General features: G+C 42.0%; 3 protein-coding genes and 3 non-coding genes across 11 annotated transcripts; 4 read left to right on the top strand and 2 right to left on the bottom strand.

Annotated features, from left to right (window-relative positions):
- Positions 1 to 66,923: 66,923 nt before the first annotated feature.
- LOC119737912 lies at positions 66,924 to 75,322 on the top strand. 3 transcript variants are annotated; one of them, XM_038212576.1, is made up of 4 exons: positions 66,924 to 67,057; positions 71,630 to 71,714; positions 72,488 to 72,601; positions 73,330 to 75,322. In XM_038212576.1, the coding sequence occupies exon 4, from the start codon at positions 73,628 to 73,630 to the stop codon at positions 74,663 to 74,665; it is 1,038 nt and encodes a 345-aa protein (XP_038068504.1). In that variant the 5' UTR covers positions 66,924 to 67,057; positions 71,630 to 71,714; positions 72,488 to 72,601; positions 73,330 to 73,627; the 3' UTR covers positions 74,666 to 75,322. The 3 variants fall into 3 exon arrangements, with proteins under 3 accessions (XP_038068504.1, XP_038068513.1, XP_038068495.1); XM_038212585.1 differs by having other exon boundaries at positions 71,610 to 71,714; positions 72,491 to 72,601; XM_038212567.1 differs by having other exon boundaries at positions 71,610 to 71,714.
- Positions 75,323 to 80,862: 5,540 nt separating this feature from the next.
- LOC119737905 (sugar transporter SWEET1-like) lies at positions 80,863 to 88,773 on the bottom strand. Its single transcript, XM_038212554.1, has 6 exons — positions 88,593 to 88,773; positions 86,841 to 86,918; positions 85,214 to 85,337; positions 84,149 to 84,310; positions 82,538 to 82,657; positions 80,863 to 81,569 (listed from the first exon to the last, which is right to left on the bottom strand). The coding sequence occupies exons 1-6, from the start codon at positions 88,658 to 88,660 to the stop codon at positions 81,480 to 81,482; spliced, it is 642 nt and encodes a 213-aa protein (XP_038068482.1). The 5' UTR covers positions 88,661 to 88,773; the 3' UTR covers positions 80,863 to 81,479.
- Positions 88,774 to 89,481: 708 nt separating this feature from the next.
- On the bottom strand, positions 89,482 to 89,554 carry Trnav-cac. Its single transcript has one exon. It is a non-coding gene; the product is annotated as a tRNA-Val (tRNA).
- A 108-nt stretch (positions 89,555 to 89,662) lies between these two features.
- On the top strand, positions 89,663 to 138,883 carry LOC119737879 (chromodomain-helicase-DNA-binding protein 1-like). Of its 4 annotated transcripts, XM_038212519.1 has the most exons (39): positions 89,663 to 89,727; positions 90,006 to 90,122; positions 90,462 to 90,748; positions 91,911 to 92,286; positions 93,262 to 93,342; positions 94,056 to 94,141; positions 94,610 to 94,779; positions 95,136 to 95,268; positions 96,105 to 96,235; positions 97,080 to 97,305; positions 98,486 to 98,586; positions 100,072 to 100,247; positions 102,086 to 102,210; positions 104,091 to 104,307; positions 105,156 to 105,248; positions 107,034 to 107,224; positions 107,614 to 107,802; positions 108,937 to 109,090; positions 110,606 to 110,764; positions 112,104 to 112,175; positions 113,091 to 113,240; positions 114,064 to 114,212; positions 114,628 to 114,724; positions 114,882 to 114,974; positions 115,690 to 115,869; positions 118,461 to 118,651; positions 119,186 to 119,227; positions 120,255 to 120,397; positions 121,314 to 121,440; positions 122,544 to 122,694; positions 124,303 to 124,416; positions 125,203 to 125,511; positions 125,821 to 125,952; positions 127,012 to 127,190; positions 129,587 to 129,689; positions 131,963 to 132,156; positions 132,681 to 132,800; positions 137,283 to 137,387; positions 138,068 to 138,883. In XM_038212519.1, exons 2-39 carry the CDS (start codon positions 90,114 to 90,116, stop codon positions 138,387 to 138,389), a joined length of 5,877 nt encoding a protein of 1,958 aa, XP_038068447.1. In that variant the 5' UTR covers positions 89,663 to 89,727; positions 90,006 to 90,113; the 3' UTR covers positions 138,390 to 138,883. The 4 variants fall into 4 exon arrangements, with proteins under 4 accessions (XP_038068447.1, XP_038068473.1, XP_038068465.1 ...); XM_038212545.1 differs by having other exon boundaries at positions 89,669 to 90,122; positions 90,663 to 90,748; XM_038212529.1 differs by lacking the exon at positions 90,006 to 90,122 and having other exon boundaries at positions 89,670 to 89,727.
- Positions 108,794 to 108,866, top strand: Trnat-ggu. Its single transcript has one exon. It is a non-coding gene; the product is annotated as a tRNA-Thr (tRNA).
- Positions 111,612 to 111,684, top strand: Trnaa-agc. The gene has a single exon. It is a non-coding gene; the product is annotated as a tRNA-Ala (tRNA).
- Positions 138,884 to 144,179: the final 5,296 nt, after the last annotated feature.

The following is a 144,179-nucleotide window of genomic DNA, read 5'->3' as shown; positions in this document are numbered from 1 at the left end:
TGTCACTTGGTGGTCGGTCGGTCGGCCGGTTGGTCTGTCTGTCTGTCCCTGAAAAATTGACCAACATTACGGTGTTCCATAATATGTGCCATCGGCGTCAAATTTTTAGGTGTCGCATTTTTCAGCTCTGGCAGGGATCATTTTGATCGATTTCATGCAAGACTTAATACAAGACTTCTTGCAACACGACCAGAGCTTATTGTGCACTCGCACTTGTTTAGTTTAGTTGCAATCTAACATTGTTAGATAAACGTGCGACTAGTCGAAATAAACTCTCTGTACTTTCACTCTTAGAGGGCGTTACACATGTATAATCGGACCGGATGATCATGCACGCAGTTTCGCTGTTTCACAGTTTCGCGTTTCATTTCGCTTGTTCACAGTGCTCCATTTCGGTTTCATCATTTTCGGTTTCATCAAGTTACTTTTAAGCGATCATAGTGGTATTTCGCTAAATATATGGACTGTTTTCAGTTGTGCGGTTGGTACAGATTTTAAAGATTTTCTTGACACAATCGGTTGACAAAAAGATGGTGGATGATGCTATTAGCCAAACCGGTGCCCTGATTTTGTCATTAAGATTTGTTCAAAAAAAATTCTTTGTTTGTAGTTTACTTCGTTTGATTTTATAAAGTAAATCCTTCCAAAAATAAATATTTCTCGTGCTTGAGTCAGGTCAGGGCCATCCGTTGGTGAACGCATTCTACGCAATACAAATATTTGATCCAAATCCCAAAGATCTTTGACTCTGTTTTACTTGTGAAATTCAGCTATGCCTCCCTCTCCAGCCCTCAAGACCTGCGAGCGGATTTTCTATGACTCATTTTCGTTGGTATTATTTTCATCCAGCAATCTGCTCGAGTGTTGAGGAATCCTTTCGTGGTAGAATTCGAGAACATTACTTCAAGCTTATTGTCTGTTATTTGACTTTTACGTCACTCATTATGGAGCCCCCAAATTTTCCAAATTTTTGCCAGCTGAAAGTTAGGTTTTATTTGGAGATTCTCTCAGCACACTGAAAGTGGATGGAACAATATATAACAATTCAAATTTCATACTAAAAAGTGTAAAACGTTTACGAAACCAGATCTCCAATTTTCTCCAAGCAAAAACTGTTTTGTTACTTTAGCCAACAGTTCTAATGATGCGGTTTTTTTTTAATTGAAGCTCCTCCGTTTGGTTTAAGCATTTTTGTGAGCAAAACAGGTCCCTTTAGCTTCTGTCATCCTGAGCACGGCAGTGGTTAATTTTTTCCCCGTTTACTTTCCAAAATCGATTTCATAGTTCTGTTCAAAATCGTTCCACTGGCACAGGAGGCTAATTCTGTTGCATAGTTCAGCCATTATGCGTCCGATACGTTAATTGGCGAGTTATCTTGTCTAATAAAAAGTCCAGTATATTTTTTCCCAAAAGAAAATTTGACTTATCCGTTTGTCAACTTTTGGATCACTACCAAATATCCATAGGCCTATAAGAGATATTTTGATTTCTGGAAAACGTGAAGCCCATACTTTTAGTAGTGAAGTTTTCCAATTTATTTGGCCACTCTTGGGGCACCGAAAGAGTCAAAAGGTAACAACCAAATTTCTGCTTGCACAATATCACGATATTTGAAAACGGGTTGCGCAAAATTGAATGACCCACGCTTTGTTCCGTCACTGTGCAGTTTGCGCTTTCTCGTCGTGTAATCTTTAAATTTGCAAGTTTTCAAACTGCATCATTTTTCATAAATCGTTTTCAATGTTTGGACGATTAACAGTCTTTGGTAGCAGACGAAGTTTCAAAATGTAGCTAACAAAATTTCCCAAAGATCATAAACGACGTCATCATAAGACAATCAGATTCAAAGTCACCCCTCCAATGAAACAAAAACAAAAAACAAAAAAAAATAAGGTTTACAAATAGCAGCTTTTGAGACGAAAAAAAAAGTTTTGTTTTTGTTAAATTAAACTTGCGGATTCAAAATTGGTTGTTAGCAAAAGTTGACAATATTGATGGAGGATTGGGAGAGCAACTACTTACAAATTTCTCAAGCATGTCTTTTTGTGATCACCTCCTTTACTTCGAAATAAAAAAAAAAAAAAAAATCAATTAATTCAACAATTAAAGGTATACATGGACGTTGCTCATGCATGAATCACGTCAGGGCCGTTGTTTATCGCAAAACAGTGACTATAGTCAAACAATAATAGAGGATTAGAGTCCCATTTCTCCCAACAGAAAATCTTACATGCAATGCAGGTGTTATGCCTCCCCACCGGCTCCCAAGTTATCCCTGAGTGATTTTAATAACACTTTTAATCATTTTCGTTGATATAATTATTTTTTAGCAAGCAATCTGCTCTAGTGTTGAGGATTCCTTTCGTGACAGAATTCAAGAAGCTACATCATGGTGAGTGTTTGTTAATAAACATTTTCTGCAAGGAATGTTACCCCACGAGACACCAATCTAGACAACATTTTTGTGAATGAAGCATCGCGTATATAACGACGCAATTTTCTCTATAAAACCCGTTCATTCAAGCGGTTTTGTAACTTTACTCAATTACATTTAATTGTAGCAATGCGATTTTTAGCTATAGCAATATAAAAACTGACGTCAATTGGCATCACGTATGTTTATGCCCCGCGGGGCATTCGCTCGTACCCCCCGCCCAGCAAACAGGACGCTGGGATAGTCTGATGAATTCACGCTCTGATTGGTTGGACTTTGCGTGACCAGTGACCTGCGCGTCAACAAGGTCATGACTCTGCCAGGTTTGAAAAGGCCGTTAAGACTGATTCATTTCTCTTTTATTCCAGTTTAGAGATGTTTTTTCTCGTTGAAAAGCGTAATAATGTAGGAAATTCTGTAAAACTTATCTGTGTTGTAAATTTGTAATTCCCGTCACTTGCTCAGCCTCCGTTTCGAATCACGAACGGTCGGATTGCATCATGTGACGCTCAAAATGTGGTCCGCAATGAAACAGAAATCACATCCGGTATATGGAATGTGCGCATTTTTATGGGAAGTTTTCGGATAGTATTTGCGCACATTGTCTAACTGCGGTCTTGATTAGCTGCATCCAGATGGCTTATACATAGGTCATAGGCCACTTCCTTCACAAGATTCTCTGAAGCTCATCATCTGTTTGCAGGACGGGGGATACGAGCGAACGCGGGGCATAGCGAAACAGTCGTTACGGCGCCCTCATTTGTCAAGAATAATGCGAACCGAAGGCGGATTCGTTTACATGCATTTAAAAAAAATGATAACAGAAGATGAATGTGGATTAAACAAGTGTCAAAGAAATATTAAGAGAATTGAGGAATCGCCCTGCCATTGACGTATTATAGAACCCTGCATGCCTGACACGTTGGCCATTAAAAAAAAACCAGTTAAACAGAACATTGTAACCCTGTCAGGACCAGGGGCACAATGTTACCCCCTCCTACCCCCACCCCCTAAACCCCAGACCCCGCTATGAAACGTTTTATAATAGTTCCGGAATGCTGTATTCGCAACCAATAATAAATAATCGTATTTTGTTATTACGAAATTGAAATATCCATCTTTGCTGGAGTCAAAACCAACTTCTTTGCTTGAACCTTTCAAAAATCCACTTTAGATGCAAATTCGTGGTCTCGTGACCAACTACAATGCATGCTGGGAATCCAATATGGCCGACATTCGCGCAATACGCCGCTTTGTGATGTCAACTTTTTTTGTACAATTTATTTGTTTTTGGGATACTTTTGTGACAGTCCCTGCCAACCGAAAATGCAAAGCATTTTGTTAAATCGTCACCGTTTTCACGAAGAGGCGAATTTAGTATTTCACTGTCTGAACAAACATTCGAGATAATCCCATTTAAATTTGGTCTTTTTTTCATTTGAAAATTTGAAACTAAAAGATGCATAAAATATGCAAGATTTAGGTTTCAGAGGAAAGAAGAGCTTCTAGTCTTCATAAATGTAGCAAACTTTAAGAAAAATAGGTGATTAGTCTTGCAGAATTAATCAATTAAGAGAAGTGGCTGTTCGTGAAAACGAAAAAAAAAGACCAATTAGCAAATTCGCCCCTTCGTGAAAACGCTTAATTAACTACGTGCAGATTTCGCCCTTCTGCGGTCTGAGTCAGTGCATTTTTTGTACAGTACGCGCAGATTCTGCCCCACTGCGCATCCGCCTTGAAATTCGCCCTTTCGTGAAAACGTTTTATTGCACGCACATGGAATTCGCCCCTTCATGATATACGCACCATTGTGTTAAGCCCGGTTCATACTTCATGCGAAAGCGAAAGCGAACGCAAATCTGTGACGTCATGGCAAGTATTCGCGCTGCGAATTCGCAAAAGTTGAACACATTTCAACTCGGGCGAATTTCGCAGCGAATGTTTCATGACGTCAAATTCGCTTCGCATTTGCATTTGCATGAAATATGAACCGGGCTTTACAATGTATTTATTTATTGAAAATTTATTAATACCATAGAGTGCAGAAATTGCCCCTTCGTGAAAACGCAAAACGGCACTTTTGGGCAAATTCGCCCATTCGTTAATTAGGTTAATTAAGATTTTAATTGTTTTTTTTGTTTTGAAAGTATAGCCTCACCACGTTGTAGATATTGATATATTTATTCATTTTCACCAAAAAAAACCCACCAAATTTCGGAAAAAGGGATGATTTTCATGAAATTCGCCCCTTCGTGAAAACGGTGACGGAATTACCGGTGCTTTACTGGTGCCACATTTGGGAGGAAATCACAACAAAATGATCATTTTACAGGGCCCTCTAGTGTTCACTGAAGTGGATAAAAGTTATTTTGTTGATTATTGGCAACACGTCATCCTTTCCAAATTTTAGGAAAATGGCTATCGCATATTAATGAGGAACACCTTGTGACGCCCGGTTCCGAGAAGACTCAAACTACCCTGGTCCTTATTTCCGGCCGATTTCGCCAAAGTGATGTTTAAATTATTTTCCTGCGTTCAAATACTATCATGATCATATTGGGGGAAATTGTTTTAGTAAAGTGCGGATTCGGAATTAAGAATCCACACTTCGAACATGTCGGAAAATTGTTTTCCACAATGAGCATTAATAGGGCCGTCTGCATGAAAACTTTTCTTTCGAAAATTACCAATGCATCTTCACTGTCAGATTCTCCGCCGTCACTGCAAAAACTACTTTGAGCCAGAAAGAAATCGTCGTATGATGAACTATCCATGTTGACGGAAGTAGCCTACACCAAAATGATGGTTGTACGGGTGTGGCGATACACATGCTAAACACGCCAAAATGCTTGATTACGTATAAGAGCCTCGAAAAAATCCCGTGTAATTTACCCTTAGGACCAGAAAAAAAATGTCTCCGGTTTCTGGTATGGAGCTTGCCCAAAAAGTGGTGCGGCGACGCGGCTTTTTTTTATTTTTTACCTGTTATTTTTTGCTTCAAATGTCGGCTGATGACTGCAAATGGTGCCTGACTAAACTTTGTGCAAAACTATGGGATTCCAGAGAGGCCACGTAAAGCTTATTCTCGATCATAACTCCATCTAAAAACACGTTAAAATTGTGCAGCAGCAGGATTCCAGTCCAACAAGTGAGTTTGGCGGTTTTGAGACATCATCTTTTATTGAAAAAAAAACCCTGTTTTTATTTTGCCGACGCGCATGGCTATGGCGACGCGCGCGCATACCAGAAACCGGAGACTTTTTTTGTTTGGCCTTATGGCCACAACTCGACACGATCTGCACTCAATGGACTGTTAATGACGATACTTGGCAATGGTTTAACCCTAAAAGGGCCGAGGCGGAATCCGCCCCCCCCCCCTTTCAACTTTTTCCGCGATAGCCTTAAAAAAAAAAATTTGCGACCCGAGCTGTTCTAACTCTTTAGCCTCGAGCCTTGCTCATCTTTTGATACCAAAAACATAAACATCGGACCACGGGTTGCCGCGTAGCGAGAACTTTTCCGTGTATTCTCCCCTTATACGTCGTGTACACAGAGCACAATTACCATTCGTACATATGAATAAATAATTAGCCATAATTCCGAAACCCTTTGACCTATAGTCATGAAATTCTTGGGTATGTTTATGATGAGGTGCTCTATGCATGTACCGAGTTACAAAGGTTTTCGTCACTCCATGGCCGAGATCTTAGGGGGGAGCGGAATCCCCCCCCCCCGGCTGAGAGATGGCCAAAATGACCTTGCCTGATTCGTCGCAAAAGAAACACTAAAGCTAAATCCCGATACACTTTTACCTTCATTTTCGTCTAGAGGCAATGAATTATATTAATGAGAAGCTGTTCAAATTTGTCAGTTATAAAATGTTGTAATGATTATGAAACGCTCATGCATTTTATTTTTAGAAGACGGAAACATTTTAATACAACTGACCCTTTTCTGTTGTTCTCCCCGTTTCTCCGAATTTCTGTTTTCCTCCTGTTCTCCGATATTTACCTCCAATATTTCTCCCTAAAAATGTGTTTTAGTGTTTCATTGTATCTTCTTTACAGATGAACATCTGTATGGCAACTTTTCTTTCAATCGCCCTCCTTCTGGGTAACTCTGTCAAGCTACGAGCTTCCGTTACTGGGCCGGTTCGCTCGGACGGTGATGGTCCTTCACCTGATGAGGCGTGTCCAATGTGCTCCCAGGTACCGGCCGGAATACCTGGAATTCCAGGTCTGCCTGGCTATCCAGGGTGCAAGGGCAATGTAGGTCAAAAAGGTGAGATTGGAACGATTGGCCCAAAGGGCGAGATTGGATCGATTGGACCAATGGGTGATCAGGGACCAGTTGGGAGCCCTGGGCCTAAAGGGGACGATGCCATAGGCCTGCCAGGCGTGATAGGTCCAATAGGTATGACTGGTGTCAAAGGTCAAAAGGGTGAGCCAGGGGAGACACTAGACGACTCCAACCAGCGGGTAGCATTCACCGTGGTGAGGACGAGCCTCTCGGATGCCTCTACGAGTCACGACACCCGTTTGCCCTTCCAGGAGACCGAGACGCTTCTGCCGGGTACCAGCTTCGATCTCGAGACCGGCACGTTCACGTGTGGTGTGCCGGGCACCTACGTGTTCATGTTTTCTGTGCGCAAATTTTTTTCCAGCAACAGAATGGACGTTTTTCTCCGGAAGAACGGCGTCGTGATTGTCTCTGGCTATGGAAATGATTCAAGTCACACTGAGCAGGTGTCTGGGAGCGCGGTGGTGGTTCTGCAGCGTGGAGATACGATGTATCTCACGATGTACGGTAGGGCGTATAGTAATATCAATCAGTACACCTCATTCAGTGGCTTCCTCCTTTACCCCGAATAAACAAAACAAATGCAACACATAAAGATACACGAGCATCGAGTTGCTAATTTTTTTAATCGCTTTCCATTTTTGCCGAAACAGTAACCAATGAATAAAAACAAATAATGTTCAAATGACAATGTCACAAAATATTATTATTAATGTTTTTGCATTGCGCATGCGCCGATCTGTATACTACAATGGATTTGCCATTTCTCTTTTTTTACTTTTTGCAAAACAAAAAATGTTGCTTATGTACAAGTATTGGGATATAGTGAAAAGTATGCGTTAAGTTTTTTGACGATTTTTTTTTACCCATTGTAGTCCTATCGAGAATTTTTTTGATGGAATATTTTGTTCAAAGCAAGCTGGGTCATCATTTTTTTAGAAACAAAAGGTTTGCAATAAAGTAGTGCCATCATGTATCCAGAAATGTTAACAACTAAAAAAAGAATGTATTTATGGTGTTATCTCGACCAACCTGGATTTTTAAGGCCATGTTTCTGACCGCCATTTTTTTGTATTGCCACATTTGGTCAACATATAAATAACGTGGTTTTTTTTCCGAAAACAAATGCAACTTATTTGTAGTATTGGGTATTTAAAACAGATTAATTTAACACAATAACTGTATCCTAAAGCAAACAAAGTATAAACGACATACAGACAAACAAACAAAATATTTTGCTACCTACCTGGATAATTTTAGGGCGTTTACTGTAACATGTTATTTTCTTCACCTTATGTTCCCTGTATGCCCAGCACAGATAATGTCAATTAAATCAATCCCATGTATGTATCAATTTTTATTTCATGTCACGAAAAAAGTCTCGAGTGATTGAATCTGATTTTCTTATAGACTTTAAGCTTGGCATTTGGATTAACATTTTTTTGAAACATTCTAATGCTATTCACAGCAATTAGAATACACTGGTTTTTATTAAATGATTGCATTATTTTAAACGTTATAATATGTGAGAAATATGTAAAAGTAACAATTGACTTGCTAGGAAAACAGTATGAATAAATCCTCATTCTGAGGATTACCAAAAGCACCACAATTGTTGATAAATACTCTCTGTTTTTCGCTTGGCTTCGTTATGAAAAACAACATGATTTTAATTACTTTCAGTTAAAACAGAAACGTGCCTACAGTAATGAAAAATGTGGAGTTGGCTGTTGTTTTTAAAGCCCGTAAAAGTGCAACAATTGTTTCTAGATTAAAAGACTCAAAATTATTTGAAGACTTTTATTGTTCTTAATCAGTATTACTTGATTGCATAAAAAAAACTCACTTTGAAAACATCAGTGAAAGTGTGAGCCCGTTAGATGGTAAAGAAACAATCTTAACGAAATCAATCGAAACAAAGTACAAATTGCATTCAAGTGAGGAGGGTCTTTCAACTGGTTAGAATTGTCCTTTGTCACTTTTTCATTTCAAGTGAATGTCTTTGTATTGACTTTTATTTGGATGCCATATTTGGTCAGGTGATGCAATTAAGTCCCCTGCTGACAGCATATCCTTTGATAATGTCTCCAGCCAGCACATGTACATGAAAGCTGAACAAGTACGCTTCCTGGGAATAGGTAGACTCCTGCAAGAAATCAAAGAAAAGGTTATAATGGACCCTTCCTGCATGTCAATCAAACAGTGCTCATTGGCCAATCAGATCACCAATTTTGATCAGGTGACCACAGTAGCTCAGTCAGACTGGGTCACAAGCACTGTTAGATTTATTGCTCACCCCGCCCCCATTTTTTGCATCAGCGGTTAACAACCCCCCCCCCCCCCCGAGTATTCTGTAAAGAGTGCCCTTTTTACACAAGTAACTTTTAGTTTTTACACAAGTGTCCTTAGTTTTCTTTAAAAAGTTTCTTGTTTCGCCAGCGGCTTTTAAAGAATTTTTGGTATTTCGTGTAAACGTCAGCAATTGTGCCGCCATGAAAAGCGCCACCCATTGACCTACCGCCGTTTGCGAGTTAACCACGCACCTTAGACAACTCTATAAGCCTTTTTCTCTGATACCACCATCTTATTTGAATTATTGTTTTCGGGGTGGAGGCATTACAGTGAAAATACGTCTCATCATGCAACTGTACCTGAGAATGATGGGATGTCTTAAAATCGTGCAATCTCTATAGACATTAGAAGTAATTTTCACAGCTCTCAAATAGCGAGCGTGTGGTTTTACAGTGGTGGATCTCCAGGAGGTCACCCCCCCCCCCCTCCGTGCAAATAATCTAAACATTTTCCAGATCACCCCCAACTTGACATCGCACCCCCGCCCCCAGCCAAAGCTAGATCCACCCCTGTTTAGGATTTCACGCTAGTTTCTGCTATATAGTGAGTAGGTTTGCGTAATTGTGAAGTAATTGCCCTTAGATTAGCCACTCACTATTTACATGGGAATTGCCAACACTACAACAGACATTTTTGCATGACACTTAAAAAAATTACGGCTTTTGCAAAAAAGTGTAAAGAATCAGTTACAGAGGATTACTTCTGTGCTTACAGGGATAGCGCAGGATTTCTGTGCTAGCGTGCTGTAAGCACAGAATGAGGATCATCAGCACAGAATTGTGTGCTTAAACCATGAAATTGAGTCTATTGAGTTAGAAGTGGCTTTGTGTACTTACATGACAATGAGCTGAACAATTCACGGATCCGTATCTGCAGTCTGAAAGAAAAAATAAGATTGCAGTGATTTATTGATGTTTAATAAAGTCGAGTTCCATGCACTTGGCAAATCAAATGAACTGAGAGTTGTACGGAAAAATGGATTGAAAGTGATCAATCTCATTATTGAAAATCACCCACCAGAATGTCAAAGGTTGGACACAATTAACAGATGTTGCACGACTGGACTTAAAATCACAAAAACCAGGGACTCAGCGTAAAGTGGATACTGGGAAAGCTTTAAGTGTATTGTCTCCATGCATGGACAAAGAGCTAGGGCGCTTTATAGCCGTACGAGCAGAAGCCGAAATGAAGGACAGTACACTGGTTCACTCATGCTGACTACCGTGTGTATAATGTATGGGTACCAGCATTTACAAGCCACAATGGCGCCTAAATGGCCCTCGTTTATAGTTTCCACTGTATGGGGGGTGCTTGAGCGCAAAAAGGAGATTCTACCTTCTCTTTGAGAGTAGTGACTCCTCCTTGCTGATCTTCCAAGAAAACTTGTCAGTGGTCTCCCCTGCTTCCTCATCCAGCATCCAGGGTTTGTTCAGCTCCTTAAATTGTCTCACCCCCGGGCGAGGGGGGGGGTTAAGGTGCCCCCTCTCTGGACACAATGCTGCATGGTGCAGTACATGTATTGTGTTTCATGTTTTTTACGTTGAGACAAACAATACAAAATGTGTCGCTGAAATTTGGAACAGCATTGAAACGCTAATATGGCCTGATATGTGTCGAGGTGTCCCAAGGCGACCATGCAGCTTTCTAATGTAAGGGGCAACACCGCACGGGCCACAAAATCCCCCGAAACCGCGTTCGCTGAGGGCCTGATGTAGCGGTACTCGTGTAGCCGTCGACAGTCCAATTTCAACGGGACACACACACTGAAAACACAGCGCGGTGCACGGGTGCTCACACGATCAATGGACCGCTGAAATATTGAATCTTTCTGGAAGTCAAATTCTGCATAATGACTGCAGCGTGAATCATGCACAAAAATGTCCATTTACAAGGTTCACGCCGTGTACGCTTCGTGTATCCTTTGTGTACGCATCAAAGACAGCTAAATTTGTTCTGGTTCGCTGTTTCTACCATGTCAATATTTGTTGCATGTCTTATGCATTTTAACAAATGATTGAATTTACGATTTTCCGAATGTCTCAGCGATTCCGTTTTGATGCTGGCCCAACGTCGGCGCAGCATTACAGAAACACCGATATGGCCTGAAATGTGGTGAGTTCAATGCTGTATTCTAATGTGAGGGATATAGCACCGCACGGGCCACAAAATCCCCTCAAACCGCGTTCACTGAGGGGTTGATGCGGTGCGATGTGTGGACCGCTCACCGTGCGTTATTCAATGGAAACGTGAAAACGGCGTGGTTGGCAGTAAGCGGGTGAAACGGCTACAATGCCGATGTTTCTGGACGGCCAATTTATTCAAAGCAATGCAGCGTGAACCATGCACGAAAAACTTCACTTGCAGGGTTCACGCTCTGTGTGTTTTGTATGCGTAGGATCAGCTAACAATTTGTTCCAATTCCCTGTTTCTATAATGGCATATATGTCTATTTGTGCAGCAAGATTTCACAGAAACTTCCATTTTACAAGTTACCGATTTTGTCAGTGAATCGGTTTTATTGCTGGGTCCAATGCGTGGGCCCGATGTCGGCGCAGCGGTTTAGAAACACTGATATGAACTGATATTTGGTGCAGTTTACAGTTTTCTAATGTAAGGGGATGCAACCACTCAGGCCACAAAATCACCTGAAACCGCGTTCGCTGAGGGTTATTGCGGATGACGGTTGATTTGTATTGAATTGAATGAGAAATCGCTGCGGTTACACAGGCGATCGTGAACCGCCAGAATGCTGATTTTTCTGCGTTGTGGGGCCTGGATCTTCCTTGCAAAGGACCCGTACAAAGTCGCTGATAAAGCACCAAAACGGAGGCACATGTACGTACCCCTTACTCTCAGTGTAAAAAACCTTTCCACATTTAGAAGGCCACGATTGATTATACACGGGCCGTATATGATGCGTTAAGTTCATGGAAGTTTATTTAACTGTATTTTATTTCCTCAAAGTCCCTATCAAGGAGCAAAGCCTACCTCAGGGGCATAACTACGGGGACACGGGGCATATACCCCAACCCCTGTGGAAGCCGGCCCCAGCCCTCCCCGCCCCATTTTGAAAACCTGAATTAAAACAATAACTGTTGTAATAGTACGTTAATGTTGCATTTAGTCCAGCCTTTGAAAAAAATAACGCACCCCAGGTGCCCTACCCTAAGTAAAACCCAAGTTTCTCCGCTGGCTTGAGTACGATTTAATTCCTCATATAATCCCGAATATATCCACACATTTTAATAGACTGAAGCGCCAACTATACATTGAATGAATCACGGCCAGTGTATACATCACTTGTCTATCCACCAATCACAGTTTGTCGGTGACAAGTCGGTGACCACAAGTCGGTGACCACAAGTGAGTGGTCTGTGACTGACAGGTTGTGCGTGTCAATCATAAATTCCATGTTTGGATGTGTCACCGACATCCATACAATATCCACCAATAAGAAGCGGCCATTTCAATCTCGGTGACTACTTTTTATTGTGACTTTATAGCATCAACGACATTAACATTGCTTTCGTATCATTAATATGAGCGGGTCGGTGATGTGTGACTGACAGCGCACCGGAGCCATGCAATCACAAACCAGGGTCCGAGTTTTTGGTCACTGCTCAGGAAATCGATGGCACTATTTAAGACATGTGGGGCCGCGCACCCTTCACATCAACCACAGGTCATCAACACCTTCAGACGACAACCAGAGAGAGAGAACTGACTACAAGAACAAGATTTTGCTCTGTGAGTGTTTGAAACAATCAATTTTCTTCTGAAGAAATTTGTTGTCTTTTGCACAATGTGTTTGAATCATTTTGAATCATCTGAAAATTCAGATTTTGTTGATTGTTGCTGATTCAATGATTTTTCAAACAACGAGCTCGGTAGTAGGCTTGATATTTCCCCGTCTTTGTGTGTTTGTGAAATGTGATAGTTTGAGGACTGAAAAAAAAATGTATGAACAAATGTTCAATTTCTTTTTACAATGACTCTCATACACGTTTGCTAGCAGCAAAGCCAGCGTGCTAATTCCGATCCAGAAGTTGTGCCTTTTCCCAACGACCACTTTGGTGTTGATAAAGTATCGCGATAATTTACAAATGTGTTTGAAATTAACTTGTTCAGACGGGCTTTGTTTGTGCATAACATGCACTAATCAAAGCCCATCTGAAAGAGTTAATTTCAAATACTTTTGTAAATTATCGAGCTATATTATTTCAGCTCTTAATGTAAACAGTTGGTGCGGATGCAGACCACGGTTTTGCGAGTTCAAATTTCTAGGCAATATAAATGAGGAATTCCTGTCTGGCAATATTGCCGCTACTACTTCCATTGTGCACTCTCAAAAATAAATTGTCCAAATACTGACTGGTTTCTTTACTCTTTGAAAACAAAATCATTTGGATCCTCGTCGATATGGATAATACACTGTAAAGTCACATGGACTTTTTTATTTAGGTTCGACTGTTAGGTTTGACTGTTTTCTGACCGCAGTTTTTCGCAAGTTCCCTGTTGTGATTCAGAACAGTAAAGATTTATTATTATACCTGCTTATTGAAAATAATATTTCAGAGGAACTACAAAATCGGTGTTTCACATTTCGGCTTCAAAAAAAAAAGACTCGCAAAACCTGGACTCTTTATAACCTGCATGGCCAAATTTGTTTGCATGATCAAGCACACTCTTATTTTTTGCCTCCTTAATATCCTCCTTCCCATGACATGAAATCCTAGTGCAATGTACTCACATTATATCCGGATATCACTCAAACTCAATCAGAATGAAAAGTTATGCGGAAGTTGGTCACGGAAGAACGTATACAGGTATCCGGACATCTCAAAATGCCGGTCTTATTTGTCTTATTATATGTGGATATTTTCAGTGCCTTTGAACTTTGTTGTTTAACTGGCATTTCGCTATAGTTCACAGTGCGCCATTCCGGTTTCATCAAGTTACTTTTAAGCATTGCAGGATAAAAGTGTCACTGGTCAGAATAGACTGAGGGCGCAAATACAAACGCACTGGATCATGATGATGCACACAGTTTTATACAAGTTCAATAGCTGGATGCATTTTGTAGAATTCATGGATAGATTTGATTTTTTGGAGAACGCATTTGAGATAAATAGTCAACCCAAATAACATTTTCACTGTACAGACATTTTTTGGCCGTATTGTACTTGTGGAATTCAGCCATGCCTCCCCACCAGACTCCAAGTTATCTTCAAGAGGATTTTTAATAACTCATATTTTTGTTGGTATTGTTTTCAGCCAGCAATCCGCTCAAGTGTTGAGGAGTGCTTCCGCGAGAGAATTCAAGAACTGTGCTTAGGTGAGTGTCTGTTATTTGACATTTTTTTCATTCGAGCATCAGAATTGAGCAGCAATTTGTGAGGATATTTTTTTTTCTGTGCATTTAATCTTTTTGGTCAAATTTAAAAACAAGAAAACGTCATTCGACATTGTATTGCCAAACGTCCCTCAACGTAGCTTTTCGATCGTTCCCTTTTTGTCCATAGTGTTTGAATCAACATGTGGTTTAATTCTGAAGTTTATTGCTAAAAAAAATGTCAAACAACGTGAGCGGTAGAAGCTGGATATTTCTCCGCTGTTTCTGAGTTTCTGTGTTAATCGCGTCAACGCAGCTAGTGAAATATTTTTCAGTAAGATTAGTCTCCTAACTTATCCCTTCTCAAAATATCCTCGTGGCCATGATGTGAGTCTCCTCAATCATCCCTTCGTAACAAAAATCCTCCGAGCCATGTTGGTTAGTCTCCTCAATTATCCCCTCTAAAAATATCCTCCTAGCCATGATTGTTAGTCTCCTCAATTGTCCCTTCTTAGCAAAAATCATCTTAGCCATCTTGTTTAGTCTCCTCAATTATCCCCTCTAAAAATATCCTCCTTCCCATGACGGTTATTCTCCTAAATAATCCCTTCTGAAAAATATCTTTCTGGTCATGATGGTTAGTCTCCTCAAATATCACTTCTGAAAAACATTCTCTTAGCCATGATTGTTAGTCTCCTAAATTATTCCCTCTAAAAATATTTCGTCCTTGCCATGATGGTCAGTCTCCTCAATTAGCACATCTAAAAAAATTTCCATGATGGCTTGTCTCTTCAATAATTCCTTCTGTAAAAATAACCTTCAAGCCATGATGGTTAGTCTACTCAATTATCTCTTTATAAAAAAATATCTTCCTTGTCATAATGGTTAAAGTCTCATCGATTATCACATCTAAAGGTATCCTCCTTGCCATGATGGTTAGTCTCCTCAATTATCACATCTAAAAAATATGCTCCAAGCCATGATGGTTTCTCTCTTCAATAATCACTCCTTAAAGAATATCCTCCTAGCCATGATGGTTAGTCCCCTTTTAACCCTTCTAAAAATATCCTCCTAGCCATGATTGTTAGTCCCATTTTAACCCTTCTAAAAATATCCTCCTTGCCATAATTATCCCTACTTAAAAATTACCCTCCTAGCCATGATTGTTAGTCTCCTCAATTATCTCCGCTAAAAACTCCTCCTTGCCATGGTGGTTTGTCTCTTCAATTATCATCTCTAAAAAAATCCTATTAGCAATGATGAGTCTTCTCAATTATCCCTTCTGAAAAACATCCTTCTTGCCATGATGGTTAGTCTCCTCAATCATCACATCTAAATAATAGCCATGATGGTTTGTCTCTTCCATAATTCCTTCTTCAAAAAATAATATCCAAGCCATAATGGTTAGTCTACTCAATTATCTCTTCTAAAAAAATATCGTCCTTGTCATGATGATTAGTCTCATCAATTATCCCTTCTGAAAAATATTCTTCTTGCCAAGATGGTTAGTCTCCTCAATCAGCACATCTAAATAATAGCCATGATGGTCTGTCTCTTCAATAATTCCTTCTTCAAAAATAACATCCAAGCCATGATGGTTAGTTTACTCAATTATCCTTCTGAAATATATCGTCCTTGCCATGATGGTAAGTCTCCTTTTAACTCTTCTCAAACTATCCTCCTTGCCATAATTATCCCTTCTTAAAAATATCCTCCTAGCCATGATGGTTAGTCTTCTCAATTATCCCTCTAAAAATAATATCCTCCTTCGCATGATGGTTTGTCTCTTCAAATTGCCCTTCTTAAAATATCCTCCTACCCATGATGGTTTGTCTCTTCAAATTGCCTCTTCTTAAAAACAAAATCATCTGAGTCATGATGGTAAGTCTCCTCAATTATCCCTTCTTAAAAATTTATTCGCTTAGCCAAGATGGTTAGTCTCCTCCCATCTAAAAAAATATCCTCCTTGCCATGATGGTTAGTCTCCTCAATTATCCCATCTAAAAATATCCTCTTTGCCATGATGGTTTAACTCTTCAAATTGCCCTTCTTAAAATATCCTCCTACCCATGATGGTTAGTCTCAATTGCCTCGTCTTAAAAACAATATCCTCCTTGCCATGTTGGTTAGTCTCCTGAATTAGCACATCTAAAAAATAGCCATGATGGTTTGTCTCTTCAATAATTCCTTCTTCAAAAATAACGTCCAAGCCATGGTGGTTATTTTACTCAATATTACCCTTCTAAAAAATATTGTCTTTGCCATAATGATAAGTCTCATCAATTATTACATCGAAATAAATATCCTCCTTGCCATGATGGTTAGTCTTCTCAATTATAACATCTAAAAAATATCCTCCAAGCCATGATGGATTGTCTCTTCAATAATAACTTCTTAAAAATATCCTCAAAGCCATGATGGTTGGTCCCCTTTTAACCCTTCTAAAAATATCCTCCTTGCCATGATTATCCCTTCTTAAAAATATCCTGCTAACCATGATTGTTAGTCTCCTCAATTATCCTTTTAAAAAAAATTCTCTTAGCCATGATGGCAAGCCTCCTCAATTATCCCTTCTGAAAAATATTCTCCTTGCCATGATGGTTAGTCTCCTCAATTATCCCTTGTTGAAAAAAATATCCTCTTAGCCATGATGGTTAGTCTCCTCAGTTATCATATCTAAAAAAATATTCTCCTTGCCGTGATGGTTTGTCTCCTCAAATTGCCCATCTTAAAATATCCTCCTACCCATGATGGTGAGTTTCCTCAATTATCCCTTCTTAAAAAAATATTCTCCTTTATAGCCATGACTGTTAGTCTCCTTAATTATCCCTTCTGAAAAAATATCCTCTTAGCCATGATGGTTAGTCTCCTCAGTTATCATATCTAAAAAATATTCTCCTTGCAATGATGGTTTGTCTCCTCAAATTGCCCATCTTAAAATATCCTTCAAATATCCTTCAAGCCCTCAATCCCTCATTTATCCATTCTTAAAATACCCTCCTATCCTTGCTGGTTATGCTCCTCAATTATTTCTCTTCAAAAAATATCCTCCTAGCCATGATGGTTAGTCTCCTTAATTATCCCTTCTGAAAAAAATCCTCTTAGCCATGATGGTTAGTCTCCTCAGTTATCATATCTAAAAAATATTCTCCTTGCCATGATGGTTTGTCTCCTCAAATTGCCCATCTTAAAATATCCTTCAAATACCCATGATGGTGAGTTTCCTCAATTATCCCTTCTAAAAAAAAATATTCTCCTTTATAGCCATGACTGTTAGTCTCCTTAATTATCCCTTCGTCGTCATCCCGTGAACCGTTTAATATTTTTTTTTCAACTTTGCATTAACCTTTAATTTAATCGGTAGTCCCGGAAGAAAAGGTCAGACGACTTTGTTTTCGAAAATCAGAAATGTTTATCAAGGTATCATCTATCAGATTACAAAGTATGGACATGGTTGTTCTTTTTGTCCATGAGTTTTCGCATTGAAATCGTTTGTAGCTTGATGCCTGATGATGACGTCATCATGACGTCAGATACTCACTTCGGAATCAGGGTTAGTGTTTGTTCAAGGATTCCAGTTTATACCATGTACCGTTGGGAGAAAAGTCGCGGGAAATTATTGCCTGGAAAAAAGCCAGGAAGGAAGAAAAAAGGAAAGAAAGGGATACAATCATTCTTGCCAGTTCAGAACCGTGATCGCGTCGTACACGATCACACAAATACATATCGGGGTTTTGTTGTTGGGAATAAAGAATTTCTGTCTGACAATATTTCCGCTACTACTTCCTTTGTGCACTCTCAAAACTTAGTTCAGGTTCGACTGGTAGTCTTGTAACCAATTTTTGGCTGCATTTTCTCTTTTTAAGAATTCATTACATCAAGTTGTCTGTTGTGATTCAGAATAGTTGAAATGTATCGTGTAATTGATTCGTACTAATTCAAAAAAAGTCACTCACTTTAATTATAATTTTTCAGATGAACTACAAATGGGTGTTTTAACATTTTAATTCAAAGAAAAACAATATTGCCAGAGTTCGTTTCTTTATAAGCTTGCCAATAATATATGTACAATAAACCAGCTTCTTATTGTCTGCCGCCTCGTTTTTAACTGTTTACTTTATCATTTAAATTTTCAAACATGAAATCCTGGTGCGATGTACTCACATTATTTCCTGCAGTGAGATTCTCTTGGACATTGTTTTGACACGATATTGATATATTAAAGCAAAACATGTATGCTCGTTGTGACTCCTGCAACTTCAAATTCGATCAATGTTGAACAATTAAGAGGAAAAAGTATGATATGTTGCCTTTGGTCTATTATTTCCGTTAAAAGCAACAAAATTGATCAAAATCTTAAGTAGGGTGTATATTATCTAATCTGTCGAAATTTCAGCGCATTCCATACTTTTGAGAAAAGAGCCTCAAAACGTAGTTTCGAAGGTTTGCGGTAACACCATGTGAATAATATCTCTTTTGAGTTGTGTGGTTCTGAGAAGAACCAGTTGTTTGAACTCGACGTGTCGACAGTGTGCTTTGTTCGTCATCAGGAGACTTTTATGTGACGTGTTCATTTATGTGATATGGCCCATGATGGGACTATGAGAAGTCATCCATTGTCGAATATTCCCACAGCGAAGACCAAACCATCAACTGGCAACAAGCACAGCTCATCACCAGCAACCAACAGTGGCACCCTAGGCGAGTCCCGGAGGCCATGGACATCTACAAACACAACACAGATCCACAAGACTTACGGTATATGATGGCGACCACTCCTTCATCGTAGGTCCAATGGGTCTTCTATACCCACGGGCGTAACCAATCCCCATAGTTCGATCCCCCGCATTAGTTCTGCCTATGGGTCCCCAAAACCCTTGGCACTCGTTCTGCACCCCTTGATGTTCATTCTAGCTGTACCGCCATCATTCTGACATGCTTCAGTGAGTAAACACAGTCCATTTAGCATCCTACCTGGCAAATTTTAGGATCCTCTTCCAGAATCTCCCGCCTTAATGGTCCACTGAACTACCCCCCCCCCCCCCACTCGGTGCTACTTAAACAACTACACCGCATGAGCCCAGTGCTCTTAACCCTATACCTAGCTAAAGCCCTGGACCCCGTAAAGTGAAATATTCCGTATTTTTTGCCGTAATTTTACGGACTTTTCGTATATGCAAATATTAATTAGCTGTTTCGGTTACAACCGAAACAGCTCTTGTTTTCGTTAAAGTTTTTTTTTTCTTTTTTTCTTTTTTTTAGCTGTTTCGGTAACACACCGAAACAGCTCTTGTTTTCGTTAAGATTGTTTTAGCTGTTTCGGCAACAGCCGAAACAGCTATTGTTTTCGTTAAAGTTTTTTTTTAGCTGTTTCGGTGACACACCGAAACAGCTCTTGTTTTCGTTAAGATTTTTTTTTTTCTTTTTTTTTCTTCTCCTTTTTCAGACTTTTTCTCCATAGGTTTAACACACGTTTCTTCCACCAGTCCACTTTGCCACTTTTTCAAATCCGATTGATTTCAGACCTGATACATACTTAGACCACCCCCCACAGATGGTCCAAGAAGAAATTCGTGACCGTGACGTCATCAGGTGTCGGGTTACGTAACATTAAAGATGCATTTTTCCCATATGTTTTGTACACGTTTTAAAACACTCCACTTTGGCCTCTTCGTAAATCCGATCGACCTCAGACTTGATACATACTTAGACCACCACCCACAGATGGTCCTAGAAGAAATTTGTGATCGTGACGTCATCAGGTGTTGGGTTACGTCACATTAAAGATGCATTTTTCCCTATAGGGTTTGTACACGTTATAAAACACTCCACTTTGGCACTTTTGTAAATCCGATCGACCTCAGACTTGATACATACTTAGACCACCACCCACAGATGGTCCTAGAAGAAATTTGTCATCGTGACGTCATCAGGTGTTGGGTTACGTCACATTAAAGATGCATTTTCCCCATAGGGTTTGTACACGTTTTAAAACATTCTACTTTGGCACTTTTGTAAATCCGATCAACGTTAGACTTCGTACACACTAAGACTACCACCCACAGATGGTCCTAGAAGAAATTCGTGATCGTGACATCATCAGGTGTAAGGTTACTTCACATTAAAGATGCATTTTTCCCCATAGGTTTTGTACACGTTTTTCTTCAAATCATACTTTGGCACTATATGTCTGATTGACTTTTCACTTGGCAGATGACATTCGAAGTGACTTCATCAAGTGTTCATCATGTGCACAGAGTATTTTAAATATCCGAAACAGCTTGTGTTTGTCCACAAACACATTTCTAGTTTTTTTTGTTTTTTTTTCTTGGTATTCAGTATGTTCCATAGAGTTTGTGCACGTTTTTCTTCCACCAGTCGACTTTGGCACTTTTGTAAATCTCATCGACTTCAGACTTGGCACACACTTAGACCACAACCCACAGATGGTCCTAGATGAAATTCGTCATTGTGACGTCATCAGGTGTCAAGTTACGTAACATTAAAGGTGCATATTTTCTCCATAGGGTTTGTATACATCGTACACGGAAACGCATAAATGGCATGATTTATGAGCCGCTTGATTGAATAAAGGTTTGAATAAACTAATGTTGAGCGGGAGACTCATAAATGATATGTTGTGTTAGCTCCTTGATCAGTGTACATCAATGCGGTAGAGGGACACATGGAATTCACTGTTTTCTTAGTGCAGGCGGGAAACGATACCTTAGTGTTATGGGCGGAAACACGGATTTGATTAATTTTGTGGACGTCGACGACGACAATATCCCTATACACTAATTGCATACAGGGATACTCAGAAACGATGCTTTTTGTAAGTTGGCAAGTACGTACAAACTAAAGCGTTTTAGGGAAACACAGATTCAATATGTTGTGTTAGCTGGTTGGTTCACATACAACACTGCTTAAGTCAGAAACACGGATTTGATTGTTTTTGTGGACGACGACGATATGTGTACCCATATTGCATACAGGGATACTCAGAATTGATGTATTTTGTAAGATGGTAAGTACGTGCAAACTAAAGCGTTTGAGGGAAACAGAGATTTGATATGTTTTGTTAGCTGCTTGGTTCACATACAACGCCGGTTAAGACAGAAACATGGATTTGATTGTTTTAGTGGACGACGATATCCCTATACACGAATTGCATACAGGGATACTCAGAAACGATGCTTTTTGTAAGTTGGCAAGTACGTATAAACTAAAGCGTTTTAGGGAAACACAGATTCGATATGTTGTGTTAGCTGGTTGGTTCACATACAACACTGCTTAAGACAGAAACACGGATTTGATTGTTTTTGTCGACGACGACAACGATCCATAGGGTTTGTACACGTTCTTTTCTCCATGGAGTTTGTACACGTTCTTTTCTCCATAGGGTTTGTACACGTTCTTTTCTCCATAGGGTTTGTACACGTTCTTTTCTCCATAGGGTTTGTACACGTTCTTTTCTCCATAGGGTTTGTACACGTTCTTTTCTCCTTAGGGTTTGTACACGTTCTTTTCTCCATAGGGTTTGTACACGTTCTTTTCTCCATAGGGTTTGTACACGTTCTTTTCTCCATAGGGTTTGTACACGTTCTTTTCTCCATAGGGTTTGTACACGTTCTTTTCTCCATAGGGTTTGTACACGTTCTTTTCTCCATAGGCATTGTGCACGTTGTTTTCTCCATAGGCTTTGTACCCATGGGGTCGGACAACTCGACCGTTATCCAACTTGACATTTTGACAGCGTGCGCTTGCATGCCTTGCCGCCCTACAGCTGGCCAGGTCCCCGCGCACTCTACGCGGTACAGTCATGATGCCACAGATTTATGCGGCTTACGTAAATGTGACAAACTTGTAGTTGGGTATGTGAGTTGGGATAATCATGATTTATCAGAAGTTAACAACTTTAAAGAATTTCTTAAATGTTAATGTTGGATTTTTTGGGATTTGTTCAAGTGCGCCACGTTAGGAACACTGGAAAGAATTCCATATAAGCCTCCACCTCTATGGGCCATGACAGGAAAAGTATTTTTAAAGAAAATCTTGATTTTTTTCCCCTCCTAAATTTCCGTTTCTTCGTCAGATTTACAACTGTTGGTACTTTTCAAGTCATATCTAGGAAAATAACTGGAGTCCGTATATGGAATTCTTTCCAAGACGTGATTAAATTTAATTCCCTTCTCGTCTGCTCAGTACTATTGGTATTTTCACTCCCAACATAGTTGAACACATTTCGTTTTTCCTACTTCAAATATAGACACCAGAAATAAGTTACTAAATACAGGTACACTTTGACACTTTCCTAAATCTATCCTCGACCCGCTATCATCATCTGCGCACCTGGGTATGTCCATAAATAAGGGGTCCAAAAAAGTGACATTTTTGGTGTCCCTGTTACACCGGACCTGTTAATTTGCCATTCAAGTGTCAATTAAAATGACTTCACACTATTGTAGCGTAGAACACTTCTGGGGTTCCTCACACGCACTCCAAGAAAGGACTCCCAACACAGGTTTACTCGTTTCTGCTGCTTCAGGCTGTTTATTTCCACAAAAACGTACACCGCAAACACTTCAGCAACGAGGCCACAACAATACTACTGCGCGTGCGCCGCCCGGAAGAACGGGCCTCCCCGGCCGGCCACCAGGGGCTCCACTGCGCGGCTCCACCGTGGAACCGCGCTGGTGCCCTCTGGCGGCCGACCGGCACGGACGCCACACCGCCCCCTTCGAGGACCTTGTTTGTCCCCAAACAGGGCGCCGGCATCCGCAACCGGACAACCAGGAAGACCCGGCCCGGAGGCGCATGACACAACAAAAATACTACAGCATTCAAAACAACAACAACAAAAGAAAATGCAAGGAAAGAACAAGAAATCAAAGAACAAGTCTAAGGTTTAGTTGGTGGGTGGCGGCCGGCGCTGGAACTCCGTTTGCCGGAACAGCTGCTCCCAGAACTCTCGGGGGACACCATCGGGGTAGCGCGGGGGCGGAGGCGCTCCAGGGGGCAGCATTCCTCCCAGTGAAGGTTGAGCGGACACGGAGGGATCTACGAAGTGCTGGCCGTACTGCTGTCCCTGGTACGTCTGCAGGAGACGCCCAGGCACTTCATAGGTGTGGACCACCCGTGTCCGCATCAGCCGGTGGCCGGCCTCGTCCGCTCCATGGAATGTCCTTTCGAGCCGCCATTCGTCCCGCGCATGCTCGCACAGGGGTTCCAGCATGTGCGTGGCGGCCTCCCTGGTGGTGTTGTCCGGGTGGAGGGCGTCGGCCGTCTCCAGTCGCAGCGAGGTCCCGTCCGGAAGGCTCACCCGAGACCCGGCCGGCAGAACCCTCCGCTGGCCATTCCACGGTTGAACCGGAACCTCAGGGGACATCGGGGGTTCCGTCTGTGTTCCGCCCTCCGCCCGTGTCGGCTGGGGGCGACCAGGGCTTGCTTCCGCTGCCCTGCTGAAGCGAGGACGCCTGCCCTGGGCACGGCTCCAGGGGAACCGCCGGTCGGGACTCCGCCGGGGTGGTGGCTGGCAGGGTCGCTCGGCCCGGTCCAGGCTCCGCCGACCAGGCGACCTGTCCTGTTCAGGGCGGGAAGGCCGGGAGGACCGCTCCGGGTGGTCGCGGCCCCCCCGGCCCCCCTGACGACACTGGACTTACCCGTCTTCTTAGTGGCGGCGGCGACGGGGACCGTCCTGCCGGACCACACCGTCCGAATGGAGGTGGGTCTGGGGTCCCCTGCAGGGAGAGATGAGGCGGGGACGGGGCCTGTCCCATGTCGTCGTCACTGGCGTGCACCTCCAGTGTATCGGCCTCCGCCATCACCACGGCCACGCTGTCCCCTTGGCAGAACCGGTGATGTCTGGTGCGGACATCGGCCCTAAAAAAACGGACTCCGCACCCTCTCTGGCAGGGGTATGGGCGCTCCGGGTGGAGCGCCACACACGCGGTGTTGAGGTGCCTCTTTAAGTTCCTCCTCCTCCCGAACGTCTGGTCACAGTGCGGGCAATGAATCGGGGCCGGGTCCATCCTGCAGGGGGAAGAAAAAGAAGAGCATTTGGTTATTTGTTGGCAATAACGGCTTGGTCGGATTATCTTCCGGCCACCCCGGGTGACTCTCCCAGGAGCCAGCGCCGCTGGTGGTGAAGAGGGCTGTCCCCCTTCGGGCTCGGCCAATTCCGCATCGGATCCGTCATCCTCGCTGCCCGGTCCTCCTGGGGCGGCAGTCGCCGTCGCCTCCGGCAGTGTCCCCTTCCCCGTCTTAACTGGTAGTGGTCCCTCCTTGGCTAACTGACCACCCACCCCAGCCGGCGGATCCTCCTGGGTAGTGTCAGTCGACGGACTCGGTGGTAGCGTCACCTCCTGGTCTTGGGTTGGTGGCGGTCCCCCTTTTGGCAGGTTCTGCGCTACGCACCTCCACCAGTCCACTTCGGCGTCGCCCAGATACGGCTTAAGCCGATTGGAATGAACCACCTTGGCTTTTGCTCGAGGGGATTTTTGCACGCGGAACGTGACATCATCGATCTTCTGTGTCACCACGAAGGGCCCGTCCCACCAGCACTGCAACTTGGGCGTGCGACCCACTTTCTTGAAGGGGGTATACAACCACACAGGTTGGCCAGGCTTATAGCTGGCACTTTCTGCTCGACGATCGTAATGTCGCTTTTGATATGTCTGGCTCTTCCGCAGATGATGACGGGCAAACTCGTGGGCGCACTCTATCTTTGTCCTCAACCCCTCCACATATTCGTGCTCTGCTGCGCCTGCCTTTGGTTTCTCCGGCTGGCCCACCACCAGGTCCAACGGAAGTCGCACTTCTCGGCCGAACATCAGCATGTTGGGCGTGAATTTTGTGCTGTCGTGCTGGGAGGATCGGTACGCCATCATCACGTACGGTAGGTGTTCGTCCCAATCGTCCTGGTTCTCATGAACAAACAGGCTCAGCATCGTCTTGACTGTGCGGTTGAACCGCTCCACCATCCCGTCAGACTGGGGGTGGAACGGCGTGGTACGGGTCTTTTGGACGCCGAGCAGCTTACAGGTGCCCTGGAAGAGCTCGGCTTCGAACTCCCTCCCTTGATCCGTGTGGATCTCGAGGGGAGCTCCAAACCGGGTGATGACTTGTTCGACGAGGACTCTGGCGACAGTCTGAGCAGTCTGGTCCGGGATCGGAAACGCCTCCACCCACTTCGTAAAGTAGTCGGCCACCACCATGATGCTAGAATTCCCTGTCCTCGTCCTTGGAAATCGACCTGTGAGGTCGATCGCGAGGCGCTCCATCGGAGCCCCTACCAGGTACTGTTGAAGTGGGGCCTTGAGGGGTCGAGGAGGTGACTTCTTTGACCCGCACTTGTGGCACTTTTGACACCACTCTTCTGCCTGGCGTCGCATCTCCCTCCAGAACACCGGAGCCTGTCTCAGCCGCGCGACGGTCCGGGTAATCCCCAAATGTCCTGAAGTTCTATTGTCATGCGCCAGTCGCAAAACGTCGTCGACTCTCCCCGTGGTACCACAACCTTCCATACCGGCGGTTCGCCATTGGGCTGCTCCCACTTCACCTGCAATACGCCCTGGGACAGCCGCAGCGTCTCCCACTTAGCCCACCAGTACTTTGGGCCTTCACCCAGCGCCGAGACGTCCCGCCAGCTGGGTTTGGGGACCCCGTCTTCCAGCCACCGCACGATCTTGTCCAGCTCTGGGTCACTACGTTGTTCCTGTCTGAGTTCTTCCTGGTCCCAGGCTTCCAGGAGCCCTTCCGTGGTGGTGGCTTCTTCCTGCCCAGCCCCCGTAATGGCTCCCACCTGCACCTCCCCTGGTTGCGTCTTCCCAGCATCGCGCGACTGGCTCAGCTGCAAGTCAGCGTCCCGCTGAGCAAGGGGGCTTTCTTTAGTAAAGCATTCTTGACTTGCTTCTTTTGATCGCCCACACTGGCCACACGGGATTCTAGAGACGGCGTCGGCGTTTGTGTGCTTCCTACCCGCCCGATGTTCCACATCGAACTCGTAGCACCCCAGCCTCTGAATCCACCTGGCCGTCTGCCCCTCGGGTTCGCGGAAGTTGAACAGCCATCGCAGCGATCCGTGATCCGTTCGAAGCAGGAACCGTTTACCAAGAAGGTAGTGTTTGAAATAGTGAACGAAATGGACCACGGCCAGCAACTCTCTCCGAGTGGTACAGTAGTTGCGTTCGGCCTTAGACAGGGTACGGCTGCCATAGGCGACCACTCGTTCACCATCGTCCCCCTCCTGCGACAGCACTGCTCCGATGGTGCAGTAGCTGGCGTCTGTGTCCAGGACGTAGCGGCGCTCCGTATTCGGGTAGCACAACACGGGTGCGGTGGTCAATGCGTCCTTAAGGTGCTCCAATGCTGACTGGCAAGCACTCGACCAGGAGAACGCCCTTTGGCTCTTGGTGGTAAGGGCATGGAGGGGGCGAGCAATCTCGGCGAAGTTCGCAATGAAGCGCCTGTAGTAGGACGCGAGGCCCAGGAAACTCCGTACTTGAGTCAGGTTTGCTGGTTGCGGCCAGTTCCTGATGGCCGCGACCTTTTCCGGATCCGTCCTTACTGCCTCGGCCGACACGAGGTGACCCAAGAAGGACACCTCTGTCCTGAAGAGATCGCATTTTTTTGGTTTGAGCTTCAGGCCGGTGGCTCGGAATCGCTCCAGGACCGTGGTCAGCCGCTTGTGGTGTTCCTCGAAGTCTGCCCCCCACACGATCACGTCATCCAGGTAGACTACCGCCACCTGCCACTGCAACCCCCTCAACACTTGCTCCATCAGACGCTCAAATGTCGCAGGAGCGTTGCAAAGGCCAAAGGGCATAACGGTGAACTGGTACAGGCCGTTCTGCATCCCAAAAGCCGTCTTCTCCCGGTCACCCTGGTCCATGCCGACTTGCCAGTAGCCACTGGCCAGATCAAGGGTGCTGAACCACTTCGCCCCGCTCAAAGCGTCAAGGTTGTCCTCGATTCTGGGGATGGGGTAGGCGTCCTTCATCGTCACCTCATTGACTTTCCGGTAGTCGACGCAGAACCGGACAGACCCATCCTTCTTCCGGACCAGCACCACCGGGGATGACCAAGGGCTGTGGGAGGGCTCGACCACGCCGTCCTGCAGCATCTGTTTTACCTGCCGGTCGGCTTCTTGCCGTTTATGTATCGGCAATCTCCTCGGCGGTTGACGTATAGGCGTTGCTGTCCCTGTATTTATTGTGTGTCGGGTCAGTTCGGTCTGACCAAGTTTGCCATCCGGACCGGTGAATGCTCCAGTGAATTCCGTCAGCAATTCAGCCAGTTGGGAACGTTCAACACGGTCAAGGTTCGCGGCTCCTCGCTCCAGGAGGTCTTGCAGATGGGGCGGTACCTCTCTCTGGGCATCCGTCCTCTGTCCGGCGTCACCCAAAGGGAGGTGGTTGACGGCAGATCCTTGTTGCCCGTCCTCAAGCTCAATCACATCCAGACCCTCCATCGGTGAGAAGAGAGCCAAGCGGCTGCCTTTATAGACCGTTACAGGGTCGGTCGTCGGGTTAAAAACCCGAACCGGCACGGTTCCATTGTTTGTGTCAACCAGGCCGGTAGCGACGGCGACCCGGCAATTGTCCGTAGCCTCCAAGCTGGGGTAAACCATCCCGACTCCCATCCTTGGTTCAGTCTTTATCTCCCCCGTGAGGATCGCCTCGTGACCAGCTGGGATTATCATGTTCTCCGTCACCTGCACTCTCGCCACCATGGGTTTGTGCGTAACACCTCCCAAGGGGACCGCCTTCCCGTTAATGATGACAGCGTTGTCTCCCCATCGCCATTCGCAGTGATACTTTGACAAGAAATCAATTCCGAGTATCACGTCTGGCTCGATATCGGCCACAGTAAAGGTGTGGTTTGCGCGCAGATCCCCCACTTGTAAATCGAAATTGCCCCCTCCTCTTGTCGGCATGGGGCTGCCGTCCGCCATCCTCAGAGCTGGAGATGACGGAAGGAGGTTCGGTCTTTCGGCACTGGGCCAGGCGTTGTAGATTCGCTCCGAGATCAGACTCACTGTTGCTCCGGTGTCCAGGAGGCACGCACTGGTTTCCCCACGATCCTCCCCGCCACGTAATTTGCCTGAGACGTCCCACCCGAGGCCGGCCTGGCCCGAACAGCCGGCTCCGGAACAGGAAGTTTCGGTATTTCCTCTTTCTGTGGTCGTGGTTGGAAGGAGGCAGACTGCCGTTTCTGATTAGGGCAGTACCGCCTGATGTGTCCAAATTCGTGGCACCCATAGCACTCCACCTGGGCACGCGCACCTGGTGTGTACACGGCCCAGGCAGCCGATTTGGGTTCCTCGGCAGGGGTTGGAGGAGGCTGGGCTACCGACCTCACGTCCCTAGCCATCGGTTTCCCTTTTCTGTTTTGCGCTTGCGACTCGAGAAATGCTTCCATTTCGGTCGCCAGAGTGACTGCTTCGGTCAAAGTCGTTGCTTTCCTGGAGAAGATGTGACGCTGCAGCTGTTCCTCTCGCAGGGCATTGCGGAAAGCCTCGACCGCCAAATCCTCACGGGCCTGTGTGGGCAGCTTCGGGTAGCTCTTCAACACCAACCGTCGGATGGATTGTCCTAGGCTACTGAGTGACTCGTCTCGGCCCCTCGTACGCATAGACAACTGAGCCCGATGTAGTGGAATCTGTGCTGTCACCCCGAACCGCTGCTCGAAGTTTTTCCAAAATGGAGGAATATTCCTTCCGCGATTCCGGTACCATATCCGCCAATGCCTCCTGGGCCGTGCCCTTTAGGTGAGATGCAAGGAACATCGCCTTCTCCGCCTCACCCCACTGATTGACTGCTGCAACGCTCTCGAAATGGATCAAGTAATCCGACTATGACGAGATCCCGTCAAACTTGTTGGGGAGCATCAGTGGTCTCCGACCCCCCGGCCCGAAGTGATCAGGCGTTGTAGTCCCCCGCTTGACTGGCACTTGGGGAGCGCGCCCCCCCCCCCCCGCCTGTTTAGGGGCCGCCCAAACATCGGCAGAAACCGGGTCGGCCCCCCCCTGGGAGCACCGGGTGGTGACGTCCCAGGGGATCTCCCAACTGCAGTGGTGTACGGCCGAGCAGCCGGGTCGGTTCCGCTCCGTTGGCTTGCGTGCGAAACAACCGTGCCGGCTCCATCCCATTGGCTTGTGTGCGGAGCAACTCTGCCCCATTGACTCCTGTGCGGAGCAACCTCGTCGGCTCCGCACCATTGACTGGTGTGCGGAGCAGCTCTGCCCCATTGACTCCCGTGCGGAGCAATCTCGTCGGCTCCGCACCATTGACTTGTGCGCGGAGCAGCTCTGCCCCATTGACTCCCGTGCGGAGCAACCTTGCCGGCTCCGCGCCATAGACGCCCGTGCGGAGCAACCCTGCCGGCTCCGCGCCATAGACTTCCGTGCGGAGCAACTCTGTCGGCACCGCCCCATTGACTCGTGTGCGGAGCAACTCTACGGACTCCCGTCCATTGACTCGTGTGCGGAGCAACTCCACAGGTTCCACTCCATTGACTCGTGTGCGGAGCAACTCTGTCGGGTCCGCCCCATAAACTCCCGTGCGGAGCAACCTCGTCGGCTCCGCACCATTGACTTGTGTGCGGAGCAGCTCTGCCCCATTGACTCCCGTGCGGAGCAACCTTGTCGGCTCCGCGCCATAGATGTCCGTGCGGAGCAACTCTGTCAGCTCCGCCCCATTGACTTGTGTGCGGAGCAACTCTACGGACTCCCGTCCATTGACTCGTGTGCGGAGCAACTCCACGGGTTCCACTCCATTGACTCGTGTGCGGAGCAGCTCTGTCGGCTCCGCCCCATAAACTCCCGTGCGGAGCAACCTCGTCGGCTCCGCACCATTGACTTGCGTGCGGAGCAGCTCTGCCCCATTGACTCCCGTGCGGAGCAACCTTGCCGGCTCTGCGCCATAGACGTCCGTGCGGAGCAACCCTGCCGGCTCCGCACCATAGACGTCCGTGTGGAGCAACTTTGTCGGCTCCGCCCCATTGACTCGTGTGCGGAGCAACTCCACGGGTTCCACTCCATTGACTTGTGTGCGGAGCAACTCTGTCGGCTCCGCCCCATAAACTCCCGTGCGGAGCAACCTCGTCGGCTCCGCACCATTGACTTGTGTGCGGAGCAGCTCTGGCCCATTGACTTGTGTGCGGAGCAACTCTACGGACTCCCGTCCATTGACTCGTGTGCGGAGCAACTCTGTCGGCTCTGCCCCATAGTTTCCCGTGCGGAGCAACCTTGCCGGCTCCGCGCCATAGACGTCCGTGCGGAGCAACCTTGCCGGCTCCGCGCCATAGACGTCCGTGCGGAGCAAGTCCATCGGCTCCGTCCCACAGAGTCGTGCAGTGCGGGCCTGCTCCGAGTGGAGGTCAGGACTCGCCGCACTGCGATAGTGGGGACGAAAGTACTGCTGGGGGAGATCCACGCCCAGTTGTGCCGCCTGATGCGTGCTCGGACGGTTTCCCGCCCCCGCTATATGGGCAAATCCAGCCTGGGGGCGCCCCGAATGGGAGGCCACACCAGTTGTATCCATGTAAGCACCGAGTGGCACTTCAGTACTATTTTCATGAGCGTAGGGATTGCGGGTTGCCCGCTGCATCAACCAGCACAGTTCGGGATCGTTCCGAATGGAACGAAACGTCTGCTGCGCTAGCGTCTACAGCACGGGGCGGCCCCTCGCGGGACCCGGCATATGCGGCTTTATTACCAACAAACTGGGGCATGTCCCGACGAAGCCCCGCCCCCGCTGCATCGGACAGCACAAATCGGGATCGTTCCGAATGGAACGAAACGTCTGTTGCGCCATCGTCTACAGCACGGGGCGGCCCCTCGTGGGACCTGGCATATACTGTGTTGTTACAGAATATCTGGGGTATATCCCGACGAAGCTCCACCCCCGCTGCATCGACCAGCACAACTCGGGATCGTTCCGAATGGAACGAACCGTCTGCTGCGCCGCCGTCTACAGCACGGGGCGGCCCCTCGTGGGACAGGGTACCAGTCATTGATGATTTATGGTAATGTGCACGCCCACCCCCCGCAGGGGTAGACGTACTGCAATGACTTAACCCCCGCCCAAGTCCCGAAATTCCACTTTACCATCCCCCACATCCTCCCTCATGAGAAAATCCGTCCCCAGAAACCCCCTTGTTTCCCCTTTCCTCCCTCCAAAATTCCCCGGACTATCCCGCAAAAAGGATTCCAACTCGTCCACCGTGACGAAGGTACTGCCGGCCGATCCACTAGACGGGCCCCCACTCCGTGAGCCCGCACTCCAGCCTGCCTCCTCGCCGTGTGGCGAGTTAGGTGCCAGACTTCCGTGATCTCCTGAATTCATTGCAGAAAATATCTGAAAAATTCACCTGTTTTTCCGCCTTCTGCGTGCTGCCGCTGCCACCAATGTAGCGTAGAACACTTCTGGGGTTCCTCACACGCACTCCAAGAAAGGACTCCCAACACAGGTTTACTCGTTTCTGCTGCTTCAGGCTGTTTATTTCCACAAAAACGTACACCGCAAACACTTCAGCAACGAGGCCACAACAATACTACTGCGCATGCGCCGCCCGGAAGAACGGGCCTCCCCGGCCGGCCACCAGGGGCTCCACTGCGCGGCTCCACCGTGGAACCGCGCTGGTGCCCTCTGGCGGCCGACCGGCACGGACGCCACACTATTTTTCATTTGTTTACCAGGTAGTTTGCTTTACATAATCACTCTTAGAATCAGAGACATGTGTCCTGAATTACAAAATCTTACACAAGTCAGATGTAACTCGGACACCAAATTTGGAATCTAAATTTATGGAATCACCCACCTACATGTACGCTTTGCACGCGCACCCGTTCCCAAACGCAAAGAAAAGAGGACTGCGCACACATTGAACCACGTGGATTTTGGACGTCTGACATAAATCGACTTCACACACTTGGCACACACGGCAAAACTTGGAATCCCCACACAAAGGTTCTGGGTTCGATAGCCGCTGATGGCCACGTCAATCTTTTTCATTCAAATACAGAAAAAACACCGAAACAGCTCGGTGTTTGTTTACCTACAAACACAACGTCCGTCTAGTTTTTCTTTTTTTTTCTTCTCCTTTTTCAGACTTTTTCTCCATAGGTTTAACACACGTTTCTTCCACCAGTCCACTTTGCCACTTTTTTCAAATCCGATTAATTTTCAGACTTGATACATACTAAGACCACCACCCACAGATGGTCCTAAAAGAAATTCGTGACCGTGACGTCATCAGGTGTCGGGTTACGTCACATTAAAGATGCATTTTTCCCCATTTGTTTTGTACACGTTTTAAAACACTCCACTTTGGCCTCTTCGTAAATCCGATCGACCTCAGACTTGATACATACTTAGACCACCACCCACAGATGGTCCTAGAAGAAATTTGTGATCGTGACGTCATCTGGTGTTGGGTTACGTCACATTAAAGATGCATTTTTCCCCATAGGGTTTGTACACGTTATAAAACACTCCACTTTGGCACTTTTGTAAATCCGATCGACGTCAGACTTGGTACACACTTAGACTACCACCCACAGATGGTCCTAGAAGAATTTTGTGATTGTGACGCCATCAGGTGTTGGGTTACGTCACATTAAAGATGCATTTTTCACCATAGGGTTTGTACACGTTTTAAAACATTCTACTTTGGCACTTTTGTAAATCCGATCGACGTTAGACTTGGTACACACTTAGACTACCACCTACAGATGGTCCTAGAAGAAATTCGTGATCGTGACATCATCAGGTGTAAGGTTACTTCACATTTAATTAGCTGTTTCGGTGACACACCGAAACAGCTCTTGTTTTCGTTAAGATTTTTTTTTTCTTTTTTTTCTTTTTAGCTGTTTCGGTTACAACCGAAACAGCTCTTGTTTTCGATAAAGTTTTTTTTTTCTTTTTTCTTTTTTTTTGGCTTTTCCGCATAGTTGCGGAAAAGCCTTTCTTTTTGTTCTCATTTTTAGCTGTTTCGGTGACACACCGAAACAGCTCTTGTTTTCGTTAAGATTTTTTTTTTCTTTTTTTTTTTCTTTTTTAGCTGTTTCGGTGACACACCGAAACAGCTCTTGTTTTCGTTAAGATTTTGTTTTTTCTTTTTTTTTTTTTTTCTCCTTTTTCAGACTTTTTCTCCATAGGTTTAACACACGTTTCTTCCACCAGTCCACTTTGCCACTTTTTCAAATCCGATTGATTTCAGACTTGATACATACTTAGACCACCACCCACAGATGGTCCTAGAAGAAATTCGTGACCGTGACGTCATCAGGTGTCGGGTTACGTCACATTAAAGATGTATTTTTCCCCATATGTTTTGTACACGTTTTAAAACACTCCACTTTGGCCTCTTCGTAAATCCGATCGACCTCAGACTTGATACATACTTAGACCACCACCCACAGATGGTCCTAGAAGAAATTTGTGATCGTGACGTTATCTGGTGTTGGGTTACGTCACATTAAAGATGCATTTTTCCCCATAGGGTTTGTACACGTTATAAAACACTCCACTTTGGCACTTTTGTGAATCCAATCGACGTAAGACTTGGTACACACTTAGACTACCACCCACAGATAGTCCTAGACGAATTTTGTGATCGTGACGTCATCAGGTGTTGGGTTACGTTACATTAAAGATGCATTTTTCCTCATAGGGTTTGTACACGTTTTAAAACATTCTACTTTGGCACTTTCGTAACTCCGATCGACGTTAGACTTGGTACACACTTAGACTACCACCTACAGATGGTACTAGAAGAAATTCGTGATCGTGACATCATCAGGTGTAAGGTAACTTCACATTAAAGATGTATTTTTCCCCATAGGGTTTGTACACGTTTTTCTTCAAATCATACTTTGGCACTATACCGGTATGTCTGATTGACTTTTCACTTGGCAGATTACATTCGAAGTGACTTCATCAGGTGTTCATCACGTGCACAGAGTATTTCAAATATACGAAACAGCTTGTGTTTGTCCACAAACACATTTCTAGTTTTTTCTTTTTCTCCTTTTTCAGACTTTTTCTCCATAGGTTTAACACACGTTTCTTCCACCAGTCCACTTTGCCACTTTTTCAAATCCGATTGATTTCAGACTTGATACATACTTAGACCACCACCCACAGATGGTCCTAGAAGAAATTCGTGACCGTGACGTCATCAGGTGTCGGGTTACGTCACATTAAAGATGCATTTTCCCCATATGTTTTGTACACGTTTTAAAACACTCCACTTTGGCCTCTTCGTAAATCCGATCGACCTCAGACTTGATACATACTTAGACCACCACCCACAGATGGTCCTAGAAGAAATTTGTGATCGTGACGTCATCAGGTGTTGGGTTACGTCACATTAAAGATGCATTTTTCCCCATAGGGTTTGTACACGTTATAAAACACTCCACTTTGGCACTTTTGTAAATCCGATCGACCTCAGACTTGATACATACTTAAACCACCACCCACAGATGGTCCTAAAAGAAATTTGTGATCGTGACGTCATCAGGTGTTGGGTTACGTCACATTAAAGATTCATTCTCCCCATAGGGTTTGTACACGTTTTAAAACATTCTACTTTGGCACTTTTGTAAATCCGATCCACGTTAGGCTTGGTACACACTTAGACTACCACCCACAGATGGTCCAAGAAGAAATTCGTGATCGTGACATCATCAGGTGTAAGGTTACTTCACATTAAAGATGCATTTTTCCCCGTAGGTTTTGTACACGTTTTTCTTCAAATCATACTTTGGCACTCTATGTCTGATTGACTTTTCACTTGGCAGACGACATTCGAAGTGACTTCATCAAGTGTTCATCACGTGCACAGAGTATTTCAAATATCCGAAACAGCTTGTGTTTGTCCACAAACACAATTCTAGTTTTTCTTGCTTCTTCTTCTTTTTATTCCCCGGCCAACCCCATAGACATTGTACACGTTTCTTCTGCCCCTCACTTTTGCCATTCATCTTTGTCATACATCGTTCAAAGTCAGCATAGGCTTAGTCCTTATAGCATAGATGTGCCCCGAAGAGTGACGTCATGGTGACGTCATCAAGTGATTTATTATGGATTTTTGAATAATTAATTTTTCCCATAGACTTTGTACACAGAAATTAAAAAAAAAATTGTCGCTTTTCAAAGGGCATTTTCGACTCTTTGCCAGTTATTCATTTACACCACTCTTTGTCCAAGCAAAGACCCTAATTCAAACAACATTGTGGAATGATGACGTCATGATGACGTCATCCTGTGTTTATTTATAGGCAATTAAATTGTGACACTTTTAATATTTAAAAATGCATAAGAAATCAACCGTACGCGTCCGCAGCATTCTGTTGCCGGCAAGTGGTAGAGTAAGTTGAGGTCTTCATTTCATTTAGTGTGCGTGCAATCACGTGACCCTTGCTTCCGGTCGAAAAAGGCCCAAACCGGAAGTGGCTTATTATTTAAAAGTGGTAATAGATATGAACTTGCTTTTAACGGTGTTAGTCTCTTGGCTGATAGTATTCTTCAAATCATCTACCGATGACGTCATGCAATCTTCGAGCGCCCTCTAGCGACAGGTTGAAAATTAGCAAAAATATATTTTGAATAGATGTCTGAGGCGAAGTTTGTCGGAATCGCCTAAATATTGGTGTATATAATGACCTTGACCACCTTAAGACGTGTGCGAAGTTTTAGGCGAATGACGTCATCAGACCGGAAGTTATAATGAAAAGACCCTTTTTCCTTAGAAAATTCCTGAAAAATCAACCATGGCAGTTTTTATATTAGTTTTTACTTTAATTGTTGATTGAAGGGTAGGTCTAAAACATTTTAAAGTTTCGAGGCGATAAGCGAACTCGAACATACCCTGCACACGCTTAAAACTTCACGTTGACAATACCTCTGCTTCAAAACATGCACAGGACAGGACGTCCACAATGTACATGTACATGTACATGCACGTACGTTGTACATGTACATAGGCACATACATCGTATGTCAGTCAGCCTGCAGCGCACGTGTTGCTGAGGTCAAATCCTGTCCACAGTGACCGTTTTAGCCGATTTTCGGCTAACTTTGACAGATTTTATGTTCATGCATGCGCATAGACAGTGACGTATTATAGCACTTTTGGCATTAATCTTTGTCAGATATCATTGAAAGTTGGCATAAGCATAGTCCCTATTTCCAAGAGCCGAAGAGTGACGTCATGGTGACGTCATCAAGTGATTTATTATGGATTTATGAATAATTAATTTTTCTCATAAACTTTGTACACAGCTTTCTCCACAAGTCTTTCCCTATACAAAACTGATATATCTTAGGCCAAAATAAAAAAATATTCGGTCTCTGGTCAGACCAAAGTTCCGGAATTGACGCGGCCACGCGGCTTTTTTTTTTTTTTTTTTTTTTTTTTTCCTTCAAGCTTGGATTGTACAGACAAGGTGGGGAACTATTATGCTTTTTGTTGTCCTCATGTACATTGGTGTCCTCCATAATTTGCCTTGGTGCTTTCGATCATTTGCCTTGGTACAATTTCCCATTCCTTGGTGCTCTTTGGTAAACAAAATTGAGGAGGTGCAAACTTGCTACTTGCGCAACTTTGAAATTTGCGCGCGCAAGTTTCAAACTTGCGCAAGTAGCAAGTTTGTGCTCAAAAGTACTAGTAGTAACGATTGCACGAGGAACAGCGTGCGCGCGAAGGTTTATTAGTCAGACCCTATTTATATCTAACAGTACGTCTAGATTCCAGACTAGCTGCTACAACTCCCCAGTTCATTAGGAATTTTACTGAAAGGTATGCGACAAGGTATGCAACAAAATTCACGACATTGCAAACCAATTCGCATACGTGTGCGCACATATTCGCGATAAATTTTGCGACATCGCATACGTGTGCGCACATATTCGCGATAAATTTCTCAACAACGCATACGTGTGCGCACATATTCGCGAATTGTTTCACGACATTGCATACGTCTGCGCACACATTCGCGATAAATTTCGCGACATCGCATACGTATGCGCACACGTTTGCGATATGCGATGTCCCTTCAGGGCCATCATACATACGCACATACATCGTATGTCAGTAAGCCCGCAGGGCACGTGTTACTGAGTTCAAATCCTGACCACAGTGACTGTTTTAGCCGATTTTCGGCTAACTTTGACAGACTTTATGTTCATGCATAGTCAGAGACGTATTATTGATTAAAAAAAATCATAATGCGGAAAAGCCCTATGTTCTGTTGCAAACAGACATAGATCTCTAGTTTCTTTTTCTCCTTTTTCAGACTTTTTCTCCATAGGTTTAACACACGTTTCTTCCACCAGTCCACTTTGCCACTTTTTCAAATCCGATTGATTTCAGACTTGATACATACTTAGACCACCACCCACAGATGGTCCTAGAAGAAATTCGTGACCGTGACGTCATCAGGTGTCGGGTTACGTCACATTAAAGATGCATTTTCCCCATATGTTTTGTACACGTTTTAAAACACTCCACTTTGGCCTCTTCGTAAATCCGATCGACCTCAGACTTGATACATACTTAGACCACCACCCACAGATGGTCCTAGAAGAAATTTGTGATCGTGACGTCATCAGGTGTTGGGTTACGTCACATTAAAGATGCATTTTTCCCCATAGGGTTTGTACACGTTATAAAACACTCCACTTTGGCACTTTTGTAAATCCGATCGACCTCAGACTTGATACATACTTAAACCACCACCCACAGATGGTCCTAAAAGAAATTTGTGATCGTGACGTCATCAGGTGTTGGGTTACGTCACATTAAAGATTCATTCTCCCCATAGGGTTTGTACACGATTTAAAACATTCTACTTTGGCACTTTTGTAAATCCGATCCACGTTAGGCTTGGTACACACTTAGACTACCACCCACAGATGGTCCAAGAAGAAATTCGTGATCGTGACATCATCAGGTGTAAGGTTACTTCACATTAAAGATGCATTTTTCCCCGTAGGTTTTGTACACGTTTTTCTTCAAATCATACTTTGGCACTCTATGTCTGATTGACTTTTCACTTGGCAGACGACATTCGAAGTGACTTCATCAAGTGTTCATCACGTGCACAGAGTATTTCAAATATCCGAAACAGCTTGTGTTTGTCCACAAACACAATTCTAGTTTTTCTTGCTTCTTCTTCTTTTTATTCCCCGGCCAACCCCATAGACATTGTACACGTTTCTTCTGCCCCTCACTTTTGCCATTCATCTTTGTCATACATCGTTCAAAGTCAGCATAGGCTTAGTCCTTATAGCATAGATGTGCCCCGAAGAGTGACGTCATGGTGACGTCATCAAGTGATTTATTATGGATTTTTGAATAATTAATTTTTCCCATAGACTTTGTACACAGAAATTTAAAAAAAATTGGCGCTTTTCAAAGGGCATTTTCGACTCTTTGCCAGTTATTCATTTACACCACTCTTTGTCCAAGCAAAGACCCTAATTCAAACAACATTGTGGAATGATGACGTCATGATGACGTCATCCTGTGTTTATTTATAGGCAATTAAATTGTGACACTTTTAATATTTAAAAATGCATAAGAAATCAACCGTACGCGTCCGCAGCATTCTGTTGACGGCAAGTGGTAGAGTAGGTTGAGGTCTTCATTTCATTTAGTGTGCGTGCAATCACGTGACCCTTGCTTCCGGTCGAAAAAGGCCCAAACCGGAAGTGGCTTATTATTTAAAAGTGGTAATAGATATGAACTTGCTTTTAACGGTGTTAGTCTCTTGGCTGATAGTATTCTTCAAATCATCTACCGATGACGTCATGCAATCTTCGAGCGCCCTCTAGCGACAGGTTGAAAATTAGCAAAAATGTATTTTGAATAGATGTCTGTGGCGAAGTTTGTCGGAATCGCCTAAATATTGGTGTATATAATGACCTTGACCACCTTAAGACGTGTGCGAAGTTTTAGGCGAATGACGTCATCAGACCGGAAGTTATAATGAAAAGACCCTTTTTCCTTAGAAAATTCCTGAAAAATCAACCATGGCAGTTTTTATATTAGTTTTTACTTTAATTGTAGATTTAAGGGTAGGTCTAAAACATTTTAAAGTTTCGAGGCGATAAGCGAACTCGAACATACCCTGCACACGCTTAAAACTTCACGTTGACAATACCTCTGCTTCAAAACATGCACAGGACAGGACGTCCACAATGTACATGTACATGTACATGCACGTACGTTGTACATGTACATAGGCACATACATCGTATGTCAGTCAGCCTGCAGCGCACGTGTTGCTGAGGTCAAATCCTGTCCACAGTGACCGTTTTAGCCGATTTTCGGCTAACTTTGTCAGATTTTATGTTCATGCATGCGCATAGACAGTGACGTATTATAGCACTTTTGGCATTAATCTTTGTCAGATATCATTGAAAGTTGGCATAAGCATAGTCCCTATAGCCAAGATGTGTCCCGAAGAGTGACGTCATGGTGACGTCATCAAGTGATTTATTATGGATTTATGAATTATTAATTTTTCTCATAGACTATGTACACAGCTTTCTCCACAAGTCTTTCCCTATACAAAACTGATATATCTTAGGCCAAAAAAAAAAATATTCGGTCTCTGGTCAGACCAAAGTTCCGGAATTGACGCGGCCACGCGGCCCCTTTTTTTTTTTTTTTTTTTTTTTTTTTTCTTCAAGCTTGGATTGTACAGACAAGGTGGGGAACTATTATGCTTTTTTGGTGTCCTCATGTACATTGGTGTCCTCCATTATTTGCCTTGGTGCTTTCGATCATTTGCCTTGGTACAATTTCCCATTCCTTGGTGCTCTTTGGTAAACAAAATTGAGGAGGTGCAAACTTGCTACTTGCGCAACTTTGAAATTTGCGCGCGCAAGTTTCAAACTTGCGCAAGTAGCAAGTTTGTGCTCGACAGTACTTGTAGTAACGATTGCACGAGGAACAGCGTGCGCGCGTAGGTTTATTAGTCAGACCCTATTTATATCTAACAGTACGTCTAGATTCCAGACTAGCTGCTACAACTCCCCAGTTCATTAGGAATTTTACTGAAAGGTATGCGACAAGGTATGCAACAAAATTCACGACATTGCAAACAAATTCGCATACGTGTGCGCACATATTCGCGAATTGTTTCACGACATCACATACGTGTGCGCACATATTCGCGATAAATTTTGCGACATTGCATACGTGTGAGCACATATTCGCGATAAATTTCTCAACAACGCATACGTGTGCGCATATATTCGCGAATTGTTTCACGACATTGCATACGTGGGCGCACACATTTGCGATAAATTTCCCGACATCGCATACGTATGCGCACACGTTTGCGATATGCGATGTCCCTTCAGGGCCACCATACATACGCACATACATCGTATGTCAGTAAGCCCGCAGGGCACGTGTTACTGAGTTCAAATCCTGACCACAGTGACTGTTTTAGCCGATTTTCGGCTAACTTTGACAGACTTTATGTTCATGCATAGTCAGAGACGTATTATCGATTAAAAAAAATCATAATGCGGAAAAGCCCTATGTTCTGTTGCAAACAGACATAGATCTCTAGTTTCTTTTTCTTTTTTTTCTTTTTCTCTTTCAGACTCTTCTCCATAGGGTTTGTACACGTTTTTTCTTCAGCAAGGGCACTTTGGCACTTTCTTAAATTGCATCAACCTCAGACTTGGCACCCACTTAGACCACCATCCACAGATGGTCCTAGAAGAAATTCGTAATCATGACGTCATCAAGTGTCAAGTTACGTAACATTAAAGGTGCATTTTTTGTCCATAGGGTTTGTACACGTTCTTTTCTCCATAGTGTTTGTACACGTTCTTTTCTCCATAGGTTTTGTACACGTTCTTTTCTCCATAGAGTTTGTACACGTTCTTTTCTCCATAGAGTTTGTACACGTTCTTTTCTCCATAGAGTTTGTACACGTTCTTTTCTCCTTAGGGTTTGTACACGTTCTTTTCTCCATAGGCATTGTGCACGTTGTTTTCTCCATAGGCTTTGTACCCATGGGGTCGGACAACTCGACCGTTATCCAACTTGACATTTTGACAGCGTGCGCGTGCATGCCTAGCCGCCCTACAGCTGGCCAGGTCCCCGCGCACTCTACGCGGTACAGTCATGATGCCACAGATTTATGCGGCTTACGTAAATGTGACAAACTTGTAGTTGGGTATGTGAGTTGGGATAATCATGATTTATCAGAGATTAACAACTTTAAAGAATTTCTTAAATGTTAATGTGGGATTTTTGGGGATTTGTTCAAGTGCGCCACGTTAGGAACACTGGAAAGAATTCCATATAAGCCTCCACCTCTATGGGCCATGACAGGAAAAGTATTTTTAAAGAAAATCTTGATTTTTTCCCCTCCTCAATTTCCGTTTCTTCGTCAGATTTACAACTTTTGGTACTGTTCAAGTCATATCTAGGAAAATAACTGGAGTCCGTATATGGAATTCTTTCCAAGACGTCATTAAATTTAATTCCTTTCTCGTCTGCTCAGTACTATTGGTATGTTCACTCCCAACATGAATCATGTTACTGTTAAAGTTGTTTGCTGCCCTCTAGTGTTTCCTGTGACGAAATGCCCAAAAATGTTCGTGACGTGCAACTGCATTGGTCCGGCACTCATGGCCATAGCCAGGACAATACATGTAAGGCCAAAATCACAGATCGACACAAGCAAAATGACACGCAGGCCAAATTTCATGACAGGCCACTCCGTGTTGGAGGTTAGCCATGGCTTTTAGGGGGCTGGATACAAACAGGATTACATGTTTTCTTCAGCTAATAATTATATTTTGGCAGTTTGCTAAAGCTGATCGCATTAGATTTAACAACACCACACACTGATGGCTCAAAAACAATTTTCGCCACAATGACGTACGTACCATTGTACAGTATCACCTGACGGCTATAGTTCTCAAGATTCTCTATCTCTAGGACGTACCAGTCCGATTGGGTTCAAAGCTGGTACGCAAGTATTCCAGGGTGTGTTATGAGTACAAAACCACATTATACGTCATGATCACACCATGATGATGCCTTCATGACGTCATCGCATACCATGTGACCAAACATTCAAGTTATAGTATTTATTATATTTCACACCATTTTTCTCTGAAAGTGCTAGTTCCATTGGCTTCGAACTTGGATTTGCTTCAAACGTTATCACGTCATGTGCCGTCATTAAAGGAATAATTGTCAGGGCCTATATTGTATGGTATTTGTATAACTAGAGATTCCATTCGCATGTAACTAATGTACGTATCAAATATCTATGAAAGTTGAGGTGATGTCGTCATGTCATCAACACACGTAACAGCCGAAACAGCTTGCGTTTGTCCACAAACGCATACCTCTAGTTTTTTTTTTTTCTCCTTTTTCAGACTTTTTCTCCATAGGTTTAACACACGTTTCTTCCACCAGTCCACTTTGCCACTTTTTCAAATCCGATTGATTTCAGACTTGATACATACTTAGACCACCACCCACAGATGGTCCTAGAAGAAATTCGTGACCGTGACGTCATCAGGTGTCGGGTTACGTAACATTAAAGATGCATTTTTTCCCATATGTTTTGTACACGTTTTAAAACACTCCACTTTGGCCTCTATCGTAAATCCGATCGACCTCAGACTTGATACATACTTACACCACCACCCACAGATGGTCCTAGAAGAAATTTGTGATCGTGACGTCATCAGGTGTTGGGTAACGTCACATTAAAGATGCATTTTTCCCCATAGGGTTTGTACACGTTTTAAAACATTCTACTTTGGCACTTTTGTAAATCCGATCCACGTTAGACTTGGTACACACTTAGACTACCACCCACAGATGGTCCTAGAAGAAATTCGTGATCGTGACATCATCAGGTGTAAGGTTACTTCACATTAAAGATGCATTTTTCCCCGTAGGTTTTGTACACGTTTTTCTTCATATCATACTTTGGCACTATATGTCTGATTGACTTTTCACTTGGCAGATGACATTCGTAGTGACTTCATCAAGTGTTCATCATGTGCACAGAGTATTTTAAATATCCGAAACAGCTTGTGTTTGTCCACAAACACATTTCTAGTTTCTTTCTTTTTTTCTCCTTTTTCAGACTTTTTCGCCATAGGTTTAACACACGTTTCTTCCACCAGTCCACTTTGCCACTTTGTTAAATCCGATTGATGTCAGACTTGGTACATACTTAGACCACCACCCACAGATGGTCCTAGAAGAAATTCGTGACCGTGACGTCATCGGGTGTCGGGTTACGTCACATTAAAGATGTATTTTTCCCCATATGTTGTGTACACGTTTTAAAACACTGCACTTTGGCCTCTTAGTAAATCCGATTGATGTCAGACTTGGTACATACTTAGACCACCACCCACAGATGGTCCTAGAAGAAATTTGTGATCATGAAGTCATCAGGTGTCAGGTTACATCACATTAAAGATGCATTTTTCCCCATATGTGTTGAACACGTTTTAAAACACTCCAGTTTGGCATCTTCGTAAATCCGATCGACTTTAAACTTAATTCATACATAGACTACCACCCACAGATGGTTCTAGACGAAATTCGTGGTCATCGGTCGTCATGTGAGGGCGCCCTAACATAGCATCATTTGCAGCCCTATATCTTTGTAAGCATGGGTCCCATTGCGTTGAAACTTTGAATGCCCTCATATTGGGAAGTGTGAATAATGTGAAAATATCTGTGGCGACAGTATCACTACTGTGTTCGTCATGTGAGGGCGCCCTAACCTTGTATCTTTTAAAGCCCTTTATCTCCGCAACTATTCGTCCGATTCGGTTGAAACTTTGCATGCACTAATATTCGTCATAATCTCATGTCCTTGTCAAATAATGTAACAGTCGAAACAGCTTGTGTTTGTCCACAAACACATTTCTAGTTTTCTTTTTTTTTCTTTTTAGCTGTTTCGGTGACCCACCGAAACAGCTCTTGTTTTCGTTAAGATTTTTTTTTCTCTTTTTTTTTTTTTTTTTTCTCCTTTTTCAGACTTTTTCTCCATAGGTTTAACACACGTTTCTTCCACCAGTCCACTTTGCCACTTTTTCAAATCCGATTGATTTCAGACTTGATACATACTTAGACCACCACCCACAGATGGTCCTAGAAGAAATTCGTGACCGTGACGTCATCAGGTGTCGGGTTACGTCACATTAAAGATGCATTTTTCCCCATATGTTTTGTACACGTTTTAAAACACTCCACTTTGGCCTCTTCGTAAATCCGATCGACCTCAGACTTGATACATACTTAGACCACCACCCACAGATGGTCCTAGAAGAAATGTGTGATCGTGACGTCATCTGGTGTTGGGTTACGTCACATTAAAGATGCATTTTTCCCCATAGGGTTTGTACACGTTATAAAACACTCCACTTTGGCACTTTTGTAAATCCGATCGACGTCAGACTTGGTACACACTTAAACTACCACCCACAGATGGTCCTAGAAGAAATTTGTGATCGTGACGTCATCAGGTGTTGGGTTACGTCACATTAAAGATGCATTTTTCCCCATAGGGTTTGTACACGTTTTAAAACATTCTACTTTGGCACTTTCGTAAATCCGATCGACGTTAGACTTGGTACACACTTAGACTACCACCTACAGATGGTCCTAGAAGAAATTCATGATCGTGACATCATCAGGTGTAAGGTTACTTCACATTAAAGATGCATTTTTCCCCATAGGGTTTGTACACGTTTTTCTTCAAATCATACTTTGGCACTATATGTCTGATTGACTTTTCACTTGGCAGATGACATTCGAAGTGACTTCATCAAGTGTTCATCACGTGCACAGAGTATTTCAAATATCCGAAACAGCTTGTGTTTGTCCACAAACACATTTCTAGTTCTCTTTCAGACTCTTCTCCATAGGGTTTGTACACGTTTTTTCTTCAGCAAGGGCACTTTGGCACTTTCTTAAATTGCATCAACCTCAGACTTGGCACCCACTTAGACCACCATCCACAGATGGTCCTAGAAGAAATTCGTAATCATGACGTCATCAAGTGTCAAGTTACGTAACATTAAAGGTGCATTTTTTGTCCATAGGGTTTGTACACGTTCTTTTCTCCATAGGGTTTGTACACGTTCTTTTCTCCATAGGGTTTGTACACGTTCTTTTCTCCATAGGTTTTGCACACGTTCTTTTCTCCATAGAGTTTGTACACGTTCTTTTCTCCTTAGGGTTTGTACACGTTCTTTTCTCCATAGGCATTGTGCACGTTGTTTTCTCCATAGGCTTTGTACCCATCTGGTCGGACAACTCGACCGTTATCCAACTTGACATTTTGACAGCGTGCGCGTGCATGCCTTGCCGCCCTGGCACACACAATTGTAATGTACTATTGTTTAATTCAATACTTCTTTATGTAACCGTAATAATTTTTTTGGGTACTTTGAAAATGAGGACATTTTCTTCCCCAAGAGGAAAGTAAATGTAAGACCGAAATTTAGACTCTCCCTGAGCACACATACTACCATTCCCACAACAGGTGTTCCACATTACACCCCAAGGTCTTACGTCACTCTTTTCCAAGCAATACACCCACAGCATACCAAGACTGTGATTTAACCCTTGTACAGGGGAAAGTGACCTCATAAGGGTACTCCCCCAGACTGACCATTACGTCAGTCCATGGTCAGTCTACCTTTACTCAGAAATGATGTCATGAAAGTTATGTTCTCTTTATATGACATCATCTCCTATTTTCACTCAAAGTTGCCCCTCAGAAATTGTATAAAAGGTCCACGTTTTCCCACTTCAGTAAACTCTTCAGAACCTCTGTCTTCTGTCTCCAACTTCCGTATTCTAGTACCCAGCCATACCCATAAGCTGATGCAGCCGTATGGTCTAAGGTTATAGTTCTGTACATACACAATACCGGTAGAATATTGAGTTCTTGAAAATAAACCAGTTTTCCATATAGTCGAGCTCATAGTCATTACCAGTGTGTCTTTGTATAGTCTTCGTAGTCATCTGTTCATCCTGATCTTAGCCACAGCTACCCTATCCTAACATATAGTATAGTCCAACAAACCAAAGGCTATAGCCAAATCTATATGTTACACCATTGGTATTTTCACTCCCAACATGAATCATGTTACTGTTAAAGTTGTTTGCTGCCCTCTAGTGTTTCCTGTGACGAAATGCCCAAAAATGTTCGTGACGTGCAACTGCATTGGTCCGGCACTCATGGCCATAGCCGGGACAATACATGTAAGGCCAAAATCACAGATCGACACAAGCAAAATAACACGCAGGCCAAATTTCATGACAGGCCACTCCGTGTTGGAGGTTAGCCATGGCTTTTAGGGGGCTGGATACAAACAGGATTACATGTTTTCTTCAGCTAATAATTATATTTTGGCAGTTTGCTAAAGCTGATCGCATTAGATTTAACAACACCACACACTGATGGCTCAAAAACAATTTTCGCCACAATGACGTACGTACCATTGTACAGTATCACCTGACGGCTATAGTTCTCAAGATTCTCTATCTGTAGGACGTACCAGTCCGATTGGGTTCAAAGCTGGTACGCAAGTATTCCAGAGTGTGTTATGAGTACAAAGCCACATTATACGTCATGATCACACCATGATGACGCCTTCATGACGTCATCGCATACCATGTGACCAAACATTCAAGTTATAGTATTTATTATATTTCACACCATTTTTCTCTGAAAGTGCTAGTTCCATTGGCTTCGAACTTGGATTTGCTTCAAACATTATCATGTGTCGTCATTAAAGGGATAATTGTCAGGGCATATATTGTATGGTATTTGTATAACTAGAGATTCCATTTGTATGTAACTAATGTACGTATCAAATATCTATGAAATTTGAGGTGATGTCGTCATGTCATCAACACACGTCACAGCCGAAACAGCTTGCGTTTGTCCACAAACGCATACCTCTAGTTTTTTTTTTTCTTTTTAGCTGTTTTGGTGACACACCGAAACAGCTCTTGTTTTCGTTAAGATTTTTTTTTTCTTTTTTCTTTTCCCCATATGTTTTGTACACGTTTTAAAACACTCCATTCTGGCCTCTTCATAAATAAGATCGACCTCAGACTTTATACATACTTAGACCACCACCCACAAATGGTCCTAGAAGAAATTCGTGACCGTGACGTTATCAGGTGTCGGGTTACGTCACATTAAAGATGCATTTTTCCCCATATGTTTTGTACACGTTTAAAAACACTCCACTTTGGCCTCTTCGTAAATCCGATCGACCTCCGACTTAATACATACTTAGACCATCACCCACAGATGTTCCTCGAAGAAATTCGTGATCGTGACGTCATTAGGTGTCAGGTTACGTCACATTAAAGATGCATTTCTCCCATAGGGTTTGTGCACGTTTTAAAACGCTCCAGTTTGGCACTTTCGTAAATTCGATGTACTTTAGACTTGTCACACACTTAGACCATCACCCACAGCTGGTCCTAGAAGAAATTTGTGATCAAGACGTCATCAGGTGTTGGGTAACGTCACATTAAAGATGCATTTTTCCTCATAGGGTTTGTACACGTTTTAAAACATTCTACTTTGGCACTTTCGTAAATCCGATCAACGTTAGACTTCGTACACACTTAGACTACCACCCACATATGATCCTAAAAGAAATTCGTGATCGTGACATCGTCAGGTGTAAGATTACTTCACATTAAAGATGCATTTTTCCCCATAGGTTTTGTACACGTTTTTCTTCAATGCATATTTCGGCACTATATGTCTGATTGACTTTTCTCTTGGCAGATGACATTCGAAGTGACTTCATCAAGTGTTCATCACGTGCACAGAGTATTTCAAATATCCGAAACAGCTTGTGTTTGTCCACAAACACATTTCTAGTTTTTTTTTCTCCTTTTTCAGACTTTTTCTCCATAGGTTTAACACACGTTTCTTCCACCAGTCCACTTTGCCACTTTTTCAAATCCGATTGATTTCAGACTTGATACATACTCAGACCACCACCCACAGATGGTCCTAGAAGAAATTCGTGACCGTGACGTCATCAGGTGTCGGGTTACGTCACATTAAAGATGTATTTTTCCCCATATGTTTTGTACACGTTTTAAAACACTCCACTTTGGCCTCTTCGTAAATCCGATCAACCTCAGACTTGATACATACTTAGACCACCACCCACAGATGGTCCTAGAAGAAATTCGTGATCGTGACGTCATCTGGTGTTGGGTTACGTCACATTAAAGACGCATTTTTATCCATAGGGTTTGTTCACGTTATAAAACACTCCACTTTGACACTTCTGTAAATCCGATCGACGTCAGACTTGGTACACACTTAGATTACCGCCCACAGATGGTCCTAGAAGAAATTTGTGATCGTGACATCATCAGGTGTTGGATTACGTCACATTAAAGATGCATTTTTCCCCATAGGGTTTGTACACGTTTTAAAACATTCTACTTTGGCACTTTCGTAAATCTGATCGACGTTAGACTTGGTACACACTTAGACTACCACCTACAGATGGTCTTAGAAGAAATTCGTGATCGTGACATCATCAGGTGTAAGGTTACTTCACATTAAAGATACATTTTTCCCCATAAGGTTTGTACACGTTTTTCTTCAAATCATACTTTGGCACTATATGTCTGATTAACTTTTCACTTGGCAGATGACATTCGAAGTGACTTCATCAAGTGTTCATCACGTGCACAGAGTATTTCAAATATCCGAAGCAGCTTGTGTTTGTCCACAAACACATTTCTAGTTTTTTTTTTTCTCCTTTTTCAGACTTTTTCTCCATAGGTTTAACACACGTTTCTTCCACCAGTCCACTTTGACACTTTTTTAAATCCGATTGATTTCAGACTTGGTACATACTTAGTCCACCACCCACAGATGGTCCTAGAAGAAATTTGTGATCGTGACGTCATCAGGTGTCAGGTTACGTCACATTAAAGATGCATTTTTCCCCATAGGGTTTGTACACGTTTTGAAACACTCCAGTTTGGCATCTTCGTAAATCCGATCGACTTTAAACTTAATTCATACTTAGACCAACACCCACAGATGGTCCTAGACGAAATTCATGATCGTGACGTCATCAAATGTCAGGTTACGTCACATTAAAGATGCATTTTTCCCCATAGGGTTTGTACATGTTTTAAAACGCTCCATTTCGGCACTTTCGTAAATCCGATCGACGTTACACTTGGTACACCCTTAGACCATCACCCACAGATGGTCCTTGAAGAAATTCGTGATTGTGACGTCATCAGATGTCACGTTACTTCACATTAAAGATGCACATTTTCCCCATAGGTTTTGTACACGTTTTAAAATGCTCCACTTTGGCACTTTCGTAAATTTGATCGACTTTATACTTGGTACACACTTAGACCACTACCCATAGATGGTCCTAGGAGAAATTCGTCATCGTGGAGTCATGAGGTGTCAGGTTACATCACATTAAAGATGCATTGTTTCCCTATTGGTTTTGTACACGTTTTTCTTCAAACTGAACTTCGGAAGTACAAGTCTGATTGGGTTAAAACTTGGTATGCATATTCACATGGATGTATTATAGATGGAAATTGAAGTGAAGTCATCATCAAATGTCATGTGAAGTCCCTTAAAGGGGCATTTTATTCTTTTATAGGTCTATATATCTACAGAACTAAAATGTTCGAATTGGTTGTAACTTGACATGTACATATTATAATGGGCTGTTATAGATGACATTTATAGTGACGTCACTGATTGTTCATCCCGCGCTCAGAGTATTTCAAATATCCGAAACAGCTTGTGTTTGTCCACAAACACATCTCTAGTTCTCTTTCAGACTCTTCTCCATAGGGTTTGTACACGTTTTTTATTTCGTAAGGGCACTTTGGCACTTTCTTAAATTGCATCAACCTCAGACTTGGCACACACTTAGACCACCATCCACAGAAGAAATTCGTAATCATGACGTCATCAAGTGTCAAGTTACGTAACATTAAAGGTGCATTATTTTCTCCATAGGGTTTGTACACGTTCTTTTCTCCATAGGGTTTGTACACGTTCTTTTCTCCATAGGGTTTGTACACGTTCTTTTCTCCATAGGCATTGTGCACGTTGTTTTCTCCATAGGCTTTGTACACATGGGGTCGGACAACTCGACCGTTATCCAACTTAACATTTTGACAGCGTGCGCGTGCATGCCTTGCTGCCCTACAGCTGGCCAGGTCCCCGCGCACTCTACGCGGTACAGTCATGATGCCACAGATTTATGTGGCTTACGTAAATGTGACAAACTTGTAGTTGGGTATGTGAGTTGGGATAATCATGATTTATCAGAAGTTAACAACTTTAGAGAATTTCTTAAATGTTAATGTGGGATTTTCGGGGATTTGTTCAAGTGCGCCACGTTAGGAACACTGGAAAGAATTCCATATAAGCCTCCACCTCTATGGGCCATGACAGGACACGTCAAAGTATTTTAAAAGAAAATCTTGATTTTTTCCCTTCCTAAATTTCCGTTTCTTCGTCAGATTTACAACTTTTGGTACTTTTCAATTCATATCTAGGAAAATAACTGGAGTCCGTATATGGTATTCTTTCCAAGACGTGATTAAATTTAATTCCCTTCTCGTCTGCTCAGTACTATTGGTATTTTCACTCCCAACATGAATCATGTATGTTACTGTTAAAGTTGTTTGCTGCCCTCTAGTGTTTCCATTGATGAAATGCCCAAAAATGTACGTGACGTGCAATTGCATTGGTCCGGCACTCATGGCCATAGCCAGGACAATACATAAGGCCAAAATCACAGATCGACACAAGCAAAATGACACGCAGGCCAAATTTCATGACAGGCCACTCCGTGTTGGAGGTTAGCCATGGCTTTTAGGGGGCTGGATACAAACAGGATTGGAGGTGTGCGGCTCAAAGAATGCTATGTGACAAATGGAAATGGTGGGGAACTGAAGTAAGATAGGTTAAAATTAAGTAAGGGCAAAACTGGATGCCAACTGTGAGTTTAGGCAGTCATAAAAGCTAATATGCACTTTTAATTTGTAACAGTTTACAGTGGAAAAGGATATTTCTAGTAACGGTTGGGTGGTGCTGAGAAACTAAAACTATCCAACATTCCCGGCAACAGGACTAGGCATTCCTCCTGTTTGAAAATGGCGCGTCAAATATCAAGATATGGAGCTCAAAAAGATACATGACCTGAGATTTACCTGAAATAGTCAGTTTTTATTTAGTCCCACAAGCTGACTAATACTTCCAGTTCGACACATTGGTTTACGCCCTGCATAGTATTTCAAGAAAATTGCCCAAAAAGCAACTACTCCAACTCCACACTTCTAGTACTACAGCGATATATCTCACTCTCTTCTCTATCGCTATTGTCTAGCTATTTGCATAGGCATATGAGCAGACTCACAATAGACGCCCCCGTATAGCTCTGGAATCCTGTTTTGCACAATGCTCTACATTTTTTTTTCTTTTATCACATATTCACTTGATTCAGAGCGTTGTTGCTATTTAACAAACCCCGATCCAATGTGCTGTTTTATCAGCGCGTCTCTTGCCCATATTTTTACCTTAACTCCCTGCAGCATATGCAAATATCCTATTGATGTTGATGTCACCTGACATCACTTTAAAAGGTGCAGCTTTTCTCCATTGGATTTGTACATGTTTTCTTCAGCTAATAATTATATTTTGACAGTTTGCTAAAGCTGATCGACATTAGATTTAACAATACCACACACTGATGGCTCAAAAACAATTTTCGTCACAATGACGTACGTACGATTGTACAGTATCACCTGACGGCTATAGTTCTCAAGATTCTCTATCTGTAGGACGTACCAGTCCGATTGGGTTCAAAGCTGGTACGCAAGCATTCCAGAGTGTGTTATGAGTACAAAACCACATTATACGTCATGATCACACCATGATGACGCCTTCATGACGTCATCGCATACCATGTGACCAAACATTCAAGTTATGGTATTTATTATATTTCACACCATTTATCTCTGAAAGTGCTAGTTCCATTGGCTTCAAACTTAGATTTGCTTCAAACATTATCACGTCATGTGCCGTCATTAAAGGGATAATTGTCAGGGCCTATATTGTATGCTATTTGTATAACTAGAGATTCCATTTGCATGTAACTAATGTACGTATCAAATATCTATGAAATTTGAGGTGATGTCGTCATGTCATCAACACACGTCACTGCCGAAACAGCTTGCGTTTGTCCACAAACGCATACCTCTAGTTATGCTAATTAGCGTGATAACAATCAACCACTTCGGTCCAAACACCTACACATAATAGAGTACATCAGAGTACATATTGTTATTTCACCCACAGTTACCGTGTACACATGTCCAAACTCATGTTAAGTCTGTTTATTTTACAGAATGAAAAAAAATGTTCCGGAAATTTTGCTGCAGGATTACAGAACGCTATTTTTTGATGGCAGCTACTTAAACAACTACAGCAGTATGAGCCCAGTGCTCTTCCCACTATACCTAGCCAAAGCCCTAGACAAGCTTGATGGGATCGACAAAAAAAACACCTCCACACCTACAAGACAATAACTACACCAACTATGGCACAAACTACCTCTTCATCAACATGCAGTATGCAGACGATGTATGCTGGATAGCCAACGGTGGCGAATGTAAAAAAAAAAATGCAGCTCCATCAATGCTCCCTGACCGGCAGCTAAGCGTCAACAACAATAAAACAGAACAGCTGCACATCAGCAGAGCAATGAAAGACGACTAGCAAAACTAACTCTGAGAAAGAGGGAAAAGAAAGGACACATACATTGACAATCTCCAAAACCAACAGTCGAACTGGCAGAAACTTACATTCAGACGAAGCACCAGATGGGAAATAGTCACCAACTCATAGCAGCAGTGGAAGAAAACCAAATACCTTGGGAGCTGTCTGGATACCACAGAAGACATAAAACGCCGGAAATCACTCACAGAAACAACCACCAAGCACCTCAAACCAATACTATGCAACAAGAAATCCAACCCACAACTGAGAATACGAATTTTCAATGCATATGCTGGAAGCGTCTTCCTGTACAATTGTAGCCTTTGGACTCTAACAAAAACGTTGTATCACTATAACACAATATGGTCCAAATATCATTGAACTGTGTTGCTTTTGTGAACGTATGCATCAAATTTAATTCCTGAGCCGGACCAAAATTCAAAACACAAGAAATTCAATGCAAAAGTCACGTAATTTGCTGCTTACTTTTCACACGTGAATGAAGAATACCCTGAAACATGTTGAGCTTTCGCTAAATTCAACAGGGTGTGAAAACGCTTGCCCGTTTTATGCGAATTAGAATGAAAAATGTTGCATTATCAAAATGTGAAATTCGACGGGGAAACCTATACAATTTCATAATGAATGAAGAATTTCATTGCTGCCTTAAATCTCATAGCGAACTGGAGTTAAAAGTAATTTTGCCTGGACAAGTGCAACGAAAACTTAGAATGCCAACAAACTTCTGACCGAGTTACTAGTGTCTCAAAAATAGATATAGCCTAAGCCTATTCATTACTAAAGTCTAAACGTAACTGGGTTTTTTTGTTGGTATGTTTTTCAGCCCACACTGAACTCCCTTTGATCATCTTGGACCTGATCTTCACGAACGAACCATCAAGGTGGGTCTGGTGAGGTTAATTAATAATATCTGGACCGGGGAGTTGAGCAGATGTTCCCCGCCTTCCCCCCCCCCCCCCCCAACAAAACAAAAAAATACTACAGCTCCGAAACGCTTCGCCCTATTGGAAAGCAATTTGGTGACCTTTCCTCACTTTTATCGGCGTAGGCTTTTCATTAATGTTAGTCCCTTGCCCCCTCATACACCACTGTTATGTCACAAAGAAAACATGCTTTCAACAATAATTTCTCCAATCTCATTTTTTTTTAATCGGACAGCAGATTGTCACGAGTTTTAGACTAATCCTCCAATTAAATTATCTGACCTCAAGATTTTTTGTCTACTCTTCCCTATTTCTTTACTCTTTCATTTTTCTTTCACAAATTCTTACCTGATTTGTTTAAGTTTTAATCTTTTTTTTCTGTACAGAATGAAGATCTGCGTGGCAACCGTTCTTTCAATCGCCCTCCTTCTGGGTAACTCCGTCAACCTCCGAGCTTCCGTTACTGGGCCGGTTCCCTCGGACGGTAATGGTCCTGCGTCTCAGGCGGGCCAAACGTGCTGCCAGGAAACAGCTGCAATTGTAGGAATTTTACAAGGGTCAAAGGGTGATGCAGGTGAGCCAGGACCGTTCGGGCCTCTGGGTGAGCGAGGAATACCTGGTGTTATAGGTCAAAAGGGGGTCAAAGGTCAAACGGGACTAAAGGGTGATGCAGGCAAAGATGGTCAGATCGGGCCGATTGGCCCTCAAGGTGACACTGGGCCTCAAGGTTTAGGCGGACCAACCGGTCTGACTGGTGTCAAAGGTCAAAAGGGTGAGCCAGGGGAAACACCAGACGACTCCAACCAGCGGGTAGCATTCACCGTGGTGAGGACGGGCTTCTCGTATACCTCTACGAGTAACCTCTACCGTTTGCCCTTCCAGGAGACCGAGACGCTTCTGCCGGGTACCAGCTTCGATCTCGAGAACGGCACGTTCACGTGTAGTGTGCCGGGCACCTACGTTTTCATGTTTTTTGTGCTTAAATATCCTTCCGACAGCCGCCTGTGGGTTCATCTCCGGAAGAACGGCGACGCGGTTGTCTCTGGCCAAAGCAGTAATTCAAGTCACAGTGAGCAGGTGTCTGGGAGCGCGGTGGTGGTTCTGGAGCTTGGAGATACGATGTATATCACTTTGTACGGTAGGACATATAGTACTGACGCTCACTACACCTCATTCAGTGGCTTCCTCCTTTACCCAAAATAAACAAAACAATAGCAACTCATAAAGATAATGAGCATCGTGTTGCTGATTTTTTTATCGTTTTCCATTTTTGCCGAAACAATAACTAATGAATTAAAAGCAATAATGGTCCATGCCACAAAAAATAATAATAACCTTTTTGGCATTGCGCATGCGCATATTGCAATAGATAACTTTTTTTGAGTGCATGTATTTAGCTTTATGAACGAGTATTGCATGAGATAATAGTGAAATGTACGCTTTAAGTTTGTTGACAATGATAATGTGTTGTGTCCGCTGTAGAGTAATGCATTTTTAATGGAATGTTTTTTCTTCAAAGCAAGGTAGTTATTTTTTTCTTCAAAACAAAACCAAGGTTGCAATAAAGCAGTGCCATCTGAAAATTTACGACTAAAAAAATGTTAACGATAACTGCACCTTCCTGGAATTATTTACGCCTAATTGCCGACCGCAAACTGTTTATTGCTATATTTGGCCAAAAATATCACATGACATTGTTTCTGAAAATAAGTGCGATTTTTTGGGTGTGTTAGTGGGAAATTGATTAATAAATGAGGTTAATTAAACAGAATACCTATATGTAGGTATCCTAGCGTAAACAAATAAAGTTTTAAAAGACATACCGACAAACAAACAAAATATTTGCCTACCTACCTACCTGGATAATTTTAGGGCGTACTGGAAACACACACATTTCTTTCTTTGCCTTATGTTCCTTGTATGCCCAGAACAGATGATGTCAATTAAATCAATCCCATGCATGTATCAATATTTTTTTTATGTCACGAAAAAAGTCTCGAGTGTTTAAATCTGATTTTCTTACAGACTTAAAGCCTGGCATTTGGATTAACAATTGTTGAAATATTCTAATGCCATTCACAGTAATTACCGGTTGTTATTGAATGATTGCATTATTCTAAACGTTATAATATGTGAGTATTATGTAAAAGTAACAATTGACTAACTATGAAAACAGTATGCATAAAACCTCATTCTGAGGATTACCAAAAGCACCACCATTGTTGATAAATATTCTCTTTTTTTCGCTTGGCTTCCTTATGAAAAAAAAAACCATGATTTTAATTACTTTCAGTTGAAACAGAAACGTGCCCAAAGTAATGAAAAAAGTGGAGTTGGCTGTGGTTTTTACAGCCCGTAAAAGTGCGACAAGTGTTTCTTGATCAAAAGACTCCAAATTATTTGAAGACTTCTATTGTTCTTAATCAGTATTACTTGATTGCATTTAAGAAACTCACTTTGAAAACATCCATTAAAGTGTGAGTCCGTTAGATGGTAAAGAAACAATCTTAACTCAATCAATTAAAACAAAGCACAAATTCCATTTAAAAGAGGAAGATCTTTCAACTGGTTGGAATTGTCCTTTGTTGCTGCCATCAGATGGGATCACTTTATGGTATTTCAAGTGAATTTCTTTGTATTGACTTGTATTTTTATACCATATTTGGTCAGGTGATGCAAGTAAGTCCCCTGCTGACAGCATATCCTTGGATAATGTCTCCAGCCAGCACATGTACATGTAAGCTGAACAAGTACGCTTCCTGGGAATAGGTAGACTCCTGCAAGAAATCAAAGAAAAGGTTATAATGGACCCTTCCTGCATGTCAATCTAACAGTGCACATTGGCCAATCACTTCAACACTTTTGATCAGGTGACCACAGTAGCTCAGTCAGACTGGGTAACAAGAACTGTTAGATCTATTGCTCACCCGCCCCCATTTTTGGCACCAGTGGTTACCCCCCCCCCCTCCGGTTTATTTTGAAAAGAGTGCCCTTTTTACACAAGTGACCTTTTAGTTTTTACACAAGTGCCCTTAGTTTTGTTTTAAAAGTTTCTTGTTTCGCCAGCGGCTTTTAAAGAATTTTTGGTATTTCGTGTGTTTCGTGTGAATGTTAGCAATTGTGCGGGTGGGGCATTATGTCAGTGAAAATACGTCGCATCTTGCAACTGTACCTGAGAATGATGGGATGTCTTTTTGTTGTAATGCCCCCCCCCCCGACTTATGGAACCATGAATGTTTGATTGTCTCAGATCTTGGCTTTCCGCGTCGATTTGTATATCATGTTTAGACAATATTTCTTAACCTGTGTTGACGCAATTCCACCGTGATAGGTTAATTGTCCGATAGTGGCCAATATTGCCGGTTTGAAAAGCACCCCATGGGAAGATGGTATCTAGCCCCGTCCCTTTACGCCCCGCTTTTTGATTTTACGGAGGCCGGGTGACTGGTGAAAAAAACCACTCTCTACATGTACCTTCAGCACGAATTGGCGAGTGCCCTTTTCATGTCTAAATGACCCCGCTCCCCTCCATAAAAACGACCTGGCTTAGAATTGGACAATCTCTATAGACATTAAAAGTAATTTTCACAGCTCTCAAATAGCGAGCATGTGGTTTTACAGTGGTGGATCTATAGGCGCCCCCCCCCCCCGGCGCAAATAATCGGAACATTTTTCGGACCTCCCCCCCCCCCAACTTGACATGGCACCCCCCCCCCCCCCACCCCATGCGGAGGAGGATTTCTGTGCTAGCGTGCTGTAAGCACAGGAGGATCATAAGCACAGAATTGTGTGCTTAAACCATGAAATTGAGTCTATTGAGTTAGTAGTGGCTCTGCGTACTTACATTACAATGAGCTGCTCATCCTGTGAATTTTGGAGAAGTAATTCACGGATCCGCATCTGTCTGTTGGTCTGAAAGAAAGAAAAAAAGATTTCAAGGGAAAAAAATCGAGTGATTTATGGATGTTTAGTATTAAGTCGAGTTCCATGCACTTGGCAAATCAAATGAACTGAGAATAATTGTACGGGATAAATGAATTTAAAGTGATTTATCTCATTATTGGAAATTACCCACCAAAATGTCAAAGGTTTGACACAATTAACAGATGTTGCAAGACTGGACTTAAAATCACAAAAACGAGGGACTAAGCGTAAAGTGGATACTGGTAAAGCTTTAAGTGTATTGTTTCCATGCATGGACAAAGAGGGCGCTTTATAGTCAAACAAGCAGAAGCCGGAATGAGGGACACTTCACTGGTTCACTCATGCTGGCTACCGTGTGTATAATGTACGGGTACCCGCATGTACAAATGGCCCTCTTTTATAGTTTTCTCTGTGGAGGGGGGTGCTTGAGCGCAAGAAGGAGATTCTACCTTCTCTTTGAGCGTAGTGACTTCTTCCTTGCTGATCTTCCAAGGAAACTTCTCCATAGTCTCCCCTGCTTCCTCATCCAGCATCCAGGTTTTGGACAGCTCCTTGAACCGTCTCAGGCTCTACTCCTTTGGCTTCTTGTTCAGGTCCGGGATGACCTCCACGTCCGAGCAGTTGATGCAGAACTTGCTGAGCATGATGGCCATGTTCATCTTCTCCCTGTCCATTTGCTCCTTCTTGCCAGTGGTGGCAAAGACGCGTAGCTTGCATTTCTCCCAGTTGGATTTCATGGAGATGAGGTGAGGGATAAGTAGGGTCAAGCCTGAGAGGGGGAGGGGGTGATAAAGAGCGTTTCCCTTTGACACAAAGCATGTATTTGATTGGACATGCAGCCATCCAGAATAACCTGAGAGATCCCCTCGCAGCAGCGAGACCAAAACAAATTACGCGGTGGAACCACATGGAGAATTTTATCACCACACTGTTTCTAGGTCAGAAACCCCCTCATGCACAAGAAATAGGCAGTCACATGGCCAGGATTGTTTACGACCTGTCTGAGCTCTGGGCGGCACAAGGGGTTGACACAGAGAGATCGGTGGCACGAAGAGGTTGGCACACTAAGATATCCAATTACTGCACAAATGCATTAGGCGCCTTGGGGCTGTCTCTCCTTACTCTGCAGTGGTTAGGATCTGGCCAATGGGAGTCTGCAGGATTGTGGTGTATACCAGGGGTGAGGACTACATGGAATCTTGGTCTTATTGGCACATTGATAAAAGTTATGGCCATATTTGGTAACGTGGAGAATTTTATCACCGCGTGGCAACTGCGAGGATCCATGAAGTGAATTTGACACTGAAACGTATTGCATGCGATGTTTATTTCTCTGAACTGTATACAAAAATATATATAGTTTATATAGTTTATATAACTATAGGTTTCGCTGCACGGTGCGGAAAGACTGCACTACTGACCAACTGACAAAACACTAAGTAAAACGTTTCAAACTGCAGGACATTGTCTGCAAAATAAACTAGCTGGGGCAGCACCACAGTTTTGGTTTATTAATTTAGAAAAATAATTCACAAACATATTTAGGTTCTGCTTAATTTTCTAGGTTGGCTGGGGTAATTGGAAGCAGGCATTTTTTTCCTTGGCCTCAGACTGACTCAGTTTAGGGATTTTCGTACGTAAATTATGAACCTCAAAACTGGCTCATTGAAACAAAATGTTTGCTTAATGTCATGTATTGAATAAACATTTCTATCAACATGTTTTCTTTAACCCTGAAAGGGCCGGGGGCGGAATCCGCCCCACCCCCTCGACTTTTTCCTCTATAGCCTTTTAAAAAAAAATTCGCGACCCGAGCTGTTATGACTTTTTAGCCTCAGGCCTTGCGCATCTTCTGACACCAAAAATATAAAAATCGGACCAGGGGTTGTCGTGCAGCGGAAACTTTTCCGGCGCTACGCGCCGTGAAAACTGAATTTTCCGATATACATGTACGTCATGTACACAGACCAGAATTACCATTCGTACATATGAATAATTAATTAGCCATAATTCCAAAACCCTTAGACCTATAGTCATGAAATTTCTTGGGTATGTTTATGAAGAGTTGCTCTATGCATGTACCGAGTTTCAAAATGTTTCGTCACTCGTTGGCTGAGATCTTACGGGGGGCCGAATCCGCCCCCCCCCCGCCCCGGCTGAGAGATGGTCAAAATAACCCGGCCCTAAGTTAGGGTTATTGAGTGACCATCATGTACTGAATAAACAATAAAACACCAAGAACAGAAAATTGACCAAAGCTAAAACCTCAAACCGTTGGCAACTGTTGGTGCTGACGTAGCTGTTCCACTGCAGCCTCTATCTAGAATGACATCACGGTTTTGCTCATGAATATGCAAATTCATATTAGCATACAAACCAAAAAGGTTACCAGGTGATCTATGTACGTGTGTGTAAAGTACATGTAATCCGGCAATTAAAAGTGAGAACAACACGTAGGGTGCAACCTAGCCAATAAATTCTCATAGACACAGTGATAAATTATATAGTAACGGCAATTTATAACGCGCCGGTATCTGCCAAAAATGTCGCTCGTGGCGCGCTTACAACAAAATGTCCATACTTCAAAATTCTTCCTTCACAACGTGTATATACGAATAGGTAGCTTTTCAACAACATAATACTTTCACAAAGGACATTCTGATTTGTGGTTATTTTCGGTATCAGTGCAGATTTTCCAGAATGTACTTGTAAATAACGCAGAGTAAAATACCAGCAATGGATGAAGTATATTGCTTGCTTTGTAATGATGGGAAATCAGTACAAATAAAACATAAACTTCTTAAAGGAAACAAGCATGCCATAGGATTTTTATGAGTGAAATACGTTAAAAACAAATTTCTTGCCATGTCACTATAACTTTCCACCTCCTTTGTAGGAGTAGAAGGGACACATTTGAACAGTTAAGTTTTTATGCTAATGAAAGTTGGGGATATCGAATCTATGCTAAAAACACTGAAGAAATTCAGCTTCGAGACCAAGTACATGCACTTTGATCTGCAGAGATCCTTCAGCAGAGATCTACATCGGCTCCTCCATCTCCAATGTGTTTCCTATTAAGCGAGGAGTTCGTCAGGGAGATCCGATCAGCCGATCTCACCTAGATTTTTCACTTTGACACTAGAGGAAGCTTTCAGAAGCTCAGACTGGGACAACAACGGTGTCCGTGTTGATGGAGAACACCTTACCCAGCTGAGGTTTGCGGACGACATCCTTTTATAGAGCCACGACCCGGAGGAGCTGAATAGTATGATGCAAGAGCTTGATACGGCAAGTAGAAAAGTTGGTCTTAAGGTGAATACGAAGAAGACGTCAGTGAATTCCAAAACAGGCACAACACAATTTACAGTGGGGGATGAAACACTGGACACAGTAGATGAGTACATATATTTGGGACAAAAGATCTCATTTAAGGTTGGGAATTCTGAGGAGAATACAACTTGCATGGGAAAAAAATTGGCAAGTTGAGTCATATAATATTCAAGGACAGAGAAATACTACAAAAGATGAAGCGTCAATTAACTCTTCAACAAGTGCATCATCCCAGTTCTAACAGTATGGTGCTGTAGCTTGGGCACCTTCAAAGAAATCAGTGCAAAAATTGCGAGTCACTGTACGGGCAATGTAAAGGATAATGATTGGAGTCACAAAGAGAGACAAAATTAGGAACGAAGATCTTATATAGAAGAAAAACAGGGGTGCGCGACATAATAGTTCAGATCAAAAGGAAAAAGTGGAGTTGGGCAGGACATGTCATGAGAATTAAGCGACAAGCAAAGATGGACCCTGAAAGTAACAAATTGGACGTGATTATCGTTGAAGAGGCGAAGAGGAAGACAGCCTAAGAGATGGCGAGATGAAATCTCTGATTTCATAGAGAAGAAATGGAAACAACTGGCAAGGGACAGAAAAGCATGGAAAGTTGGTGGGGAGGCCTTCATACAGCATTGGATCGAATTAGGTTAATGATGATGCTAATGCAATGGGACGTCGGACCAATGTGACGTCAGACCAATTGTACGTCGGACCAATGGGACGTTTATACCAATGAAACATATAGAGCAATGGGCCGTCGGACCAATGGGACTTCGGACCAATGGGACGTCGGACCAATGGTACTTCGGACTCATCGAGACGTAACCTGAATTTTGACCGTGCCGTGTCAAACGACAATTACCTAGTATCTTCAGTGTTTACCTTTAAACTTTGGAACTATATACAACTGTTAAAATTACATCGTATTAAGTAATATACTTTTACTGATGAATATATGATGGGTTATAGGTTTAATGTCGAAACTGTTTTTGTGTTAAAATGTAAATTAGTTAAGTGAACCAGTACCAACGTCAATTAAGGGGGAAGGAAAGAGGAACGGTCCTCTAATTAAAACAGACGAGTGTTCAAACAAAATATACAATCCCTATGATATGACGACTGTGATCTCCTGAACTTAATTAAATTTATTCTTACAAGACTTCAAGCATCCAAGCCTGTATGCACAGTAGAATGTCACAATACATACAATGTTCAACTTGATGCTGGATACGCTACAGACTATAGAACCATGCAACGAATCGTATGACTAATGGTCACGAGAATACCACAATTCTCTCACAAAACGATTATATAACTCAGCAATACTCACTGGGAACTTTCTAAGAAATTACCCACCCGCAGTGATATAGCTCAGGAGCAAAACGAGAGAATTTTCAGAGACAACGATCGGTCTTCTCTGCTCGAAGCCCACTGAGAAAATTTGTTACAGGTTGGTTTTGTGCGGGAAGCGCAAATGTCACACTATGCAAATCAAAGTGTTTCATGAAAATATGCAAATCACTTGCAAAACTTTTGAATGTACAACAACTGAGGGCGCACTTGGTCTCCCTACACTTGTATATGCAACTACAGGTACATGTTGTTAATAGTCTAAATAGAAAAATGGTCAAGTTTAATTGAATTTAAAATTAGCAGATTGAACTTAACGAAAAGGTTCCCAGTGGCCTACGATGGCCAACCTCGTCCCCAGGGTGTCGAGCAGTACGCGCCCACCACTAGCTGCTTTCTCACCCTGGTATTGGACCATTTGCATGTGCAAGATTTTTGAACACGTATGCGAATGAGGAATAGTCTGGTGCCTGCCTGTGTGTTACATTTGCGTTTGTTTTTGTGTGCAGTGTCTGGGGTAAGAACAGAATCAATTCATCGCAGCCCGAGCATGCCGTGAGTTACGAAAACACGATTTTATCTTAGTTAAACTGTTACGATCTTATCAAGACAATATGCAGTATCACCTTTCATATTTTTCATATTAATGTAACGATATGGGTTTTGGGTTCAAAATAATGAATAATTCATGAAATGTTATTTTCTGGCTGTTCCTTTTAGTGTACTTACCCGCCAGTGTAATAGCCCTAATTAACAAGTTTGGACTATGTTCGTCGACATTTATGTCATTTGATAATTCTGTCTTGAGAATGATTATTTGGTAACAGTATGTCATTATCATTGTTAGTAATCAAAGTCAATACTCCTCCTGAGCCATTTTCATGCGCGACGAGGGGTTGTAGTCATATCGCATTACGGTAAGAGCGCTAGCGCTCACATGGTTTGTTCTCTTGCGAGCGGGCCGTGAAAGAAGCTCAGTCCGAGCCAACTCTTGGCTAAAAGTCGCCCACTTTTCTCTCATTTTTGGGCTGAGACTATTGAGTCACAAGCCTTGAACTGAGTTCGACATCTCAAGTGCAACGTTGTAGTTACAGGCCTTCTCTGTTTTATATCAGGGGTCCTTTTTTGGGGGGGGGGGGTCTTCTTCTTGGTCGTCTTCTTCATTCAAGGGATTCATTTGGGTCTTTCCCTATTTCTTATTTGGATCTTCATTTGGATTATTTTGTACAGTTGGAGAAAGTGAGTTTAATTAAAACTTGATCAAGTGAATCAACATAACAACTGCCTGAGTGTCCCAGTTCGATTCTGCTTGTTTTCCACCTTACTCTATCTTCATGAGGGTGAACCTGACCACCCGTATTATCGTTGGGGTTGCTACCTCGCGACATTAGTATGAACAAATTGGAAAGAAAATTAATATTTTCGAGAAGACATGGGCGAATGATCGCGAAAACACGTACTGCACGTTATGAATAACAACACCAAGTACACCATATAAATCCAGTTCTAGCCAATTGCGGTATCGAGGCAGCACATAGGAAGAAAGTTTCCTATCCAGGGTGTACTATTTGGAAACGATGTTGGAAATAAAGTAAGCACTGGGGACGAGGTTGTACAATGGCTTAATTACATAGAATTATATTTTTTTTTTTAAATAGAGAGCGCACTCATCACGTGACCCCGTACTGGCATGGACATGTGGGCAAAGCACATGCGCACAACACATAACGTTAGGCAAAACAGCACGGTAAAACAAGGCATCGTCGGGGGATTTATAAGTTGAACCGGTACCAACAGTAAAACAACAAGATACGCATTGCAGTCAATCCTGAAGTGTGCACATCCGAGTATTTTTTGCCCACTTACAAACTGGCGGCGAGGTCTACAGCTAGGGTGGCACGTCTGCATTGTGCGTGCGGTATAGTGAATGCGCGCTCTAGTTTTTATAATATAACTCTATGCTTAATTAGCACTGGCTAGTCTGGTTCCCAGACCAAAAGATTCTGACTTTTTCTGATGAATCTGAAGTAATAGGTAGCCGTCAGTAATACATTGTATTACAGAGAAAGTACGCAATGCATTACTGGACCAAGCCCAGTCTAATGTGGCTTTCTCGAACCCGTGAATCCCGGGTTCGTATTCATGAGCCCCCTACTAAGATAATGGCTATTTAATCAGTTGATGACCATAAATATATGTTCTTGATAAGCACTCAGGCTATCCCCAATGTATATGCGTCTGTTGTTTAGAGCCAGCCTGCCTCCCATCAGAATTTGAGTGATGAGTGATGCGCCAGTTAAGTGCTGGAAAGCTACCAACAGCCAAGAAAGCCACTTTAGACTGGGCTTGGTCCAGTAATGGTGACTAAAATGGAAGGAATTCCTCCTTTTTCCGAAAACGTCCGAAGTTTGCCGAATTGATTTCGTCGACAATCGGATAGCGCCCGAGTATTTCTGAGTATGATATAGGTTTTATTAACTGCTAATTGCCCTTGAAAAATGAGTTGAAAAATGAGTTGAAAGTTAATATTCATTGCTTTACTTTAGAAAACTTGAAATACAACGACGATTGTGTCCATCAAGTATATACTCGGATCGTATACGAGGGGCGAACCTTTTGCTGCGTCATGTTCTGTTTTGAATTTGACGACCGTTACCGGGATTTTCCAAAACTAGACGTGGTCTAGTGCTAAACGTGCCATTTGGTCAGGGCGTAAATCCCGGGGGGAGTTACCCCCCCCCCCCCCATTTTTTGACCAGGGGAGGCGGATATGTGCTATTGAATCATTCCTCCCCCCCCCCCCCCCAAAAAAAAATATTTTTCGTGATGAGAAAAAAATGCGGATTTCGAGGTATCTTTCGAACAAAAATGTATTCATGCACTAAAAAGTCACGTGGAGAAACAAAGTACTAACACAAGTTTTTAAAATGCGCCGTTTTGATGATGTAAGTGCGAGTATACATATGGATATACATTGATATCCTGAAGAGCGTTCCCTGAATGTAGTGTCCGCCCCCCCCCCCCCTCCCCCAAACAATAATTTCCACGGCAGGGCAATTTTGGGATTTTGCTCTTCCCCATCCTCGCCCTGCGGCCCAGATGTACTTGGGGCCTAACTTTGAAGATTCTAGGTCAACGTTTTCTCACAGAAATATCAAACTGTATTATCAAACCTGTGTGATAGTATCAAGCAAGTGAATTATTAAAACAAAATTATCGGAATATTAAAAAGCTACATATGTGATAAAGCCATTTCGGCAACGAAGCCGTGCTTTGAAAAAGGGCAGTCGATATGTCTTCATGTTTATTTTTAGCCATGGAGGCTGCTTTACCTACAATTAAGATGAGAGCGTCGGGAATAATCGTCAGGTCTGGGACTAGACTAAGCACTGACAGCCTCGATTTGACAGCTAACTAAAATTATGTCCATTTTGCAAGCTTTACAATATTTGGGTGCATCTCTAAAGACAAGTTAATCTAATAAGTGGTAGTGTACACAATAAAAGTTCATTTACCGGTACATAGCGTATTCTCATTTAAGATGATAATAATAGGGAGGTTTCGCAAGCGAACGGATACGCTTACACTTACGTTTAGCTATCCGTATCCATTTTTTACTTACGTGTAGCGAGCGAGATATGCGTGTCGTCTGCACGTATGACGTCATACGCCACTCACTATCCGCTAAACGTGCAGACGACACGCATACCTCGCTCGCTACACGTATGTAAAAAACGGATACGGATAGCTAAACGTAAGTGTAAGTGTATCCGTTCGCTTGCGAAACCTCCCTAATAAGGAAAATAGACACACAGCCCGACAACCCAACAAACATGACAACAAACAAACACCACATCAGCCCTAACAAACAAACAAACAAACAAAACAAAGCCAAAACAACCAGAAATAGTTAATACATATGACATAATTCATTTGTTTATTGTCTTTTGAAATCTGCCTCCAAAGGATCCTGACATTGTAAGTTTTTTGGTAAGGTTTTAGAATTTTCAAATTCCTGTAATTTCAGGAATAAAAAAAAAAACCGCTAAAAAAAGCTAGCCTGCACCCTACCTTTTTTAACCAGAGCGCCCTCTGTCTTAAAGTTCGCGGTATTGCAACATGTGGGGAATTCCCTGCTGTGGTTTTAAGTTGAGGCCAACAGTTCCGTTCTTTGACTTTTTTGAGTTGTCAAATTTGGCTCAAAGCCCCGATATTTTGAGCTTGTGTTGCAGATTGCGTTGGTGAGTTGCCTCATTTTTTCAATTTTTCCAAAAGAATAGGTTTTTTAATCCAAAATCTCTAGCCTATTTTTTGCCCTAATTTAAACTTTTGTTGTTTGGTAATCTGAGTCGTCATGATCGTGTACAGAAAGACTACAGTATAGACCCGTGAACGTGGCTATATGGTGGTGTTCCCTAAGGCCAAAAAAAAAAGTCTCCGGTTTCTGGTATGCGCGCACGTCGCCGTAGCCATGCGCGTCGGCAAAATGAAAAAGTTTTTTTTTCAATACAAGATGATGTCTCAAAACCGCCAAACTCACTGGTTTGACTGGAATTCTGCTGAGCTGCACAATTTTAACGTGTTTTTAGATGGGGTTATGATCGAGAATAAGCTTTATGTGGCCTCTCTGGACTCCCATATATTTGCACTAAGTTTAGTCGGGCACCATTTGCAGTCATCAGCCGACATTTGAAGCCCCCCCCCCAAAAAAAAAAAACAGGTAAAAAAAAAAAAAAAGCCGCGTCGCCGCACCACTTTTGGGGCAAGCTCCATACCAGAAACCGGAGACTTTTGGGGGGGGGGGGGGCCTAACGTGGCGCACTTCGACGTTTACCCAACTTTCCTCGTGTAGTGTTTCCAAACCTCTTTGTTGACAAACCTCAAATTTATGCAGTGAAATACTGGTACCTTTACCTTATTAATAGTTTAATACTTGCTTTTTAATCTCTGTGAAAAATTTCGGTGTCATGAAATTTAATCGGAAATTCAAAAACGGTGGCGTCCGGAAATTGGGCACAAATTGGTGGAGTGTTCCCTAACGTTGCGCACTTGAATAAATCTCGGAAAATCACAAATTAACATTTAATAATTTCTGTAAAGTTGATAAATTCTGATAAATTATTATTATCTCTACTTAGTCCGAGTAACTTGGACCCAACTTATCGCCTTTTTTAACATTTGGACATGGTCTGGCGATAGTAAGGTCCAAGCTAATACCGAGACCTAGACAACACAGTCCCAAAAACCAAAATTTTCCAACAAAAAACATCAGATTTCACCTTCAAAACGGCCTCCAAATTACTAGATATGCCACCTGAGGTACAAGTAGACATCGATAATTAAAATGGTTGTACTGAAGTTTACTTGCGATCCGGAAAAAAGTGAAATTTTCCGTTCAATTCTGAAGACCCCCTCTGCCTAGGTTGTCGTTGTGCTCACGTTCAAAACTGCATGAAAATGGCGTCTGACCTCGACCTCATGCAAATGTCGTGACGGCGCGCTTGCGCATAATGCACTGCATGCACGGCAGATTCCCCTGCGCCGCGCCGACGACTGTTTCCTGATGTAGAGTGCTGTGTAAGTTCGCGGTACGCCTAGGAGTCGCGCTGGCTAGCCAGGCGCATGGCTGGCGCTCTACATCAGGAAACAGTCATCGGCGCGGCGCAGGGGGAATCTGCCGTGCATGCAGTGCATTATGCGCAAGCGCGCCGTCCAGACATTTGCATGAGGTCGAGGTCAGACGCCATTATCATGCAGTTTTGAACGTGAGCACAACAACGACAACCTAGGCACGGGGGGTCTTCAGAATTGAACGGAAAATTTCACTTTTTTTCCGGATCGTAAGTAAACTTAAGTACAACCATCTTAATCATCTATGTCTACTTGTACCTCAGGTGACATATCTAGTAATTTGGAGGCCGTTTTGAAGGTGAAATCTGATGTTTTTTGTTGGAAAATGTTGGTTTTTGGGACTGTCATGACTGTGTTGTCTAGGTCTCGGTATTAGCTTGGACCTTACTATCGCCAGACCATGTCCAAATGTTAAAAAAGGCGATAAGTTGGGTCCAAGTTACTCGGACTAATCTCTACTTACATACCGAGCTGGAGTTACCCAGCCCTGAGTTTTATCATTGGGTTGTCTATTAGGGCTGGAGCTAGTTTCTCTCGTAACCGATAGTATAGGCAAAAAAATTTGGAAAATGTTGAATTTTGTCCCCGTTACACACTAAGTGCAACTGCAACTCACCCCAAACTTGCCTGGAATAACCATTACACAGGTCCTTGAAGTAAAAAACGATCCACGATGAAGATTCAGCCTACAATTGCAGTGAAAAAAGGGAGGAATAACCGCTAACCTGACAACCTTGCAGGCATGGCCAGGACAGCAATTGGTTTGTGCACAAAAAAAAATTGTGTACAATGAATGGCGGTCGGTTACCGGTACCAGGCTGTCAACTAGTCGTTTTTGCCGGCTGGCGGTTGGCTGTTGGCGCATGACGTCGCGCGGAAGCGTAACACCCGATGACTGTTTCATGCACTCATATGAAGTTTACCACTCGCATCACAGCTGCGGTACTGGAACCGCAACCGATAGTGCATGAAACAGTCATCGGGTGTTACGCTTCCGCGCGACGTCATGCGCCAACAGCCAACCGCCAGTTGGTGTGGCAGGTAATTCTGTCCCCCCTGGTAAATGTGTCCCCCCGGACAGATCTACCGGGTCGTGACCTGGTAAATCTGTCCGGGGGGACACTTTTACCTAGGTAAACCTGTCCCCCTCTAGGTAAATCTGTCCCACTGCACGACGTTAAATGTGTCCCCCCTGGTAAATGTGTCCCCGTGCAACGTCACAAGTCTAGCACCCAGACTGTATATTAGTGAAGTTATTAACTGTTTTTGCGCGGCGCCTTGCTAAATTCAGGAATGGTGCTTACGTCAAAGCACAACTCCCGTTTTGATGACGACTTCGGGAGCGAACGATTTGCATGGTGGGCGTGCGCGCGATACCGCCCCTACGGAGGGCGCCAGGGCCGCGGCTGGGGACGGGGACAACATTGCACCAGCAGCAGGCCTGCAGCGCGGTGACCTGTGTCGCGTAAATTCACAGGAAGCCTAACAAGTAAGTGATTTACCTATGGGCAACATTATATGTGGTTATATGTAGCGGATCAAAAGATATAATGATTTCGCTTGTTTTTATGCGAGGGAAGCGCGTGGCGTTGTATACAACGCACGTTCACGGGTCTAACAGTAGTACAGCTACAGTCAGTGCGACAAATCTGGATCATCGACAGTTCCGGATCACTTGATTAAATTAATTCAAATGTAAACCTAGACCCGTGAACATAATGTCACGTTCACGGGTCTAGTGTAAACCAACCTTTTTTTCAAGATTTTTTAAAAGCAATGCAAATGGCCCATTTTGTCGAGTTCCTGAATGAATGTATTTCATAAATTGTTAACCGTTGAATGGGATGGCGCTATGCAGCCTTATTTTACTGTCTTTTTTTAAATCTTGCTTAAAACATTAGGGAATGTTTAATCACAAATTTTAAATTATTTCTTGAAGCAGACTGGAATTAATTAGTAATTTACTTGCGATCATTTCTCTTCGCAAGCTCCGAAAATGAAGATTTAACCCCACTTTCAATTCAAAATGGCCGACTCGGCCCATTTGACAAAATGTTAAAAGGTCTATCATTTTGCAATTGTCGGGGAATAGAAATGAAAGAAATCGCTAAGTTAAACATTACCCACTATCTAGCCCCATAAATGCGGCCAATTAAAATACTGGACTTCCTCCGTCAACATAGGCCACACATCCACATGTACAAAAACGTGTCGCACTTTGTCAAATTTTGATTTTCACATTTAGGCTTAGTTTGTAGGTTTTTTTTGCTTAAGAAGCATACTCACCCTCTTTATAGGCTAATCAGAAAGTGCTGCCCTTTTCAGATGTCTAATTTTTGTGAAATTTCATGTTGAATTTTGATACGCAAACGTGTGCAAATGAATCTGGAAATTTCACGAAAAATAGACATCTCAAAAAGGCAGCACTTTCTGATTAGCCTATAAAGAGGGTGAGTATGCTTCTAAAGCAAAATAAACCTACAAACTAAGCCTAAATGTGAAAATCAAAATTTGACAAAGTGCAACACGTTTTTGTACATGTGGATGTGTGGCCATGTTTACGGTGGTAGTCCAGTAAATTGGCCACATTTATGGGGCTACCCCAATTAAGTTTGGAGAAATATCCACTTGTTTTGTAACTGACCAGTGAACATCATGAAAGGAAGCTGCACGTATAAATTTAAGGCAAAAATCTGGTTTCCAGTGAAGTGTATACTTATAGTCAATATTTATCATTTTTTTTTCTTCACTATTAGGCTTTTTTTGTAAGGATCACTGAGTACTTTATAATGATTTGGGCATTTGAATTGACTGAAATGCCAAATTTTTATCCCCTCATGAGACAGTTGCGGATCATTGCACACAATGCAGTTTTGTGTGCAGTTTTTTTTTTTTGGGGGGGGGGGGCAGCGCACTGGTACCATCTGTCGATGGGGGCGCTGTTCAAAACCGATGATCGTTCACACTACCAGTCTATATTGGCGCATTTCAGGCCTATACATGCGTGAAATTTTTTTTTAAAAGGCACTAGAAATGCCGCTAGCACAAAAAGGGCACGATTTTTTAAAGGGCACTTGTTCAGAAAGAAATAGGGCACTTGTTAACATCTTGTTAACATCTTGTTAACACTTGTTAACACTCCGTCACTTGTTAACAATACAGGTGATCCTGCATTCTTTCAGAAGCTTTCGGCTGCAGCATGCGCTTTTCGCCTCAGTCTCCAGCAATGTATCGAGGATGTCAAGTGATAAGTGGCAGATTCTGAAAGTGAGTATTTTTTTTTCGGATGGCGTTTAAATCTCACCCTCTTGCACAAAGCTGATGAAACTCGCTCCATAAAATGTGTCATGCCTTGTTTACATGATATGAAATTTTGGTTTAGGCCTAATTCCTTTTTTTTTCATTCATACATGTATGTTTGCAATACAAGTTGCACAGAATATTGTCCATATATTAATTATCTTTTTATTTGTTTCCTACAAAATTGTAGCTATATATGTAGAAAGGGTTGTGGCTCCTTTGGACACAATTTTGTATTGGCAAAATAGTTGTGAAAATTGAAGACTCCATACGCCATCTTGGAAAATCTGCCATCAAAAAGAAAGGAAAAAGTTCCCAACTCTTTCATTTTTTTTAAAAGGCCGGTGGAGAAACTACTTATTTATGTACTCTACCTTATGGAGCTGGGGCACCCTAGCTACATGTACAGCATACTGCACTTAGGTGACAAGTTGGACATACAATCCTGGCCAAATCTCACTGGGGCCCCAACCCCCCGACCCCCACTCAGTGTTGTCTCTCATTGCGCAGTGTGTGCTCCATCGGCTGGAGAGAACAACATTGACCGGGGGAGCGGGGGACCAGGGGACCAGGGGACCGGAGTGGGTGACCGTTGCTAGGCTCAGGAAGTGTCCCAACCATTTTGGCCGGGATTGTAGGTTGCAAACTTGTGGAGAGAGTAATTAGAAGAACTGTGATGCATACCAAATGTTATCCCATTTTTAATATACAATGTATATAATTTTATCCCATTCATACAGCAGTGCAGATTGGATTTGTATTTGTACAGTCTCCAATACTATCAAGTTCAATATCACCATCCAGCTGAGGACTTGCTAAAAGGTTGTTGACTTCTACAGGAACGATACTTAAAGGTAAAAACTATTGAAGAACTCGTAATCGCTGCCTTGTCAATGTTTTGTTTCTGGAAATGAAACAGGATTTTGCAAAAGCATCGTAGCAAGCCTGAAGAAATCTATGGAGAGAAGGCAGTTAACAACAGAAAACCATGTTGGACATGTTGGCCGGGGTATTTTTTGGTGGTATTTGTGGGGGCCCAGTGGGGCATCAGCTGGCATTTGAAGGGTGGAGGGATGGGGTTGTGATGGGTGTATCCACAGCAAAATGTTTGCCAAATGTTCAGAGGGCGGGGGGGGGGGGGGGGGGGGGGGGGGGGGGGGGGGGGGGTTGCGCAGGACCGGGGATTTTGTGGGCAGCATGTGCCCCGCCCCCTGTAATTGAATTTCATAGAGTACCGGTAGCACTGGACTTCAGTAGTAGGTTTCTTGTACTTATAGAGCTGATTTTCCTATCCCTAACCCTCACCCTAACACTAACTCAAACCGGGAGTAACAATGATGTGCAGGTTGTCGCAACATAGGGGTGTCAGAAGATAGGAGTGTCGGAACAGAGAGCAGTCACCGAATATTCAAACCGGCAAAAAGCTATTCGAATATTTGGTTTATAATTGAATATTCGAGTATTTGATATATTCGGTACAGCCCTAGTTTCTTGATTGATGGAAACCTATTGGAATTAAGGGTTAAAATCTGGTTTACAAATATGATATAAAAAGATCCTTTTTGTGTTATGCCTGATGCAGTTACAGTCAACGCTTTGAAGTTACCTGCTCCAACTCCAAGGAACGAACTAAGAACCATGGCGTCTAGTCAAGCGCGTGATGAGACTGAAGCACTGCGCAGTGTTGGCACTGATGATGGTGAAACGGAAAACAACCCAAACCCAGAAAGGTCTGAGGGTGACCTTGGCATAGATTTGGAAGAAGAGGCCAGTTTTTGGTTTTGTTTGGTTGTTTTTGGTGTTGCTATTGTAGCTGATTTAGTTTGTGTTATTCAGCACGCTTCTAATTTGCTACTGCTGCTTGTGTGGTTGTTGCTTGTATGTTTTTCTCTGCTTATTTTTCTTGTTGCATTTTATTCTGGTCTAGACACAGCAACATAACTGGCATTGCAGGAAATGATGGACAGGGCACCATCTTTTTGTTCAAAAGGATTTATATTGCTCTGAAAATTGTAATGAAAATTATTGCCGTCACACTTATTTTGTGTGTCTTTTTTGTTTTCGCTGTTTCTATATTTGTGCCCTATCAAATGCCATATTTTGTACTGCTATTGCTTAATAAACAAAATAGCACTCTTAGAAAGCGGCATTGTATCGTTGCTGCAATGATTTCTGTTCCTTTTACTTTGGCCACTACTTTTTTTGCTGTTTTTGTTTTCTTGTGCATTGTTTGTGTCTGGCTACACACCGCCATTGTTGTGAGTGTGGAACTTTCACTTGATGAATATGGGAATGATGACGAGGCGGCAGAGGATTCGTCACTTGATACAGAAGAGGATTTGTCACTTGATACAGAAGAGGATTTAGATGATGACGACATTTACTACCAGAAGATCATTGCTTTATGCCTGTTTTCTGTGCCGAGTGTTATTCTTGTAGCTTTTTTTCCAAGTGTTGAGACTCCGATTGTTGTCATGCTTGCAACTGCCACTGGTGTTCTTGTTGCTTTGGCTAGAATTGAAATTGAACTTGAGGAAGATAATTATGTCCCCTGTGCAGACAAGGAGACTCAGACTGTCGCTTTGGCTAGAATTGAAATTGAGGAAGATAATGTCCCCTGTGCAGACAAGGAGACTCCGACTGTCGCTTTTGGTAGAATTGAAATTGAAAGTGAGGAAGATAATTATGTCCCCTGCATAGACAAGGAGACTCAAACTGAACTGCACCCTGATGCAGACTCCTCAAAAACTACGGGAAAAAGGAAAAAAATATGTGGTTTTAAAGTAAAAAAAGGCAGAAGAAATGCAGTAAAAGGTGGTAACAGGATGTTGAAATTTTTGAAAGATAGTCTTCCACAACACCTCATGAATATCAATATCAATATCGAGGGAAACAGTAATTTTGTAACTCTCAGATAAATTTAAATGCCTTGGAACTTTCGTGGCTTTGGTGTTTGCACTTTGTGTTTTTTCCCGCCATTTTTTTTGTCATATAATGTGCTAAGAATGTGACGTTTAAACGTGTAAACAAAACAATTTCTAAATCCGTTTACAAATTTTCCAAAACGTTTAAACAAAACCCAAATTATAAAAAAGGACCTACATTTACCAGATCTTCCTTTGAGTTAAAGCATAGACAATTAACAATGCTTTCAAATCTATTTAATATCCAAAACCTTAGGAGCACCGCAGAACGTACTCGGTTACACTCGGGGTAGTAGGTACACTTTTTTACGTTTTTACGTTTTCAATGACTGCTCGCTTTTTATTATGTCAATCACACCTATCTGCAAACATAATGGGCAGGCGTCAGCCTTTGTGAATTGGCTAAACATTATTAATGGCAGAGTTGTAACGAGTCACTGATTTTTGTAACTCGAGTCGAGTCGAGTATTTTAAATAAGTGACTCGAGTCGAGTCAAGTTATTAGGTCAAGACGGTCGAGTCGATTTACAGTGTGTAGTCGAGTCAAGTCAAGTATTTAGCTCGAGCCAATTCGAGTCACAAATATTTTAGCACTATACAATAAATACACACAAGAGAGAAAGTCATTTTTTTGGCTTTTTAAATTTTACATTCGGGCTACTACATGTGGCGACACCACGTTTGCCTCTTAATGAAAATAAAAAGGGGGTGCCAGCTGATCGTCATTCAACTAATGGGGACACTGATCAAACCACATATATGTATACATTATTTGCAAAATTCCAACGTGACGTGAACAAAAACCGGCACCGGCGTAAGTCATTGCAAATATTTTTCGCAAAGTTTTGATTTTATTTATTGGACTCGAGTCTCAATAGCCTTCCTCGAGTCGAGTCGAGGTATTCTGTTGAGGGACTCGAGTTGAGTCGAGTCATTTGCTTGCAGTGACTCGAGTCGAGTCATTTGCCCTTAGGGACTCGAGTCGAGTCGAGTCACCAAAATTGTGACTCGAGTCGGACTCGAGTCATTGACTCGAGTCATTACAACTCTGATTGATGGTTCTTAAAATATTTGCTACACGCAGCCACATCTTTAGACTGTGAATTATCCACAAAAATTTGGTGATTCGTAAGTGTTCTGTCCATACTGTGATTGACGTCTTTCATTTTGAAGAATCGTTTAAAAAAAAAATCCATTGAAATTTCCATCAGAATGGCTGCTCAAATTTCACACATCTTTAAATAACCACAAGGTGTACACTGCTGAAATGTTTAGTTTTGAAAACGTTTATTTCTTCGAAATAATTAGATTTTTAATGGATTAAATTGACAACGAAATTCCAAAGGATAATGAGAACCGATAGCCCCAGAATACAAGTGCTCAAAGTGGGCTGTCCCAACCAAATAAGCTGACAGATTTTGAGTTATTCCAGTTGCTTGAATTTGCATGTAAACATCTGAAGTTCTAAACGAAAATGCATGTATATCGTCTTAAAGGTTCCATGCGAGGAATATTTCTTGGGAAACACATTTTGTGCAATATTCTACTACATTGTACTGTTAAATCTATAAAAAAAAAACCAATTGACATCCCTTTTTGGTAATGTTATTGAAAGGTTAACTTCTTTTGAAACATTTACAATTTACCATGCTTTCCCGGACAACCGAGGCTGTAGTGTGATGTCATTACAGGAAGACACTATTTAGTTTAGGGGGTTTCTGTTTAAAAGGAATATACAACATTTGCAATCATCAAAAAACAAAAGTACCAAATTATTATGAAATACCTTACTGGACTGTTAGTGAATGACAGTCTAAAGTATCCTGTAAAATCAGGTCACCTTGTGTGCTGTAATTGTCAAGAAAAGTTGTATCAAGTTCCAGTGCTGGTCGGTTGACCTCCCCTACCGTGTGAAAAGTGTGCACAGGTTTTGAAGTATTGCACACAAAACTGACTAAAAGTAAATAAAATGTCCATGTTTCAACTTTCAAGGCACTACATTTTTCATAAAATGTCGAAAAACAGCTACATTCGGTAAAAAACTGGAAATCTTGTAGCATGTTCACAATATTCCAAGGACACCCCCTTTTCTTCCCAATTAAAGGGGGGGGGGGGGGTTGAACAGGTAGTTTTTATACAACATTCTTTCACAATAATTGTAAAGGACATACATGTTCTGTCATGTGACTCACTCTCGGCCAATCAAGATACAGAATCTGTGGGTGAAGGTGTTAAAATAAAAAAAAATACAACACCTGGCTTTGGGAAAAAGATATCATTTTGATTTGTAAGTTTAAAAGGTTTGTTTGATGATGTTCACAGTCAATTCGTGAAGTTATACGATTGTAAGGGGAAATTTAACGAAGGCTTGAAGGTTCCCGTTTCACCATTTCTTAAAACATTTGTTAATAAGAAAGTACCTGAACAATGTGTATCTACTATGAGAGTTAACATTTTTTAAAGAAAAGAATGCTCCATATCACATTCTTGATCCTATTTGTACATTTCTTTACCAATATGTGATGCAATCAAGCTAAATGAGTTTTTTTTAGAGTTTTGAAAAGAGCACAATTTCAGCATTACTGCATACTGGTACCATCTTTAGTTTACCAATTATGGAAGTCAGAACACCAAGAGATGTGATGAAGTGATGTGATGAAGTGATGTGATGAAGTGGCCATATTTTGGCCTGAATCTCCAAATGAAAGTTCCCGACAAACGACTCATTTAGCTTGATCGCATCACATATGATTTCACGATCACCATTTGTAGAAATAAATCATGCAAAAGTGAATATTAATTTATAAATTTTTAAGCTTTTCAGAGAATTCCCTTGTAATCAATTTAACTTAAAATAAAAAAATAGCTTTAAAGAAAAACCAAGAATATGTACAAACCCATTTTCATTATTACATAGGCAGCTATACAGAGGAAATGGATGTCATAGAAAAATAGACAAAAATATGTACCCTGAAATTACAAGACTATAGAATTGTGCCTGTCAACCTTTGAGGTCAAAGGTCATATCAACAGGCTGGTTCCTGCCACCTCTAACTGAAGTACAGATGGTATAATGGAAGTACAGGGAACCAGCCTACTCTTCCATATCAGAACAATCATACTGGGTGATAGGTCTGAGAATTATAAAGATGACTTGCAAGCATAGAGCTACATGTATATTAAATTACTAGAGCGCTAACTCGCCATTCTGCGCGCGGAGACGCTTTGAAGCCGTCCTAGGCGCAGACATTTTGAATTCATGTGCATGCTTGTAGAACACAAATGAAATTACAAAATGTAGATGGATTGAATTTTGAAAGTGTACTCTACATGCAACACGCAAGTAGAACACAAGCAAACAACTTAAAGCTATAGTCCATCATTTGTAATTGCATTTTGTTCGTTTGAAGCAACAAAAGTGTTCAAAATCTAATGAAGGATACTGAACAAATTACTTGATATTCTGAGAAAAACAGCATTCTACTTCTAGGATCTCAATTTCAAATCAAAAGTTGCTAAATCATGTTTCCAATTGTTTTGAATTGCAGCTTTACGCGATGTCGCGCACTGATCCGACGAATTATAGCAACCGCGCGCGCCTGTGCGTCGTTCCAATGCTTGTGCGCGCTGCGCCGATTAACAAAACGAATTACTAATTAAAATTTTCCTACGGTGCTTCTTAAGACGCACCGTTGGAAATGCCTTCTTTCGTTGATTTCTTCAAAATGAGAGCTTGCCAGAAAGAATAATTTCACAGGGAGTTTAGTCCCCTTACTATCTTTCAACCAGTATGTTTTTCAACAATAATTACGCCAGTTACTTTTTTGGATAGCTGCAAATGATGGACTCGGGCTTTAAGCGCGTCATTGACGGTTCAGAAAGCGTGATGGTAAAAAGCATCTGCAGCGAATACGCGCACGTGTTGCGCTGTTTGCGTCGAGCAAAATGACACGCTCATTTGCTGATCGTGCATTTCGGTTTGGGCGTATTGGCTTCGATGACGCACCGGTATGGAATACAAACACATATATGCAAATAGCCGTACAAAAGCCATACAAAATTTCTAGGTATCCATAGGTTTGTGCACAAACATGGATGCGCCCAGCAGGCATTACTTTGTACACGAAGTTAGCGCTCTAGTAATTAACTCTAGCTCTATGCTTGCAGCGTTGTAATCTGGATTCCCTATCAGATAGGAGGTTGCAGCATTGCTATAATTTCGCAAAAAGGGCTCAAAACCAATCCCCGCACTAGCTCCCTCGTTCCCCCAACACGGTTAGAGAGTCATGGCAGATGTCCAAGGTTAACAATGAAATTTCGCTGTTGCCAGCAAGAACTAACAGGTTAAAAATAAGCCCAGTCCCCTTTTTTATCGACATTTTAAATAATTAGGTTATCTGCCACTTATCCACAACTATTATTACTTCTTCAGTGTGTTTGTATGTATGAAGGTGATTATCATTCTTGTCATAAATGTTTTAATATCCAATGTTGTATTAAATATATTCATATTTTTATTTACTACAATTTTATGTGTAATTTTGTTTGGTTACTGCATGTACCACACTTTAAATTTGGCCTCAGGGCCACGATTGGTGTGAAAATAAATAAATCGAAATCGAAATCTCTTTTCCATGATGTGCATTCTCAATTGTAAACACATGGATAAGGCCAAAAAAAAAATATTCGGTCTCTGGTCAGACCAAAGTTCCGGAATTGACGCGGCTTCTTTTTTTTTTTTTTTTTTCCCCCCAAGCTTGGATTTTACAGACAAGGTGGGGTACTACATTTGTATTTAGCTTTTTTGGTGTCCTCATGTACATTGGTGTCCTCCATAATTTGCCTTGGTGCTCTCGATCATTTGCCTTGGTGCAATTTCCCATTCCTTGGTGCTCTTTGGTAAAAAAAATTGAGGAGGTGCGGCAATAGAGGGCGCTGTTGAAGCTACCGCGGAACATTTTGGAAAAAATAAGATTGACGCGCATGATTAAAATCGACGCGCGCGCTGACCAGAGACCGACTTATTTATTTTTTTGGCCTAACAGACGGGAACCAGTGAAACAAAAATGGCTTTCATTCACCTAAGACCGTGTTGAATTACTTGGCTGTGGCTTGTAATCACATACGCGCTTATGGAAGCGGCTGCAGCCACTTCCCATAGACCCCTGTGTTATTGCTAGCCATAGCCACGTAATTCAGGCACAGCTTATTAATACTGTGATATATTTGAGCCAACCAAGACAAGGCAAGCCCAGTAGCACTGGGTCAATTTCATGGCTCTGCTAACCACGGAATTCTGTGCTTACGCTCACCATTTTGTGCCAACCACGCTAGCAGAAAATTCTGTGCTAACTGCTAACCCTGTAAGCACAGAATCCTTAAGTTACAGGCTGTACGCATGCGCAGAAGCCAACAGTCCTCTCTAACCCATGAAATGCGCTTACCCTCGGCACATTTTCTGCTTCAGTAAGCAGGGATTTTTCGCTGATGGTAAGCAGAGCCAAGAAATTGGGCCCTGGTCCCAGGATTTGAGGTAGCATCCGAGTCAAACTTTTGGGCCACTGTGAGACTTAACAAGTCTAACTCACCATTAACAAGTCTAACATTCACCGCGTTCGATACTTGCCCTCGCGCTTGCTCGTACTTAAGTCTCGGGTATAGATGCAAATGCGCAATCTGTAGCAATAAACGAATGATCTTGGGTTACTCGAGGTCGAGCCACAGCAACTGGACCTGGTCAAGAGGTCATGTGGTAATTAAATCCCTTTGCAAATGGGTTCAAGCCGTTGAAAGTGAGCCATTGTGGCCACTGTACGTGCTCTTCGAAAGTCAACAAAGAAAATTGACTTGATTTTCCTCCCGTCGCCTAGTATTATAGTGTGAAGCTTTTGAATCCCCCGCCACCGCAGCGGCCATGCTTTTGCATTGCATTGTGGGATACCTACCTAAGTAACCTGCTCAACTTTGCTCGTACCCCCCCCCCCCCATCCCCGCCGCCCTGCAAACAGGACGCTGGGATACACTGATGAGCTTCACAGAATCTTGTGAAGGAAGTGGCCTATGACCAATGTATACAGCATCTGGCTGCAGCTGTTCAAGACCGCAGTTAGACAATGTGCGCAATTGCTGTCCGAAAACTTCCCATAGAAATGTACACGTTCCATACCGGATGTGATTTCTGTTTCACTGTGGATCATGTGGACAAAATTTTGAGCGTCGCATAATGCAATCCGACCGTTCGTGATTCGAAACGGAGCCCGAGCAAGTGACGGGAATTGTAAATGTACAACACAGGTAAGTTTTACACAATTTCCTACATTATTACGCTTTTCAACGAAAAAAAACCCCATCTCTAAGCTGGAATAAAAGAGTAATGAATCAGTCTTTACGGCCGTTTCAAACCTTGCAGAGTCATGACCGTGATGACGCACTGGTCACAGGTCACGCAAAATCCAACCAATCAGAGTGTGAATTCATCAGAGTATCCCAGCGTCCTGTTTGCAGGGCGAGGGTAAGAGCGAACCTGCTCAACGTGTCGGTAATTTGGACCAGGCTAGAGTAAGCACGAGAAGTCACATGAGTGTTAAATCGAACACGGTCTCGCTTGCACGACTCGGCGCTGGGAAGTAATCGAACACGAGGATATTACAAAGAGAACACTAGTCTTGCCGTCTGTAGCAGCAAAATATTTTTTAAATCAATCAAAATATGAAAGCCTTGACAATCAAAAATGAGAAATCTCACCAGTTTCCACCCCCCACTATTTATTCCAGTGTCTACACATGCTCTGATTTCTAATGTGTCGTGTCTATGTAATTGGCTTTGCTGTTGTGTCTTGGTAGTTCCACAGAAGGTATATTCTGACGAGGCTGCTCAGAACGCCCGGAATATTGGGAATCTGGAACAAACAAAAATAAACCAAAGGAGAATTCATGATTTCAGTTGAGATTATAAGTGTGTGCCCTTCAATAGTAAGAGTTGGAGCCCAGGTAACTACAACTGATCACAAGTCCATCACAAGCCATCACAAGCCATCACAACCCCTCACAAGCCAATCACAAGTCTTTGACAAGTGCATCACAAGTCCATCACAAGTTATCACAAGTCCATTTTAAATTTATCACAAGTCATCACAAGTCAATCACAAGTCCATCACATGTCTATCACAAGTCCATCACAAGTCCATCACAAGTCCACCACAAACCCATCACAAGAAATCACAAGTGATCACAAGAAATGTGCCCTTCAACAGTAAGAGTTGGAGTCCAGGTAACTACAACTGATCACAAGTCCATCACAAGCCAATCACAAGCCATCACAAGCCAATCACAAGTCTTTGACAAGTGCATCACAAGTCCATCACAAGTTATCACAAGTCCATTTTAAATCTATCACAAGTCATCACAAGTCAATCACAAGTCCATCACATGTCTATCACAAGTCCATCACAAGTCCATCACAAGTCCATCACAAGTCCACCACAAACCCATCACAAGAAATCACAAGTGATCACAAGAAATGTGCCCTTCAACAGTAAGAGTTGGAGTCCAGGTAACTACAACTGATCACAAGTCCATCACAAGCCAATCACAAGCCATCACAAACCAATCACAAGTCTTTGACAAGTGCATCACAAGTCCATCACAAGTTATCACAAGTCCATTTTAAATCTATCACAAGTCATCACAAGTCAATCACAAGTCCATCACATGTCTATCACAAGTCCATCACAAGTCCATCACAAGTCCATCACAAGTCCACCACAAGCCCATCACAAGAAATCACAAGTGATCACAAGAAATCATAAGTTCATTACAAGTCCATCACAAGTCATCACAAGTCCACCACAAGCCCATCAATTCTTACCTGAATATAAAGATCACTGACGCACACACCATACAGGACCCAAAGCGAGGAAGCAAACAGTGTGGTGATTGTTAGAGGTAGAGATATACCGCTGGTGGATTTAGTACGGAATACTGTCGCCTGCATTGAACAAAATCAATCAGTATTAAAAACTTCAACAACAATTTAAACTTCAGGTTTAGAGTGATGACATTATTTGTACCCTAACGCCGCGTGGCCCTAAAACTTTGATTTTTCGCCTGTAGCCTTGCTAGAGCAAAATTTTTACCTGAAATTTCACAGAAAGTAAAAATTCATGTTTAGCGTCCCCACCTGCTTCCTTCTTGGACGCAGCTTCCGATATTTTTTTTTATTAATTGAAAAAAAAAAAAAAACACCCCGAAAAAATGAACAATTTAATGATCATTTTCGGAAAAAAAAAAAGTCGAACTTTTTAGACTCTACAAGCTGGTATGTCATTTTCTGAGTCCAAGTGGCGGCCATTTTCAAAGAAAAAGCTGTCGGCCATCTTGAATAATAAATGGAAAATGGGTCGGGCGACCATTTTGGCGAGAAAAAAAAAGGGCCTCCTTCCTTTTTTTCAAAAAGGCAGGAGGCTAAACATGTTTTTTTTTATTTGGCCTAAAGTAGTTCAAACACGTTAAAATTGTGCAGCAGCAGGAATCCAGTCAAACCAGTGAGTTTGGCGGTTTTGAGACATCATCTTACATTGAATTTTTTTTTTTAATTTTGCCGACGCACATGGCTATGGTGACGTGCACGCATATCAGAAACCGGAGACTTTTTTTTTTTTGGCCTTACTGTCTTCAAACATCAATTTCTCAATACATGTAGGACAAAATGTGGGAAGTAGAGGGTGGGCGGGGAGGGATAACATGAATCCTAGGATTTAAAAAGGATTTTTATTCCTATAAAAAGTCATGCAGAACATGTCAATAGAAGTAAAAATGTGATAAGTTAGGGTTTATTAAGTATTATTTTTTTTTGAGGAACACTTAAAGGGAATATACAACATTTGCAAACATCGAAAAATAAAACTACCAAGTTTTTACGAAATACTTTACTAGGATGTTGGTAAATGACAGTATAAAGCATACTGTAAAATTATGGCACCTGGTGTGAAGTCATTTTCAAAAAAAATAGTAATTTTGTATACATTTCCAACGGTGGTCGGCCGACCACCGTTGGAAAAACCTAACTATTTTTCAACTACTGATCCAAATTTACCATTTTTCAGTCCAAATTTTGTTTGCTATTGGTTATATGTTCATGAACGGGTGCAGGCAGGCTAGACTGGTTCCCTCACCTTACAATTTTCCGGCATCTATAAATATTGATCTATTTCATCTTTAGTGGAGTCAGGGTACCAGACTGCTTGAACATTTTTGTTTTTCTTGGTTTTCCAGCACTTTCTACCACAAAATTCAAACATGTTAGTGTAACAATATTTGATCCAGTATTATACTAACCCCTAAAATAGTTCATTTCTGAAAATAACAGCAAAAGCCAATGATGTACATTCCCTTTAAGTTTTTGTTGTTTATTTGACAGATTAGGCAAGTTTTCAAGAAAGGTATGTATCAGAGTAGGAACATTGCATGAAATACTCACTATTTCACTCAATGGAGAGACGTACATAAGAACTGTCACCGTGCAGCATACCAGACCAAGTTGGTTAAGAATGACATCGATGGTTACTATGTACATGGAAAAGTATAGGTACAGAAACACCATGGTGGCACATGCCAAAACGGTGCGCTGAAAAGCCTGTACCTGCAACAGTTAAAATATGAAAACAGGTCTCTGATGAAGCAAAGTGACTAATTGATTGATAAACAGGTGTTTATTATAGTGCTTTTGCTGAAATGTGCAAAAAACAGGTTGCCACTTTTAAGAGCAAGTTGGTGGCTACTTTAGCCAGGTCATCATAACCAAAGATGAGTTTTTAGTTGAAAAGTCCATGTAATGCAATGCTATCCTTGAAAATACACTTTTGGGAGACCGCCGGGAAAAAAAAGAAGGGTCGAATTTTTTTTAAATGCCAGTTTTATTTGGTTAATTTGTTTACTTAGCCTTAGAACCTAATTGTCTGAAATGTCAATTTTATTTTAAGCTTCAGATTGATTACACTTAGCTTACATACAGGGTCAAAAAAAGTGAAACCCAAATGTTGGGACTAATGTTTTAGTGAAGTTCTGCATGTAGCACTTTCAAAATCTAGGATATGAAAGCCCAATTCATAAGCTTTCTTTTTAGTACAAGAATCATTGAAATCGCTCTTGTACTTTTCAAGTTACAGAATTTCAAAGTTCAGTCCACGGATCACAAAAAAAGCCGCATGCGTTCTTTCAGCAAAATGAAAACAATTCACACACATCCCTACGTGATTTGTTTTCATTTTGCTGAAAGAACACTTACCTTCTTGTGATCCACGGACAGAACTTCAAGTTGGTGGTTGTGTTTGAAATTCCGTAACTTGAAGAGTAGGCCTACATGAGTGATTTGAATGATTCTTGTACTAAAAAAAACCCTTATAAATTTGGCTTTTATATCCTAGATTTTGAAAACTTGTGCTACATGTAGAACTTCACTAAAACAATGGCCCCAACATTTGGGTTTCGGTTTTTTGTTTACTGACCCTGTATAGAGTGCTAGTCTACTGCGAGCTTTACTTACTTTCGTTGGGGAATATATCATGAAGACAATCATGTAAGATGTCTGCAGGAAGCTTCCAACACTGTTCACTGTGATGATAGTTGGATCGCTCTTCAGATAGCCGTAAGACGCCCACAAAATATTACTGGTAACGAAGACATTGAAACAAGATGAATGAAGGAATATGGGGGGGGGGGGTGTGATATGGGCATTTCCACACTGACAGGGGTACAATTGACTGCAAATTTGGGATTGGAGAGGGGGACACAGGAGGGTACAGCACAGCAAGATATTTTGTTTAGTTGTTTCCTTTGCATTCCTCCCCCCCCCAAAAAAAAAACTTAAGGTACTCTACAAATTTATATCATTGCTTAAAGGGACACAGTGTCCTGGACCAGCCTAATTGGGCTACAAATCACGGATTGAACAAAGTCATTGTTCATCCGAAAGAACATTTAAAAGTAGGATATAAACCATCCACACAACTATCTGATAAAAGCTGGGCGTTTTTGTGTTATTCCTGTATGTGTGCGAAAACGACTTTCGGGGTCCACTTTTGCTACCCCAAAAAGTCGAGCTGTTTGGGTACTAGTTGTGATTTCATCCGTAAAGTGTTCGCCTTTTGCGGCGTTAGCTTGGTGGTCGAGTGGTAAGACATCTGTACTAGAAAGCAGGAGGTCGTGGGTTCGAGTCCCACCTGAGTGACTTTTTCCAACTTTCACTTGGGAGGTAACACACTGAGTATACAGTGTTTATACGTCGGTGAAGAGCAAAACCTAATTTGATTTACATCACCCCGACGCAAAATTCCATCTTACGAAGGTTGGTTTCCTTTCAACCAGATGTTTATAATAGGATAAGTAAATGATCCAAAACATGAAAATTTCGGGGATTTCAGGACCTAGTGCCCCATTAAATTGCAATCCACATGCATGGGCGTCGCGAGGGGGGGGGGCAAGGGGGGGGGGTCGCTTTCCCCCTCCCCATGGAAAAGCAAACCAAAAAAAAAGAAAAGAAAGGAAAATAAAGAAAAAGAGGCGCAAAGTCATATTGCTGTTAATGCAATGGGTTGGGGGGGGGGGCAAATGTCCCTGCCCACCCTCGAAAAATGATAAATCAAGAATATGCTGGAAAAGTACAAGGATTTTGAGGAGAAAATATGCTTTGCCCCCCTCTGGAAAAAAATCCTGGCAACGCCCACGTTCACACACCAGCCAATCGGAGTGGTCTTTAGAAACTGTGATGTCAGTTTGATCAGAAATGTGGACTAAGCTGTGGATTGGCCGATTTTGGATGCCTTGTTTTTGCAATACAACGGGTTATGGCGCCTGCTGAATGGTCAGAATCTCAAGGTCAAGTCTTGTTTCGCATAATTCATCGCCGAATCTGCTCACATATCATAGACTTTAAACGAATTTACCCATCATGAGAAAAAGTTGTCATTTTATGCCAATTTCAAAAATTTCTAAATTACCAAATAATATTTTTTGAACAGTTTTTCATCTGAACAATAGTATTATGATTTAAATAATTCCATTTTTTTGTATGTTGACATTTTAAATTGAATTTTTTTTGCAGCAATGAAAACTTCAAGAAAGAACAATAAAATGAAGAATGAATGTAATGAACTTCAATGTACAAAACTTACTTCATGTTTGTGGTTAGAAATGGTAGAAAGAGGACATTTTCTGTGCTTCCAGTTTTAAAAATCTTCAGGCAGTCTGGTCTGAAATGCAAACATAAATATAAATAGATAAATAAATAAGGCCACAAAATACCAGTTGATCACCCCCCCCCCCCCTGCTTCCTTTTTCGAGGCTGTAGCCTATCAAGTTGTTTTCATACTTTAATATTTCAGACATAACATTTTTTAAAAGATGTTTCAGAAGTTGGGAAAGATTTCCATATACGAAGTTCACTCAACACCCTGTGTACAAACCCTATGAGATTGGACTGAAAAATTCTAAGTGTTTTCTAAGAAAATGCTTGTATTTTCTCACTGCTCAAATTGACTTTGATGACATGAAATTGCTATCTGGGGGCTTGTTAGTCAATACAGAGGAAAATTAGTGAACTTCGTATATGGAAATCTTTCCCAGAAGTTGTTCTAATAGCTTTACTAATGTTCAACACTTTAAGAAGGTTTTGTGGTCATCAACTAGTAAACAACTTCCCAGAACTATCAAATAAAAAGGGCCTTGTCCTATAAAAGGCACGTCGTGTATAAAGCTAAATATGGCTATTTTAGCCAAGTTTTCAATAAAAAACGATCAACTGGTGTTTTTTTTTACTTGGCTTGGCTTAAATAACAATAAAATATAACAATATCATCTCAAATGACAACATTTTTTAATAAATTAAAATTTAATATTAATATTAGTACATGAGCAACTTTGAAAGGAGGTTACCTATCTTAAGTAAACACTAACAACAAATTGCAATAAATAATGACCAATTAACAAACAATGAATCCTAGGGCCTAAACTGAAAAAAAAATAGAAAGGAAAATTTAAAACACTCTTTAAGCATGTTCAGTGGCGTCTAAAGCTCTGCACACTAGTCACTACTTTCCCAATTATATAATTAAGCAAATGCATAATAAAAACCTCTTTGGAAAGATTCCCATATCTGGCCATCACTTGTTATGTTACCATGTGCACAAAACTATATATGTACTTTAATTACTGGTCTGAAAATTGTTTTACTTCAATACTTTAGCTATAAAGGTCATTGAAGGGAAAAAGTAGTGGTAATCCTTACCTTTAGGACCTCTTTCCTATATAAGGTTAAAAGACTCACCAAAACAGCTGACTACATGTAAATGACACTCAAAAGTGACATTCTGATATTTCTTGGCACATTTGACCATTTGGCAATGACACCTCTTGAATATCATCAGCAGGTTTAATTTTGTAGAAAGAGGGCAGGGCTTTGATTTATGAGGGGTTAAAGACGACGATGACAAACAGAAAATATATTAAAAAAGCAAGATGGCGAACTGCAAAAAAAGGTAGGAAAGTCACATTTTCTTTGAAAGTGCTTTCAAAATTACAACTAACATGAGTTTGTATGAAGAAAAAAGACTGCTTTAGCCTGCAAAAGTCACTTTTGTACTGGACAGTCATCTCTGCAAAAGTCAGTTTTGAACAGACATTGACAGAACTCGTACAAAATAGAGGTGTCCTAAAAGTAAGGATTACCAAATTAGTGATGGTCAGATATGGGAATCTTTCCACACCTTTCTACGCAAAGGCATCATTGTCCGAAGTCCATACATGCCAGCGCAAGTCTTTGATAACGGACCCGTCCTGGCCCCACGCGCACGCCGCTTATCCCCGGTAGCCAAACCCAAGTTGCCCGGACTTTTCCCACCCAGACCAAAGACCTCGATTTTACTTACATTCCTGCCATGAACATGCCAATAGTGAAGACAGTGGTGATAAGCGATAAAACCTGCATCCCGTCCATCTTGGTGATCTAGGTAAAACGTCGAATTATATCGCCAAAACAAATGATTTAATAACAGAAAGTGCTTGCACTTGCACTTTGCAGTCTATATGCGCGCCACGTACACGTTCAGTTCATTTATCGACAAGTCATAATCCCAATTAGGCGTAATATCATGGCTACGACTATCACTTCATATTGCGTCGCCGTTAGCGAAAAGCCATAGTTGTGATAAAAAAATCATAGTCTGCTGCTACCCATTCATCACATTATTTAATGTTTTTGCGGTGGATACAAGACTTGTTTGGGTGTAGGCGGGGAATAAGGAGGGAGGGGGGTATTTTTAAAATGATATTTTTTTAATTAGCGGGGGTGGGGCTAGGTAGTAATAACGTCTCTTTCGGCACATCAACGACTAGTTGAAGAATGTTACAATCTTATATTAAAAACTAAATTGTCACCCTTTTCCCTGCAGTTGCTATAAATTGAATTGAGAAGGGCAGGGCGGGTCGGTGGTGGTACCGGTGGTGGTGGTGGGGGGGGGGGGGATTTTGAAATATCGTAACCCATACTCAACATTCAAAAAAGGCAGCGGTAAAACATCATGAAAAGTTTGGTATTAAATTAAGTACACACAGAACCAAAAATGAATAAATAATGGTATTGAAATGGCAAAGGCATGCACAAAAACATTCCATTTAGGGGGCCTGCCTACATAAAAAGGAAATTGTTAGAAAAAGGCAAGGAATAAATGTCAAGAAGGTAATCATCGCGAGGATTTCTCAAGAGATTTACTTTTGTGAAAATAATTGAGGGGACACAGAAAAAAAGAAAAAAAACATTGTTTTCGCCCGGGGTCGAACCGGGGACCTTGCGCGTGTGAGGCGCACGTGATAACCACTACACTACGAAAACTTCGTGACAACATGTGGAATTTTTATATTTATAAACGTTTTACTTTATGTTAATTATACTGCGCAAGCGCAATGTCATTGTTTCCCACACTGACGCATGCGCTTTGATGAAATAGTAATAATATGGCGTCGGATATTGAAAAATTGTTTTTCTTGGACGTGTCGTAGACAGAGGTGAATTTCTTTTCAATCTGCATGGTAGTTTTCACCTCGAAAATGCAACATTTGTGATGTTTTATTTGTTCGCTAATATAGTAAGATATTCTGGAGCTTATTTTCCGCTCAAAATATCCGTTAATGCTTCGGGAATTCATCGACAATTTTCAGCGAGCGAAATCGGACGGATTGGAAGTCATCTTTGTCGTCTTCGAGAAACCACGGAAGAAAAATAACTTGAAATTTGTAAAATGTTTATTAAAATAAATGCAGATTATTTTATCAATTGCCAACAGAGGATGGACATATCTTTTCCTGTTTGAGTTCTCACTTCAATGCCAAATTTCGCCCGAATCCAGAGTCATCTCCATTAGAAAGTGAGGGTGCGGTGCGTCGCATCAAAAATGAACCAGGTCAACTTTTTTCAATTTCTGATTTTTAATCCGTAGTTTGCCAGCTTTTATTCAGAAATATTTATCACTAGTTCACCATGCATGAGCTGATTAACCTCCACGCATGTGTGTGAAACGTTACTTTGCTTTTTAGGTTCGTTTATTTTAAAGCGTTGCTTGATTTTTCTTTGGCCACTTTTGTTTAAGTTGTTCCCCCTTCCCGCGTCAGCGTGGATGTCGAGATTTCTCCATAGAAATACGTTGGAAAAAAGCGTCGTCTGCTCCAGCTTTGCACGAGCTTCCATGCATGTAATAATGTGTGTTTGCTTTCCTTTCCGTACCCCTGCTTTTCCACGCCAGTTCCCCTTCTTTACCCCCGATGGATATCGGGGATTTCCACCAAACCAACCCGTCAATCCGCACGTATTGCCTCCCGCTACGCCGACCAACACGCCGCCAGCCCCCTCCGCTATGTTACTAACCACCGCCCCGCTGCCCAGCGATTTACCGGAGTCCCTGCCGTTCATCTATACCCCTTCCAAACATCACCAAATCCTCCAGGTTTCCCAGCAAGATAAATCATCTGATGAAGAGGACAAAATGCAAGAAGACGCTGACAATACTTCAGAAGAAGAAAACAACTCCAGGTGAGAATTTTAAGGTCAAAATCGCCAGTTTCCTGGATTGTTTTGATGGTTTGGAGAACTGGAGCAGACGACAAAATGCCTATTCATTTACATTGTATACACATGATAAAAATCGACTTAGTCAGTATGTGATTGTCAAAGTGTTCACCAGTTTGAAAAATCATTGAAAATGACCTCAAATCAATCCACCTGAAAAATATAGGCTATTTTGAATAAAAAAATGTTATTGGTTGTGTTCCTATTTTCTCCAAAGTTATGGTTTATTTGTTGCCATGGCAATCACCCATTAACTTCATAGTATTAAAGCATGGTGTTTGCCATTGTAAGAACAATTTTTTCATAATTCTCTGGTATCCCCTGTGTTCTATTTTATTTTTAGACAGAAAAAAAGGTTATGAAAAGTGTGTGGAATTGTTTATATTTTATTGCTTATACTTTAAATCTGTCTTTCGGGTTTCGTCTTAGGTTTTTTTGGGGGTGCAACAACATACATGTATACAACTTATTTGACTGTCTGTTATCACATGTACATCTACATCTGTTCACATGTACCTCGGCACATTGCAACACAGTTGATCATGCTCCTAGTCCTTGGAGTAAACTACTGAACATGTTTGCTCAATCCATTCCCTGTTCTAATTTTTTGAATGAAACTGGCCAACACTTGGTTTTTTTTTCAAGATCGGTGTCATGCAGACCTTTCAAATGATGTTTACATGTACATGGCAAAGCTATGTGCCTTTACATTCAAGTACATGTAAACTGTCTTTGATGTAAACTTTACTTTTTTTTTCTCGAAACTCTAGCGTTCATGAGGATGAAAAAAAAATTGAATAAATTTGGAGTTGAAAAATAAAAATTGCCTTCGGAGTTTTTGAACCTGCACGTGTTGAATAATTTTGTACTGCATTGTAGCATGAATGTACAGGTACATATACTACACCAATGTTACATGATTTAATATGAAATGTTGAAAACCTCTAGTCATTTTCAATGATGTTTTTTGGGAGTCATTTATTTCCTGTTGTGTTTGATAAAATTTCAGCAGTCCTTTTTTTTCTTTCTAAAAATTAAGTTGACGCAATTACTTGCAAAAATGGTTTTGCAAAGTCAGACTTTCTTTCAACTCACTTATGAAAGAGATAATCCTTTCCCGTTGAAGCTCCAGCAACAGTTCCGCCGAGGAGCAGGATTCGGACAACGACAGCCAATCAGAAGCGGCGGCTGCCTCAGGCTCCGCCTCCGACTCCAATAAACCGTCGGCCAGCGATTCGGACTCTAGTAGCCAATCGGAGAACGTGAGCTCGGACTCGGACGAGAAATCCGAGGACAATTCTGATGTTGATGTTGACGACGAAGACGATGATGAAGATAAAAATGGCGATGATGACGATGACGACGATGATGATGATAAAGAAGAAGAAAGCGAAGAAGACGAAGAGGAAGACGACGAAGAGGATTACGACAGCGATTCTAAAAGCAAAAAGCAACGGGGTGGTTCAAGAAGAACTGCTACCCGACGAGACAGCTTGAAAGAGGTAAGAGGTCACATCGAGGTCACATTGAGGTCACACTTCAAGTACTGCAAATTCAAGGGACAAACCTGTCGATTTTCCAAACCCATTGTTCACGTTATTCATAAATATAATTGGAAAAAATGTTGCAACCTGACGCCGCTTCCGTGATTGTGTACAAAGTCTATGGAGAGTCGAGACAATTTCCTAAGTATTTCTCAACAAACTTGGAATTGACTCTCAGTCCCAGATTCATGTCTTATCATCATTTTTGCATTAAATGACCTTCATTGGGATGATATATGAAGAAAAAAGTGGCGTCAGGCTATAACCCTGCGTTCGATTACTTCCCCCGCACTTACTCATGCAAGGTCGACTGCGTGCGATTTTAACTCTCACATTACTTCTCACGCTTACTTGAGGCTGGCCCAAGTAACTGACCCGCTGAGCTGGTTACTTGGGTAAGTATCCCACAATACAATGCGACAACATGGCGTCTAAGTCTAATGCTGCGGTGGCCGGGGATTCAAAAGTGACTCAGCTTCACTTCACACTAGTAGTAGACGACGGGAGGAAAGTTAAGTTCCTTTTAACCAGCATTTCTTGTTCACTTTGGAAGAGGAGATATGTGTGTCCACCTTGGCTCCTTTTTTACGGCTCGAACCTTTTTGCAAAGGTGATTTAATCGCCACATGACCTCTTGACCCAGTCCGGTTGTTATGGCTCTACTTTGAGTAACCCGAGATCGTTCGTTTATTGCTACAAATAGCGCATGTACATAAGCACGACTGAGGTAATCGAACACGCTAAAAACTGGCAAAGAATTGCCAGTCATTTGAGTTTGACCTTTGAGGTCAAGTAAGATTGGTTAAAGGTCACGTACATCACAATTTGACCTTGATTTTGATAATATGCCATCTTGGTTCTTTTTATGTTGCAAAAAATGGATATAGTTACTTTTTAGATACCAGAGAGTTTTGATTTTTGTCTTTGTCTCAGTTTTGGGAAGAGGACCCTGAAATGTATGGAGTAAGAAGATCAGGAAGATCACGCAAAGAAGTGGAACGTTTCCAAGTTACGGTAGGTCAGAATGCTTAATCATATATACTCATTTGTCTGTTGAGTATCTATAAGTCCTTGTAGTGTTGAGCATTCCCTCGTACCCCCTGCCTTGCAAACAGGGCGCTGGGACGGGCTGATGAGCTTCACAGAATCTTGTGAAGGAAGTGGGATGGCATTCTGGGTAACTTATCATGACCTATATAAAGACATCTGGCTGCAGCTGTTTAAGACTGCGGTTAGCTAATGCGAGCAAATGCTATCCAAAAACTTGCTAATATTAATGCAAGCATTCCATACCGGATGTGATTTCTTTTCATTGCGGACCAAAATTTGAGCATCGCATAATATGAAATTTGACCCTTCGTGAATACGAAACGGAGCCTGAGCAAGTGACAGAATTGAAAATTACAAAGCAGATAAGTTTTACAGGTTTTCCTACATTATCACGCTTTCCAACGATAAGCATTTATGAATGAGAATAAAAGAGTAGTGACTCGGTCTCAACGGCCGTTTAAAACCTTGCAGGGTCGTGGCCGTGATGACTTGCAGTTCACAGGCCATGCAAAATCTATCAAATCAGAGCTTAAATTCATCAGCCCCTCCCAGCGTCCTGTTTGCAGGGCGGGGGGTGCGAGCGAATGTTGAGTGTACTAAAACTGAAAAAAAAGAAGTCATATCTGAACTCAGTTTGCAAAGATTGCTGATCAGATTATTGTTAAAAAATTTAACAGAAAGTTGAAAGTGAGGAAGACGAGAAACCAAGGAAACGAAGACCGAGCACATCGGGAGGAAGCTCAGGAAAGTCGAAGAGGAAAGGGTGAGTAGGAGACCAAGGATGTCAAACAATTTGATAAATGGACCATTCCCATCCCATCTTTGCTACCCGCCATTTGTCCGGCGCTTGCGAACGAGTTTGACAGAGTTATAAAGGCGCCTTTTCATATACACATTTTTGCTGGTACCATCTTCCAAAATAGGGGGCGCTCTTCAAAACCGGCCATTATGCAAACTACGCATTATGTTAGGTTTGTTATGTTTTGTTTTCATCTCGAGGGGGCACATTTATGCTTGAGGGGGCACTTTTATGCCCGCAAGAGGGGCACATGGTTAAATCCCCCTCCCCCGCCCCCTGGTTCTGCCGCCCCTGTAACATTACAGACTCAGACAGTGTGTAAATGCCATGCTTGTATCATCAAAGGCACAATTCCCCCAAATATCTCCCCTATATGCTCCACTATTTCCATCATCAATTTATTAAATGTTCTTCATTCTCTTCTGTTTCTAGATCGGTTTTCTCTCTGATGAGCAGGAAAAAGGCGTGGTCGAGTAGCAAACTGAGCGACACGTCGGAAGAGGAGAGCAGTGAGTCGGACTTTGAGCCGTCGTCGAGACGTCGAGCGCCACGAGCCAAAGCTAAACCCAAACCTAGGACACAGTCGAAGGGGAGACCAAGCAGTAAGTTGGACATTGAGTTGTCTTGGACTTATACAGGATTTGTATGTGGTTCACCTTGTGCAGCCAGTCCTAAATTTATGCACTGCGGAGCATAAACAACACAAAGTCCGGCCTGAGACCTTGACACAGTGCATCCAAGATCAGAAACACACTTTTGCCATATAGCCTCAATCCTGTAAAATCCTCCATTTTGCAAAGAGGATCTTAGAGAGTTTCGGAAGGTTAGGGTTAATAGATTGACTCGTCACATTAGTTCTAAAACAATCAAAATTTTCCCAAACCGGGCATTTTATGCAAGACATTTTAGATGACCATCTCAAGTGTCTTGACATCTCAGTGATGTTCATTTCTCATAGGAACGCAAGCTCCAGCCAGGAGGAGGAACGTCACACAGCGGAAACGGAAAGGATCGTCGAGCTACGACGATTCCGACAGCGACGCCAAAGCCAAGAGACAAAGCAGCCGACGAATTGCCAAATCAAATATCAGGTATCTACGTCATAGTCTTTAAATTCTTCTTCTATCATCATGTCATTGAATGAACCTGTCGTTAATTTTACATCGGTAAGATAACAGTACCGCAGGTTTTGCTCATGTCAAAAACAAATGTTCATTCAAAGGTAATAGCCAAAATGTAGTCTGTCTTCAAGACTGGATTTAGATTATGTTGCCCTAATGCAGCCGGTCCATTGCAAAACGCAGCCAAGCCACCTTGTCAATAGAGGGGGCTATCAAAAACATAAATCAAATCTATTCTTAGGAATCTTGGCACTCGGACCCGAGGATTTCCATAATCTAGTCTTTCACCGAGTATCCGGGGTGTAGAAAGAGAAGTGTTGTAGTTGAGTCAGTCCTAAGTCCTCACATGTCCTCACATGTCTTCACAAGGCTTCACACGTCCTCACAAGTCCCACAAATCCTCACAAGTCCCCACAAGTTCTCACAAGCCCTCACAAGCCCTCACAAGTCCTGACAAATCCTCACAAGTCCTCACATATCCACTCAAGTCCTCGCAAGTCCACAAAGTCATCACAAGTCATCACAAGTCCTCACAACACCCCACAAGTCCTCAAAACACCCCACAAGTCCTCAAAGGTCCTCACAGGTCCTCACAAGTCCTCATAAGTCCTCAAATGTCACCCAGTCCCAAGTCAAGTCACAAGCTATTCACGGGATCAGTGACACTTGCTTTGTTTTCACTCATCCCTTGTTACTTGTGACTGGACTTGGGAAAGGACTTATGTTCGAACTAGTGATGGACTTGGCGACAACATTGGTAGAGAGTAGCAAGGAACTCATTGAAATGTTTGTTTCTCCCATCTTAGTTATAAAGAGAATGAGAGTAACGAAGAAACTGATTCAGATGAGATCATTGAGGCCACCGGCGGACCAGACGAGAATGATAATAGTGAAATCATTGAGAGGGTTCTTAAACACCGCGTCGGACGCAAAGGAAGTAAGAAAAACAAGAGATCTATGTCTGTTTGAAAACAGAAAATAGGGCTTTTCTGCATATTGTTTTTGTATGACTTCATGCTTTTTTTGCTAATGTGCATTTATATAAATTATATTCTTTTGTACAAAGGTCATAAAAAGTTATATTGGGCTAGTATAGCCAACGGATATAAAATATAACAACAATTAGTTGATGGCATCACGTTGACGTCACTACGGATTTGGCATATGATGACGTCACATGCCCTATAGTACGATGACATCATCTTGATAATACTTTTCAATGCACATTTTTGCATTGTGGTCTTGATTTGTACCAAGCTTGAAGTCCATCCAATGAAAGGAAGGGTTACATTTTGGAAGCGGAATGAAATTGTACAGTTTTACTTCATGTTTTTGAAACACTCCTCTAGCTATGTTATGGCATGTCCCTCTTGTGAGTAGTCGTAAACAACTCCTTGTATGGAGATCGGCACTTACGGTGGCGCAGAACGCAGCTGTGCCGGTGTATTGTGAATTTAGGACTATGAAATACTGACTCACTGGTAGTATTGCTCATGCCTACGTACGAATTGCGAACATTCAACCAATAAAACGGTAAAAGGCACCAGATTTCAAAGGAGTCCAAGTTATACGTGATACTGGAAAAGTATTTAAGACCAGCCAGCCGATCTTTATCAACTGTTTAAAACTGGCCACGTGACGGGCTGTGGTTTTTATCAACCGTTTAAAACCGACCACGTGAGGTTCTTTCGACCAATAGGAATGGGTAAACATCTTGGGTATTGAACCACGTTTACGGAGAGTTGCATCAATTTTCACGGACTTTGTTTTGTTGCTAACAGAGACGGGCGGCATGACAACGACTTACGCCGTTGAGGCGGATGGTGACCCCAACGAGGATGTTGACCCGAGCGAGGAAGACGCGGAGACCCATTATCTCATCAAGTGGAAGAACTGGGCTCACATCCACAACACGTGGGAGTCGGAGACGAGCCTGAAGGAGCAGAAAGTCCGAGGGATGAAGAAACTGGAGAATTACATCCAACGAGAGAAGGAGATACAAGAATGGTAAGTTCAACTATAGTTGGGTATCCGAAGAGCAACGCCAAAGTTGAATGAACTTCAATCTGGCACTTGAAAAAATTTATTATTGATCTCTCAACTTATTATTTGAAAATGAATTAAAATGCTGCAAAGTGCAGTTTTGGACGGTTTGGGGCAGCACAGGAAGCAACAGGCAGGTCAGTTTCGGGCGGTACAGGGAGTAACAGGCCAGATGGATTGGGCCAGTACAGGAAGTAACAGGCAGGATGATTTAGGGCAGTACAGGGAGTAACAGGCAGGGTGGTTTGGGGCAGTACAGGGAGTAACAGGCAGGGCGGTTTGGGGCGGCACAGGGAGTAACAGGGAGGGTGGTTTGGGGCAGTACAGGGAGTAACAGGCAGGGCGGTTTGGGGCAGTACAGGGAGTAACAGGCAGGGTGGTTGTGGGCAGTACAAGGAGTAACAGGCATGGTGGATTGGGGCAGTACAGGGAGTAACATGCAGGGCGGTTTGGGGCTGTACAAGGAGTAACAGGCAGGGTGGTTTGAGGCAGTACAGGGAGTAACAGGCAGGGCGGTTTGGGGCAGCACATGGAGTAACAGACAGGGCGGTTTGGGGCAGCACAGGGAGTAACAGGCAGGGCAGTTTGAGGCAGTACAGGGAGTAACAGGCAGGGCGTTTTGGGGCAGCACAGGGAGTAACAGGCAGGGTGATTTGAGGCAGTACAGGGAGTAACAGGCAGGGCAGTTTGGGGCAGTACGGGAAGTAACAGGCAGGGCAGTTCAGGGCAGTACAGGGAGTAACAGGCAGGGCAGTTTGGGGCAGTACAGGGAGTAACAGGCAGGGCGGTTTGGGGCAGTACGGGAAGTAACAGGCAGAGCAGTTTGGGTTGGTACAGGGAGTAACAGGCAGGGTGGTTTGGGGCAGTACAGGGAGTAACAGGCAGGGTGGTTTGGGGCAGTACAGGGAGTAACAGGCAGGGTGGTTTGGGGGAGTACAAGGAGTAACAGGCAGGGTGGTTTGGGGCAGTACAGGGAGTAACAGGCAGGGTGGTTTGGGGCAGTACAGGGAGTAACAGGCAGGGTGGTTTGGGGGAGTACAAGGAGTAACAGGCAGGGCCGTTTGGGGCAGTACAGGGAGTAACAGGCAGGGTTGTGTCGGACGATACAGGTACTAAATCCCTTTTTCCCCCATTTATTCAACAGGAAGAAGATGGTGACTCCAGAAGACATTGAATACTTTGAGTGTCAATATGAGATGACGTTGCAGTTGTTTGAACAGTGTCAACTTGTGGAAAGAGTTATAGGTTCGTAAACCTTAATAAACAAATAAGGTCTTTAAAAATTAAGTAAAATTATATGCAGTAGTGTGCTGCATTCTTGAACTTCATTTAAACATCTGAATTATGTCCTGAAAATTTTGAGTATTATTTTGTTGAGTCAGTCTTCCAATTTAAAGGTAGAGAACATCATTTGTGGCTTTTTTTTTTTGGTTTGAAGCAACAAAACTGCTCGAAATCTAAAGAAGGGTGCTTAACAACTACAGTATAACCTGAAGAAGTTTTAGCTTAGTGAATGATGTATATTCCGAGAAAACAATATTCTATCATATTCCATTTCTTGACATGAATTTCTGAATGCGGGATTGGCGCGAAAACCCACGAAAACTCTGTTGGGGGGAAAAAAACACGGGGAAATTCCCGATCCAACTTTAAATTTATACTGTGGGAACCAAGTTTGTAACTCTGTAGATCAGCACAGTTTGAAGTAAAGTGTTTTTGGCAGAAATATCACTAACTTCTCCTTTGCAGACTCGAATATCACATTTTTAACTGAGTCGATCATCAAACTAGAGAGCACTAGGAGACCGCATGACCTCTGCCAAGGCTAAACAATTTGTTGTTGTATTGTTAGTACATCCAGCACGAGGAACTTTTAAAATGCTTAATCATAATCTGAAATCAAAGGGCAGAGACACTCTGTATTAATATGTATTGTTCACTTTTTAAATACAGAATTACTACTTAGCAGAAATATGCCATTTCCATAGGGTCATAAAACAGGGGATTGCAGCCTCAATTCTGGCCAAATCTTGCTGGGCCCCCAACCCCCGACCCCCACTCAATGCTGTCTCTCATTGCGCGGTGTGTGCTCCATCAGCTGGAGAGAACAACATTGACCGGGGTAGCGGGGGAGTGGGTGACCGTGGCAGGCTCAGGAAGTGTCCCAACCGTTTTGGCCGGGATTGTAGCTAGACGCGAGGTCTGTACTTAACTCTAGAGGGACCAGTGTCTCTTTTACATTAGGGTCGTAAACAGGGGCTGATCGGTAGCCGCGGGGTCGAGTCTAGTGGGACCAGTGATCTGGCCTAGTGTAACATACATGACCCAGAAACGGGCGGGTCCATTATTGTGTTTGTGGGGGGAGCTGCCTTAGTTTCATGGTCAATGCCATATGTGTACATGTACATAAAAAATGGTGAAGAATCCTTAAAATAAATCCTGCATCCGGGTCATGTCCAAACTCTAATCGATTTATACTTTTACCAAGGACCACCCTTAAAACAAATGTCATGAAAATCCGTCCACTACTTTTTGAGTTATCCTGTTCACAAACAAACCAACACCGATGAAAACATAACCTCCTTGGCGAAGGTAACTAGTGTGTTTTTGGCAGAAATACCACTAACGTTTCCATTGCAGACTCGAATATCACATTTCTATCTGAGTCGATCATCGAGTAACTGAGTGGGTCATCAAGTGACAGGTTTATTGGACGTCTTATCCTTGCAGCTCAGACGGTTTCAAACCACTCTGGGCAGACAGACTATCTGTGTAAGTGGCAGGGTCTTCCATACTCAGACTGCACCTGGGAAGACGGCGAGCTCATCTCCAGGAACTTCCAGAGCTGCATCGATGAATTCCTGAGGAGGAACAAGTCGCAGAAGATTCCCTCCAAGAGCGCCAAGGTACGGACCCTGCAGCTGTGTGGTTGCGCAGGCCTTAGCATCGCTGTTTTATCCCCCTGGCTTTCAAGCCAGACTGGGGCATTGCCACGGTGTCAACCATAGAGCTATATCAAATAACTAGAGCGCTAACTTTGTGTACAAAGTAATGTCTGCTGGGCGCATCCATGTTTGTGCACAAACCTATGGAGACCTAGAAATTTTGTACGGCCTTTGTACGGTTATTTGCACATCTGCGTTTGTGTTCCATACCGGTGCGTTATCGAAGCCAATACGCCCAAAATCGAAACGCACGATCAGCAAATGAGCATGTCATTTTGCTCTACGCAAACAGCGCAATGCGTGCGCGTGTTCGCTGCAGATGCTTTTTGCCGTCATGTTTTTTGGAACCATCAATGACGCGCTTAAGTTGTTTGCGTGTGTTCTACTTGCGCGTTGCGTGTAGAGAATACCTTCAAAATTCAATCCATCTAATTTCATTATGTTTTACAAACACGCACATGAATTCAAAATGTCTGCGCCCAGCACGGCTTCAAAGCGTCTCCGCGCGCAGAATGGCGAGTTAGCGCTCTAGTAATTTAATATAGCTCTATGGTGTCAACCAATGCTGGCACACTGTCAGTTCTGTCACGGAGGCCCTCTTTAATGGTGAAAGCATTGCGCTAGCTATTGTTCAGATAATCCGTCACGGGCTAGTTGCTTTGTACAATACGTGCACAATGGTTTCTCCATTGAAGGGGGCCTTGTGAATGTACAGTAATTCATCTATACCTGGTCCTCACACAAATACAGGTTTGCAATAAACTTTGTCTTTCGTACTTTAGCCCTAACAGTCCCCATCCAGTCAAACTCCAACACCAGGGTTTGTTGGAATCTGTTAGAGACAGTACTGCACTAGTAAACTGATTATGCTGTACATGGGGTCAGGCATACCACCATAATCAGAGTCCAACAGTTTGGGTGTTAAGTTTACCATATGGTGTTGGAATTTGCAAGAGTGAGGAAGGTTGCTACAGGGTGAGTCAAAAAAAGCGGAACCCAAACCCCCAAAATATATTTCATATTCACAAAAATATGTAGCACCAAAAATAAAAATGACTGGAAAGCCAATTTATAAACTACTTTTAGATGAAAAAATGACTGAAATTGGTCAATCTGTTCAAAGATTATCACCGTTTAAACAAGCCTGTCTCTTCCAAAAAAAAAATGCGATTTCAAGAATCGGTGTCGAAATGGTCTTCAAACACCACCAGAGATAATATCTCTGTTTAAACGTTAAAAATATTCAACAGAATCCCTTTGAAGACCCATCCTTTAAAAGAGTAGATTTTATACACCATATTGTTTGCCTAACCAGGGTTGTTAATAAAGATATTGTGTATAAAGATATTGTGTACTACAGCTGGTGTCTTGTTGAAACAAGTATTCTGTTTTCTTTTTTGTTCCAAACAGTCAAAACACTTAGTAAGTTGCATTTTTTGGACGAGACAGGTTTTAGGGTCATTCTATTTAAATGGTGATATTCTTTGAACCGATTGAGCGATTTCAGTAATTTTTTTCATCTAAAAGTACATATAGCCTATGAAATTGGTTTTCTGTCTTTATTTTTGGTGCTACATATTTTTGTAAATATGAAACATATTTTTGGGGATTTGGGTTTGGCTTTTTTTTTTTACTCACCCTGTAGTAAACCACTCAAGGGGTTAGGGTAGTAAGCCAGTCTTCATGGTGAAAGTAACTGAATAAACTGGTCACAACACAAGACAATTTTTTTAAATGCTCTCTTTGAATTAAAAAGATTGTGGGACTTAATTTTGAATTGTTTGGTTGCATGATTTCAGGTTTTGCGACAGCGGCCCAGGTTTGTCGCTCTGAAGAAGCAGCCTTCTTATGTCGGAACCGAAGAGCTGGAGCTCCGCGATTACCAACTGGACGGGCTGAACTGGCTGGCCCACTCCTGGTGCAAGTAAGTCAGTCAGGAGTCATGATTAATTTCACAAAGCAAACCCAAGGAGAATCTAAACAAGTTTTTTAACCCTAAAAGGGCCGGGGGGCGCCCCCTCGACTTTTTCTGTGATAGCTTTTACAAATTTTTTTTGCGACCTGAACTGTTATGACTTTTTAGCCTCGAGCCTTGCGCATCTTTTGACACCAAAAATATAAAAATCGGGTCGGGGTTGTCGCGCAGCAAAAGATTTTCCGGCGCGTAGTGAAAACTGACTTTTCCCATACACGTCGTGTACACAGACCAGAATTACCATTCGTACATATGTATAATTAATTAGCCATAATTCCCAAACCCTTGGACCTATAGTCATGAAATTTCTTGGGTATCTTCATGAAGAGTTGCTCTATGCATATACCGAGTTTCAAAATTTTTTGTAAATCAATGGCCGAAATCTTGAGGGGAGGTGGGGGTTGGAATCTGCCCCCCCCCCCCCCCCCACCAGGCTGAGAGATGGTCAAAATAACCCGGGCCTTTTAGGGATAAAGGGCCCATAAAATATTTTTTTTTTAATGCAATCCTTGAAAATGCACCTTTGTGTCCCACAAACTTATTTTCAATTTTCATTTTGCCATTTTCAAGGGTATTTTGGTGCCTTTTGGGTTTTTACGCTGATGCAAATTTCCATATTCATGAGCAAAAGTATGATGTCATATCAGGCAGAAGCCTCAATGTTGCACTTAGTTTCTGCACAAAAAGTTGCCAAAATTTTGGATATTTCGCTGTCGTAAACTTTTCATCAGTGATTCCTTGTGTCAGTTCATGGCAGTAAGCCTTTGTCACAATGAGCCTTTTTGGGGGGGGGGTAACTCAAAAATACAAAACAATCAATATCGATTTTGACATGAGTTTTCTAGTATATTCGACCTCAGGCGTCGATTACTAAAAGCAACTGAGATTTGGGGAACATTCCTCCTTTGTGACCTGTTCTGTCAAAAGCAAATGCTTCTGGGCAGAGGTTGAAATTAAAATAGGGCCAAAAAACGCTGTGGGGGTGATTTTTTTGGATTTTATAATTCTTGCATATTTGTAATCCTGAACATGTTTTAAATATACAATAAAAGTTTGAAACCCTAATTTGAACTCTAAATATAGTATTTTTGAAGATTTGCTAAGGTATATCAGTTAAAGAAATTACTGTTTTGTGACGTTCATGGCCATTTTCTCCGTTTTCTACTTTTGGACACAATGAACTTCAAAATAGCATAACTCTGCCCAGGAATGACCGGTTTCAAAACTTAAACCACCTATTAAAAGGCAAAAGAACTTTTTTAAACAAAATGCAAAAACCTCAACTTGGACCTTATGCCCAGAAAAGTCTGATTTTGACAGAACAGGTCACATTTTGCCTCAGTAGGACAAAACCTGACTTAAGGCCAAAAAAAAAAGTCTCCGGTTTCTGGTATGGAGCTTGCCCCAAAAGTGGTGCGGCGACGCGGCTTTTTTTTTTTTTTTTACCTGTTTTTTTTTTTTTTTTTTGGCTTCAAATGTCGGCTGATGACTGCAAATGGTGCCCGACTAAACTTAGTGCAAATATATGGGAGTCCAGAGAGGCCACATAAAGCTTATTCTCGATCATAACCCCATCTAAAAATACGTTAAAATTGTGCAGCAGCAGGATTCCAGTCAAACCAGTGAGTTTGTTGGTTTTGAGACATCATCTTGTATTGAAAAAAAAAACTTTTTCATTTTGCCGACGCGCATGGCTACGGCGACGCGCGCGCATACCAGAAACCGGAGACTTTTTTTTTTTTGGCCTAAAGTAGCTCCCTGCATTTTGTAAATTTCATTTGAGTTAACTTTTGCATAATGTTTTGTTTCGATTTTATTTTTTTTTAAAGGAAAAATAGCGTCATCTTAGCTGATGAGATGGGCTTGGGTAAGACTATCCAGGTCATCACGTTCCTGTCATACTTATACAACGCCCATCAACTGTATGGTCCCTTTCTCATCGTGGTGCCGCTCTCCACTATGACCTCATGGCAGAGGGAGTTTGCAGCCTGGGACCCAAACATGAATGTTGTTGTGTACATTGGGGATCTCAACAGTAGAAACATGGTGAGTTGAGGCAAAAAAAAAAAAGTCTCCCGTTTCTGGTATGCGCGGGCGTCGCCGTAGCCATGTCTCAAAACCGCCAAACTCACTGGTTTGACTTGAATCCTGCTGCTGCACAATTTTAACGTGTTTTTAGATGGGGTTATGATCCAGAATAAGCTTTATGTGGCCTCTCTGGACTCCCATATATTTGCACTAAGTTTAGTCGGGCACCATTTGCAGTCATCAGCCAACATTTGAAGCAAAAAAAAGGTTAAAAAAAAGCTGCGTCGCCGCGCCACTTTTTGGGCAAGCTCCATACCAGAAACCGAAGACATTTTTTTGTGGCCTGAAATGTATTGAACAGACCGTAGAGTCAAAAATATTATTGATTTGCCTAAAAAATTTCAAAAAGTATCAAAAGTGTCCATTCTGTTCAAGAAGGTGAAATATTCAAAAACGTCTTGGAGAAAAATGATTATGTATTAACATTACAAACAATAACGATAAATATGGACAATAGTCCATAAAGGTCTGGTGTAAGCAGGGTTCGGAATTAGCGGTAGCCCGCTAGCCAAATGCTAGTCAAAACAGCGGTGGGCTAGGCAAACTATTCCTTAAGTAGCCCGGCTGGCAAGTCAAAAAAAAATTTGGGCTACGGCAAAGATGAAAGGACAGGAAGAAATAAATCATTAAATTCATGTCTGACCATATTTTCAATGTTTGAAATTCTGGAAGTCTCTCTGCGTACTAGATAACAGAAACAAAGACAAGAAATAGAACAAATCCCCAATCATTCAACGACAATTCAAACAATTGGAAATTCCCTCTCATGAAATTTTAATTATGTTGCGTTTGCCGTCTTTCTGTAGATCCGTGAGCAGGAATGGTGTCACAACAGCAACAGGAATCGCTTAAAGTTCAACACAATCCTGACGACATACGAAATTCTCCTTAAAGATAAGGTAAGTCATGAAACAGTTGTAGGGAAGTCATGACACAGTTGTAGGGAAGTCATGAAACAGTTGTAGGGAAGTCATGACACAGTTGTAGGGAAGTCACGAAACAGTTGAAGGGAAGTCATGAAACAGTTGTAGGGAAGTCATGACACAGTTGTAGGGAAGTCATGAAACAGTTGTAGGGAAGTCATGAAACAGTTGTAGGGAAGTCATGAAACAGTTGGAGGGAAGTCATGAAACAGTTGTAGGGAAGTCGGGTACAATGTCATACACCTGCAATGCAGACGCTTCATGCTAAGAATATTTCACTTTGTGCATGCAAGTTATATCTGGAACGGCCTGCAGCTGATTTTACAAAACTTTATGCAATGGCGTAAGTCCACTTGCGCCACCATTTATTGCGTAATTTGCGCAAAATTTCATGCTGCGCAACATTTCACTTCCGACAATTTCACGAAAGTTTCAAGTCTGCGACTTGCCCAAGAAATTATGGCGTAACTTGCGCGATTATTTTAGGTGGCGTAATTTGATCGTGATCGTCGTGTAGCCCATCATTGCATAACTTAATCAAACAGGGGTGTGAAATCTCAGCTTTAAAGCTGATTTCAGCTTTTTTTGTTTTGAATTTCAGCTTTTTTCCATCACTTGCTGTGTACAAAAGTATAGGAGATTTCCAAAGTTCAGCTTTTTACACCTTTTTCAGCTGTTTTCAGCTATTTTTATCAGTGGTCACTCACACCCCTGATCAAAGTTGATACAGCTTTGTGTTTGAAGTAAATGAAATGATACTTTCTCATGACAGAGTTTTGAGAGTACCCGCACCATTCTAAAGAAAGTCTGACAAAAGTATTTTCAAAACTGGCGGGCGGAGGTGATTCAACGACTGTTTCATACACAAGCAGCCGTCGTAAATGCTGTAAATTATCCTCGTCCAAGATGTTTAGGTTATTTAAAACGCTGCGCAGCTACACCGAGTTTCGTGAAATCGTTCGTAAGTTTATTGCGCAGCTGCGCAATAAATTTGTTGCGTAAGTCCTTCGCACGGTGTAAGTTACGCACTGTTTCATGAAATCGGCTGCTGTTCTGGTACTGAAACTGCTAAGCGCAGAAAGCATGCTTAGCAAAATGTCATGCAGTGTACATAGCTTGTAATGTCCATTTACAAAACGCACATATTCACCAGTACTGGTGCCAGGCACTACATCATTATTACCCTGCTCATTGGGCCCATGAAACATTCCAAAGACAATCTCAGCTCCCTGGGGAGTATACAGCTCCATGCTGCCATTTTGGCACAAAGCAGCTAAAATCAACCACAACTAGAGATTCGCGTTAATATGACGTCAGAGTAATATGCACCACTTGGGATAAGGGTCGATATATGTTGAAAGTTACAAGTTCATATCATAAACCATTTAGGAGAAACCCGCGAAGAAGTATTGTCCAAAAAAAAGAAAAGAAACAAAGATAAAATCAGAACAATTCTAAACAGTGGTCAGGTGGTGCCCGACCACTCAATAACCATCTCTGCCCTCACAGGTACCCATTTACTCCTGGGTGGAGAGAAGCAATGAGTGACAAAGTGCCTTGCTGAAGGGCACCACAACCCCAGGCTGGATTTGAACCCAAAACCTTGGGACTGGTTTCCTACCGATTTCGCTGACAATGGATAATGTTTTATCAATCCTTTTTGCGTAACAGCTCAATGAAATTGCAAAACTGAACATAAAAAAAAGGAAAAGGAACATTTTGAATTGTGAAATACTAAAATGTCCCTTCATTTCTCCTCAGTCTTTCCTTGGTAGCGTTCCCTGGGCCGTCCTGGTCGTCGACGAAGCTCACCGCCTCAAGAACGACGACTCCCTCCTCTACAAAACCCTCAAAAACTTTGACACCAACCACCGATTGCTGATCACTGGAACTCCTCTGCAGAACTCCCTCAAGGAACTCTGGTCTCTGCTTCATTTCATCATGCCAGAAACGTAAGAAAACAAGAAACAATTTTTTTTATTATAAGGATGTTTTGATGAAGTAATTTTTTAATTGGCCGCTCGAGGAATTTTTTAGCAACACATTTTATGCACCTTTATACTCCTCTTGAATGTATGAAAACTTTTTGACATCCTTTTTTTGGTTAATACTATCGAAAATTATACTTCTTTAAACATTTAAAATCTTCCATTATTTTTTTGGATAACTGAGGGCGCTTAAGATGTGATGTCGGTAATAATAAATTCAGAAGTTAAAGATTGTGATTTATAATAAACATGTAAGTAAAAACTGAAATATAATTACCTACACAGACCCACAAAACCCATCAGCAACCTCAATCCCCAAAATCCTGATTTTGTTTCCCCTGTGATCATGACAGCTTTCCCCACTGGGAGAGATTTGAAGCGGAGTTCTCCTGCGCAGACAAGAACGGCTACGCCAACCTCCACCGAGAACTGGAGCCGTTCCTCTTAAGACGAGTCAAGAAGGACGTGGAGAAATCTCTGCCGGCCAAGGTGGAGCAAATACTGAGAGTTGAGATGAGCACTACGCAGAAACAGTACTACAAGTAAGTCAGTAACTTAATGGAACACTGTGTCCTGGAATATGCGGCCACTTTGGCTAAAAAAACGCATTTTAAATGAAACGATGTTAATTGGAACACGGATCCTCTACGCAAGGATAAACGGCTTCCCCGAGTTTCTGGTTAGAGGCGTGATACGGCACTTGCGCGTTGTGTGTACGCGTGTATGAGACTTGGCGCGGGGCTGCAGTCTTTCATTGGTCAAATTTCTGTCAGGACGCCAGCTGTCAGCAATCATGACGCGCCCGCACTGTTCTACATGTACTATGCATTGTTCTGTGCGCGGACACGTACGCAAGTAGACAATCCGTTGTACTTCACGTCTTTGTTGTGATGTTCCCGTTTTCGCGCGCAAAGGAGTGGTGGATTAACATAACAATACCCTCTCAGTGAAGCCTGTCAGAGCATGGTCTGAGGAACGTGTTCGGAATGCCGTACGGCACGCAAAGGAATGAAGAGGCGTTCAGAACGGGAAGGTACTCGTGCACACGCTTGCGAACGGTCAATGTTTTGTTGTCTGTCCTTTCGTCAGCCTCAGGTCGACCTTGCGACGACACAGATCAGTCGACGAATGACTGTTCAGGATCAAGCTGCGTCTGAGCTACGACCGTCGGGAACAAATTAGTCACCGATTCTGTGCGACCTGAGTGTAACTGGGACGATATTAAGACAATCGGCATCAGTTTGCCCTTAAAACAATCAACAGTCGCAAGAGTAGAACACTTTCAACTTCTGCGACGTGTTCCGCGACAATCACACGATTTGTCAGTTTTGTGACCTGAGCATCATTTTTGTGCTTGATACTGACGGTTCCGTCATGGCGCAAGCAAATCGTGGGTCGACCTGAGGCCAGCTTTAAGATGCTAGCATCGTGACTTTGGGCATGATCCCAGGCTTACATGGCATATACAGGCTTATGGCTTCTGACTAGTTTATGGCTTCTAGACATTGACAGAATGGGGAACTGCCGACATAGGGCTGGATAGCTCAGTTGGTAGAGCACCGGAACGGTAATCCGGAGGTCGCAGGTTCAAACCCCGCTCCAGTCAATTTCTTTCTTCAATCTTAAAGTAATAACTTTAAGACTTGAGCGTGTTCACTTTTTTTTTTTGCCGACAGATGGATCCTGACCAGAAATTTCCGAGCCCTGACTAAAGGAGTCAAGGGTAGCACAACCAGCTTTGTCAACATCGTCATGGAACTCAAGAAATGTTGTAATCATCCGCATCTCGTCAAACGACCGGGAGATGGAGAAGAAGCAGATGACGAACAGGTAGGTTCAATCTTGTCACTCTTTTTGTTTCAAGCAGTTTATATTATACTGAATATACCCAAAACCCAATTAGATCCAACAGAATCTGAAAAAAAAATCCAAAAGAATTCAGATAAATCTGAGAGAATCAAATAGAATTCATTTTAATCTAACAGAATCCAACTGAATCTAATGGAATTCAACTGAATCTTATGGAATTCAACTGAATCCATTTCAATCTAACAGAATCCAACTGAATCTAACACAATCTAACAATCCATTTTAATCTAATGGAATCCAACTGAATCTAATGGTATCCAACAATCCTTCTGAATCTAACGGAACCCAAATAAAACATATCATATCAAATCCTACAATGTACATCTAAATCAAACTGAATCTAGCTATACCCAACAGAATCCAACTGCATTAAAAAAATCCAGCACAGTCAAAACCCAATTAGATCCAAAAGAATCAAAATTAATCCAAAAAGAATGAAGATAAATTTTAGAGAATCCAACAATCCATGTTAATCTAACAGAATCTAACTGAATCTATTGGAATGCAACTGAATCTAATAGAATCCAACAGAATCCATTTCAATCTAATAGAATCCAACAGAATGCATTTCTGAATAGCTAATAAGAATAGCTGGCATAAAAGCATAACAATATGCAGATTTAACAAGGCTGGGGAAAATAAAACAAATTTGCTCTGCTATATATGCGAATGTTTTAATTTTTTCCATTTTCAATTCTCAGGATCGGGTGACTGTCAAGGGTTAACTATCTGTAACATAATAGAAAAACAAGAAAAGATAAGAACTTCAAACTTTCTGTGTAATCATTCAACAAGTTGAACTGCACACAATATCAGTCCAAACGGTATGGCTCATCTCCTTCTACCTTGGGCCACGAACTTATCAATCACCCCTTGTAAGAGGTCATGGATTCGAGTCCCACCCAAGTAACATTATTTTCACATCAGGAAGGGAAAAGCAATTATTACTCGTTTCTGGTAATGACACCAAGAATTCCTCCAAAGCTCCCTAGGCACTGTAGCTCGCAAGCCTGAAAAACCTGCGGAGAGAAAACAATGAGAAGAAATTACAGTTTTAGAGGTGGGAGCAAAAGCCCAAAAGAATATTCTGGGGAAAATTCACGGAATCAGGCAGGGACTGAAAACCCAATCCACATGTTGGCCCAGGCGGGATTCGAACCCGGGTCACAGTTGTAGAAGGCGAGGAAAGTACCGCTACGCCAACCTGACTCCCCAAACTTGTCCAATCCACATATTGGCCCGGCCCAGGCGGGATTCGAACCCAGGTCACAGCAGTGGAAGGCGAGGAAAGTACAGCTGCCCAACCTGACTCCCCAATCTAGTCCAATCCACATATTGGCTGGCTCAGGCGGGATTCGAACCCGGGTCACAGCGGTGGAAGGCAAGGATAGAACCGCTACGCCAACCTGACTCCCAAAACTTGTCGGCTTATAACCATCTTTTTATTTTCCGTCTGCTTTTATTGTTGTCCCGTAGTATCAACAAGCGGTTAAGATGAGCGGGAAGCTGGTGCTTCTAGACAAGCTCCTCTTCAGACTACATGAGAGAGGCCATCGCGTGCTCATCTTCTCACAGATGGTCCGTATGCTGGACATCTTGGCTGACTACTTACGCTACAAACACTTCCCCTTTCAGGTATGACAAAAACAACAAATCACTGAATAATTTGCCTCTTAAAGGTAGAGTCCATCATTTGTAATTTGTGCATTTTGTTCGTTTGAAGCAACAAAAGAGTTCAAAATCTAATGAAGGATACTGAGCAACTAACCTGATGAAGTTTCAGCTAAGCTTCAGCTGTACATTCCGAGAAAAACAGCATTCTAAGATCTCAATTTCAAATCAAAAGTTGCTGAATCATGTTTTGAATTGCAACTATACGCGACGTCGCGCACTGATCCGACGAATTATAACAACCGCGCGCGCGTGTGCATCGTTCGAATACTTGTGCGCGCTGCGCTGAATAACAAAACGAACTACTAATTTAAATTTTCCTACGGTGCTTCTTAAGAATCACCGTTGGAAATGCCTTCTTTCGTTGATTACTTCAAAATGACAGCTTCCCAGAAAGAATAATTTCACAGGGAGTTTAGTCTCCTTACTATCTTTCATCCAAGTTTGTTTTTCAACAATAATTACGCCAGTTACTTTTCGGATGGCTGCAAATGATGGACTATACCTTTAATACCCAGTTTTTATGGAAGCACTATTTTGTTTTGTTTTCTTTTTTTTACCTAAGTTTGATCAGGAAACATTGTTTATTAATGATGTACATCACATCTGGGGCTGATTTGATGGAACTGCTCAGAACTGAAATGTGTTAAGCATCAAATATTATTTGCTTAAACTGCCTATTGGTATTCAGCAGATTAACAGGCAAATTCGCTTAACATATTTTGCTTAAAACAGAACAATGAGATCGGACCCTGTACACTGATGTTAATTTACTACGACATTGACAAACTGGGGAACCGCCAACATATATGGCTGGATAGCTCAGTTGGTAGAGCACTAGAACAGCAATCCAGAAGTCGCAGGTTCAAAGCCTGCTCCAGTCAATATCTTTGTTCATCTTTGAAAAAGCTTAGTTGAACTTATGTCAAACTTGAAAATATTACCTTACATTCCTGGCTACCTGCTGTATACCGCACTACACTGTATCACTAAACCACTTATAACAAGCAAAACGTCAAATTTCTGTGATGGTTGGAAAGTTGACTAAAGCATTTTGAAGCCATGGCTTTTTCACCAACTTCGGCTTCCTGAGATTTTCCATCCCTGACTTGGTTTGGACATTAGGAGTTTCTGAATGACTCCGAAGCTGGAGTTGATTCCGGAGTTTCAAAAGGATCTCTACCCATTATTAGCACTACCACTGTGTTCTTGTTTAGCTAAAGAGCGCCCTCTAATGTCATGCACAAATCCTTTACACGGCAGCTATTTTACCTAATGATTATACTTGATGTGATTTGATCAGAGATTAGATGGATCGATTCAAGGGGAGCTACGCAAACAGGCGCTGGACCACTTCAATGCCGAGGGATCACAGGTAAGCGGGCGGAATACTTGGTTACCCAATCCATCCCTAAACCATTCATGAACTCATGCGTCCCAGACGTCTTTGCTTGAAACAACTTTGAATCCTCAAAAATCTTTCATTAGGTTTTCTTCTGCCATCAGCTCCCAATCTGGTGAAGTGTAGCAATCCTGATTGATGGTCAGGAGTTCGAATCCAGTCATTGGCTATTTGTTGTGTCCTTGGGCAAGCTACTTTATCCCCACTTGCCTCTCTCCACCCAGGAGTATAAATGGGTACCGGCATTAGCTAGGGAGTAACCTGTGATGGACTGGTATCCCATCCAGGGGAAATAGAAATATTTTCAGCCTGCTGGTCATATGTTGTGTCCTTGGGCAAGCTACTTTACCCACTTTCCTCTCTCCACCCAGGAGTACAAATGGGTACCGGCATTAGCTGGGGAGTAACCTGCAATGGACTAGCATCCCATCCAGGGGGAGTAGAAATATTCTCAGTCTGCTGGCCATATGTTGTGTCCTTGGGCTAGCTACTTTACCCACTTGCGTCTCTCCAACCCAGGAGTACAAATAGGTACCAGCATTAGCTGGGGAGTAACTTGCGATGGACTAGCATCCCATCCAGGGGGAATAGAAATACATTTTGTCACCTTTATAACAAGGTCCTTGGGACTTTGCAAATAACCTTGTTATAACAGGTACCTTGTATTATCAGTAATAGAAAACAAAGACGTTGGGCCTAACATTTTCCTTGTAATAAACAGGATGTTGTATTAACAGTGCTCTTCTTATCAGGGTTCGACTGTATTCTCATTTGTTCAAAGGAGCAAGGCAAAAGGCATGTAAGGCAACAGGAGCCACATTGAAGATGATCAATTGAAAAGATTTGACCTCGCAAATTATTTGGATAATTTGTTGGTTTTCTTTGCAGGATTTCTGCTTCCTGTTATCCACAAGGGCCGGTGGTCTGGGCTTAAATCTTGCCACAGCAGACACGGTTATTATCTTTGACTCGGACTGGAATCCACAGAATGACATCCAGGCTATGGCTAGGGCTCATAGGATCGGCCAGAGGAACCAGGTCAGTCAAACAGACTCCCGTAGAATGTGTGCTTCTCACTCTGTTGATAGGGCTCCCTCACTGACCCATGTAACCTGCACCTACACAACATTTTTGTGTAGTTAAAGGTAAAATACAACATTTGCAAACATCAAAAAATAAAATGACCAAGTTTTTACAAAATACCTTACAGGATGTTGGTAAATGACAGTCTAAAGCATCCTGTAAAATTATGGCAACTGGTGTGTAGTCATTTTCAAGAAAATTGTATTTTTGTTTACATTTCCAACGGTGGTCGGCCGACCACCGTAGGAAAAACCTAACTATTTTTCACTAATGCTCCAAATTTACCATTTTTTCAGTCCAATTTTGTTTGCTAATTGGTTTTATGTTCATGAATGGGTGCAGGTCAGCTAGACTGGTTCCCTTAGCTTACAATTTTTCCGGCATCTGTAAATTGATCCATTTCATCTTCAGTGGACTCAGGAAACCAGACTACTTGAACATTTTTGTTTTTCTTGGTTTTTCCAGCATTTTCGAAAACAAAACTTCAAACATGTTGTCGGTGTAACAATAATTTGATCTATTATACTAACCCCTCAAATAGTTCATTTCTGAAAATTACAGCAAAAGCCAATGATGTACATTCCCTTTAAAATTTAATTGTTTTGTGGTCACGTGGTACTTTGACGTCATACGATCGAACCCTATTGATGCTGAGCAAGACGTTTAGGTGTCATCATGTGAGCTACTTGTATAAGATGCAGTGATAATGACGTCTTGAAAAGTCTGTTCCAATTCTATTTTTTTTTCAATTTTGTTTGTTTTTTGATTGCAACCCTAGGTGAACATCTATCGGTTGGTCACAAAGAGCAGTGTTGAGGAGGACATTGTCGAGAGGGCCAAACGGAAGATGGTGCTCGATCATCTGGTCATCCAGAGGATGGACACGACGGGACGGACGGTGCTGTCCAAATCATCCGCCTCAGCCAGGTAGGATTAAACTCGGAGGAAAATGGGCCGGGAGTCGTCATCATTGTTTATGAACTAATTTACAAAAATATTCAGTCTTCTAAGTGTGGAATTTCGGCCTAGTGGTTAGGGTTCGTGACTCAAGATCAGAGGGTCAGGGGTTAGAATCCAGCTGCTGGTCATGTTGTGTCCTTGGGCAAGCCACTTCACCCCCGCTTGCCTCTCTCCACCCAGAAGTATAAATGGGTACCGGCATTAGCTGGGGAGTAACCCGCGATGGACTAGCATCCCATCCAGGGGGAATGGAAATATTCTCAGAGGTTTCATGCCACTGTAACCAGAGATGAATGCTGGCCAGTGGGCCATATTGGCTCGTGACGGACTTTATTACTTCAGTCTTGTAATTAAATGTATTTGTCTCTTTTGAATTGTTCAGTCACACACCCTTCAACAAGGAGGAACTGGCAGCTATTCTCAAGTTTGGAGTTGAAGACCTCTTCAAGGAAGCTGATGGCGAGGAGTCCGAACAACAGGTAGGAAACTCCCCCTCCCCCTTCAACTCATCCTTGCCCGCCCCTGAACAACAGATTTGTTTGACTTCAACTTCTAAGGCAACAACCCTATTGTCAATTTAACTCTCAAACAAGATAAGAGTCTCAAGTGTTATTTTATTTGTCCTTTTCTTTGTAGGAGATGGATATTGATGCCATCTTGGAGAGAGCAGAGACGAGAGAAGCTGAAGACAATGGTGGAGCAGGGGAAGAACTCCTCTCTCAGTTCAAGGTGAGGTCTTAAGAATCCTCACCCATCACACTTGGGAGAATATGCCTCTGTCTTTATCTTTGAAAAGTATTTTAGAACTGTGATTAACTATGGTTAGCAGAGCTGCCAACCAGTACGGAATTTCCATATTTCTTACCGAAATTCACAAAAAATTTGGAAACGCTGAGAAAAAGCCCAATAACATTATTTTTAATCATGTATGTGACGTCAAGTTGATAACCAGAAACATGTTTACACATGCGTACAAAAACCCTGAACCTAAAACTGTGTCAAAAAGTTGTAAACAAACGTTGTGGACGTTTTGATATCATCAAGAATTTTAAGGCGATAGCGGCCATTTTATGACATTTTATTACAGGCCACTTAAAACGTACACACTTACGAGGTACATATTGAAAATAAGCATTACAGGCTTATTTTCCTCCAACACTGTTTTGTAATATGTCGTTTATTTATCTTTTGCAATCTTGAAATGCACTCCGTAACGACCCTTGGCCTTGGTTCGGTTTTGGTCGGAACAGTGACGTCACTCCAGCCAACCGAAGTCATGAAAACGCTCAACCCATGACCAAAGCCGAAACATGTTTCTTGTCATGGTCGCGAAAACGCGCCCAGTTCGGTCTCTTTTTGCGAGAATGCCTCAGATTTGTCAGTGATTTAAAAGTTTGTTTACCTCTAAGTAACCTGAGTATTTTCCTAACCATTATGTTGCTAGGTTGCCAATTTCTCCTCCATGGTCGACGATGAGGAGATGGAGGCGGTTGTCGAGGATACGGGCAAAGACTGGGAGGACTTGATCCCCGAGGCTAACCGTCTGAAAGTGGAGGAAGATGCGAAACAGAAGGAGCAACTCCAGCTGTATCTGCCTCCGAGAGTCCGCAAGCAAGTCAACAGGGTGAGAGAACAAAGTAGCACCTGAACGCATTTTTACCCCTCAGCCGAGAGGCTCGACGGGTATTGTCATCGCCTACGGCGTCCGTCCGGATGTCCATATGTCGGGCCGTCCGTTCTGACCAGACCACCCTTGTGGGGTGATGTTCCTTTCAGAACACATCACCCCACTTTTTACACAATGGAAAAACATCACCCCAGAAGGGAATCTTTAGAAAAAGGGATAATGGGAACACAATGCTATCACCCCACAAGTCCGTCTGGCTAGAACGTCCGTCCGTCCGGGCAGCTTAGTTCCCGGATGATAACTTGAGTTACAAATGTTGTTTGGGATTGTAACTTTGGTAGGGGATTGCCCTTAGGAGAAGGCAAGTTGGGATTGGTTTTGAGGTCAAAGGGTCAAAGTTCAAGGTCACCGTGGTGAGTTCAAGGTAAATTGTTTCCGGATGATAACTTGAGTTAGAAATGAAATTTTGGTGTCTAACTTCGGTAGGGGTTTGCCCAAAAAGTACAGGCATGTTGGGATTGGTTCTGGGGTCAAAGGTAAAAGGTCAAGGTCACCATGTTCAGTTAAAGGTTAATGGTTTCCGGATGATAACTTGACTCTGGCTGAGGGGTTTCAACAGCAACGCTGTTATTTTTCCTGTCGTTTTCAGTCACGATACACGTTGTGTAGGTCACATAAATTACACACAGCACCAATGCACATGTGGTTTCTTACACGTCCGCAAAAGGCAAACACTTTACAGATGGAATCACAACTATCAATGAACAGCCCGAATTTATGGGGTCGCAAAAGTGGACCCCGAAATTTGTTTTCGCACACATAACACAAGAATAAAACATAAACGCCCAGTATTTAAAGGATAGTTGTGTGGATGTTTATATCTACTTTTAAATGTTCTTTCCGAGTAACATCATATCTTTCAAAGCGTGTTATGTAGCCCCATTGGGCGTATTCCAGGAAGTACAGTCCCTTTCAGTTTGCCTGTGTAAAAGTAATATATTATTCATGATTTTTAAAAATTCTGGTGCCAATACTACGCTAACCACTGCTTGGTAAAAACTATGACTATGAAGTGCAAAAAGAAAGGTCTATTCCTAGAGGAATACTCAAAATCATGCAACTTACTACATCCATTGTAATTTTTTGATATTATTTAAAAATAGAGTATATTATTTGTCATTTGTGCATTTTGTTTTCGTTTGAGTCAACAAAAGTGCTCAAAATCTAAAGACGGGTGCTTAGCAACTAAACCTGATGATTTTTTAGCTCAGTGAATGCTGTATATTACGAGAAAACAATATTCGAGGACCTCAATTTCAGTTCAAAAGTTGCCGAGTATTGCGAATCAAATCAGCATCCGGGAAATGTTCTCATTCAGCCGATTGCAGCTACGCTATGTCGCGCACTGAACTGACGAATAATAGCAACAATACACACATGTGCGTCTCATCAACGCTTGCATGCACCCATTCACGAATTTGCCCAGTTACAAACCAACTGCTAACGTCATCACTTGACTCATCTTTGGAGATGACCTTCGTTTATTGTTTTCTTCAAAATGACAGCATGTCAGCAGAAACAATTTCACAGGGAGTTAAGTGTTGTTACTATCCATAAGACCAAGTAAGCCTTTTAACAATAATTTGGTCAGTGACTTTTTCGAAAGCTGCAAATGATCTACTCTACCTTTAAAGCCCACACCGATGCACAAGAGATTTGCCTTCACATAATATCACTTCAAGATCACACTTAGGCCACTAGTTTTTTGTTCTTCAAATGTCGGCTGATGTTGCAGATGATGCTTCGATCTCCTTAAAACTCTCAAAAATATCCTTCAGGGTGAAGCTTGAGGTGACCTCAGTAAGGCCATAAGGCTTGAGAATTCTGCACCCATTTAAGATCTCGACCGACACGAACATTCTTCGGGAAATTTGGATAGTCAAGAGAAAAATCAGAGAAAACGGTAACGTCAGACCATACAGCGACATCGATATCGTGCGTGTGCTGCCAGGCTGGTCATTAGTCTGCTCCCTTACACATTGCGCTAATTAAAAGCGTTTTGTTTCCAGATACACGACCATCGCTCCCTCAGTCTGGCTTCCAGACGCACAATTACAAAATTACAACACCGTCTGCAAATGGTGCCCGACTAAATTTAGTGCAAAATATATGGGAGCCCAGAGAGGCCACATAAAGCTTATACTCGATCGTAACCCCATCTAAAAACACGTTGAAATTGTGCAGCAGCAGGATTCCAGTCAAACCAGTGAGTTTGGCAATTTTGAGACATCATCTTAAATTTTTTTTAAATTTTGCCGATGCCCATGGCTACGATGATGCCCGCAGACCAGAAACCGGAGACTTTGTTTTTGGGTCTTAAGCCCGGTTCATACTCCACGCGAATGCGAAGCGAATTTGATGTCATGAAACGTTCGCTGCGAAATTCGCCCGGGTTGAAATGTGCTCAACTTTTTCGAATTTGCAGCGCGAATACGTGACATGACGTCACAAATTTGCGTTCACTTTCGCTTTCGCGCCGAGTATGAACCGGGCTTTATGCTGATTTTTTTTGTTTTCCTTTTCTAAAGATGACCTACCAAGGCAGTGACTCAGAGGCCTCCGTGACACGTAAGAAGCGTACCAAGCGTTCGCGCTCCTCCAGTTCAAGCAGCGAGACGGATGAAAGCGACACGGAGAAGAAAACCAAGAAACCGCGGGGTAGACCACGGACGACGCGGCGGGACGGTGTGCACGGTTTCACTGATGCCGAAATCAGAAGGTACGTGTATAGATATATGGAATCTGAAGCCTGACTTCCATGATTTATTGTAACCTATGCAAATGATTCTTGGCCTATACAGGGTGAGTAAAAAAACGAAACCCACATGTCGGGACCATTGTTTGAGTGAAGTTCGGCATGTAGCACTTTCAAAATCTAGGATATGAAAGCCCAATTCATAAGCTTTCTTTTAGTACAAGAATCATTCAAATCACTCGTGTACTTTTCAAGTTACGGAATTTTAAACACAAACATCGTTTTAAGGTGTATTCCTCGGGTCACAAATGGACCGAAAAGTTTTGATTTTTTTTTCACCGAAAAGGTATTTATGAATGGAAATAAATGTGTTTATCCTTAGATTCAGCTCGGATAATTATCAGCATTCCTGACTCCAACCAGTCTTAAACATAGTGTTTAACACCTCCCAAGCACACATTTATTCCCTTATTAGTAGAGACTATCTTTATCAAAGGTCTGGAAATGTGTCCCAAATTTCTATTTTGTAACAAATTTTATGTTTTCATTTTTTTGTAGATTCATCAAGAGTTACAAGAAATTTGGTGAACCGCTAACAAGGTATGTACATGTATGACAGTCTTTTGTCGATACGTAAAGACTTAACATTTATCAACACGAATTATGTAGGACGGGATAATAAATACTGTTACTTCGTCCTGTGTTATATTTTTATTTATTTTTTGTCCTGACAGAGAATCCAAGGTTTTGTAAAGGCTGACATGATTATTCATATCTTTTGTTGTATTCATAACCTCACATGCATAATTCAAAAAAATATCTCATGTTTTATTCATAAGTACTCATGCATAATTCATGCAGATTGGAACTTCGCGGGTATTGCTGAGATACAGGAGTTATGCTCAGTTCTGAAAAAGAGACTCAAGTATCTCATGTTTTATTCATAGCCTCTCATGCATAATTCATGCAGATTGGAACTTTACCAGTGATGCTGAGATACAGGAGTTACGCTCAGTTTTGATCAAGAGACTCAAGTATCTCATGTTTTATTCATAACCTCTCATGTATAATTCATACAGATTGGAAGCCATTGCCGGTGACGCTGAGTAACAAGAGTTATGCTAAGTTTTGAATAGGAAACACAAATATCTCATGTTTTATTCATAACTTCTCATGTATAATTCATACAGATTAGAAGCCATTGCCGGTGCGCGGAGTGGCAGGAGTTATGCTCAGTTTTGAATAAGAGACACAAATATCTCATGTTTTATTCATAGCCTCATGCATAATTCATACAGATTGGAAGCCATTGCCGGTGATGCTGAGATACAGGAGTTATGCTCAGTTTTGAACAAGAAACACAAATATCTCGTGTTTTATTCATAACCTCATGCATAATTCATACAGATTGGAAGCCATTGCCGGTGACGCGGAGTTGCAGGAGTTATGCTCAGTTTTGAATAAGAGACACAAATATCTCATGTTTTATTCATAACCTCATGCATAATTCATACAGATTGGAAGCCATTTCCGGTGATGCTGAGATACAGGAGTTATGCTCAGTTTTAAACAAGAGACACAAGTATCTCATGTTTTATTCATAACCTCTCATGCATAATTCATACAGATTGGAAGCCATCGCCGGTGATGCCGAGTTGCAGGAGAAGTCCCAAGCTGATCTGATGAAGCTGGGTACCATGCTGCATGATGGATGTAAGAGGGCCATCGAGGAGTATGAGGAACGCTTACGAGAAGAAGCTGACTTTGATGGTAAGTCACAAGACAGTCACAAGACAATCATTAGACAATCATTAGTCAATCACAAGACAGTCACAAGACAATCCCAAGACAACCATTGGTCTATCACAAGACAACCATCATTCAATCACAAGACAAACACAAGACGGTCACAAGACAAACACAAGACAGTCACAAGACAATCACCAGACAATCATTAGACAATCACAAGTCAATCACAAGACAATCACAAGACATTCACTAGTCAATGATACAACATTCACAAGACAATCACAGGACAGTCACAAGACAATCACAAGACAATCACTAGACAATCACAAGTCAATCACAAGACAATCACAAGACAATCACAAGACATTCACTAGTCAATGATACAACATTCACAAGACAATCACAGGACAGTCACAAGACAATCACTAGTCAATCATACAACAATCACAAGACAATCACAGGACAGTCACAAGACAATCACAAGTCAATCACAAGTCATCACAAGTCATCACAAGTCAATCACAAGTCAATCACAAGTCTATCACAAGTCCATCACAAGTCAGTCACAAAAAAATCAAGGACAAGACAATCACAAGTCAGTCACAAATCAATCACAAGTCATCACAAGTCAATCACAGGACAGTCACAAGACAATCACAAGTCAATCACAAGTCATCACAAGTCATCACAAGTCAATCACAAGTCAATCACAAGTCTATCACAAGTCCATCACAAGTCAGTCACAAAAAAATCAAGGACAAGACAATCACAAGTCAGTCACAAATCAATCACAAGACAATCACCACTCAGTCACAAGTCAATCACAAGTCATCACAACTCAGTCACAAGTCAATCACAAGTCAATCACAAGACCATTACAAGTCCATTACAAGTAAGTCACGAAAATTTAACTGTTTTTTTGGTCAATTTCCTCTAGGCAAGAAGAGAGGGGCTACACTGAAGATATCCGGAGTCACCATCAACGCTCCGTCACTTCTGAAACATGAAGAGGAGTTTAAAGCGTTGGTCCAGACCATACCAGCCGATCCTGTCCAGAGAAAGAAGTAAGCGGGAAGCCAATTTATCCAGCTTGCTAAGAACATAAACGCTAAGCTCGGAAAAGATTTACTCAGTGAACGCAAGAAACCAGAAACTGATCCATGCTAAGCAGTTTCATTTGCGCAACCTATATTTTCTGTCTGTAGTTCTCGGGTCTCGAGTTGTTCTTTTTGTCATTGCTTGCTAGGTTATTTCAAAGTCTGGCATACAGGGTGAGTAAAAAAATAAATGAAACCCAAATGGCAGGACCAATTTTTGAATAAAGTTTTGCCTGTAGCACTTTCAAAATCTAGGATATGAAAGCCCAATCAATAAGCTTTCTTTTAGTACAAGTATCATTTAAATCACTCATGTACTTTTCAAGTTACGGAATTTTGAACACAATTACACCGTTTTAAAGTTCTGTCCACGGATCACAAAAAGGGTAAGTGTTCTTTCAGCAAAACAAAAACAATTCACATGCATCCTATGAGAATTGTTTTCATTTTGCTGAAGAGCACATACTTTTTGTGATACATGGACAGAACATTAAAACAGTGTTTGTTTTCAAAATTCCGTAACTTGAAAAGTACATGAGTGATTTGAATGATTCTTGTACTAAAAGAAAGCTTAATGACTGGGCTTTCATATCCTAGATTTTGAAAGTGCTACAGGCAAAACTTCATTCAAAAATTTGTCCTGCCAATTTTTTTTTTTACTCACCCTGTAGGTTATGGGCTCTGTGCGCCAGCAAAGAGGGCGCCCTTTTACCTAGCAAGGAAATCCCAGGATTTTTTGTTGGGTTTTTCCCTGATTTCAGGATTTTTGTCAGATTTGTTCCTGATTTCGGGAATTATTGTCCGGTATTTTCCTGATTTCAGGATTTTTTGTCCAGTATTTTGCTGTTTTAAGGATTTTTTGTCCGGTATATCCCTGATTTCAGGATTTTTGGTCAGGTTTTTTTCTGATTTCAGGATTTTTTGTCCGTTTTTTTTCCTGATTTCAGGTTTCTTTCCTGATTTTAGGATTTTTTGTCCGGTATTTTCCGTTCATTTCATGCCCTTTAAAGGAAAAAATCTCAGTCGTTAGATGAATTTTGACAAGGAGTCATCTTTGATGTTGTTTTTAGATACCAGCTGGAGTGCCGAGCCAAGGTGGCTCATTGGGACGTGGACTGGAGCGTGGATGAAGACTCCAATCTACTGAAGGGCATCTACGAGTACGGCATGGGCAGCTGGGAGGCTATCAAGATGGATCCAGAACTCAACCTTCACGATAAGGTAGGCTGAAAAGGCAAAAGCGCAGATTATTACCATGAGATGTGGTAGAAATTCTCCTACTTTGAACTTGCTAAGGCCCAAGAAAAAAGTCTTTGGTTTCTGGTATGGAGCTTGCCCAAAAAGTGGTGCGGCGACGCGGCTTTTTTTTTTTTTTTTTTTACCTTTTTTTTTGGGGGGGGCTTCAAATGTCGGCTGATGACTGCAAATGGTGCCCGACTAAACTTAGTGCAAATATATGGGAGTCCAGAGAGGCCATATAAAGCTTATTCTCGATCATAACCCCATCTAAAAACACGTTAAAATTGTGCAGCAGCAGGATTCCAGTCAAACCAGTGAGTTTGGCGGTTTTGAGACATCATCTTTTATTGAAAAAAAAAAACTTTTTCATTTTGCCGACGCGCATGGCTACGGGCATGCCAACCTTCCACTCCGTAGCTCCACGCTCTAACCGCTCGGCTACAAGGTGCTGCATGAATTATGCATGAGTTGTTATGAATAAAACATGAGATATTTTGTGTCTTTTGTTCAAAACTGACCAAAGCTCTTGTATCTCAGCATCACTGGCAAATTAAGTTTTAATCTGCAATATTGAAGCCACTGCCAGAAACACTGGGGCAAACCCCTTCTCTTAGCGATAAGTGTAACTGGGTTCTTTAACGTGCATTACACAACAAAGCAAGATACACAAATCTATAGCGTTTTCGCATGAGCTTCAGGTGTGGTTGGCAGTACTTTTAATGTCTCTCACAGTGGTCTCCCCCAACTTTCCCTTTCTTACCGTTGAGGGGGTACTTTTGCAACGGAGCCCATAGAGCAGCCAGGAGAAATATCAAGCGAGGGCTATATATATAACCGGCTACCCGATTAAAAAAAACCACGGATACATGGGTACTCGTTAAAGAAACCAAACATTGCCAAACATGCCAAAATTCAAATCTTGGAAGTTGCTGTTGAGATTGTTTACAAAGGTCCGCACGATAATACTACTTCATCGGTGCGTCAATACAGCAAGATACAAGTGTGTACATTGAGCTTTATAGCTTTACGGTGTAAACTGCAGCTCATAAGTGTGAAATATGTTTGTTTTTTCCCATGTGGCCTGATTATCATTTTGAAAATTCCCCACTAATGACTTCAAAACCTTTCTTGTTCATTGTCTGAGAAGTAACGCAGTAATTTGTAAAGTTGGTTACGGGTACCCGATCCCATAATCTAGAACCGGTTCCTGACATTAAGGGTCGGGTACTCTGGTGCTCAGTTCCGATGCGCAGTTTTAACTTCACTCGAATGCACGAAGGTCGGACTACTCTAATCGACTATTTGGAACCGGAGCCCAGGGCATGGTTGCATCACTGGTTACCAATAGCCGCACACATCATAACGCACAGCAGGGAACCAGGATTGCGACATTTCGTGATGACGTTTTGACCAGCGTTTGACTAGAGACGTTGGAATGTTACTATTAGCCAATTCACAATTCCAAACGCGCATGCGGGATATCTGCTTGCAGCCTTCCCTGCTTTCATTTGAATGAATCAAGTCGTTAATCAATTTATCTTGTTAGCTGAGATTTTACTACCTTCCAACCTCCTGTCTATCTCGTTGTAGATATTATTACCGGACCCTCAGAAGAAACCTCAAGGGAAGCAACTCCAGACGAGATGCGAGTATCTCATCAAACTCCTCAAGAAACAACGAGACAAAGAGGAACTCATAGCTGAGGTGAGATGAATATCATAAGTCCATCACTAGCCAATCACATGCCCATCAGAAGTAAATCACAGGTCAATCACAACTCCATCCCAAGTCAATCACAACTCCATCACAAGTCTATCACAAGTCCATCACAAGTCTATCACATCTATCACGAGTACATGGCAAGTTATCTCAAGTCCTCACAAGTCCTCACAAGACCTCAAAAGTCCTCACAATCCTCACATGTCCATCACAAGTCCCCACAAGTCATTACAAGACCTCACAAGTCCATCACAAGTCCATCTCAAATCCTCGCAAGTCCATCACATGGCCTCACAAGTCCCCACAAGTCATCACAAGTCCTCACAATTCCTCACAAATCATCACAAGTCCATCACAAGTCCATCACAAGTCCACACAAGTCCTCACAAATCCTCACAAGACCTCACAAGTCCTCACAAGTCCATCACAAGTCACCACAAGTCATAACAAGACCTAAAAAGTCATCACAAGTCATCACAAGTCCATCGCTAATTCTTACAAGACATCACAAGTCCTCACAAGTCCACAAAAGTCCTCACAAGTCCACACAAGTCCTCACAAGTCCTCACAAGTCCATCGCAAGTCCCCATAAGTCCTCACAAGTCCACACAAGTCATCACAAGTCCATCACAAGTCCTCACAAGTCCTCACAAGTCCTCACAAGTCCTCACAAGTCCATGGCAAGTCATCACAAGTCCTCACAAGTCCACAAAGGTCCTCGCAAGTCACTACAAGTCCTCAATTCATTTCGTTGTTTCTCCCCTTTCTCAGCAACCAAAGAAAACGCGGAAACCCAAAGACACACCAGCAGCAGCAACACCACCGGCCCCCGTCAAACGCGAGCCCAAGACCAAACCCAACAACCGGAAGAAAGCAGCGCACAACGAAGACACCACCGCCAAGAAAACCGCCAAGAAGGGAAGGAAAGGCGCTCGGAAGAAAACCGCCGACAACGGGAAAGAAGAGAAGGAGAATAAGGAACAAGGAGAGAGTAAACGCAGGAAGAAGGTCAAGACGGAAGAACCGGAAGAAGAAGGCGAGATTGTTGACGACGAGCCAGAAACTAAGAAAGAGAAAAAGGTAAAGAAATAAACCCTTCTAGGAATGGTCAGCTGACCATATTAGCTTGGTCAAAGTCATTACCAGCATTTGTGAAGGCTTGTTCATAATTGACGCAAAAGCAAATAAGAATGTGTGATGTCCAACAACTTTTTGCACAGCAAATTCGCAAACGTTGAAACATTGCAACAAAGTTTTCCCAAAAATGAACATAACCCATAGGTTTGCAGGGCTTGTGGTCCAATCTGGAACGTTCTTTGTTCTGTTGTCTGATGCATCACATCGTTAACATGAACTTATGTTCCTAACGCTGTTTTTTTGGTCTTTCAGGGTAAAGATAAGACAGACACCAAAGGACCCAAGAAGGGTCATAAGGAGCTTCCCCCTATGCACATCACCGCCCAACGAAATCCAGTCTTCATTGATCCAACCGGGGAACTCGACGAAGCTACATTCAGTGCCGTAAGTATCACGTATCCAATCATCCTCAGGTATCCCATAATCCTCAGGTATCCCATAATCCTCAGGTATCTCATAATCCTCACATATTAATCCTCAGGTATCCCATAATCCTCGGGTATGCCATTATCCTTAGGTATCCTGTAATCCTCATGACTCCCATAATCCTCAGGTATCCTATACTCCTCATGTATCCCATAATCCTTAGGTATCCTATACTCCTTAGGTATCCCATAATCCTAAGGTATATCATAATCCTCGAGTATCCCATAATCCTCAGGTATCCTATAATCCTTATGTATCCCATAATCCCTAGGTATTCAATAATCCCCAAGTATCACATAATCCTCAGGTATCCCATAATCTTCACATGTCCCATAATCCTCATGTATCCCATAATCCTTAAGCTGCCCTCAGGTCGACCTTGCGATGACACAGATCAGTCGGCGACTGACTTTTCAGGATCAAGCTGCACCGTAGCTTTTACCGTTGGGAACAAACAAGTTGCCGATTCTGTGCGACCTGAGTGTAACTGCAACGATATTAAGACAATCGGCATCAGTTGGCCCTTAAAAAAATCAACAGTCGCAAGAGTAGAAACGTTTCAACTGCTGCAACGTGTGCCCGACAGGCGGGAATCAATCGCAGTCCTGTAGCCAATCAGCGTCCGGTAAAAATGGCTGAATGAACAGCTGGTGTGGCCATGGAATGTCATTTGATTGTAATCAACACCGCTCTCGCTATTGCTAAAGAAGTCACATGACTGTCTATGCTGTAGAATCAACATCACGTCGTGGTTGACATGTGCATGGTTGCGATTATTTTGCGCCGAGATGCCGCTTGTTCCATGATAATCGCACGATTTCTCAGTTTTGTAACCTGAGCATTAGTTTTTTGCTTGATGCCAACGGTTCCGTCGTGGCGCAAGCAAATCACGGGTCGACCTGAGGCCAGCGTTAGTATTTAATTTACATCTCATTGATGCAAAAAATCCTACGTACAAAAGAATGACCTTCTTGAACTAAGACCATGGTTTTCAATTTTTGTTTTTGTTGCTCGTAGTGTAAGGAAAAGATGCGACCAGTCAAGAAGGCCCTGAAACTCTTAGACAACCCTCCCGAGGAAGTCTCCGAGAAGGAACAGGTCAATCACACCAGACAGTGCCTGCTGAAGATCGGCGACCACATCGCCGATTGCATCTTAGACCTGAAAGATGCCGATAAGATCCATGAATGGAAGGGGTGAGTGTCAACTAGTGAGAGTTGGCCAACTGAAATTACCCATCGGCCAAACAGCATAAATTTATCTTAAATCTATATAATATCTATGAATTTAGGGTCCACATTTTTATCCCCCTGGCTTGCAAGCCAGACAGGGGGATATTGCGATCACGTGTTCCGTCTGTGTGTGTGTTCCTGCATGGCATTACGCCTGAGGACAGACAACAAAAGGAGCACAAAGGGGCCATTGATCCTCGAAGGAAGGTGCCTATTGTCCTCGAACGCAGGTTTGTGTGCTTAGTCTATGGGAGAGTGTTATATTACAGGGACAAAGGAAAACACAAAGCCAATCCTCGGAAGCATAGCAAAAAACGACTGGGTGTGTGTCAGTGTGTGTGTGTTCAAGTTCACTGTAAGTTCAGTCATCAATCTCAACCAAACTTGGAAGGTGGTCTGTGGAGAGAAGGCCGACGTCCAAAAAAATCCTTTCCAATATGGATATTTAGGAGGTCTCTGGAGAGATACTAATGACATCTAATGAGGATCGCGTGTTCCATCTGTGTGTCCGTGTGTCTGTGAGTTTGTCTTACATTCCCTATGTGGACTTGTGAACAAAAGACGTCCACATAATGCAGGTTGTGTTAACGTTATGTGGACTAAGCCGTGTTCCAGTTCACTGTAAAGTTCAGTCATCAATCTCAACCAAACTTGAAAGGTGGTCTGTGGAGAGAAGGCCGACGTCCAAAAAAATCCTTTCCAATATGGATATTTAGGAGGTCTCTGGAGAGATACTAATGACATCTAATGAGGATCGCGTGTTCCGTCTGTTGTCCGTGAGTTTGTCTTACATTCCCTATGTGGACTTGTGAACAAAAGATGTCCACATAATGCAGGTTGTGTTAACGTTATGTGGACTAAGCCGTGTCCACATAACGTTTTGCCCTTTCTGGAAAACAGGTTTAGAGGCATTTTTGGGTTAGGTTTTTCCGTAGCAGAATGAAGAGAAACACTATAGGGAATCATAGAAAAAAATTGGGTTAAAAGAGTTTTCACAGTTTAAGTAAAGTTATTTTTTGTACCGAGTTTTCTTAACTACACGAAAACAAAGGAATGTCCACACAAGGCATGTAACGTAAACCTGTGTGTGTCAGTGTGTGTGTGTTCAAGTTCACTGTAAAGTTCAGTCATCAATCTCAACCAAACTTGAAAGGTGGTCTGTGGAGAGAAGGCCAATGTCAAAAAATCCTTTCCAGTATGGATATTTACGAGGTCTCTGGAGAGATACTAATGATTCTAACATATGTTAGTCCGGTGTTTCACCGAAACTCTCCATTCAACCCAAACTCCCCATTCAACTGAGAACTGGTACCTGCCGGGTGGACAATCAAGGCCGTCACTTACTGCCTGTACTTAGACATGTATACAAACTGCCAGGATGCCAGGGAGATTGCACAAGTTTTACTTGCAGTATTTTTCCCTGTCCCTGTTACATGTGACACCTATGATTATATAATTCTGATGCACTCCTTAATGCAGTCGTCCTCCAAGAGTAATTATGAATAGCAAACTACCTACCTAACAAATGAGAAAATAGTTAAAAGTCATTCTTGATAAGGGAATATATGTGTGCTTGGTTGGTTTTAAACACTCTGTGTATTGCCGGTTGGAGTCTGGGTGCTGATAATTACCCAAGCTGAAGGCGAGGGTCATTATCAGCATCCAGACTCCAACCAGTCTTAAACATAGTGTTTAATACCGGCCAAGGACCTATTATTGCCATTCATAAATACCTTTTCGGTCAAAATATTTTAGTTCAAAACATCCCAATAAAGTCCAAAATCATAAATTTCCAATGATTTTGTTCAACAAATTTACTTCAGGTTTTTTGGGACACCCCTTTAGCTATATTATGGAATGTCGCACGAGTAAGTCGTAAACAACTCCTTATATGGAGATTGGCGTGCACGTCTCACATACTGTGCAATGTGGCGCAGAACACAGCTGTGCCGATGTAGTGTGATTTTAGAACTGTGAAATTCTGACTGACTGGTAGTATTGCGCATGCCTACATGAGGATTGTAAATGTTCAACCAATAAAACGGTAAAAGGCACTGGATTTCATAGGAGTCCAAATTCATGTGGCACTTGAAAAATGTTTAAGACCAGCCAGCCAGTCTTTATCATCCGTTTAAGACCGACCACGTGACGGGCTCTCTACCAATAGGAATTTATAAAGGTCTTAAGTATTTATGAATGATACTTGAATGGCAAATTACAAAGAGCCAAGGTAACGGGGACAGGAAAAATGTCACAATTCGGACGCTAAATTTAGGGAATAATAACAGTGCTCAATCTGGTTGACAATATGAGGTTCTGGTCTCTGATGTTACACATTCTTTGATTTGCTTATTTTCTAGTTACCTGTGGACGTTCGTCGCCAAGTTTACGGAGTATGATGCTAAGAAGTTGTACAAGCTCTACAGACATGCACAGAGAAAACGAGATGACGAACGGGAGGAGGTATAGTCATAAATTAACCGTCCTAGTGGGAAGTCGATATTTAGAGCAAAATGTAAAACCCGTTAACCCTTTCCTTACCATTGGCGACTTTTGTCAACAAGAACTACCCCCCTGCTGATTGCCATGGGCGACTTTAGTCGACCAGCAAACCACACACAGAACACCCTCAACACAGATATATTCACTACTTTTCAGAAAGGCGGCGTGTTGATATGTTTGGCCGCCCATACATCAACCATATACCAGCTGAAAGAGTGTTTTCGGATCGTTCTAATGGTAGTTTATTCATAGTGTTACTATTCCAAAGAAATTGAGAAAAGTGCTTCAGAAGTATCCACGCACAATTTGAGGTATGGAGTGCCATTGTGGTCATGTGGTGAAATGGCTTGCAGTTAGATAACTGGGACCAGATGAACAAAAAGGCATAACTTTCTTATATTTGCACGTATGGACTTCATTTCTACATCACAATCACATAAAAAAGTAAGGTTCAAGGAACAATTTTTACACACAACAACTATGATTTTAATCACTCCTTGGCAGTGAAAATCTGGGTTGAAAAAAGTGAGTTTTGGACTTGTGGTCGTTTGTTTCACGCTCTAGTGATTTCCGCATGACTGAGCAAACAATTTGGTCCTTGGGAGAGCCTAGTCAATAAACAATGTGGTAATGAAAGGGTTAAATCTCTGCAGGTCAGTTCTGTTGAAGGGATATGAAGTGTCAAAGTAACTGTGTCACACCATAGCTGCATGGTCACACGGAGAGTCACTGCACACACAAAAACAGCACTGTGGAGATCAGAGAAGTGTGATTGAATCTGCCTGCTTGCCCTGAGCTTAATTATATAAACCACACACAAGAATTGTGCAGGGATTTGAAGTGTTATCCATACTCCACAGAAGATTACCTCAAAGGAATAAGGCGTGTGGGCGCCGACTCTATGAAAAAAATGGTTTTTGCAAAACTTGTGTAGTGTAGAACACCAGGAGGGTTAAGAAAGAATCTAAAAGATAATCAGAAGGGTTCGTAAAAGGATCTGTTCAGAATGTCTGTGCATTTGAATCGCTTACGAGTATTATGAAAAGCTTTGCCAATCAAGTTTGAAATTAGAATTATTTTACAGAGATGGGGAACCACCAAAATTTAGCTGGAAAGCTCAGTTAATAAAGTACCGGAATGGTTATCCGGAGGTCGCAGGTTCAAACCCTGCTCCAGTCCATTTCTCGTTCAACTTTAATTGATAAAATACTCCCAAGAATTAGCCCCGGAGTTCTTGTACTGCCCAAAACCGCAATACTTTTTACCCTGCACACTGCCCAAAACCACCCCATCAACGGGGAGAAAAGTTACAATGTAATACAACATAGTTCAAGTGCTACTGGGATGAGATACCACCTCCAAATATGTGATGTAGTATGTCAAAATCAGGCGAAATGGATCGATCCAGTAAGCTCTGCCCAGTGCGCACGTGGGCAAATTAACACGCGCTCCGCTCGCTCCAATGCCATGCTGCATTTTCCTTCCGCGCGCATCATACGCGCGTGCACGCATGTCAGACTTCAGTGCACGCACATCAGACATAAATCACGGCTGTGATTGGTCAGAACACCATGGGGCGGTACTTGCTGGATCGGTCCATTGGGCAAGAGCTACGAATGGAGAAACAGCTGAAAAGTGACATGTGCGCGACTTTCAGCGATTTTGAGACTTTTTGAATTTGTGAGGCTACTAATGTGTAACATTTTCGAAAGCTGAAATTTCATCGAGAAATACTTGTTACTAAACACTTTTGGAGAGGCATGTCATTTCACAAAATGACACTTTGTTCGCTTTTGTTCTGAAACGACAAAACATTTCAGACAGTCCGAGTTCAAAATTTAATACCTTCATTTTAGAATGTCAAATTGTAAAAAAAACAAAGCGACGTTTGAAAGAGCAAGGCCTGTATTTTGCTTCTTGCCGAAAAGTGCCTGAGTTTGACACACCACGTCACATATTTCAGATTTCCACTTGCGTACTCTTTAAATTTGCAACTTTTCAAACTGCATCATTTTTCATAAACCGTTTTCAGTGTTGGACGATTTTAATACAGTCTTTTAGTAGCAAGATGTAGCAAACAGCATTCCCCAAAGGTCTATATAAATGACATTATCATAAGACGATCAAATTCAAAACTATGACCCCTCCAATGAGTGTGAACTTTCTTCTTCTTTTTTTTTGCAATGTTTATAACATCCACAAGTTTGTATGAACTCTGTTGTTGACATCCACAGGCAAAGCATGCAGCTGGAGGCAATCAACAAGGTCACAAGCCCCGCCCCCAAGAGTGGGCGGGGGGCCCCAAACCCAGAGAGGGCTGCTACCCAGGTGGGGGGCAGACCCAGGGCTACAGCCACCCCCACGGGGTCAAGAGACCCCACCCCAGTGGGGAGGGGCAGACAGACAGACCCAGGGGGGATCGTGACAGGTGAGTCGTTAGTGGATAGCCCTGTGATCCTGCTTGTTGACTCGTGCCTTGTGGATCAGTATTTGGGTGGATGTTTGTGGATTAGTCGTTCCGTTGGTTATGCATTGGTTACGCGCATTAGATGACTGTGCAATTTGCTTGTACACAGCACGGTAGGCAATCAGTGTTATTTATGTTACGTAAGTCACCCTTATTTTTTTTTTTATTGTAAACCATTTTGTCAAATTCAGAAACATTTCTCATCTCATTTCAGTCCCGTAAATTGAAAACTAATCTTGCAATGGAGAACCCAACGCTGAAAAGAACTAAACAGAAACAAATTTTGACCATGAATCACATACCATTCCACTTACATGTTGACAACACATGAAGACATCCCATGGCCAAGAGCAAAAATCCAACCTAAACATGATCATCAAACTCAAAGAGTGAAAAAAACACTCCTCAAAGTCCATGTGTGTAACCTTAAGTGTCCTTTGTTCTATTGTCCACCCTTCCCTGACCCGTGACCCTTCACCCCTCAGTGGTCATCCACCCCCTACCAACCCTCGCATGCACCAACGACCCCCGGGCTCTGGAGAGCGTTTTGAGCACCGCCCAGGGCCGGATAATCGTGGGCCCGCCAGGGGCCCCTTTAGGGACAGGTAAGGCCCAACACGTCTCTCTTGCATGTTACTACTTCGAGGGGATGGTTGGTTGACTCGTTGATAGGTTGATTGGTTGATCAGGTTGATTGGTTGATCGGTTGATCAGTTGACTGGTTGCTTAAAGTTCAATTCAATTCCACTGAAAATTATTTTCACCTCGACATTTTGAATGACAATACGTTGATTGGTTGATCAGTTGATTGATTGAGTAGTCGATTAGTTGATCAATTGATTGTTCGATCGGTTGATAAGGTGATTAGTTGATCAGCTGATTGGTTTATCAGTTGATTAGTTGATCAGTTGATTAGTTGATCAGCTGATCAGTTGATTGGTTGATCAGCTGATCAGTTGATTGGTTGATAAGTTGATTGGTTGATTAGCTGATTGGTTGATCAGTTGATTAGCCGATCAATTGATTGGTTGATCTTGTGACTGGTTGATCAGTTGATCGGTTTATCATTGGTTGATCACTCGACTGTTTGATCAGTTGATTAGTTGATCTGCGTACAAGTTGATCAGTTGACAGGTTGACCAGTTGACCTGATGATCACTTTATCGATGGATTGGTTGAATGCTTAGTTGACAGTTGATTTGTTGATAAAGTTGTGTTGATGTGAATGTGCACGGTATGCAGTCCATATTCTTTACCGCTCTGAGCATGCTTTATTTGTTTTCATTTTATTTGTGATGGTGTAAGTTAAAAATACATACTTCACTTTTGACCCAAAAGTAAATTTATCACATTGCATCGAGACATGATTATATTTGGTATCAAAACAAATGTGCATAAAAGTTAGAGCTTCCTTCATGAATATAGTGGTAACACCATCTGGTAATAACTATTGTCGCTCAGTAGATATTTAGTTCTGATAAGATATCTACTGAGCGACAGTAGTTATTACCACATAGTGTTACCGCAAACCGAAACGATACTGATACTCCAACATGCAAAGCCTAAAATTCCTTCATTAAATTGCAAATTTGAGAAAGAAAATTATCTAGAACAAATGTGAGGCGTTCTGGCAAAATGAGGGGGAACTGGGCACAGGCCATAGAGGAGAAAATCGAAAATGACAAATGGGGGTGAGTTTTGTTGTATTTTTCGATTTATAGATATTTGTAATCTTATATGTCTACGCATATTTAAAATAACTAGTTTAAAAATGGTTGAATGAAATTGTTTTTAAAGAAAAACAATTGGCATCTCTCATTTTCACGACTGCAAAACTCGAAAGTTTAAAAGCCTTTTTCTCAGTTTTTACTTTTTTTGACAAGTCGGTCAACACAAACTTTAAACAGCCATAACTTGTCAACGGAATGTCCGATGGGAGTGCAACAAACATTATTGTAAGGAGAATTATATTCTCTTTCCTAATACCCACAAACCCTCATTTTGCAAGAACGCCTTGCGCATTTTTAAAAAATGCATTTCAAAGCATACTTTTTTCACCATTTTTTTAAAAATCAAACCGGCTAAAATATTGTTTTTCCTAGAAAATTCATTTTGTTGCGCCTCAAATCTTCTGGCTTTTTTTTTTCACTTTCTGTGGCTCCCAACGCCATGGCAGTCCCTGAGGTTCTTGAATTGAAGCAGCTTTTCTTTACGCATAATGGATATTGAAATGTTAACCTAAAGTGTTTTTTTCCCTGTTTAAGTTATTACACAATCCTGTTGCATAAGGATTGAAACGCTTTTGGCATCAAAAGTTAATAATTTTGTTGCCATTGTCAATCTCTAAGATTACAATGGTAATACACAAACCAAATCGTTTAAAGGTAATATACAACATTTTGAAACATCAAAAAGCAAAACTACCAAATTAATATGAAATACCTTTCTTGACTGTAAGTGAATAATCGTCTCAAGCACCTTGTGAAATCACGGCACCTGGTGTTCTGTCATCTTCAAGAAAAGTGGAATTTTTGTATCAATTTCCAATGATGGTCAGTGGACCACCGTTGGAAAAAACTGACCTTTTCAAATACTGCCCCCAATTTACCAAATTTAGTAAGTCCGCATGTTGTTTGCAATCGGTTACACATCCGTGAACCGGTACAAGCCAGCTAGTCCGGTTCCCTGACCTGACAATTCCTTGACGTCTATAAATTGCTTTGTTTCGTCTGAAGTAGGGTCAGGGAACCAGACTACTAGAACAGCATTATTTCCCTTGGTTTTTCAAGCGTCTATGAACACAAAACTTTATACAGGTCAGTGTAACAATATTTACTACAACATACTAACCTCAAAATCCATCCATTTCTGAAAATTACAGCAAAAAGTAAAACTTGTATATTACCTTTAAAGGTATAGTCCATCATTTGTAATTTGTGCACTTTGTTCGTTTGACCCAACAAACGTCCTCAAAATCTAAAGAAGGGTGATAACAATCAGCCTGATGAAGTTTCAGCTCAGCTTCAGCTTTTTTTTCGAGAAAAACAACATTCTAGGAACTCGATTTCAAATCAAAAGTTGCTGAATCATGTTTTGAATTGGGCTTGAATTCAGCATCCGAGACACGTTCTTACTGAGCAAAATGCAGCTACGCGATGTCGTGCACTGATCCGACGAATTATAGAGGGCGCGTGCGTGCGTCGTGTCAACGCTTGCGCGTGCTTCGCTGTATAAAAAAAACCGAACTACTAACGGAAATTTCCAACGGTGCGTCTTAAGACGCACCGTTGGAAAGCACTTCTTCAAAATGACAGCTTGCCAGAAAGAATAATTTCACAGGGAGTTTAGTCCCTTGCTAGCTTTCAACCAAGTATGTTTTTCAACAATAATTACGTCAGTTACTTTTTTGATAGCTGCAAATGATGGACTGTAGCTTTAAAGAATATGCCACAAAACATTCTTCTCTTTTCGATTGATCGCGTGAAAATAGACCCTAGAATCATTTAACTTTGGTTAGTGTGTTTTTTAGTTTCTCTAACTAGGTTTGATGAACTGGGTTTGACATACGTGTACTAACATTTCCTTGCTATTGGATTTTTTGCTGTTAACTGGTTTGCATCCATCCCCATTTTACTTGGTTTATAGTTAGTCATTCACCTGGTTTATAATAAGTCATTAAACCAAAACTGAAAAATAGTCCTCTTTACACATGGCTTGTAATTCCAGCATTCCAATAAGGACTTTCAATTCATTCCGTTCATTTTTCGTAACCGCATTCTTTTTCTCCTATTTTCCATTCAGCATTTTCATTTCAGTACATGAGTTTAGCTGCTGACAAAGCAAATATCATTTCAAACTTCACAGGGTTTCTAATACAGTGGTTTAGTGTTTCTGTAATTTATCAAGACTTGAGACACTGAGAAAAAATGTTCCCTTGTGCTCCGTCCACACAAAAAAAATTGAGTGTGATGCACAGAACTATATTAAATTACTAGAGTGCTGACTCGATGTAGAAAGTGATGCCTGCTGGGCGCATCCATGTTTGTGCACAAACCTATGGACTACTTGACATTATGTACGGCTTTTGTACGGCTATTTGCGTATCTGCGTTTGTATTCTATACAGGTACGTTATCAAAGCCGATACGCCCAAAACCGAAAACACGATCAGTAAATGAGCGTTTCATTTTGCTCTGCGCAAACAACTCAAACTCGCAGTACACGTGTCCGCTGAAGATGATTTTTGCCGTGACGTTTTCCGCCATTACGCACTTAAGTTGTTTGCATATGTTGTACTTGCGTGTAGCATTAGGTACATTATCCAAAATCCATTCCGTGTGATTTTATTATGTTCCACAAACACGCACGCGCAAACGTGTTCACACTGTCGATCGTGGACGTCCTATTGTCCCTCTTTTGTTTGTACTCCAACTTTTTAGGAAGACTCCCATAGGTTTTGTACACGACCCCAATCACGGACGTATGCTGGGAATCGTTGACGATATTGTTCTTTTTTGTTCTCTGGAATTTTTCGTCCACGGTTTAAATAGATGAACACGCCCAGGTATTCAAAATGTCTGCGCCCAGGACAGCTTCAAAGTATATTCGTGCAAGGGAGTGATCAGTTAGCACTCTACTAATAAGCCATTTGCGAGTGACCTATACCCTTTGACTTGCGGAATGCTTGGCACATTTTAACTTTGAATTCTCCAGACAAAAGACGCCGTTGCCTATCACGTAATTCGGGGCAAGCTCTTGCATAGTTACATAAGAGACGCTCAGCACCAATACATATTTCACAATGGCTGAGAATGGCACAAAGACACCAGACCATGCCGGAGCTGGGGGTTGCTAGCATAAGGCTTGACCCGAATCACGTGATAAAGTGACAGTCTCTTTGGTCGGGAGAATGCAAAGTTAAAACGTACAAAGCATTGGATTAAGTCAGCGTTCCAGATTTTCTTCAAATTTAACTCGCAAATGGCTTATTGAATATAGCTCTATGGAGAACACAAATCTACGATGGATAAATTGATTTTATTTGACATGCATGATGTCCCATTGTTACAATTCATTGGCTCTTTACAGATATGGTTCTGGAGATACAGCCGCTGCTTACAGTCGCCCCCACCAATATGATAACCATCGATTTGGAAACAGCTACTCCAGAGACAGAGAAGACGGCATATCCAGGTAACATATTGGGCAGAATATTGTGCTCCATTCTTTTCCATTTGGGGTCATGTTTGGGTCATATGTGGGTCACACATGGGTCATACTTGGGTCATACTTGGGTCATACTTGGGTCATACTTGGGTCATACTTGGGTCATAGTTGGGTCAGATTTGGGTCATACTTGGGTCATCTTTGGGTCATAGTTGGGTCATATTTGGGTCATATTTGGTCATACATGGGTCATACTTGGGTCTTATTTGGGTCGTAGTTGGGTCATATTTGGGTCATATTTTGGGTCATATTTGGTTCATATTTTGGGTCATATTTGGTCACATTTGGTCATACATGGATCATATTTGGATCACACTCGGGTCATACTCGGGTAAGGTTTGGGTCATATTAGGGTGTATTTTGGGTCGTATTTGGAGAGAATTCGTAGCTCCTGTCTGATTTCTCTCCCAATTGTCTCCCTTAATATTCTACGTGTTTATGAAACAGTAAAAGTGACTGAATGAACTCTGTGGAAGGGATATGGGATTATGGTCTATTTTCTCGTAGGCATGATGTTTGATATTTGCATGCACTATTAAGTGACAGTGCCCTCTTTAGTTGTCACACAATGCCAATAGGTTTGAATTCTGCATCATGCAGTAATCATACCAAAAAGTTTACATTCATCTCATTATTTCCCCCATCAGATACAACAATGACAACAAGCGGGACAGAGACAATCCCTCCGGGCGACCCTACCACGGGAACAGAGGGGAGGAGCACAGACGACGGAACAGCGACAAGTCGGACAACTCAACACACAGCCAGCACCAGTCTGGTAGCCGGGACGACCGTTTCCACCATTCACACATCGACAGCAAGCGGAGAAAGGGGGGATCGCGGGAACGCGACAGGGAGCGCTCGGATCGGGGTGATCACCACCGGTCGTCTGATTGGTCGGATCACAGATCGGACAGGCACAGGGAACATCGGCAAGACTCGTGGTCCAGCGGCGACCATAGCAGGTAGCCACGGCTTGGTTACCAGCTAACAAACTCTCATCCGTTTACATGTATGCTGGTACCCACCGATCTCAACCACTGGTATAGGCTGATTGGCCGTTGACAGAATGCAGCGAAGGAAGTCCAAAGGATTGTGGGTGCACTAATTCGTCAATTGATGACCTCATGAATACATTACCAGCTTGGCAGCCAATCACAACGCTGCATTTTGACCTGCTGTGGATATCATCCAATCAGCTTGTAGCAGCATGTCAGTCTGTGGTCGCTTGGTGGCGGTGTTGTAGTCGATAACTTGTGACAGATCACAAGCCCATCATAAGCCCATCAGAAACCCATCACAAGCCCATCATAAGCCTATCACAAGTCCGGTCATAAGACAGGAACAACCGAATGCCTTGCCACAGATCATTTAACCACTTCACGCTGGGATTATTTTTGCCGAAAATTTGGATTTTCACAAAAAAATGCAAAATTGTCCTGCCAACTTCTGATATACAGCCAAACGCCACAAATTATTATTAATCATTTCTGGTAATGAAACCAAGGATTCCTCAAAAGCGCCCTAGGCACTGTCGCTCGCAAGCCTGAAAAAACCTGTGGAGAGAAGACAATGAGAAGAAGTTACAGTTTTAGAGGTGGGAGGAAAAGCCCAGAAGAACATTCTGGGGAAAACCCACGGAATCAGGCAGGGACTGAAAACCCAATCCACATGTTGGCCCAGGCGGGATTCGAACCCGGGTCACATCGGTGGAAGGCGAGGAAAGTACCTCTTCGCCAACCTGACTCCCCTAAATACTGATTCGCAAAAGTCATTTCAACAGTATTTGTACGATATTTCTTGCCAAAACTCCGGGTGTGCACTGGAGCGTAAATTGTACAACAATAGGCCATGCACAACAGCCAATTCAAGATCAACACACGGTCCACCTCCACATCCATACTGGAATTTGTATCCTTGTGGAGTCATTTCTTTGTTCTCATGTACTAAAGTTTTCGAGTTTAACATGTAGTTTCAAAATGCTCTTATTTTAACCAGAATTAATTTCCTGGGCTGAAATTCAGACTTAATATCCCTTACATAAAATACTTCAATTAGCAACGATCAACACACCTTGGAAATTCCTAGTTTTTGAGTAAAATCCATATATCTATTTCGTGATAAGCTTGTGGAGACCTATTCACCTATAGAAATTGCTCTGTGGAGACGTATACAATCTTTTGTTCCCTATTGTGCACCTGTCTCCACAGGGTACCGTGTACCAGATCAGTGACTTCACGGAGTTTGTGTGTGTGTACAAAAGGCACGCGGGATTAGCGTGTATAGACGTCACATGGAGGGGAGTCAAGGCAATCTTGACATCTTAACCCGTCAGCCGTACCTGTGTGTATAAACAGCCAGTGCGTGTTATCGCATCCTCCGACGCGAACTGGTTAAAAAGCTTGTGTCTAAACTTACGACCAGATGACTTGTGCTTGACTTATGAGATCTTGTGATTGGCTTGTGATGGTTGTGACCCGTCGTAAGCACCTCTAACCACAGCACTGCTGGGTGTAAACACTTTTTGGTCATCTGTACATTTACAGCTGTATGCTTTGCTTAAGATGCCTCAGCCGATTTCACGAAACCTTACGCAACAGCGCAACTCAGCTTGCGCCAAAATGTGTTGCGTAAGTTGCGCAACATTGCCCGCTTCGCAACATTTCACTTTGACACATTTCACGAAAGTCGGATAGTACATAAATCCGCAACTTGCGCATTAAATTATGGAGTAACTTGTGCAGTCATCTTAGGTGGCATAAGTTGTGGCGTAGCGACTGAAAATGACACATTTTACCAGCAAATCGGGACTGTCGTGGAGCCCGTTTTTTGCACAATTTATCAAGGTTGATACAAGACACAGCTTAATGTTTGAGGTAAATTAATTTCTTTCTTACTTGTAACATCATTTTTAGAGTTGCCGAACAATTCCAAAGAAAGACCGAGAAAATCATTTTCAAAATGGCGGGCTGAGGTTATCCAACAACTGTTTCGCGAACGAACAAATTGTTTTTGAACAAATTGTTTGAATTATTTAAAACGTAGCGCAGCCACGCCAAATTTGTTGCGTAAGTCTGCTGCGCACTTTTTTCGTGAAATCAGCTGCTTGACAGCAGGTTTAATATCAGTGGAACGAATAATGAACAATTCGAAAACGGTATGGGAGGAATCAACAAACATTAAAATATTCTAAGATTTGTGTCGTAATCATCATCTTAATGATATCCAAATTGATAATTACCTTTAACATTTCCAGCCGTGCAGAGCTCGCTCGACTATTTTTGTAAGTTTCAAGTATGCTGTAGCATAAAACGCCACATGAAAATGGAAACAAGATTTGGTGTATTGTTTTTGCTAGACGCAATGATCTTGTATTGAATTTCCCATAACTCGCCTTGCGCTTTTTAAAGACATTAACAGGAATAAGCAATAATGGTGTCGTTCGTTGTCATAGTGTCAAATCAAAAAAAGTGTCAAACTTCATATGGTTAGTTTAAACAACTTGTTCTTAACAAGCACACCCTTGCATAGTTGAATAATATTTCAATTTTAATTTATTTTCATGGATCATTATTGTTTTTCCACCTGTATTTGAAGACAGTCTTCGCAGAGTTACATTGTTTTTCGCATCAATTAAAACAAATTACGCCAAAACAGAGAAAGAGTATAAAATACTTTCAACTCTGCCAGCTGTTTCTATTGTGAGATTTAGGGCAACATGGAAGGGGCGTGGCTTGAAGAGAAAGGGGGTGGCTCATTTGTACAGATACAAAACAGGGGTCAAAGGACATTGCTACAATTTCTCATTAAGATGTTGCTTTGCACTTACCAGATAAAATAGCAACAGCATTTTGAGTTTTTCTGTAAAATTCCGCAAACGATGTGTACCAGCGGCCCAGCTTGCAAGCTGCTAAAGATTTGTTTACGTTGTAAATCCATATTTTTATGTAATATATAATATATGAAGGAGCGTTATTTAATAAATAAAAAAAATTGAAAAAAAACGCCAGATCCACCTTTTTTATGATAAAATCTCAGCATTGGATGCTGTGACTTTATGTCTGGTTCTAAATGAAGAGTGACTTGCGATTATATTTTTGTGATTAATTTCCGCAATTTTGAAGTTGTCGTAAGTACAGTTGAGGTATTCGGTACGGACGACACGGCTTGTATTCAAAATACATGTGGTACTATACGGATGAATTGACACGAACAATTCGTCAAAGTTTCCCATATTCTTTCTCATTTTGGTGTTGTTTGTAGAGGGGCGGAGTCAGTTGAAAGAAAAGTGGGGTGCATCCTTTTTACACTTAAGTATATTCCTGACGAGACATACATGTGGAATTTCTCATTTAGTGACGGTTTATGATCATTTCATCATTTGAAGATAACATACTTAAGGTTTTACATGCCACAGATTGTCAAAATAAATTTATTGTTATTAAATTCTGCGGTGTTAACACCAAAGTAGGTTCCATGCTCTTTATTTGCCAATTTAATAAGATTTAGGATTTTTATTTATTTGCATAAAACTTCACATTTTCCATCGCTCATGTTCCACCCATGTACAGGGCGAGTCAAAAATAGGAAACCCAAATGGCAGGACCGATTATTTAATGAAGTTTGCATGTGGCACTCTCAAAATCTAGGATATGAAAGCCCCGTTATTAAGCTTTCTTTTAGTACAAGAATCATTCAAATCACTCATGTACTTTTCAAGGTATGGAGTTTTAAACACAACCAATGTTTTAAAGTTCTGTCCACGGATCACAAAAAAGGCTTGTTCTTTCAGCAAAACGAAAACAAATCACATGGGGAATTTGTGTGGCTTGTTTCCGTTTTGCTGAAAGAAAACTCACCTTTTTTGTGACGTTGTTGTGATTAAAATCCTGTAACTTGAAAAGTACATGACTGATTTGAATGATTCTTGTACATAAAGAAAGCTTGTTAATTGGGCTTTCATATTCTAGATTTTGAAAGTGCTACATGCAGAATTTCATTAAGAAAATGGTCCTCACATTTGGGTTTTCTTTTGTTTTTGACTGGCCCTGTAGTTTTACAAAACAGTCTCATAATAGAAAGTCACATATTTATAGCTAAACAACTTTAACCATCGAAGGACATTTTCTTTGGCGGAATTTCGTTTCAATTTTGATATATTGCTTGTTTGTACAGATACAAAAATAAAATAAATATTATAAAACAAAAGTTGCGAAGTGGCTTATCCGAACGTAAAATCTGCCATTTACTTTTTCTTCCTGTTGCTAATAATTATCATTTCCCACAATTTTCTTTAATAACTGGACAAATAGTCTGCTCTTTGTAAGTTTTTTTTGTAAATAGTAATGCCTATGTATAAACTTCATTCTAGATTATAATGTAAGAACATTACAGCATTTATTGTGCAGTCTGTCCCCGAGTAAAATGGGGGACATTTTTTTGCTACAAAAATGACAATAAAACGGTGTTGTCTTGATAATTCATGTTGCGTAGAGTGTGATTTTGTTTGTATAAAAATGTGTTTTTTGTTTAAAGGCAATATACAACATTTGCAAATATCGAAAAACAAAACTACCAAATTTTTACGAAATACCTTACTAGGATGTTGGTAAATGACAGTCTAAAGCATCCTGTAAAATTATGGCACCTGGTGTGAAGTCATTTTCAAGAAAAGTGGTATTTTTGTATAAATTTCCAATGGTGGTCGGCCGACCATCGTTGGAAAAACCTCACTATTTGTTAACTACTGCTTTAAATTTACCATTTTTTGTTCAGTCCAAATTTTGTTTGCTATTGGTTACATGTTCATGAACGGGTGCAAGCCAGCTAGAGCTGGTTCCCTTACCTTACAATTTTACAGCATTAATTGATACATTTCATAATACTGGAGTCAGGGAACCTACTTTCACCTTTTTTTGTTTTCCTTGGTTTTTCCAGCATTTTCGAACACAACACTTCAAACATGTCAGTATACTAATGTTTGATCTATAATACTCAGTAACACCTCAACTACTTCATTTCCGAAAATTACAGCAAAAGTCAATGATATACATTCCCTTTACAGTTCATTATTAAAAAAAACAATAAATAATACTATGATTTATTTATTATCTTTATGCCACAATAAGTCAATAATTTTGATTTGGAGAATAAATTTTGTTTTTGCAATTTTCCCCTTTTCCTTTAAAGGGAATGTACAACATTTGCTCTTCTTGCACTTTTCAGTAGTAAGTGGGGGATTAAACGCATGTTATAGCAAATGTCGTTAAACTGACTTGTTTCACGTTTTGGGGTTGAAGATGCTTAAGAAAATATGTTCTTGCAGTCTGGTTTCCTGACCGCTTAAGATGAAACGGAGCTAATTTGTCGACTTTGGGGAAGTCAAAGAATCAGTCCGGCGGGATTTTATCCCTTCACATGTGTGTAATCAATTGGAAAGAAATGCGGAATAACTAATTATGAAAAATTAAGAGCAGTTTTTAAAAAAAAAAGAGGTTTTCGCCAACATCACAGCTGACCAGCACTGGAAAAATACCCGTTTTCTTTGAAAATGTCAGCACACCAGGAGCCACAATTTTACAAGGTGCTTTAGAATGTCATTCCCTAACAATCCAGTAAAATATTTCGTGATAATTTGATTATTTCGTTTTTTGATGTTTGCAGATGTTGTAACTTCCCTTTAAAATACATTATTTCAGAAAGGATGACTGTTCTATGTTCAATTGTGTGAGATTTTGTATTTTTTAACAACCCTCTGGA

Source organism: Patiria miniata, unplaced genomic scaffold, assembly GCF_015706575.1.
Source record: "Patiria miniata isolate m_02_andy unplaced genomic scaffold, ASM1570657v1 HiC_scaffold_10, whole genome shotgun sequence".
Lineage (NCBI taxonomy): Eukaryota > Metazoa > Echinodermata > Asteroidea > Valvatida > Asterinidae > Patiria > Patiria miniata.
The sequence above is the reverse complement of the archived record's forward strand: the minus strand, read 5'-3'. Positions and strand labels throughout refer to the sequence as shown.

Bases quoted from the DNA above. Each gene is read 5' to 3' on its own strand.
- LOC119737912 (XM_038212576.1), top strand. From the start codon at position 73,628: ATGTTTTTCTCTGCTTATTTTTCTTGTTGCATTTTATTCTGGTCTAGA.
- LOC119737905 (XM_038212554.1), bottom strand. From the start codon at position 88,660: ATGGACGGGATGCAGGTTTTATCGCTTATCACCACTGTCTTCACTATT. The intron at 86,919-88,592 runs GTAAGTAAAATC...TTTGCATTTCAG, and splicing joins GGCATGTTCATGGCAGGAAT to ACCAGACTGCCTGAAGATTT. The intron at 85,338-86,840 runs GTAAGTTTTGTA...CTTCGTTACCAG, and splicing joins TTTCTAACCACAAACATGAA to TAATATTTTGTGGGCGTCTT.
- LOC119737879 (XM_038212519.1), top strand. The intron at 100,248-102,085 runs GTACGGACCCTG...GCATGATTTCAG, and splicing joins TTCCCTCCAAGAGCGCCAAG to GTTTTGCGACAGCGGCCCAG. The intron at 132,157-132,680 runs GTGAGTCGTTAG...TTCACCCCTCAG, and splicing joins CCCAGGGGGGATCGTGACAG to TGGTCATCCACCCCCTACCA.